Here is a 144179-nt window from a genome sequence, read left to right on the forward strand (position 1 = left end):
GCACAGTGGGGCTGGCTCTGGAGGTATAGGTACAGGTGAATAGACTCCAAGGGCGGGAGAGCAGGAGAAGTGACCCTGCCAGCTGAAGGTGGTGGAAATGAGTGGCCTAGCTGGAACAGTGCCGGAGATTTCACCCTGGTGATGCAGGTAAGGGAGAGCTGGTGCACTGACCACCCAGGCCCAGATCCAAGACTTTAAGTTAGCCCACCCCAAAATCGAAATCATCTGTGAACTGTTGGCACATGTGAAAAGGCCAGGCCTGCTGATCTAAAACTATAGGTCCTCCTTGACATGGGGAAACAACAGGATAACTGGGAGGAGTCCCAGTGAGAATCTACTACTGATTGTGTCATAGAAGCACAGAAGCCAGAGACCTCAAATCAGACCAATGACTCATTGGCATGAACGCTGGCAAGTAAGTAGAGAGGTATACTGTGTGACAGCATCCACAGAGAGATGTTTTTTGGGGTGCAGTGTTGCAAGGGAACGGGCAGATGAATGGGACTAGGGTGCATGATGTGAAACTTACAAAGAATCAATAAATATTTTTTTGTTTTTTATTTTGGTTTTGGTTTTTCGAGACAAGGTTTCTCTGTATAGACTTCTCTGTCCTGGACTCGCTTTGTAGACTAGGCTGGCCTCGAACTCACAGCGATCCGCCTGCCTCTGCCTCTCAAGTGCTGGGATTACAGGTGTGTGCCATCACACCCAGACCAATAAATGTTTTTTTAAATAATTGATTACTTTTATCTACTCCAGAAAGCCACACATTTCATCACTCATATCTGAGTCAAGCTGCCCACTCTGTTTGCTTCATTCACTACTTATCATCAATTGTTATCTGTTTAAAGCCATTAGCTCCATCATTGCTTGTAGAGGATCCACCTGACACATGTGTGTGACCCTGTGAGCAAAGACCCTGCCTGACCCACCTTCCAGCAGCGATCAGCTGACTACGTGGAGTAACCAGCAAAGCAGCTTCTCTGCAAAAGCTTAAGACAACAATCTACTCTGAAAAAATATGCCTTGTAGCTAAACACTGTTTATTGTAACTTTTCTAAAAAAAAAAATTAAAGTAAATCTTTAAAGGAAAAATGGAATGCTCAATCCCAGGTCAGCAGACTGGGAGACCTACCTAGAGACTGCAGAGCTCGTTTTATCATGTTTATCAATCTTTTGGATGGGTGTTGGTTTTTTTGTTTTTGATTTTTAGCGTATATATTCACTTTACATCCCAATCGAGGCCCCTTCCCTCCTTTCCTCCTGTTCCCTCCTTCCCACCCTCTTCCCCCATTCCCCTTTCTCTTTTCCTCAGAAAAGGGGTGTCCCCCACCAACCTAACCCACCCCAGCACATCAAGTCATATCAGGATTGAGCTCCTCCTTGTCCACTGAGGCCAGGCAAGGCAGCCAGGTTAGTGACTGAAAGCAAGCAACAGAATCCATGTCATAGACAGTACCCACTCAACTTACTAGTGGACCAACATGAAGAGCAAACTGCCCATCAGTTACTTATGTGTGGGAGGCCTAGGCCCGGTCCATGCAGGCTATTGTTGCTCGCTTCTGTCTCTATAAGCTCACATGGGTCTATATTAGTTGACTTTGTTGGTCTTCTTGCAGCTTCCTGTCCCCTCTGGGTCCTTCTATGCTTACTCTTGTACAGGACTCCCCAGTCTCAGCCTAATGGTCAGCATATGATACAATCAGCTACTGGGGGCAGTGGGGTGGGGGAGGGAAGGGGAGGGGGCAGGGCAGGGAATGGGGAGGAATGGTGGGGCGGCAGGAGAGGCCCTCCTTGAATCTCACTCAGATAGGGAAATAGAATAGACAGTGTAAGGGGAGTAGAGAGGGAACTATGCAGGAGAGGGTGTGGGGAGGGAAACAAGGGGCGGATCAGATGTGGGAAGAGTGGGAAGGGGAGGTTTGAGAGCTTGGAGAGAAAAAGTTTATATACCTTATGAGGTAAAATAAATTCATCCTTCTTTGCAGTGATTTTTTTGGGGGGCTCTTTATATTCTATTGTAGGTGAATACTGCCCTCTTTTGGCAAAATGTTCACAATGACATGTGTTTTGGGTTTTTTGTCAGAATGGCTCAAGCTAGAGTTATTTGGGAAGAGGAACCTCAATTAAGAAAATGCCTTCATCAGATTGCCTGCAGGCAAGTCTGTGGGGCATTTTTTTTTATTTATCATTGATGTGGTAGACGTCAGCACATTGTGGGGTGCCACACTTAGGCAAGTGGATCTAAGTTCTATAAGAACGCTCACTAAGCAGGATACCTCCTGCTCCAGTGCAAGCAACTCCAGCCAGAACAGGTCAGCCACCTTCCCATAGACTTCTTGATGCCCACTCTCTTGGTGCCCACACACGCACTATCTCTAACCCTCCCTTCCCTCCTCACCAGTGTTCCAGACCCCAACTTATGCAGAGACACCTCTTCACCAGAGGCCATGCTGCCCTCCAGAAGTCTAACCCCCAACTCAGATGGATAATACCTGCTAAACCACAGGCCAGAAGACCAGAGAGGAAACAAAAACTAAAGAAGAAAACAACCATTGCACAAAGACAAATTCAGAAATTGGCACCTAGACCTGTTATCCTTCCAAACCAAGATGCCTACACAGCAGCATAAGAACATAACCAACTACATCCAGGGCAATATGTCACTGTAAGAGCCCATCCAACTACAGCAATATTTGAATATTCCAACACATGTGAATCACAAAAAAAATGATCTAAAAACCAACTTTATGAACATTATAGTGCTCCTTAAAGAAAAAGTGAATTAATTTCTTAAAGAAACTGAGGGAAATGGAGGAAATTAATAAATCCCTTAAAGAAAGCCAAGGGAAAAAAACCAAACAGTTTAAGGAAATAAATGAAACTGGATAAGATCTAAAAATGGAAATACAAGTAGTTAAACACACACACACACACACACACACACACACACACACACACAAACCAAGGGGATTCTGGAAATGGAAAAATCTAGGTAAGGGAACAGGAACAGGTGGTGCAAGCATCACCAACAGAATACAATAAATGGAAAAGAATCTCAGGCACTGAAGATGAAATAGGAGAAATGGATATAACAGTCAAGGAAAAAACTTAAATCTAGAAAAGTTATGACAGAAAACATCAGGAAATCTTTATATTGTGGTAATGGAAAACATAAAATAACACAAACAGGAGGAGAAGAATACAAAGATACAGAAAATGTTTTCAAAAAGTCATATAAGAAAATTTTCCTATAAAGGTACAAAAAGCAGATGATGGCCGTGTTGATCATGCGTGGTATTGGATCAGCAGAACACCAGTGATTGCAGAACAATAGATTGGCAATGGCAGTGGACCCCAAAACTTCAGCATCTATGTTTCTCAGATGAGAGAAAAGGCTACAGTGAGGAAAACAGAGGGTCCAACCTCAGGTTTTCTGGATGCTCCTGGGAAAAGTACCCAGGTTCCACTGGCATAAGGTCTCAGCCTCTGGCTACCCACATACTCCCACCATCCCATAAGTGTATACCTTCTGGATACTGGGGTGTACAGCTCCAGCCTTGGACTCCCTAATGCCCAGGATCCACAGAGATATCCCCAGCTGCTCCTCTAAACAGCAACCCATATCCCAAAGGAGAGGAACCAAACCTCTAAGCTCACAGGTTCTCCAAGATGGCTGCCCCAAGTGTACACTGTGTCTCAGCACAGTGTCTGGGTAGCAGGAACTCGTTAACCTCACAATGTTAGTGGCAGGGAAACTGACTCCAGAACTTTCCCTGACCCAAGGAAGGCCTCAGGTTCCTGAGGAATCCACTTGGCCCTGAGGATCAAACATCAGAGGAGAGCCTCAAGCAGTTCCAAGAGAACCACCTGCCATTCTGAGATGGCTAAAAACCATGATAAAAACACAATCAACACAAGCCAGAGCTAAATGGGATCTCCAGAACTCAGTTATCCACCAGCAAGCACCCCTGGATACCATAACAGAACTGAAAGCAGAAAAATGATATTAAAGCTATGCTAATTAAGATGATTAATGCCTTTAAAGAGGAAGTCATAAATAAAATCAGGAAGATAGAACCAAAGAGTTTGAGGCTTTGAAAGAGGAAACTAATAAGTCACTCAAAGAAATACAGGAAAAGCCGGGGGGGTGGGTGCACTGCTTTAATCCCAGGACTCAGGAGGCAGAGGCAGGCAGATCACTGTAAGTTTGAGGCCAGCCTAGTCTACAAAGTGCGTCTAGGAGAGCCTAGCCTACACAGAGAAACCCTGTCTCAAAAATCTAAGAAAAAAGAAAGAAAGAAAAGAAATATAGAAAAATGCAAACAAGAAGATAAAGGAAATCACTAAAGTGGTTCAATATAAAGATGAAAATAGAATCAATAAAAAAAACCACAAGGTGAAGAACTTAGGGAAGAAAACAGGAACTACAGAGGTAAGCATTTCCAACAGAATACTGGAGATGGAAGAAAGAATATCAGGTGTAGAAAATATAATTGAAGAAATTGATGCATCTGTAAAAGAAAAGTCTTGCAAGACACAAAGCATCCAAGAAATCAAGGAAGTCATGAAAATATTAAGCTTGAGAATAATAGGAATAGAAGAAAGAGAAGATTTCTGGCTCCAAGGCCCAGAAAAAAAAAACTTTTCAACAAAATCATACAAGAAAATTTCTCCAATCTAAAGAAAGAAATGCCTATGAGCATAAAAGAGGCCAATATAGCAACAAATAGATTGGACCAGAAAAGAAAATCTTCCAGTCACATTATAATCAAAACACTAAATGTACAGAACAAAGAAAAAGATTGAAAGCTGCAAGGGAATAAGGCCAACTAACATATAATGCGAAACCTATCAGAATTACACCTGAATTCTCAGCAGCAGCCATTAAAGCCAGAAGGGCCTGGGCAGATATCTTGCAAACCTTAAGAGGCCACAGATACCAATCTAGAATACTATACCCAGCAAAACTTTCAATCACCATAGATAGAGAAAGCAAGATATTCTATGACAGAACAAAATGTAAACAATATATATGCATAAACCCAGCACTATAGAAGATACTAGAAGGAAAACTCCAACCCAAGGAGGTTAACCTCACCAAAAAAAAAAAAAGCAACAACAACCAAAACCAGGCTATAAATAACTTCACTACAGCAAAACCAAATGAAGACAAGAACACAAACATACCATCACAACCAACATCAAAATAAAAGGAACTAATAGTCACTGGTCTTTAATATGGCTCAACATCAAAGGACTCAACTATCCAATACAAAGACACAGATTAACAGAATGTATACATAAACAGGACCCACCGTTCTGTTGCATACCACAAACACACCTCAGCAACAAAGATAGGCATTACCCAAGAGTAAAGAGCTATAAAGGTTGTCCAAGCAAACAGACCCAAGAAGAAAGCTGGAGTAGCCCTTCTAATATCTAAAATAGAGTCTCAACAAATTTTAATCATAAGAAATGAGAAAGGACATTTTATACTCATCAAAGGAAAAAAATTGACCAAGATGACATCTCAATTTTGAGCATCTATGCCTCAAATGCAAAGGCATCCACTTTTTTGAAAGAAAGATTGATAAAGTTTAAATCACAAATAAATCCTTATACATTAATAGTGGGAGACTTCTAGACCGCCCCCCTTGCCAAAGACAGACATGTCAACATAACAGAAACTAAACATCTGTCCTAACAGATACCATGAATCAAATGCACCTAACAGACACCTACAGAACCTTTCACCCAAACACAAAAGTATATACCTTCTTCTAAGCACCTCATAGATCCTTCTCAAAAACTGACCATATAGTTGATCACAAAGTAAGCCTCAACAGATACAAGATTGAAATAATGCTTGTATCTTATCAGAACACAATGCACTAAAGATGGAACTGAACAACAGATATAATAAAAAGCCTATACATGCATGAAATTTGAGCAAATCTCTATTCAACAACAACTGGATAAGGTAACAAATAAAGACAGAAATTTAAGACTTCCTAAAATAAAATGAAAAGTAATCCACAATATACCCAAACTTATGGGACACAATGAAAGCAGTGCTAAGAGGAAAGTTCATAGAAGTAAGTGACTTCATAAAGAAATGGGAGACATACCATACAACCAACTTAATGGCACACATGAAAGCCCTAGGGGGAAAAAAAGATTCAGAAACACCCAAGAGGAGTAGACTAATCAAAAGATGGAAAGACACTATCCAAATCAACAAAATCAGAAAGGAAAAGCAAGGCCTAACAACAGATATGGAGGAAAACAAAATAATTATTAGGCCTTATTTCAAAAGCCTATATGCCACAAAATTGAGAATATAAATGAAATGGACATTTCTCTGGATAGATTCTACTTACCAAAGTTTTAAAAGGTCAGGTAATCAAATTAAATAGTCTTTTATTCTATAAGGAAATACAAGCAGTCATCAAAAGTCTCCCAACAACAACAACAAAAGCCCAAGGCCAGATGGATTCAGTGAAGAATTCTACCAGACCTTCAAAGAAGAGCTAATAACAATACTCTTCAAACTATTCCACAAAATAGAAAGAGAAGGAACAATACCAAATGCATTCTAAGAGGACATAGTCACCTTGATATCTAACCAGATAAAGAGCCAAAAAAGAATGAATTTCAAACAAATTTCCCATATGAACATTGATGCCTAAATACTCAACAAAATACTCACAAACGAAATCCAAGAAAACATCAAAAATAACATCCACCATGACTAAGTAGTCTTCATCCTAGGCATGCAAGGGTGGTTCAATACATAAATTCCATCAACATAATCCATCATATAAACAAACTGAAAGAAAAAAAACACATGGTCATCTCATTAAATGCTAAAAAGACATTTGACAAAAGCCGATATCCACGCATGTTAAAAGTCTTGGAGAGATCGGGGATACAAGACACATACCTAAACATAGTAAAGGCAATATACAGAAAGCCGATAGCCAACAACATACTAAATGGAGAGAAACTCAAAGGAATTCTACTGAAATCAGGAAGAAGGCAAGGCTGTGTCCTCTCTATTTCTTCAATATAGTACTTGAAGTCCTAGCTACAACAATAAGACAACTAAAGGAGATCAAGTGGATACAAATGGGAAAGAAAGAAGTCAAAGTATCACTATTCCAGGGTGATATGAGAGTAGACATAAATGACCCCAAAAATTCTAGCAGGAAACTTCTACAGCTGATAAACCACTTCAGCAAAGTGGCTGATAGCAAAATTAACTCACACACACACACACAAAATCAGTAGCCCTCCTCCCCCTGTATACAAAAGACAAACAGGAGGATGAAGAAATTAGGGAAACAACATCCTTCACAATAGCCACAACTCTAACCAAACAAGTCAAATAGCTATATGAAACTTTAAATTTCTGAAGAAAGAAATTGAAAAAGATGTCCAAAGATGGAAAGATCTCCCATGTTCATGTATAGGTAGGATTAGCATAGTAAAAATGGCTATCTTACTAAAAGCAATCTACAGATTCAAAGCAATTCCCATCAAAATGTGAGCATAGTTCTTTACAGGCCTTAAAAGAATAATTCTCAACTTCATACAGAAAAACCAAAAACCTTGAATATCTAAAAACTAAAAAAGATGTTTTCTTCAAGGTTGCCAAATACAAATAAACAAAACACTATGAATGCAACATTTATTTATTCCTGATTGTTTCATGATTCTTCTTGCTCTATGTAGTTTAGTGTGTGTGTGTGTGAGAGAGAGAGAGAGAGAGAGAGAGAGAGAGAGAGAGAGAGAGAGAGAGAGAGAGAGAATATAAATGTATATGAAAAATAATTAATTAAAAATTTAAAAGTAAGAAGAAAAAAAAAGAACTTCTGGAGGTATTTCAATCCCTGATCTCAAGCTGTACTATAGAGAAAGTAATAAAAAATAAAAATAAAAATTTAAAAACATGGTACTGGCATAGAAGCAGATTGGTGGATCAATGGAATCAAATCAAAGACACAGAAATAAACCTACACACCTACAGACACTTGATTTTTGACAAAGAAACCAAAACCATACAATGGAAAAAAGATAGTATCATCACCAAATGGTGCTAGTCAACTGAATAGCTCCATATAGAAAAATGCAAATAGATCCGTATTTATCATTCTGCTAAATCGCAAGTGGATCAAGGACCTTAACATAAAACCAAAAACACTGAATCTATTAGAAGAGAAAGTAGAGAAGAACCTTGAACTTACTGCCAGGAGACAATTTTCTAAATAGAACCCAACAGCTCAGGCTCCAAGAGCATCAATTAATAAATTGGACCTCATGAAACTGAAAAGCTTCTATAAAGCAAAGGACCCTGTCTGATTTTCTAGGGGCCATGCAGGAACTAGGAATTGCATGCCACACTGGCACTAGAGACCACAGAGGAAACTTTAGTACCTAAAACTCCAAGGGCCACATGGGCCACAAAAAAACCCAGGAAAAACCCTACTGGACCTGAATGCACGCTGATCACCAAAGCCCCACGACACTCAGGTTAGAAGACAGAAAGGAAACAAAGACCAAGGGGAGAAAAAGATACAAAAACACCTATATCTATCTTTGTTTGCTCCCTCTGGCAGTTCTCAAGATTACAGCTTGTCTTTTCTGTTGATTTTTTTTTCTCTAATAGAATGCTCCTTGAGCTTCCTTCTCAGTTCATTTTTAAATTACTTTAACAATGTGACTAGCAACCCAATAAAGGAATCTTAAGTCCCTTGTAAAATGCTGTGTTCCAGATGGCTGAAATTTCTTTTTGGAAGGTCTGATCTCCACACTTTATCTTTCTCTCTTGCCCAGGTTTATAAGCATTCACTTTGCCACGATACCTCACTGGGAGCAGGAAAGGCTCTCTGGGTTTTGTTGTTGTTGTTTTGTTTTTTGTTTTTTCCTTCCAGAATCTCTCCCATTCAGTAAGTCCAGATATGCAGTACACATGCAATGACTTTCTTGTTTGTCACCGGGTCCAGTGTGAGGCAGGGTGAGGTACTGAAGGCAATGTACTGGGATATAAGTAGGAAGAGGTTTAACTTCCTCTCTCCTCTTTCTGAGTGCCAGAGTCAGAAATAGTCCTTCACTTGAATTTTAAAAAAGGAAGGGGAAGAAAAAGCCATCAAGGTTAAGTTCATAGGCACATTCAAAAGTACACAGCACCCTAGCATTGACTTGGATCACATTAACCGTGTTCACATCTGGGCACACAATTCGAAACTCTTTGGAAAATGGATTTTCCATTGGAAACATTGTGCAAGGCTGCTGAGGCTTGGAATTTGGCTGATTTAACTAAGAAACTGAATTTCAACTTAGTTGCTAAAGACTTACTTGAATGCCCAGCCCACTCAGGGTGTCACAGACCTTTCTCTTCTCAGCCCACACTGTCCTCACTTTGGGCTATGGAGTCCATTCAAGGGGATAGTCTCTCCCTCCTCAGTTCCTCTGTGTGCTACCAATGCAATAGCACAGGTGAATGCTGGGAACACTAGCTCATCCCTTCTAGTTTTTTTTTTTTTCATGAACCACTTCCAGCCTTAAAAGCAAAGAACATAGGCAAACTAAGGGGAGAACAAAATTAGACCCTAGTGACATCTTTCAGTGTCTACCACACCATTTGGATTCTTTGTCTTCGTTATAGTAAGGCCTGAACTCCCTTCCTTGGGGAAAAACACAGAAGCCCTTGCTCCTTACTTTGCTACTTTGAAGTTACATACATCAGGTCACTTGCTCTTGCCTAACATGTTCTTCTGTCTTCTGCTACATCCTTGCTATCCTAGCTCTTCACTTCAGTGACTCCCATCTCTCCTTGATCACAACTCTACAGGAAAGGTTTTATTTCCATAGAATCTGAATTCACATAAGCAGTCCTAATAGAATCTTGACCTCCTTCTGAAACTTTACAAGTCAGCCCTCTATCATCTGCGTTTCTTTCAATATTCTTATCTTCCATGTTTCCACAGAATAACCCATTGAGCTCTGAGAAGTAAATAGCCTTTCCATTGCAAAGGTTCAAAATCCTCTGCCCTACTCCCACAAAAGCAAAAAGGGATAAAAGCCACATAGGCCCTTCGTAGCCAGATCCCACTCTCTGGCATGAATTCCTGGTTGTGTTTGCTTCTCTGTTGCTGTGTATGAGAAAACACTCTGACCAAAAGCACTTTGGGGAGGAAAAGGTTTATTGGCATATAGGTTTCAGACTGTCATGGAGGGAAGGCAAGGCAGGGACTCAAGTTGGAACCTAGGAGGAAGTAAAGCAGGGACCTCTGGTTAACAGTGCTTGCTTTCCATGACTAGTCTTCCAGCTACCTTTTTAAATAAAACTCTGACCCACTGACACAAAGTGGCACTACCCATGGTATTCAAGACCTTCCCACATAAATCATGAATTAACAACAAGCCGCCACAAACTTGCCCAAGGCAAATCTGAAGAAGGCAGTTTCTCCATTAGTGCTCCTTCTTGCTCTCTAGGTGGCTCTCATTTCTGTGATGTTGACAAAAACCAACCAGCAGAGGTCAGTTTTGTAAAAGGCAAAAGGCAGTAAGATGTACTCTGTACCTGTTTTTCTGGGTTTTGTTTTTGTTTTTTTCATACTGGCATAACTTTACTTCTTGATGGTCAACAACTGAACTTAGATGTCAAAGCCAATGAAGATACAAGTGGTAATATTTTCGCTCCTGCCTGAGGTCACTAGGCCCCAGAACTGTGGGACACACTTCTCAAGAGTCCTGCAACTCGGATGCTACCCTTTTTCCCCCCTGACTGAAGAGACCATCTAGTTTTAGAGGTTGAACTCTACGTAAACAGTGTACGTTCTGTAACAGGTAGAGTCAATACAAAGGGACCTTCCTCAGAGCTTCCAAGGGAAGCCACAAGCCACAAGGTCGGTCAGATAGCAATGTACCAGCAGGTGGCATAACTGATGGAGGAAAAAAAAAAAAAAAGGAACTACAGGTCTCCTCCTTTTAAGTCTCTAAAATTAAACCAGGACTAGACCATCAATTGTCCTTGACAGTAAAAAACAGAAGTTATTTCGAGGCTATGTAAGTGATCTTGAATACCCAGAAGATTAGCATAGTGGGAAAATGGCTCCTCTTGGTGGAGATAACTAGCTTCACAAGTTTCAGAAGAACGGTGGGTTTTTTCTAACTGCCAGAAATCCTCCTATAGTTCATGTCCAGCTCATTTCTGGATATTTAGACTGCCTTTTAGAGTTTGGGGAATTGAAATCTCCTCTGGGCCTTATAGTAGATAATAAGTGCATAAAGTTAACGTGAAGCTTTATAGATTCCATTTTGAATATATGGTGAGTTTTGGTATGTGCTACTTTTCTTTCTTTCCAAGTTTTTTTTTTTTGTTGTTGTTGTTGTTTATTTGGTTGGTTGGTTTTGGTTTTTTGAGACAGGGTTTTTCTGTGTAGCCTTGGCTGTCCTAGAATTACTTTGTAGACTTGGCTGTCCTGGACTTACTTTGTAAACCAGGCTGGCTTCAAACTCAGAGATCCACCTGCCTCTGCCAGCCAGACTGCTGGGATTACGTAATGCATGCACCATTATGCCTGGCTTTGTTTTTTAAAATGATGATCATGATGGTGATGGTGATGGTGATGGTGATGATGATGATGATGATGATAAATTCAACTGGACCTGCTAGTCACCTAGGCAGGGGGGCCACATTAGGAAAGCAGATTCCCTGAAGCTATTCTAAGGAGGTGGAAGGAATGATGCCTACTTAGAGGGGAAATGTACTGCCCAGAACTCTCTCCCATGCTGGTTGCTTGCAGACTGTCACTAGTATGCTTGCCCAATTTTCTGGCTTTCAATTAAAATGTACAACCTTTCCCACATTCAGCATCTTCTTTTGATACTACTCCCTACTGCAGCTTTTTTCTTACACCCTCCCTTTCAAGCAATGGTTCTCAATCTTCCTAATGCTTCGACTCTTTAATACAGTTCCTCATGTTCTGGCGGCCTCCAACCATAAGAATACTGTGTTGCTACTTCGTAAGTGTAATTTTCTGTTACAGAGAGTAATTACCCGATATGCAGGATATCTCATATATGACCTCCAAAGGGGTCACGACCCACAGATTGAGAACTGCTGCTTTAGAAGTAAAGCTAAAAGCAATAAGTAACTCCACAGTTTTCTGGGCTTTGTTTTTTTAATTAATTTATTCAGATTACAAGTCAATTGTTATCCCATCATTTGTATCCTTCTGTTCCTCCCTCCCTCCCGCTTTCACCCTATTCCCCTCCCCTAGGTCTAAGACCGAGGGGGACCTCCTCCCCCACTATATGGTCATAGGCTGTCAAGTTTCATCTTGATAGCCTGCTTATTCTTTTTTTTTTTTTTTTTTTTTTTTTTGAGTGCCAACAGGCCTCCCCACCAAGGGGAGGTGGTCAAATATGGGGCACCAGAGTTCATGTCAGAGTCAGTCCCTACTCTCCACATAACTATGGAGAATGTCCTGCCCATTGAGTAAATAAGAGTAGGGATTCAATGTTTACTAGTTGTATTGTCCTTGGTTAGTGTAATAGTTTGTGCAGACCACCTCCCCTGCCCTCGCCCCCAGGCCCCGATCCACCTATCATAATGTTCTTCTTATAGGTTTCTAGAACCCTCTGGGTCCTTCTATTTCCCCATCTCCTATATTTCTCTTATCTAGAGACCCACTCCTTGGAATATACCCAGAAAATACTCCACCACAGAAGGATCATGTTCATAGTAGCCTCATTCATAATAGCCAGAACCTGGAAACAGCCTAAGTGTCCCTCAGTTGTAGCATGGATAAAGAAACGGTGGTACATTTACACTACGGAATACTACTCAGCTATTAAAAACAAGGAAATCCCAAAATTTGTGGGCAAATGGATGGAACTAGAAAGGATCATATTGAGTGAGTTAACCCAGAAGCAGAAAGACTCACATGGTATATACTTACTTGTAATTGTGCACTAGCCCAAAAGGCATGTCCCATGAAAGTTTTCACTTACCAGGAGATTGAGATAGATGTGAGGACAGTTTTTGTTTTTAATGCTGTTAAGAGGATGCATTGTAAGACACTGTCACTTTTCATCCTTTCTTTTGGGAACAATCAATCCCAAATCTATAGGACTCATTTCTAGCGAGGGACAGAGGGAAAAAATTTGCCAATTCCCCAGGCACCAGTGGTGCAGGTCTTTATTCCCAGAACTCAGGAGGCAGAGGCAGGCTGATCTCTCTGAGGCCAGCTTGGTCTACAGAACAAGTTTCAGGACAGCCAAGGCTACACAAAGAAACCCTGCCTTGAAAAAGAAACAAAAATGTAATTTTCAGGAAAAATGAATGGAACTGGAAAATATACTTAGTGAGGTAAATTGGGCCCACAGAGACACTAATTCTTCTCTCTCATATGTTGATCCTAACTTCAAATTTTAACATTTGTTCTATTTAACTTGGAGTGTCTGCAGAGGCCAAGGGGCAAGAAAGGGACCATGGGGGAATGCTTGTAAGAGAAGGGAATAGAATACATCTGATAGGCAGATGGTTAGAGGGAAGGTACTGGGCTTCTAAATGCTTAAATTGCTTAAGTGGAACTGCAGTGGACAGGGAAGGTAAGGGCATAATTAAACAAAACTAAGCATGTAAAGGCCATATAGAAATATGATTAAATGAAACCTCCAGTACCAGGTGTTGCTACCTCCACAAGAACTGTTGGTCATGGAAACCTCCAAAAAAGTCTATTTCTACTGCTCTTTGTTTTGTTTTCCTTTTTTTTTTAAACTAATTTATTCTTGTTACATCTCAATGGTTATCCCATCCCTTGTATCCTCCCCCTTATTCCCCTCCCCTATGTCTGTGACTGAGGGGGACTTCCTGCCCTCTGTATATGCTCATAGGGCATCAAGTTTCTTCTTGGTAACCTGCTGTCCTTCCTCTGAGTGCCACCAGGTCTCCCCCTCCAGGGGACATGGTCAAAAATGAGGCACCAGAGTACATGAGAAAGTCAGACCCCACTACTGCTCTTTGTTAGCCCCTAGAACTATATAGACCATACGGCTGAAGATACCCCCACCCACTTTGGTTGCAGGACATAGATGAATCAAGCTGAAACTAACTGGGAAACTTCCACTCTTCTGGCTAGAACAAGTTGTTATTCAGGCTGCTCGTAGAGAATACTACTTCTTGCCAGCTGTGAGCCCTACAAGCTACAATCTCACGCTGCCAGGCAAGCATTTCCACTGGTGCAATAGTGGCCTGACTGTTAACAGTGAGAATCAACGGTGTTCTGGTTGTGCTTAAGGCTTGCTTTTACAGGGAAGGATTCACTTGTGCTACTGTTAACCTAATCAAAAGCCCAAAGCCAGGAATGTTACAGGGCTTATGCAGCAACCTAACTGTCTTCTTAAAAGGGCATGTTGTCAAACTGCCTTCTAAATCTGTATGCACTATTCTCAGCCTTGGTCAGAGAACCTTCTGCTTGCATTGAAAAGTGCTGAGAATAAAAAGACTGTTGATTGTTCAGTGCTAAATGGGACATCTATACCAACTCTCTCCCAAGGCTCAAGAACCATCGAGGAGGAGGCAGAAAAAACATAAAAACTGGAGTGCAGGAAGGAGTGCTGTGGTAGCTTGGATGAGAATGGCCCCATATTTGAATGCTTGGTCTCTAGTTGGCAGAACTGTCTGGGAGGTTTAGACGGAGTGTGCTTGGATGAGGTATGTCCCTGGGGGTAGGATTTGAGGTTTTAACAGCCCACATTGTTTCCAGTTAGCTCTTTGCTTCATGCTTGTGGACCAGACGTAAGTTCTCAACTACTTTGCAAGTGCCATGGCTGCTTGCCTCTGCCATGCTCCTGCCATGAAGGTCACAAACTCCTCTGAAAACGTGAAGTTCCAATAAACTCTTTCTTCTATAAATCGCCTTGGTCACGAGTCTTGTCACAGTAATTGAAAAGTAATTAAGACAAGTGCTATGAAATGCTATCTTTGGGACATGACATGCTGTTACAAATGTAACAATGACATTCAGAAACTCATTAGGTCTTATCTAAAAACCATATTTCACTAAACTGAAAAGTCTACATGAACACATTCCTAAGATGCATATAACCTACCAAAATTAAATGAAGATGACATCAACAGGCAGTGAGATTTTAAATAGTAATTTAAAACATCCCGATTTTAAAAAGTCTAGGCCTTGGTGAAGTCACTGATGAATTTTACCAGACCCTTGAAGAAAACCTAACATACCAACGCTTCTCAAATTGTTCCATAAAACAGAAAAAGGAGAAACACTGCTAAGCTTTTTAAGTGTCATGGTAACAAAACCAGAATAAAGACACAGCAAAAAAGACCTATCTCCCTTATTGACACATTCTCAATAGTACTTACAAAACAAATTCAAAAACACTTAAAAAAAAAAAAAAAGACCACCACAATCAGGTTGGCTTTATTCCAGAGATATAGGGATGAGTTAATATATATGTTAGAAATTACATAAATGGACTCAAAGACAAAAATAACATGATTGTCTTGATAAACCCAAAAACAAGGCGGGTTTTGACAAGATTCAATATCTATTTATGTTGTCTTGAAGAAATTCAGAATAGAAGGATCATATCTCAGCAAACCTACAGGCACAAGCATTTTAATGGGAGAACGCAGCATTTCCAGGAAAACCATAGAATTCAAGAAGGATATGCACTCTCTCAACTCTTATTCAATATAGCAGTAAAAGTAACGGGTGAATAAGAGATAAGCAGCGAAGTCAAACATCAAGGCTTAAGTCTATGCTAAAAAGCCTTGCCTCCTTACCTGGCCCCATAAGTCACCTTGGAAGGACAGAACCACCATTGTTTAAGAGAGAGGCATCAATAGCACCCTATCCTCAGATGGAAGCAATTACTGGTGAGGACAAGGCCAAAACTGTAGAGGTAATCATCTTTGAATGACTTCTTTGGACCACCTTTCAGAACCACACTTTAGCCAGGCCTGCTCAGTTATTCCTAACTCATGCTCCTTGCCTGAATTCTCAATCCAAAGCTCATGTCAATACATTAAAGACAAGACAGGTGTGGGGCACTAGAGCACTGTATGTTCTTTTCTCCTATGCAGCCACACTGAAGAAATCCAATCTGATTTCATCAAGCTCATTTCTTTAACTGAGTGTCTTGATGGGGACTGTATCTCATCTCTGAGGTCAATGGAGCCAGGACTTCTGCCCTAACAACTGCGGCTAAATATCTATATGCACTGTGACTATTTAATTCAAAATTAAGAGAAAAAGAAAAGGCAGGCCACTGGATAATGCTGTGTAACGATGTGATTTGTTTATTTAAAATGACTTCCCTCCCAAGTTGCCCAATGACTTATTTAAGCAGGCTTTTTTTTACTTTCATCTCAAACCATCCACACACCTTTTGTATTTTAACCATGAATGCTATTTTAACATTTGATTAATATCAGAGTCCAATACGCTGACCAGTGAGAAGGACAGATTTACATTAGACCCTTGGCAGCTATGGCAGATTCGTGGGATTTCGGTGATGGCAGATGCTCCTTCAGGCCCTGTATCCAATCTGCTGCAAGCCTAAAGCACTACACACCTCTGCTCAAGGCTTCTTTGTTGTTTTCAAAAGGTAAACCTGAATGTATTTTTGTCAGTATGCAAGTCCATGAGGCTATCTCCTATAGTTTTTCATATACCTTCTTCTGTTTATGTTCTGTTCTTGTTCTGTGGCCCAGATAGCCAGATGGCCTTAACTTTGTGTTATTCCTTCTGTCTCAGTCTCTCCACTGCTGATTGAAGACGATGATGATTATAGGTGTAAGCCAACTCATATGGCTTACCTGCAGTTGCATTGTTTTAGTTTTTCTTTATTTTCTTCCATTTACTTGTATTTCACCTGAATTTGCTACTTCTTTACCTATAAAGGGTAACATTCCACTCAAGTAAACACAACTTCATTAAAAATAAGCACAAACTCAACTATTCTTAATCTAATGCATCCCACTTAACACACAAGACAGTTTTCCTTGAGTTTTCCCTTATCCCTACCTTTAAAAGTCAACCATAAAGTCACACTTGAAAAATAAATGAATTTAAAAGGAACAAATATACATTTTGAAGACAAAAAAAAATGCAATGATCAAGACAATCTACTGTACAATTTGTCAAAGTGGACAGAGACAGCATGAAAACATCCATCTTCAAATATATCATTAGCACTACTCGCCTAAATAATAAGATCATTACAGAATACGTATTTCAGATCTGTACATCAGCTCCAAGAAAAAAATAAAGAGATGTAGGACAGGATGGGGAAGTAAAATGAAGGTTCTTCCCGGACAAAACTGTATGGGTACCAGGGATTCAAGATTAAACTTCTTAAACAATTTTTTAACAGAATAAAACAGAATGATGGTGTGAGGATACATCTCGGTTGTAGAATGCTTGCCTAGCATGCATGAGGTTCTGGTCCTGGGTTTAATGTCCAGGACCCCCTTAGGTGGGCAGAAGGAGGTTTCTTTTTTAGACAGAAACAGGATAGGGTATTTCTTAATAATGTTTACTAATTATATTAAGAAAAACTGGACATACTTATTCCACCCAGAGCCAAATGAATTCTTTTGATAATTTTGTCTCTCATATTACTAAAACATTACCAATTATTTGGGCCAACTTCATGTTTAAACTATTTTAACTGATTCACAAATGCAGAATTATCAAAGCTGAGTTACTTAAAATTTTTGAATCATCATGTTTGCATTTCCTTAGGCAAATCTGAGCAGCTGCTCTGACAGTGATATGATGGGAATAACTGAGACACTTAAAATCTTTCTCTTTAAAAACACATAATCTGTGTGATGCCAAGTAGTAAGTAGGTCACATCACACAGCTTCTTAACAAGGAAGAATTGTGTGCAGGCCTTACTAGGAGGAAAGAACTAGTAACAGCATGCACTGCCTGTTTTATCAGATATCCTACATAGCTTAAGAATGTAACAATAAACAAAAAGTGAAACTCATTATCATTTTACCAAAAAAACCAAACCAACCATAGAATAAAGGCAAATGAGCTTGGCGTGTGTTCCAGACATCCCACTATGATTCTGAACCAAACTTTAATACAAAGACATCTATATACAATTTCCATGACTGTCTATACTAGAAAGATACAGAGTAGATGAGGCGAGCATGGCCTACCTTGTCAAAGATAAATACCCACTTAAGTAAAAGACCTATTGCTGAAGTGCCTCAACTGACTACATCGACCCCTGCTGCTGCAGGTACCTAAGAAGTGATGGTCACTTACCACGACTTACTGTCTACATTTAGAGGCAAATGGGACGATGGATGTCTTTTCAAATCTAATACTTTATAGCTAATTACTGAAAAGCAATCCTAAATTTACTACCATTTAAAATTCTAAAGTTAAGATAACCTCATCATCTTTAAATACTGAGAATACAAAGGGCCCATACAAACTAGCTGTGTCAATTAGCCACTTCCTACTTTAACATTCAGTTGCTGTGCTCTTAAAATCTCTATGAGAGAAGCAGGAATTTTCCCTGTGTCTTTTGGCAATAGATTCAAAAGCAAAAGTTTCAGGCCTGTAAAACTGCATGAAGTCTGTGGTTTTTAAAGCTAAATTATTCATTATCTTGAATTATTATTGCACTCATATGTTGCCCGGAATATGTTTAGAAAAAAGGTAAGTAGGTCTACAAGCATTTGCTTTTCCTTATTAGATAAGCAAGCTCGCATAAAGAAAATCCAAAATGCAATTTAAATAAATCTATATATGTGTAACAATGTACCAACTTCTTATAGAATGAAATTCAACCCCAACACTACAAACCCATGAAGAACCAGAAAGGAATTATTGTATACAAAGTTCAGACTATTGACACATTCCACTTTGAGATCACTGTGCTAAAACAGCAATTCCTCAATATTTAAGAAAAATAGATTTTAGGAAAGAGACTCTTTCAAATCACTGAATACAATTTCTGTCATTAAGAGAAATAACTTATGCTTTTTTCTGAGATAATACATTCTAATGAAGTAATTCTGACTTCTAATAAACACTACATTTACAAGAGGAAAGGAATTATCAGTAGGCATTCTTCTTTTTTATTAAAGTTATTTGTCTCTAAAATATGTCAAGTAAGCTTTTAAAGACTCGGGAAGCGGAAGCTTCATGATCTTTTCTCTCAATAAGTTCTGAGGTGGTTCCTCACGCTTCATGGCTTCGCTGTGATCTTTTTCTTCTTCTTCTTTGCTGTCTTCTTCCATTTTTTCATCCTCTTCACTGTCTAGAGGCTGAGGGATGAGCTGATTACCTACAAATACGTAAGTGTTAATTCTCTGTTTAACTCTCTTCCTTTTCCTCTTGGGTGGAGCCCTCTGTGGAATTCCCCTGGCCTGCATCTCATCATTTATGAAGTTTCTAAGTGTGCGTCGGATGTAAATACGAGCCAAGTCTTGAAGATTCCGGACAGCACAAGGGGCTAAAAACAAACACAAAAATAAAAACATTATATAGTACTCACTTCTTCACAAACTTTAGAAAACATTAAACTATAAAAAACTGCTTTGAGCGTCCTTAAAACATGACTTAATGCATACTGAGCAGGGCAGAAAGTGCAGAAAAATGAGGTGAGCATCCATGCTGTCATCTATATGCATTCAGAGTCTCTGGAAGAACAAATAATAATTTAGAGACCGGATAAGGACAAAATGGTAAGTACATGAGAGATTTTACTCTTTTTTTGTTTGCTTGTTATAAGTGTGTACATGGGGAGGAGGGGCGGGATCACAACCATTGGTAACTAACTCTAGTTCCAAAGGATCTGACATCCTCTTTTATGATAGACCAGGAATGCTCATGTTGCACATGTATACATGCAGGAAAAAAAAACTCATACAAATAAATTAACAATGTAAAATTGTACTTAAGAAAATGAATAAACCATAGGAGACAAATACTTATCAGAAAAGCTCAATGCAACATTTCAATAGGTGCCTGAACTTTGAAGCTCTTGGGGGTACTCACATACGGGCATGTGCGTGTGTGTGTGTGTGTGGCTGGAAAGTCAGATAGAGAAAGGGAGGGAGGGAAGGGGAGAAAGAGAGAGGCAGAGACAATAAGCAAATGCACACACTTGTTCACAGCAAAGAAAAGTCAGATATAAGTTGTGAATAAACAGAGACCCCCAATATAAGAGGCACAGTTTTAAGACACTGATGCTTGCTTACATCAAATGCATCACAAAATGGAGGAAGAAGGGTCATAAAATCAAATGTACAAAATACCAAGTGTGCCTTCAATCTAAAATTGTTCACCAAATTACTTGTTAAACAATAAGCTGGACATATAACTCATTTAGATATATGACTGGTTTAAACTAGAAAAGTCCCTGAATACAGGGAGCTCACATGTGGAAGAGAGAAGTTAAAAAGACGGAGATGAAAAGGGGGGGGGGGGGAGGGAACAGGGATGTAAGCAAAACAAAGCAGCAGTCACATAAGGTATTGTAGCTTTCCACTAGCTGGTGGGAAAGGCCTCCCTGAGGAGACTGCTTTGCCAGAGTTCAAGAAGCTGAATCATCTAGCAGCCATGAAAATGATATGGGCAAAGAGAACAGCCAAGCCCTAACAGGTGATAAATGTGCTCAAGGACTGCCTACTGTGTAGCTGGTTGTGTTTGGAATAGCAGGTCAGCTGAACACTTGGGTGAACACGAGATATGGCTACACAGAGACTAAGGAGCAGGACAGAAGGGGAGAAACAGACAAAATGTTGATACATATAAGACACACAGAAACAAATTTGGTATGGGGGCTAAAAGGAAAAAAATCAAACTAAAATATCCAGTGTGCAGCTTGATCTTCTGGGCATGTGTCAAACACAAGCTCAACAGATACAAACAGGGGAGCAGGAGAAGGAAGTCCAAATGTGTTTGCTTGTTTGGAATCTGAGATATCCATCAGTATCTAAGAAGGCCATTTCAGGAGTAATATCAGCAATGCAGGAGACAAGAGGGTTGTTGGGACTTCCTCTGGCCTCTGTATGTATGTGCACAGAGCCATGCACCCTTACACATGTGTATATGCATACCACACACACAAGTTTATGTCTTTACTATAAAGGAATTTTACTTTACCTATAATTTTACTATAAAGGAATTTTAATTCAACAATATGACTGTTCTGGAAAGGCATCACATCTGAAGACCTTTGAGGTCTTTGTGTCTGGCTGAAATACAGACACATCCTCAGGACATACCTTTAATCCCAAACAATGATGTCTAATTGAGGGACAGACAAAGTGATGTATCAGATAAAGATCACAAAATAGGATATGCCCAACTCTCATGAGAACAAAGAGGAAAGAGAGGCTACTAAAGAGTGCGCAGCACAGAAAAGGGGAGGGGGGGGAGAGGCAGTAGTTTTACCAGGAGAGTTTTACAGAGAGAGGGTGAATCTAGAACAAGCTAGACACAGGTGAAGATAGAACAAGCCAGCAAATGACAAAGAGCCATAAGATTAGAACAGATTGTCAGAGTTAGTTTGAAGTCAAGCAGAGCAATTCAGTTAAAAGATAAGAGAAGCCAATCTGAACTGATCAGGTTGGAGAGAAGTGTGCCATAACAGCTGAGTTGAACAAGCCAGCCATGGTTCAGAATGAGCTAGAGAGGATGAGCTTATTCAGCAGTGAGTCTCAGAGGCTGAAAACATTCTAGGCCTAGAATAGATAGTACAGAGGCTAGAGCTTCCAGGACTAGGCCTAGGTTAGAGACAGAGGCAGTAAGCCTCCTCAGAGACAACACTTACATCAGATGAATAAAAGTTACTTTTATATTTACAGCCAGAGCTACAGAGACAATCTGTCTCATAAAAATAAACAATTACCACAATAACAAAATTAAGGGAAAGATTAAGAAAAGTCATTTGTTTAAGTACAGAACATTCTGGTTTCCCTTATGCTAACTTCAAATATTAAAGACATTTTTAAAATATTAACTCCACAAAAACCAATGTGATAAAATTTTATAATTTATTATGTATTCTCTGCCTCTGAACTTAAACAAGATACTCTTCTTTCTGAAAATTTGAATCATATTTCTATGGTTTTATATGACATATAAACCATGTGAACATCAAACCATGGAAAGGAATATGATTTTAAGTCAAATAAATATCAAAGGAAAAATTGTCACTTCATTTTAAGGTGCTGAATATGAGCAGTTTTATTGTTGCCACATCCATTTGGTACAGAGTTTACACATGTATTGTTTTTAGGAGCTTGGGGACCAATGTTCTAGTCTATTCTAATTCCCTGTCAGTAACAGAATAATGTTCTATGAACAAAGATACTGTGATTCTTATTAACAGAAAGAGAAACTTGTTCTGAATCTCCATTCTTCTATGAAATTTCAGCAAATAGGAATCTTAAAAAAGGTTTTTCATTGTGTGATCATTATACAAAGTTGGGGGGGAGGGTAGCAACTCCCAGAATTCTCAACTTGCTTTTGGAGACTGTTGATATACAGAAAGAGTTAATATCAAAAAATGTACCTTTGTCATGAGATTAACTACTGGCTCTTGATGCCAACCCAATTTTATCAATCTTCTCCTTCCATCTCCACTCAAATTATTTCTATTGAAAATATATTTCAGAGGGGAGATGGATTGTTTTAATTTGGCCCTGTACATTACCACTGATCCTACTTCACCAACGTATCTGTCTGCCTACTTCCCTCACACCTTTCTTTCATTGTGTGTATGATGATGTGTGTTATTTGTATGTGGATGCACACATGCAACAACACATGTATGGAGGCCAGAGGAAAGCTTTCGGGAGTTGGTTTTCTACTTCTACTGTGGGTTCCTGTATTCAAATTCAGATCACTAGGCTTTGTTCTGCAAATACCTGTGGCCACTAAGCCTTCTGTCTGGCCTTAGTTGAATTTATTTCTAGTTTATATTCATATATACACAACCAATACCCAATAGTGACTGTCTTATTTGCCATTTCTATTTTTGTGGAGGTGAATGGAAACTGATAACTTACAGCACATCGTCCATGCCAATTCTCAGTTACATTAGGATGTAATCATAGTCATAGCTAAGACTTATAAAAGCTAACCTAAAGCAAATGTCAGATAAAGAAGAAAATAGATGCTTCTAGAACTGTGAAGCTTTCAGGAGCAAAGCTTTTCCATGGCTACTGTACAAAGCTGAAGAGCCTAACAAAAAGAAATGTGCTCATACACAAAGCACCACAGGCAGAATGTGCCATAGAGCTTTCTTTTTTTTTTTTTAACTTTCCATTGGGCTACAAAAAGCTAAGGTGTAAAGAATAGCTTCAATTCGGTTGGAATACTGTGAGGAAAACTGGCTTTATCTTGATACTCCTTCTTTTCGCTGGTAATTGAAGTCGGTTCAGTTAGTGTAGAATGGCATGGGTACACAGACTTCATCAAACAACCATAAAACTTGTATAAGCGACACTCAATTGATTGGACACCCAGCACAAATCCTGTTTTAAGTAGTCTGGAAGGATGTAAATGCTGCAGCACAGTAACTTCTAATTTTTAACAGACCAAATCTTCTTTTTCTTTAACCATTCTTATTTTTAGTTTTTATGCTGTATGTGGATATTTTATATGCTTTTTTGTTATTACCAAAAATATAAAATAAGCATATTTTTAAAACTGGTTAAGAACAGTTTATAAATTATAAATATTTCAAAATTTTTCACAACTGAGAGCTTAGTTTCTTTCTAAATGAGATTAATTTTTAATAGACACACAGGGTCAAAATGGGTGATTTTTATAAATCCTTACAAGCAGTCATGATGTCTTCATAGCATTCTTCAGGATCCAGGTGAAGAAACCTTCAAGCCACTGATAGCCCCAGAAAGTGACACTTACCACACCACAGGTCACAAAGGTCTCTGCAACTTCTCTCTCAGTTTTCCCAGGAAGAAAATAGCTTGTGGTTTGAGTGCGTAAAACAACAAAGCCCAAACATAATAGTAGGCTGTGCTCACCCATGCCTGCTTCCTGTAACTGGGTGGACAAGTCTATCAGAACTATGCAAAGCTATCTCTTTCCCTCTCATTGACCTTGCTCAGTAATGAAGTTGAGAGCGCCAGCATTAAGCAGCATTAAGGTACCTAACGTTAATGGATTAAACAAGTAAGACTTGGCTTTTTACTAACCATTACCACAGGCCACATACTAAGCCAAGTAATTTGGGGATATTATGCTTGTAATTTTTTAAATCATTTCAATAGTTCCAATGTCATATGGCTCATAAGAAAACCAAACAAGTACTGAGAATAAAATGAACTTTGTAGCCATATTCAGTGGTGCACGCCTATAATCCTAGCACTTGGGGAGACAAGAGGCAGGTGGATCTCTGTGATTTTGAGGTCAGCCTAGTCTACAAAGTGAGTCCAGGACAGCCAAGGCTATATTTAAAAAAAAAAAAAAGAGCTTTTTGTATAAAGCCAAATTCCTATAAAATAAAATTGAATCAGAGGTTCATTTGTAGTTTAGTTTTCTATTTAATATTTAACAAAACCATGACATATTCAAAGCCAGTTAATGGTAGTCACTCTCTCTCTCTCTCTTTCTCAAGGCCTTCTAAGTCTGGGTCAGATACCTACTATATTCTCCTTGAGACTTTATTTTCTTGGTTTCCAACATCCCGCACACCTAGATCCCTTAACTAAGGGCCTAAAACTTTAGATAAAAATTTAGAGATAAAACAGGAAGTCACAGGTCCAATTCAAAATCCTCTTCTCTACCTTTATCTCTAGTACCCTAAGGTGATTTAATCTATTTCTTGTCCAAGTACAGCTTAGGACACCATCTTTACACTGAAGATTCTCAACTGATACTTCATTTGTGTAATAGGTTTGGGCCCAAATGGCTTCCGGACACTTGTATACTCACAGGCATCTCAAACATAGCCTACACCTCCTTCCAAACAATGTAACACAGACAATCTCAGCTAGTCATTAAAGAGAAAGCCAATTCTTTTTCCTCCACCCACATTCCTCACACTGGTATGTTTCTGCCTTCAATCAATTCTATCCACACCCACATCAACTCTCTTCACAATAACTAGCCTACTTCTGCCCTTTCCTTTCACAATAGCTAGTCTACTTTCCTGCTTTCCTGGTGATGATTGATCCTCCGCAGCCCCTAACATGCTCCTCATCTTGAACCTCTTAATCTCTTCATGAGCCTAACCTTTTGTAGTCAATATCCCTGAAAGATTCTGCCACTCAGTGTAGTAGACTTGTCTACAGTCCCAGCAGTCAGAAGGTGAAGGCATGAAGAATAGGAGTTCAAGGCCATCATTGACTTTACAGTGAATAGGAAACCTTCCCTCAAAAAAAAACAAGTCAAAATATAAATGATGGTACCCCTGAACTCTTGACCAAGCAGGTTCTTGTAATAGCATTCTCAGCAAATGGCCTTGCTTCCTACCACCCTTAGAAATCAGATGCTCTTCCCCTGTAAGAAGGAACCCAACTGAAGCCATTTTGAGTAAAACTTCCATTTGAATAGGTTTCAAACATAGTTTAAGTTCTCAAGACCTCCCTAGGTAACTGACATCCTGCTTGGCTGAGAGAGATATGTACATAGGTAACTAACATCCTAGTTGGCAAGTTGAGACATGAAAACTAGTCAAGTCGCCCCACTGCAGTTGAATAAGTCAACCAATGAGGACAAGATAGATGGACCACACAGGGAAATGTCCCCAGGAAAGTCCCCTATCTCTGAATCGTGATTGGTAGAAAACTGTAACTGTAACTTGGCACAGATGTTTGTGGTTTTCAGGCTTAAAAGCTCTGTAACATTCTGGCTCAGGGTCACAGTTAAGATCTTAAGTCTGTTCTGTATCCCTGATTGATCAGTAGGGGCTTGATCACATAATACCAACTTGGTATTTGAGTTGTGCTGAATCTAAGCAGACCCTGTTACACCACAACCAGTTACTTTGTACCACATCACAAACTAGTAAGCCCACAGTTGGTATCCTTTTCTTCTTAGGTTTCGGGAAGGAAGCTACAGTGTCCCATTCAACATAAAGATTTTTTATTCTTAAGGGAAGAATAGTAAATCTCCTCTTGCATTAATTCTTTATAACTATATGATCCACTAAATCCCAAAAATGAGTGAAATCCCATCAGTGACAACTCATTCTGTGAGTTCAAAGATGTACTTACGGAGCCCCACAGAATCCGGTGTGCCATTATCATTCTTACTAGGTTGCACTAGTGGTGCAAAGGAGACGGCAAGGATATTTTTGCTCTCCCAAGTGTTTTGTCCAGTCCGCATAATCTGTGTTAACTATTTGGAGCGAAACAAGAAAGAAGCACTGTGATTACCTTAATGTCAAACTTTTACATGGATAATTGCCAACGAGAAGGTAACAATTAAATGCAACCAAGTTATTTCCATTTACAATCTACCACCCACTCCACAGAATATGCATATCTGGTACTTTTAGTTTGGCCAAGAACCTGTAGTTGAAGAGCTCACAGAACCCAGTGTAGAACCTACCACTATTTTTTAACTAAATGGTCATAGTAAAAAACCGTCCATTATGAGTTAAGCTTTCAGTCCTTATCAGACTCACATTTTGGCAAACTCCAGAGTATAAGTGTCTGTGGAGTACTCAGCCATAAATGGGACGTCTATATCACACTTTCCCATACCCGCAAGTCTCAAGGAATATCACAATAAAGAGGGCAGAAAAAAATTTAAGACCTCAGGGGTCATGGAGCATTGCTAGAAAACAGTGTTTTCTGGACCTGACAGGACCTTGGCACCCACTGGCTCACAGCAGCTGCTTGCCAAAATTTCAGCATTGGCAGAAGGGCCTCAGGAAGCTCCACCCATGACTGATGTAACTACTGACTACTAGAAAATGGAAAGTCAGTTTACTTTAGGGATGGAGTCCTTGTTAGGTTGACCATTCTCCAGTAGATGGCCCTACACCACTGTACATGAGCAGCAGCTTCTACAGGTACCACTACAGATCTGTACACAACACTGTCTCCCCAAACAAACATCTGAAATAGGTCCAGTCACTTCGTGAGTGCACTGTTAAAGAGACGATACTTTCATTACTATACTACTAAACTCACTTTATGCTCTTATATAGCAGCAATAAAAGAGATTCTAATTCTAACTTTAATTTGACACCACAAACAAACACAGTCAGGGCCAGAGAGAGGGTTTAGTTCATAAAGGTGCTTGCTGGCAAACCTGACATGTGGCTTTCATCTCTGAGACCTATGTGGCAGGAGAAACCAACTCTAACAAGCTATCCTCTGACCTCTACACATGCTCTGTGGCATGCTTCCATACACTCATCCTAACATGATAAACAAATGTAATTTAATGTTTTTAATAACCACAAAAATGTTTATCTATTCAGAAAACATCTATTTTAAAATGCCTATTATCCAAGACACATATGTACTAAGACACCAAAGTCCTGAATTACAGGCTAGCTTGAGTTACATAACAAAATCCTGACTCATGAAATACAGATCTTCAAATACATCATTAAAGGAAATCAAACAAGTGAATGATTTTAAGTGTAAACCTTGGAAATTTTCAAGTAAACCAAAGAAAGTGCATGTACCATGTGTATGTGGTTTCAAAACTGCACACTGGGCTCTCTTCTCCACACCCCTTCAAAATGATACACGCATGTCTATTCTTTCTTTTACTATATGTGCCATGTGTTTGTGTGTGTGTGTGTGTGTGTGTGTGTGTGTGTGTGTGTGCATGCACGCGCGCAGTATGCATGCATGCATGTTTCTATGTGTTGCTGGAGATGGAACTCATAGCATCACCTGATAGGCAAGCCATCTACCACTCAAACACATACCTGTTCCTTCTAGAAACATCTCTAATAATGTTTAGCATTGTAATCTACTGAGTCATCTTTCCAGTCCCTCAATAGAATGTGTTTTTTTTTTAAATCACTTGTTTTATGTATGAAGCTAAGCACTTGAAGCCAGTCACAAACCAAACCTAACATGTTACAGGAAGAGGACATGCATTCATTCAATCACACACCTTCCAAATGAAAACCTGGGTGAGGCTGACTATTAAATGGGCTCTAGTTTCCCATGACACTTCCTCTCTGCAGCTGCTGTGCTTAATATATTTAAGGATCTCTTTCAAGCTTCTTTCTCTGCACATACATAGATCTGTAGACTTGTTTCTTCTTCAAAAGTTATAATGTAGTCTTTCCTAATTCCTAATTCCCAAGGTCACACCTGTCCTGTGACAAAAGCAGGACAGTGAAGGTACCTGATCCTCTATAGGCATGACCAGGATGCCCCCAACTTTGAGTAAGATCTTCATGTAGTTTTCATGGTCTTTCTGGACACCGGCTCCACAGTAAATTCGGTCATACTGATGACTGTCAGAAGCTATCTGAAGGCAATTACCCACCACAAATGCGGGTTCACAGAATTCAAATCTGTGTGGGAAAACAAACATTTAATTTTGTTTAAACATTACCACTTTGGCAAATTCTCATAACCCTGTCCTTGAAAAAGCAAGGCTACCAAAATTAATTTTAAGATAAAATACAATTAGAAATTTCTATTTAAAAATATGTGTGAGGTTTAACATTCATCAAGTATATCATTTTGTCATCTGTGGCACAACATACAAGGCATGATCCTATTCAGGCCATACGAAATTTTACTTAGGGCATAGAAATAAATAAAATGAGAGGCCCATCCAACAACAATCTTGAGATGTCCCCAAAATGATGTTCAAGGATAAAAGTCAGCGATAGGGAAAGGCTTTCGCTTTCTTTTCAGATACTTAGAGCCAACAGAAAGGAGAAGGGCTCATTCAAAGATTCCTCCCTATGCACTACTGTTGCTGACAGAAACAGTACACAATTTTGACAAAGAGACAAATACCAATCTACTGGCCATGACCCTTGCAACCATGAAGATCAGAATGGTTTTCCTAAAATTTACGGCCAGGCAACTTACAAGATTGGGACAGAAAGCAAATGAGTGATGATTTTCCTAACTGTGCTTCTATGGTTTTGTTAATTGACACAAAAAATGTGGTTTCAAGGTTTATCCAACCAATACTTCTATTTAGAAAGCTGGCTCCCGGTAATATGCTACCTTATATAGACTTTTGAGCTTATTTCTTAAATTCTGCCAACAAAGTGGAAAACAGACTATATAAAATTAAAAGCTTGATGTAAATGCAATCTTTTTCTCCCCTTAGACCTTGAACTCACTATATGGCCCAAGCTAGGCTCAAACTCCTTCAAGTCCTTCTGCTTCAGCCTTTTAAGTGTTTGAGTTAAGGTGTATTCCCCCATTCTCAACCTTTAAGTTGATAGTAATAAAATCATACAGAAAGATTAAGCCATTATTTACAAATGAAATAATTTACAGTGAGAGCTTGGTAAAACATTGAAGGATGACTAAATGATTTCAATCAGAACCAATTTTACTTTATAAAACATATCCTGCCCTTTGATAGTTAATAGTGAACTTACTACATATTACGTTCTCATTAAAATTCACTAAAACATGCGTCACTGATCATACATTTAAAGAGAAGTCCACTCAGTTTTGTACCCCGACTTTCTTTCCTTACTTTCATTGTACATGGGATTAAAGGGAAACAGGAAAGGGTTAAAAGAGCTGGGAGATAGGAGTTAAAAAACAGTGCACACTATACTGTCATCTCCACACCTTCACACTGAGCCAGGCATGTCCTGGATTGGTTGACTGTATGACTGATTGATTGACTGATTGACTACTTTAAGTGCCATCTCCCTGAATTTTTCAGAATATCCTTCCATCATTTTGTTCTCCTTCAGAGAAGAAGGGGACACTATGCTTTGGATAGACAGGGTGTGTTTCCTTTAATGTAACTATGTGCTGTAAGTTGGTTGCCAAGTATGGCAACGTTGCGAGGTAGTGAAATCTTTAAGAGAGCCTTGGTAGGAGGTAACAAGCATTTCAAAGGGATTAACTCCCATGTCACTGAGGTGAGTTAGGGTCCACAGAACTAAGCAGTTGTTGCAAAGCTAGATCACATCAAAAATGGTGTACAGTATTCCCAAATATCTGCTGATCATGAGATGCTATCTAGTCCTGTCCTGATGCATGCCCTGAGGTCCCACAAGGTAGCTTGTGTTCTGTTACAAAAACAAAGACAGACGCCTTACTCTGCCGCAGCATGTATACATTTCTCTGAAGGTAAATGGAATTAGTTGCCTCTAATTTCATGTGAACCATGATGAAGCATTCCTGCGTCTGTGTGTGGTGCTGCTTTGCCCAAATGCTCTTCATTGGCCACCTGCTAGTAATGAATGTCTACTATCCTTCTAACTTACACTTAAAGTATCAGCTGCACAATGAAATCTTAGTGCTTAAAAGTATTAAGTTACCTATATTAGGTATATTTATTCTTTCAGAGACAAGCTTATATAGCCTGTAAAATAGAGTCAAAATGTAATTTCTTTTTAGGTTTATTTATTTTATCATTGTATGTATATAAGTGTTTTGCCTTTATGTACAGTATGTACCACATGCATGTTTGGTGCCGTTGGAGGCCAGAAAGGGCATCTGGATCCCCTAGAACTGAAATTACATATGGTTGTAAGCCATCATGTGGGTGCTGGAAATCAACCTGGATCTGTACAAGTGCAACAGGTTCTCTTAACCAGCGAGTCATTGCTCCAGCACCAAAATGCTCTTTTTAAAAACTTACTCCCCGTTAGTTCTGTCTGAAAATCTCCATTCTTATAAAAACCCAATTTAAATACTAATTTATATTACTCCTATAAGTTTCAGATGTACAAATTTTTTTAAAATATCAAAAGTTTTTAAGTTATTAAAGTTATTTTACAAACCTATTAAAACATACATACACAGTTTTGAAAGCTTCCTATTAACTAAAATACAAGACAGCTTATAGAACTAATATCTAAGAAAACATCATTAGAAGTAAGGAACTTATGATTAAAACAACAAAATATTATTCATGAATTTTGTGCCTGATTTTAAAATTGTGTGCCTATCCACAAGTTCTCCCAAAAAGCACACACAGTCTAACTTCAGCTATGAGTACTCACTGCAAACACAAGCAAATCCAAGATAACCACTAAGCAATTCTGCTCATTACAACCCACTTTACAGTTGTGATGATGCTTTAACATTTAGAGGAAAGGAATATGATGCCTTAAGAATGAAGATAAAAGAAAACAGACAGACCCAGAGGTCAGAAGCTTCCTGTGAAATTAACAGCTGTGATCTGAAAGGTCAGGCAGTACTGTCCAGAGCCAGACTATGCAAGATGGCAGCCATTAACCACAGACCTAAGCCCTTAAAATGTGGCCAGCCCAATTGTGAGTTGCGCTGTATATAAAAGTCATAGAAATTTTCAGACTTTCTACAAAAGGTATACTATTTCAATAATCATTTTACATCGCATACCAATAGACAATGTTTACACAGTTACATCAAAGGACAAAACTCTACACAATTGGCATCTGCTTGTCTTACACAGACAGGTGTTACAATAACTTTCTCCTTAAAATACTTTTTTCCTATGGAATATTTTCCTGTTTTTTGTTGTCTTTTGTTTGTTTTGTTTTTTACATCCCTGAATATGTCTAAGTGTAACTACATTTCTATCATCAATTACCCTCCCCATGCATTTATTCAATTAAATAAAACAAGTAAGAAATATATATTTTACATTACTTTTCCTAACTACCAACTCTGAAAAAGAACTCTAATTACAAACTAAATACAATAATCACAAAAATCAAGATCTAAAGAGAATCTTGCCTAGAAATAAAGTTACAGGGAAAGTATATGCCCCCTGCACTCTATAGTGACGTAATGGTTCACAGATCATGATGCTGGTTGGTAAACACCCCCTGCACTCTATAGTGACATCATAATGGTTCACAGATCATGATGCTGGTTGGTAAACGCCCCCTGCACACTATAGTGACATAATGGTTCACAAATTATGATGCTGGTTGGTAAACGCCCCCTGCACTCTATAGTGACATAATGGCTCACAGATCATGATGCTGGTTGGTAAATGCCCCCTGCACTCTATAGTGACGTAATGGCTCACAGATCATGATGCTGGTTGGTAAACGCCCCCTGCACACTATAGTGACATAATGGCTCACAGATCATGATGCTGGTTGGTAAATGCCCCCTGCACTCTATAGTGACGTAATGGTTCACAGATCATGATGCTGGTTGGTAAACGCCCCCTGCACTCTATAGTGACATAATGGTTCACAGATCATGATGCTGGTTGGTAAATGCCCCCTGCACACTATAGTGACATAATGGCTCACAGATCATGATGCTGGTTGGTAAACGCCCCCTGCACACTATAGTGACATAATGGCTCACAGATCATGATGCTGGTTGGTAAACGCCCCCTGCACTCTATAGTGACGTAATGGTTCACAGATCATGATGCTGGTTGGTAAATGTCCCCTACACTCTACAGTGATGTAATGGTTCACAGATCATGATGCAGGTTGCTAACTGCAGCATTAAATGTATCTTGTCCCAACATATGAAAAACCAAATTAACTCTTGGCTTTGGTGTCATTTAACTGAATATCTAAAGCCACGCTCATTATTCTAATAATAACTTGAATGTTTCTCCTTCTAATGGAGATATGAAGGAGTCTATTTACCTCAATGTGTAGACAAAGCCATCATTTTGGGAAAAAAATTCCATCTCTAGTGTTCACTAACAAAAACGAAATACAGACTTCTAATTCACTTACTTACTAAACCTTAACATACTAACTTCTTTATATAGGACACTTAAATTTGAAAGTCTAGTGGAATTAGAAAATATTCCAGGCCTGGTGAGATGGCTTAGAGAGTAAAGGCACCTGATGACCTGGGTTTATCCTCAGAACCACATGGTGCAGGAAAAGAACGGATTCCCACAAGTTGTTCTCTGACCTCTAAGTCCATGTCTCACGCACAAAAAAATAAATAAAAACATACTAAGAAATTATTTAAATCCCAAAATATTGTACTATTTCTCTTTATAAAAATTTCAAGATACATTGAAATTGTGAAAAATGTTGGCAATAAAAACACAAAGAAAATAAAGAATATATAAATCAAATATACAATAAAGAATCACCAAAATTTATAACGATGTCAATAATTTTAAAAAACAGAAAAAAATATAAATGTCTCCCAAAGTATTCCCCACTCAACCATTATTTATTATACTTAATATTATGGTAATCTTTCCTACCTGTAATACATGGATTTTTCACAATTGGTTAAAAAATTCCAAAATTGTATACTGTTAAAATTTTAAAGCCTTACATATGGATAGAGATTAACTTTTTGAACAAAGCACCTGTAGGTGCTTCTTGGTAGCATGCAACGAAGAATCTGAAATGCCTTAGTAATGTCACGATACCTTTACCATAGCATCCATGAAATAAATTCATACCAGTCAGCTGGAGAATAACTACTAGAGCCCACTGCTGGCATTGCCCCAGCTAAATTGTGGCATATGTTTATAGATATGCTCATTAACATACATGATGAATAAGTAAATAACTGAGTCAAGACATAGATGGTGTTTGTTAACAGTGTTATATTATTAACCGGATATAACTCCTATTGATTCTTCCAGGAAAGTAGAAAATTTAAAAAGCAATTCTCTTTTAGTTCTTCACTATTTCAGAAGATGTACCACATCAAAGTTGCTTAAAATACAGAGGCAAAGCACATTTTAAATCTTAACAGAAATTTCTGTGTACACTTAACAGCAATTCCTAGAAGACTGTAGCAATGAACGTCCAGAATGTCTGTATATAAAATGGCACTATGAATACTGATTAATTATACATGTAATTCAAGTTAGGATATAATGAATTAGGAAACCCAAATTCTATCTTTTCACATAAAACACGCATCACATGAAACCTGAGAAATGTTAACTAATCTACCAAAATAATAGATAAATATATGTGGTTATATTTAAGAATGGCTCAGGTATTCTCTCCTAGTTTTTATATTAGATGTGTCTTAAAATGTTGTACCTAAGTTAAAATTGCAGACATTTTACTTTTAGCAAATTCCCAAAACAAAATATCCAAATAAACTTGCTTCCCTGAGTCACACTACCAAATATAAAAGTTATCTGTATATGGGGCGGAGGAGAGTCCTGAAGCTGGTAAAATATCCACAAATTTATTCATGTAAGGTTATATTACCAATACCTGAAAACACAATGGCTGGTCTGAGATTCTCACACAGGAAAACACTTCACTTGCTCTTACTAAGCTGTACACCGAAAACCATTCATAGAAGAATGCAGAACATACAGACATCTTGGCTGAGAACATAAACACTTGCCCAAAGAAGACCAGTATTCCAATCACTTACCTTAGCAATGGCTTTCTTTACAGGTGCATGTTGGGCCATCTTCATCTTCAGATGGACAGATGATTGCGTTCACAGCAGGGACCTTGCCAACTTGCCCATATAATTCTTTTGAAAAGCAGCTAGGAGACAGGGTGACCTAGCCTTGCCCTGTGGCTTCCCTCTTAGACGGATAGTCTAGGTCTAGGAGCTGACTGAGAGTAGAAAAAACAACATTCCCCTTCAATACACTGTGAGGCTGGGCCAGCAATTGCGCACCTAGCTTAACTAGGTGCCAGCGGACACTGTCATTGAATTGTAGACAATTATTCCAATGGAATAAAGGAATTTCAAGGACCTGGGGAAGAGTCCTACCTTGTTCTCATATCTCATCCAAAAGAAATTGACAAATGAATCACAAATCTTTTTCTTAAAACATTTCATTAAAATACAGTTTGAGTCTTAAGAGCTATAGCAACTTTGTTAAAAATAAGACAAACTTTAAACATTTCTGCTGGGGTGAAAGCAAGGGAAATATTAAACTCTTGATCTCCAAATACACCATTCAAATCCCTTATTATCAATAACTAAACTGCTGAATGAAAATTAGAAAACAGAGACTTTACCTTTTCAAGTGTTTTCCCTTCCAACTGCATCAGACTCATCTTAGGACAATTCAGGCATTATTTGAAGTAAATGTTAAATAAAGTGGCTTTCCTTGTTTGTTTGTTTGCAATGAATAAACAAACCCGAATTACTGTGGCACTGTAGAAATCCACAGTACTGAAATGGTCCCTAAATGTTCTAGAGAAAATCTGACAGCTAAGTCATTTAAAGCCACTGATTTTTTCCACATAGATGTTAATATTAGAATTGACAGTTCTTTTACAATGTTTTTATTTATTTTTTGGTTTTTGATTTTTTGAGACAGGATTTCTCTGTGTAGCCATGGCTGCCCTGGACTCACTTTGTAGACCAGGATGGCCTTGAACTCACAGTGATCTGCCTGCCTCTGCCTCCGGGATGTTCAGATTAAAGGCGTGTGCTACCATGCCCAGCTTAAGGATTCTCTGTCCTCAAACAATCTGACTGTCTTCTATCACATTAAAATTTGTCTAGCAAAGTCTGGCGGTTCACACCTACAGTCCCAGCACTGTAGAAGCTAAGGCAGGAGGATCACAAATTTGAGGGCGATCGGAGCAACTTAACAAATCCCTGTTATAACAAAACAAAACAAAATGAAACAAAAGGGAGGAAGGAAGGAATAAATGCAGGGAAAAAAAGCAATGCTTTTAAGACAGGGCTTGACTCTGCAGCTAGGTTAGCTTGGAGCACTCAGTAATACTCCTGCATCAATCTCTCAAGTGCTGGGACTGCAGGTATGCCTCATCACAATCAGTTAAAAATCATATTTAAAAATGGCTGAGGTTGTAGTTTGGTGGCCCAATGATCTAGCATGTATCCTCAGTATCACTGAGAGAAAAAAAAAAAAAAACTGCTTACAACTTGCAATAATTTATATAAAATTATTTCTGGACTCTTTTAGTATATCAAGATATACCAACAACTGAAAAGTATAAATTAATTACAAAAGCAAAATAACTTCAATACAATTCTCTTAAAGATAACATAAGAAACTACTCCAGTGATAAAACTAAATACAGAAGCAGTTAATTTTCAACTACAAATCACTGTGGAAAATAAACCTTTGATTAGTTGTAAGTAAAACCAGGACACTAATTGTAGCCATGTATCACTTATATCATTTAAAACTACAAAAGATGAAGAATGCATTGTCTTTCACTCATCTTCCCCTCCAATAACGCCAAGCTGTCCTATCTCAGTTGACAGTGCCTGATTCTTACCTCAAGGAAATACATGATGCACATAAAAGTGCTGCTTTACATTTCATAATGAGTGCTAAGTGGCTAGGCTATAGTTTATTGGTAGCACCTCATTTCTAGAAAGAAATAATAATGATGATGATGATGATGATGATGATGATGATAAATTTTAACTGGCCAGAGTCTAAAATAGACCTTCCTAATGCTGTGACTCTTTAAAACAATTTTTTTCTTGGGTACTTCATAACTGTTTTGCTACTGTTATTAATCATAATGTAAATATCTGATATACAAGATATCTGATATGCAACCTGTCAAAGTGATCGCAACCCATAGGTTGAGAACCACCAGTCTAAGACAACAGATTTACTTACTGGTCTGACTACACACTACTGTTTTCATTATCTATGACTCACATGTGTTCAGCTACAAGAATATGCAAACTCTACTCATTTGGCTACAAAGAAGCATTTCCAAAACCCTCTCTCTAGTCATCTTGAGGGATGAGGTACACTCTACTGACCTAAAGAGACAAATCAACTGTATACACACATTTATATGTATTAAGTCAAACTCTTCTATGAGGTCAAAATTTACAACTCAAGCTTCTCTAAGATGCTCTCCCAAGTACTTACAACTGGACAAATGTATTTTGCTTACTGCATAAATACTGTTTTGAAGTAAGCTGACTCAAAAAATTAAAAAAAAAAAATGAAGTAAGCTGACTCCCCCAACTTCCTCCTCCTCTTGTTGACTAAATAAAAATGGTCTTTGTGCTCACAGGTAAGCACTGGGGACCACAGATTGTAAAAGATGTGGGGATGTCTCTGCAAAGAAGAGATGTATAACCTGTTTACAGTCTGGAAACTAGAAATGGATGCAGTCAGCAGCCTGGTGGGGTGTGCTGTCTGTAGGGCCAGGCCTCACTTGACTCACAGACTTTTACACTTAGCTCAGTCACTCCCTGGACACTTATCTTGAGCACTGTTTCTCAGTCAATAGAACCCATCTTTATGGGTGTGTTTTTAAAGAGTTTCAACATAAACATGCTTTAAACTTTGTTGTATACATGGGATTGAGTTAACTATCATTAGCTGTGCTGAAATATGCCTGAGATAAAGCATCAAGTGTGACTTAGAAGTCTGAACCAACACCAGCACTGAGTAGTGCTGAATCAGTTTCCTTTCTGCCTCGTATGGACCATTACTCTGCTGGCTGTGGTGTTTGCAGAGAGCCCTCAACTCAACACCTAGTCTTTTCAAAGCCTCAGAGAATAGGCCCCAATACCAATCTGGACCAGAGTGAACATTTGAAAAAGGAACCTTGACGGCTGTCAAGTGAACTTTTGGCTCAGTGGGGAAAGCTGCTTGCTGGCAAATCTGACAGCCAGAGTTTGATACCCAGGACCCACATCATAGAAGGCAAGAATCAACTGCTCTAAGTAGATTAATAAAAATGTTTAATAAAATAAAAATGGGGAGGGGGGCTGGAGAGATGGCTCAGAGGTTAAGAGCACTGCTTGCTCCTCCAAAGGTCCTGAGTTCAATTCCCAGCAACCAATGGTGGCTCACAACCACCTATAATGAGATCTGGTGCCCTTTTCTGGAGTACAGGTACATGCATCCAAAACACTGTGTGCTTAATAAATAAATAAATCTTTTTTTAAAAAAACTACAAAAAATAAAATAATAAAATAAAAATGGCATTTTGTGGTGTGTGAAGACTGTTAGAGCTCAATAAACTAGCAAGAGCAGGGCAACGCTACTAGAGCCTGCCATGACCATCTCTGTTGAGGCTTGGAGTCATCTTCTGCAGAGGCAAATGGCACTGGCTGCCATCAGAGACCACTTAGCCCAGCCATCCTAAAAATAATCATCTGGTCATTTGTGTTAAGGAAATCCTTTGAAATCAGACCAGTTCATAAGGAAGTTCAGAGAACACCATCACTAAGGAATAAGTAATCCTGCTTCCTATGTCCAAGTACAGTAAACTCTGAGGAGCTGTCCTGAGCCGTGGACCTGTTCATGTGACACTAACATAGTTCTACAGACATGTATTAATGACTCTTTTATTCAAAGAACAAATGATTTCAGACATAAGACCCAAGTTTGTACACTACACATGCAACACACACACACTTACTTGTATTTCTACATTGTACATTATATATTCTAACACTAGTTACTAGATCTCTCCCCCTCCCATATATGAAAGCTCACCCTGACCTCCAGCAGATATATATAAGAAAATCTTCAAAGGGTAGCCTGGCCTACTACTTCGGGCAGTGTCATCCCTAGACTGGTGGTCCTAGGTTACATACAGTAAGAAAGCAGGCTAAGCAAGCCATAGAGAGCAAGTTAGAAAGCAACCCTCCTCTGTGCCTCTCCTTCAGTTCCTGTTTCCAGGAGTCTACCTGGAGTTCCTGCCCTGACTATATGCAGTAATGGACTTTAAGCTGTAAGCAGAAATAAACTCTTTCCTTCCTAGCTTGCTTTAGGTCATGGTGTTTATCACATCAATAGAAACCTGACTACAATACCACTGCCTAAGAAGTAAGATACAAATGTCCCAACTGACTTCTTTACAATGGATTAACATAAAAATGTTTCAAAAGTAAGCTGTAACACTTCAGCAGCTATGATAAACACCTAGTTATTGATTATAAGTGGGATAGCAAAAACATTCAATGTCACAAGGAAGCACTTAGATTACTCTTCACTGAATGTATGAATCATCATTTCAGGAATTAGTTTAAAAATCTGCATAACAGTAACAAAAATTTTTTTAAAAGCAGAAAAAAAATTTGATCATTTTACAATCATGTGACAACATTTTTTTTTGGTGGGGGATGTTATTCAAGTCAGGGTATCTGTGTGTAGCCGTGGCTGTCCTGGACTCTCTTTGAAGACCAGGCTGGTCTCAAACTCACAGCGATCTGCCTGCCTCTGCCTCTAGAGTGCTCGGATTAAAGGTGTTGAGCCACCATGCCTGGCTCATGAGAACATTTGGGGGGGGGGGAGAGGGAGAGAGAGGGAGAGGGGGCGGGCCTGAGGTGCCCCAGTAGATGCCAGCGATGCAAGTGAGGACCTGAGTCTGTACTCCCAGAGGCATATAAAAAACCCTAGCACATAACATGCAGTTTGCTGAGTTGAAGAGCTTCAACTTGGGTGAGAGACTGTGTCTGAAAAGTACAAATGAAGAGTGACACAAGAAAGAGATCCCGCATCAACCTCTGGCCTCAACACATACACACATGTATGCACACCTTCACGTCCATACTCACATCAACAAGCACACCTACCCACACACAACACTGAAGACAAAAATATAAGTGAAACATGTAAACAACCTTCAAACTGATTTATTATACTATACAAAATAAAAAGCATTAAAACCACAGCACATTTTACTGCTACCAGGACCACTTCTCAACAATAAACCTGAAGAGAGTTGCCTTAGTGACTCGTCTTCCTTAAGCTTGTTGATTAATGACAAGAAACTAAACCTTCATGTATCAACAGATGAAATGTATTAACAACTAATACGGTCCAGTAACAGAGCTTACTGGAGATTTTATGCCTTCATTTTTATTACTTTTATGCTTTCTAAGTTGAAATATATTAAAAGACTTCTTTTGGGCACATTAGTTTCAATTTTAAAACATATGTTACAGGAAATTCAGCAATTAAAAGAAATCTCAATAGCTAGGTAAAAATTAATCATGCCCACATCTCAAGAATCAGCACAACATTAGTCATTAGAAGAAAAACAATGAGGACACAAACAGATAATAAAATTTAATAGCAGTTTCTTTTTAAGTAATTTGAGCTAAAAACCTTGATTTCTGTTAAGTATGTTTCTTTGGAATAAATGCAGTAGGCAATTGAAAATGACTGAAAGTATGAATTATGTTTTAATTATTTATAAAAAGTTGTTCAGGCTCTGGTGAGAGGGCTCAGTGATTTGGCACACTTGCTCTTGCAGAAGACTGTGGTTAGAATTCCAGCACCCACATGGCAGCTCTCAAACTCTGTAACTCCAGTGCAGGATCTGACACCATCTCTTGAACTCAGTGTGCACCAGGTTCGTATGTGGTTGCACACACAGACATGTAAACAGAACACTCATACACATAACATAAATCTACAAGAGATAAAGTGTTTTGCTAATTGATAATCTACCTGTCCAACATAGATCTATTGTGTCACTAAGAAAAACATAACCAGAACCTTCAATCCTGCCTGAAGTACTTAAGAATCCATTTATAACCACACCTCTGCTGCACAAAGCCTCAGTTGGGCTCCAAGAGCTGAGGATTTTGCTGTTTTCTTCAACCAGTTCAAGCATTATTCACACTAGGATAGATACAAACCCATAACAGAGGAGGAGACAAAAAGCAAATGGCAAGTGGAAGAGGAAGAAGAGCAAAAGGGCAAAACAGGAAACTGCCCTCCCAGGAAGACAGAGTGCAGTGACTGTCCTAAGCGTCCTGTGCTTCCTATCCTCTGTAAGGCTCTCTCTATTGGAAACCATGACACACCACACAGAATGGCATGCCAAAGCCCTACACACAGTAAGCTATTTCAATTCACAGGCTTTATTTCAAACTCAAGCCTAAGAGCCCTTGATCCATAAAACTGTCAAGGCAGAATTTTAGCATTATTACACCCCAAATCTTCACTTTCACTGCTGGCCAAGGATCAACACCCACGTAATATGTCTTGGAAAGAGAAGCCAGAGTTAAAGTAAACAGTTCCATAAAATAGAGTCTGACATATACAGACATATGTACACAGTAATTTCCACTAAACTTATTATGGAGTAACTGAATATTATAAGGAGGGAGCTTTGTATGATGACATACAAATTATGGTACAAACAGAAGACAGAATGTTAAACTACTACTCAAAAGGTTTAAAACCAGTAACCAAAATGTACTTTGAGTACAAACATCCTGTTTTCTTTTCAGATGATGCCATATGACATTTAGTAAGTGAAAATCCAGTCATCACATATGATTTATCTATACTTTAATTAAAAAATTACATGGCAACTTTCCTATTTTTTTTCTCATTGCATAGCACAGAGATTTCTTCTGTACGTACTTAACCAGGATCAACAACACTGTTCAAGAACCAGCATACTGCACACAATTGTTCTTACGGGGAAACTACGGGTATAAATACTTACTTATCAAAGCTATCGCTATTTTTGATGAAGCTCTCCAGTTTTTCCTTGGCATATTCCACCACATCTGAATGAAGTTCAATCCCATGATTTATTCCAAAAGGACCTGTAATTGTAGCAGTGGTTTTTACAAAAATATTAATGATATGCCCCAGAGTTCTAATTTCTGTGCACTTATCTATCCATGGCATTTAAAGAGGGCAAGAAATAGGCAAACATCTACTAGCTGGATTTTAGAGCTGAATGAAAAACTATGTACACAGATTCAGTATAGTAAGGTGGAGGGGTGTTTGCCTACTTTCTATGACGAGGAAGAGGGAGAGAACACAGTAGTGAGAGATTACAGGGCTATTAACTTACAGGTCTCCAAAGACACATTTTTGGCAGGAAGCTATGGTCCAAGTAATCACAGATCTCCAGGTTTACGTGGTGGTGACACTTTGCAATTCTGAGTCTGGAACCAGAGCTTGTCCCACTCACCATCTGCCCCTCCGGCCCACTGTGTTGCTAACTTGAGCCCTCAGGCTGGCCTTCAAGTCACTATGCAGTCCACGCTGGTCTCTAACTTGATTCTCCTGCCTCAACTTCCAGAGTTGCAAGGGGAAAGATGCGTGCATCACCAAAGCCAGCTGAGGCTGAATCTTTACTATAAAGCTGGGCAGTGGTGGTGCACACCTTTAATCCCAGAACTTGGGAGGCAGAGGCAGGTGGATTCCTGTGAGTTTGAGGCCAGCCTGGTCTACAAAGGGAGTCCAGGACAGCCAAGGCTACACAGAGAAGGCTACACCCTGTCTCAAAAAAAAAAAAAAAAAAAAAAAAAAAGAATCTTTACCATAACCTTTACTTATCATTTATTCAAAATCTGGTGGTTCTCACGTGTGCAGTTAAGAGTTCCAGAAAACTTCATGCCTTTGACACCATACTTCTTTTTACACATGATGATGGCTGAAGAGACCTCCGAGGAGAAGGGCTGGAGAGCTGAGCTGACTCAATGCTCCCCTGTAAGCGGCAGATAATATTTTCTCACGGAGATCTAGGGCACAGTGTTTACTAAGGTTACTACTACACATCCTGTGTCCACAATCCTCACAAAGGTAGTCACATGACTGCAGCTGAACCACAAGTTCTCCTCATCGGCTGAAATGGAACCGAACAGGTGTGTGCTTCGTATTCTTCTACTCTGGTCTGAGAGATATCCTGAGAAGGTTGTGTTTTCTTCTCAATCTTGTTTTGGGGAAGGAGTCACTCCCAACTATCCCTGAACTTAGACATTCTCCTGCCTCTGCCTCTGCCTCTGCCTCTGGAATGCTGGGATTAAAGGTGTGTGCTATCATGCCTAGCTTAATAATTTTTCATAAAAAAATTCTGTAACTGCAGATGTCCTCTACTATCTGTCACAAGACAATGAATTTCAGACTAGTATTTATTAACCACGAACTACTTTAAAGTAACAAAAGAGTTAACTACAGAAGATCAAATTTAGATGTTCAAAGAGTACAGAAAAAATTGACAGAAAATGTTCACAGTGTTCAAACCAAATACCAAATGCATATTCTTTCTCTTGTCACCACATTCTTTTTAGTTACTTACTTAGAAAAAACAGAAAACTGATTTTTACCAAGAAAATGCATTTAGACAAGAAATTTTAACAGAGAATTTGACTCAGTAAACACAACACAGGGATTAGTTTGTTTTCTTTTTCTCCCCACCCCCCTTCACTTTGGTGAGGTTTTGTTTTTGTTTGGGAGGTGGGGTGGGGAGCTGAGACAAGGTCACACAGAAATGTTATGCAATGGAGAATGACTTCAAGAATTGGTCCTGTCACCACTTCTCAAGTAATGGGATTATGGCAGTAGTCACCATGGCAACCAACCTGAAATATTATGTTTTTAAACATGAACAAACTGAGGCAATCCTAAGCACTTCTTTTTTACTGTTTCCTTATAAACTGGTCAGCTTTCATCTGAAAACTGAAATGTCAGTCCAACATCATTTAATACTTCCTCATACTAAAAGCAGTAAAAGATGTTTTTTTAAAAAATCCCCACCCCCAAATTATATGTAGAATCTAACACACAGTGATGTCACCTGTTAACACATACCCAATCTGAGCATCCTGAGAACTTGAGTTTCCAATAGAGTCTATACATGCCAGAGAAAGTTCAGCCTAGAAACACTTGGAGGAGAGTCAGGTAGATTAAGGAGATAATACAGTCAAAGTATATTACAGACATGAAAATAGCCTTGTGCAACCTTGTACAATAAAGTAATAGTAATAGAAGTATGTACTTTAAAGCTTGTTCAAGTTAAAGCTGCCTTATAGACAATCACCTATAACTGAAGCTGATATGTAGAAAATGCTGGCTGGTATTTTCCTCCACCTGTCAGAAAATAGCACTTTAAAAACTATAGCTATCAGTAGCTGAAATTGTTTGAAAGTCATCTTAGCCTTGTCCACCTCACCTGTCTGTAGACATGGGAGACCACATGCATCAGCTACTTGTGTCTTTCAAGTACCATTTTCATTTTTAACTTGAAATAAAAATTATTAAAAATTAAAGTGAAAAGTTAATATCAAACTGTAATCACTTAATAAATACTACAGGTAAGAAAAGCCTTACAACCAAATTAATCTCAATTTGCTTCTATCTTCCATGATCCACTCAGGTAAAATCTCTAAGAGGAACTTGTACTCCCATTATCCATTAATATTTAGTAATAATTTTCAAACACTTTGTGCAAAAAATAAGACATGAACAAAATATTGCTGGCATTCTATATTTCCTGTAAGACCAAATGCAAAAGCGAAGAATCTGAAAATGAAGGTTTCCATTGCTATTTCAAGCTGACTAATTTACACAAGAGTGTAGACTTGAGACTAGGTCAAAAGGACAAAGACAGGCTGTTCCTCACTTCAAGATGCTTCCATTACTGTCTGAAAACACTCTATCAACTTTCAGAAATGGGACATTTCTGTAACTATCTTTTATTTTTGGAGGTTATAAGTACATTATTTTCCCTTCCTTTCCATCCTCCCAAACCTTCTCAACCCCTCTTTCAAATTCATGACCTTTTTCTATTAAGTCTTGTTACATACATATATTATATTTACCTATCTATTACATATATATTCCTAAATACATAAATACAACCTTCACAGGATATATGATGTTACCTGTATGTGTGGTTTCAGGGCTGACCGTTTGGTACTGGATAACCAGTTGCTGTACTCTTTCCTGGGGAAGACTATTTCTCCTACTCTCATCATTCTGAAAGCGCATTTTGTATATATTTTTTAATTTCATTGTATTTTTTCTGCATGTGAGGGTATCAGATCCCTAGGAGTGAGAGTGGCAGATAGTTGTGAGCTGCCATGTAGGTGCTAGGAACTGAACCCAGGTTCTCTGGAAAAATAGCCACTGTTCTTATGACCCATCTTAAGGAATATGTTTTCTTACCTAACTTATTTTTCATATCATCTTAACATAAGGCAGTTAGTAATTTCAGAAGTAGAATGTACGGTGGTCCAGCTGTAACCCCATACTCAGCAGACGGGGGCAACAAGATCAAGTTTAAAGTCTCAACTATACAGCTGGGGAAAAAACAATTTTCCCTCAGTAATATATTAAAAACTATTTTCAAACACAGCATATATACAGAGAACACACTATTAAAAGATAATACAGACCTCTGTTTTAAAATGGAATTGCTTAATTTTAAAGCAACATGGAGGCATACCTTTATCACGTAATAATCAAGCCATTAACACTGAATTAAATTTAAAAGATAAATATATTAGTAAAAGGCAAAATTCATGGACAGGAGAGGAGTCTCAGCAGCTAAGAGCGTGTGCTGCTCTTGCAGAGGACTCGGGTTCCTAGGCTCAAAGTCCTGCCTGTAACGCAAGCTCCAAGGGCCTCCAGAGGCACCTGTACTCTTACACACATATTCAAAGGAACACACACGCACGCACGCACGCACGCACGCACGCACGCACGCACGCGCACACACACACACACACACACTAATGGTTAAAAAGTAGAAAGCAGAGCTGAAATAGCAATGTTATTATAGTCACAGAACGTGCTTTCAACTAGAACATATCAAGTTGTCATAAATGTGGGACAATGCTGATGGTTACAACTCAAAAAGAGAACCACAGGGAAATAGGACACAGGAAACTGAAGGCACAGCCGGCTACTTCTGAAAATAGAGACTGAAAGATCTAAGGTAGGAAGGCCATCTCATTATACACTGTTTAAAAATGTGTTTTACCTGGGCTGGGTGTGGTGGTGTACATCTTTAATCCCAGCACGTGGGAGGCAAGGGCAGGTGGATGGCTGTCAGTTCGAGGCCAGCCTGGTCTACAAAGTGAGTCCAGGACAGCCAAAGCTACACAGAGAAACCCTGTCTTGAGAAACAAGAAAGAAAGAAAGAAAGAAAGAAAGAAGGAAGGAAGGAAGGAAGGAAGGAAGGAAGGAAGGAAGGAAGGAAAGAAAAGCAAGCATTCCTCCCATAAACACGTGCAACCTGTCAATCAAAACCTAACAGGCTAGGACTAAGGAGGTGTTAACATAAAAGTGATTGCTGTGAAAGTACGGGAAACCAATTCTGAATCCTAGAACCCATCTAAATCCAGTCCTTAGCTTGTCTGCAATCCCTGTGTTCCTACTGCAGATGGAAGGCCAAGCAAGAGACCCAGAAGCTCGCAGGCTGACTAGCCTCGCTATGCAACAATCAACAACCGAGAATCCGTGTCTCGAACCAGGTAGAACAGTGATGACCAACACCTGCGGAGGGCCGCTGACCGCTACAAGCCCGCTGTGGCATGCGCTCACGCCTCCCTACCCCACATGAAATGGTAAAGCTACACAAGGCTCAAGGTGATCTTCAGTTGTTTAGCCTAGTCAAGGCCAAAATGGTTACATGAGATCCTGTCACAGGAAGAAAGGAGAAGATAAAATAAAAATAGAAAATAAAAAACCATGAAAGTCTAGATTTTTAAAAAGACATTATTATGTATATCAAACAACAGTATAAGTTGCCAATGGGAAGAAAAATAGTTCTCTAGATGAAATGTGAATGTGATTTTGTATTCAACACAACTCAATGCTATTTATTCAAATAAGCCAAGAAAGATTATGAAATAATAAAGGTTTCATTTCTATAATAAACAGTTTTAAAGAGAAAATACTAACAGTTGACACACCTCTTAACAATTAACTTCCAAAGAGAAAATTGAAAGAGTCAGTTTATTAAAACAAATAAGAGTTACTAAGAAATATCTAGTCTGTATATTTGAAATTATTTAAGACTGACTAAAGTTCATATATCATAAATAACAAATTTAACAAAATTCTAATGTAATAAAGACCAATTATCTCTTTTAACAACTGTACCTAGCCCTAACTGGCTCACATATACATCAGTTAGTCAATAATTAAAGTGTGCATGTAACGGTCAGTAATTACTAGATAAAACACAGTAACTCTATTCTATCTGCAGCTGGGTCTTCTTCACCTGATAACACACATACGCTAGTCATCCGGAGGACCCAAAGCTTTACACTACACAAACAAAGCTCACACTGCTACTGGCATTTTCTATAAGGCTAATTCACAGAACACAATCCAGACAAAAGGGGCTCTTAACCGAGAACTGGAAGATCCGCTAGAAGGAAATGATCAAACCTGCAAGTTCAGTTGGGAACACTTAAAGCCAAACTGCATGGTGTTCTTCCCTGTGGAACAACCTAGGATTAGTTGTTTTTGGTTTTTTTTTTTGGGGGGGGTGGAGGAGGGGACAGTTTGACTGGGTTTCTTTGTGTATTCTTGGCTGTCCTCGAGACTCACTTTGCAGACCAGTCTGTCCTCAAACTCACAGCGATCCACCTGCCTCTGCCTCCTGAGTGCTGGGATTACAGGCGTGTGCTACCACACCCAGCCGCAACCTAGGATTAATCAACTACTTCCTGGAAATTATTTTTTACTCTAAAAGGAATCTTGAGGATCCACAACTGCTTACTTAAAAGCGCCTCCTTTGCAGTGAAATATCAGAGGTAACAGACCATCAGAAATTATGATGTGATCCAATTCCTCTTACAGACCATGTTAGGGGCACAAGCAGCATTGTAACTTACAGAAGTGGTTCTCAGCCACGATGGTACATCAATAACCTAGGAACATAAAAGCAGGACAAACATGACCTGTGTAAAGCCATTATTCCTGGGTCCTACTGCACACATGCCAAAGGCACTCCCTCTACGGTATGGCCTGGTCAGGCTAAAGTAATAACACACATCCAGGGCTCTGGTGCAGAAATGCACCCTCCTAATTATTAATTACAAAGCCCACCCTGATTTTCTAAAACACACACACACACACCTCTGTGATTCAGCCTGATAAGAGCTGACCCCAGTTCAGGCTAGTCTTGAATTCTCAGCAGTATTCTTGCCTCAGGACAGGGTTAAGGGCATGTACCACCATGCCCAACTCAGACTGAGTAATTCTCAGTGCTTTGGACCATTCGAATCTCTGTTTTCATTTTTAAAGTAATACCAAAAGTTAACAATGACTAATGTAAAAACATTTGGCTAAGCCTTAATATTTACCACAAGAGGGAGTAGATGAACTGGCTATTTGGTTTCTATGAAACCAATATAGAGTCAATTATATTAAATTAGACATATAAAATACCTTTTAATAAATTATATTGGTTATTCATAACCCTAGTTATAATATTTTTTATTTTTTATTAATTCATTCATATTCTATCTCAATAGTTATCCCATCCCTTGTATCCTCCCATTCCTCCCTCCCTCCCACTTTCCCCCTACTCCCCTCTCCTATGACTGTGACTGAAGGGGTCCTCCTCCCCCTGTATATGCTCATAGGGCATCAAGTCTCTTCTTGATATCCTTCCTCTGAGTGCCACCAGGCCTCCCCATCAAGGGGACGTGGTCAAATATATGGGGCACCAGAGTTTGTGGAAAGTAAGTCCCCACTCTCCACTCAACCGTGGAGAATGTCTTGTCCATTGGCTAGATCTGGGTCGGGGTTCAATGTTTGCTGCACGTATAGTTCTTGAATGGTGCCATAGTTTGAGCAGGACCCCTGGGCCCAGATATATCCATCATAATGCTCTTCTTGTAGATTTCTAGTACCCTTTGGATCCTTCTTTCCCCATTCTCCCATGCTTCTCTCACCTAAAGTCCCAATAGGATGTCCTCTCATCTGTCCCACTTTCCTGATAAGTGAAGACTTTCATGGGACATGCCCCTTGGGCTAGTGTCCAGATATAAGTGAGTATATACCATTTGAGTCTTTCTGCTTCTGGGTTAACTCACTCATTATGATCATTTCTAGTTCAATCCATTTGTCTACAAACTTTGGAAATTCCTTGTTTTTAATAGCTGAAGCCACATCCCATCAACAGAAACAGCAAAATGACTGAAGGACAGCATAAGAACATAAACAACAACTCTAGTTATATTAAATAAGACTTTTGGAAGTAGAAGTAACTAAATTTGTAGATATGACAGGTAAGACTGAATTATAGTAGCATAATGTGTCAGAACTTAGCCAGTTTCAAGATACCATGTGTGTAATCCTCGCACCTGGGAAGTGAAAACAGGAAGATCAGGAGTCAAGATCACTTCGGCTACAGTTAAGCTCAAACCTAAACTGCACAGGCTCTGGTACCCCAGCAAACCAAACATGTGGGAGGGAGGGTGTGTGCAATTCTCAGAGTTCTGCCAATTCTATCTAACAGTGATCAAGGACAACTACTGTCCACCTTGTCCTAAGTCTTACCATGTAACAGGTTAGTGATTCTCAAGATGAGAAACTTATCTCTCCTCTCTGGGTTTGGAAAAGGCCTCATGAAAAAATGCTAGAATTTGCCAGTTAACATCTTAAAAGGCACCAGACTCATCCAAGACATAACTACCACTTCCTTTTTACTTCATTTTAGCAATGTATTGGCTTGTTGAGACACTGTCTCATGAATTTTTTTTGTTGTTAGTGGCTTTTAAGACAGAGTCTCATTGCAGTTTGGTCTGGCATTGAACTCTTGAACTTGATATGTATTAAGGATTTTTTCAAATTCATGATTCTCCTTCCTCTACCCCCACCCCCACACACAAATTTATGGAGCTTCAGAGCTTGATCCAAATTCTTTTACCAAAATTAATTTCCTCAGAATTCAGACTTCCCCCCCCCCCTTTTTTTTTTAAAGACAGGGTCTTCTTTTGTAGCTCAAGCTGGTCTTGAACTTAAAGCCTCCCATTCTGTGCTGGAATTTCAGTTGCCACTACGATGCTCACCTCACATTTACTGTACCTGAAGGCATCAGGGCCAGCAAAGGCTGACTCACCGAAATGTGTTTTTATGGAGCAGAACGAAGAAGAGCTAATAGAGAAGTGCTATGGTTCTCTATTGGCCATTCTCAGCAGCTGATATAGGGTCCAATGTAAATACTTCATAAGCATATGATAAAGGAAAGAAATCGCAAATTTATACCAAAACCAGTATTAGGGAATAAGTCTTACAAATGAATATATTAGATTCAAACCTAATTTAATAGAAAAACTGTTGAAGACATTAAATATTTACTTTTTATCTGTAAGACAGTTTTCTTTTCACTTCAAGCTAACTCTCATCCCTCTAGGCATCCATCACATAAGTATTATTTAAAAATCAAGGTGCCCTTAGAGCTTCATGTTACTGTGCAAGTGGGGAAGTCATTGGATTAAATGCAAGATGAAAAAAAAAAAGGAAAGTCATTTCAAAGCATGCTTTTTTACTTTTGGGTTCTAAGACCTGGACATTGAATTTGTTGCCTGCTCTATGGCATAAGATTAAAGAGGCTGATATTCAAGTCTTTACCTAAGGCAGTTTAGAATAAAACTGCACCTTTCACCAAGAAAAGAAACACAGGACAAAGAAGAAAATATAATGAATTTTTTGTACTGTGTGGAAAAGAACTGAGAGAAGGACTGGTTGAGGACATGGACTGTATGTGTACGGATGCAGGCTGGGAGTACTCTCCAATGTCCATGTCCAGACCTGGGCAGGGAGACCCTGAGGTTGTGGAAATTCATGGGTCCTTCAACAATCAAGGATACCGAAACCAAACAAAATAAAAGTGAGATCTATCCTTCACTATAGGATGTTTTGTTTTGTTTTGCTTTGTTTTGTTTAATGGACAAAGCATTTACAAAAACAGTAGGCAATCTGGAAATTAGACATCCAAAGAGAAAAGGAGTGTTATGAAACACTGTCTTCAAGATACAACAGGCCCGGACCCTGACAATCATGAACACACAGCAGCTGAGGATGCCTGCACAAGACCCGCATATGTCTATTGCCTGCAACATTACATTTTGGATGAAGGAGAGGGATGTGCTACTGAACCCCTCTATCCTTCCCTGATGAGCTATTGGCAGAGGAGGGGTGTCATTTTCTTCAGGAGTATGGACACTGGTAAGCTGCCCATGCACCAGTAAATAGCCTCTATTGTGATCACACACGTAACTGTGTCTGAAACAAAGACAGAGAGGGGAAGACTAATGGAAAGAAGGGTTCAAGAGTGGAAAGGAGGGCAGTAAAAGTATGAATATTACACAACACACTACATGAAACACTCTCTTATGCATGTGTGCATGTATGCACGTGGCACACACACAACAAATAAATAAAATTCCAAGAATGGAATAGGCCGACTCTGTTAGAAGGCAGACTTAAGCAGAATGTGAAGAATGATTCCAGGGAAAACAAAAGCCTCCCTGCAAACCAAGCAAGCCTGTGAATTATAATCAGCTTCTGCCACTATTTGACACACTCAGCTCAACACATAGCATAGCCTAAGGATGACTGTACCACAAGGAAAGAAACTATTCTACAGCTGTGAGCTTTGATACTACAAGACTAGTTCATGAACTCTTTCACACAGAGAAACAAATGCAAAAAGGCAGTAGTTTTCTACTCTTGTGGTAGTTATGGTCTGTAAAGTCCAACAGACACTGTCCAAAGGAACACTGTGTGTGTGTGTGTGTGTGTGTGTATGTGTGTGTGTGTGTGTGTGTGTGTGTGTGTGTGTGAGAGAGAGAGAGAGAGAGAGAGAGAGAGAGAGAGAGAGAGAGAGAGAGAGAGAGAGAGAGACAGACAGACAGACAGACAGACAGACAGACAGACAGACAGACAGAGACAGAGACAGGAGAGGGAGATGGAGGATAGATTACAATTTTACATACTAAACTTTCAACGTAATAGAATCTACTTAATTTTACTAAAACTCAGAATGTGACTTGCCTAAGGTTGTCACAGGGACTGGGGTCGTATTTAAGATTCAAGCTCCACTCACTGGCCTCAGTTCAATGCAGTGTCTTGCCCAACACAAGCAAGAGAGTTCCTGCACTTCTACTAGGAACACACACACGTGACTCAACATTTCTTCTCCTCTGCATCAGAGCTGCACCAAAGTGCTGCACTCTTAGGAGCTACAAAAGTGCTAAACTCATTGGGGAGGGGGTCACGAAAGCACTGCATTCATAAACCTTACAACTAAATTTGGCAAAAACAAAAAGGAGCATCTGCTATAGAGATGTTAATACCAAACATAGACAGGTAAACCACTTAGAAAACTTTTCTATCACTAAGGGGATTTCCTCACACTTTCTAACAATGTTTGATGTAATAAACCTAGAGAAACAATTACTCTGAAAATGAATAATTCCATGGTATGTTATGGAATCTGCATGCCATTTGCTGCTATTAATTTGTAAAAGGCAGCAATAATAACCATAAAGAAAATCACGAGAACACCAACTTTTAGAGGCAGCAGCAGCAACAAGCATGGGTGACTCAATATGACACCAGAGACACTTACATTGCTGCTCTACTCACAAAAGCAGGGAAGTGAAATCAACCTACGTCCATCAACAGATGAACACATAATAAAAGTGTGGTGCATACAGACAGTGGAATATTATTCAGCTGTAAAGAAAAAAATCTACAGTAAAATGGGTGAAATTGAAAAAAATATAAAGCAAGGTAGCTCTGTGTGGTCGCTCACATAGGTGGCTCTTACCTCCTAACTATTACATCTAAACATCCAGATAGGAGAATAGAGGCTCCAAAAACAAGAAAGGCATCCATGAGACAAGAAAAAGGAAGCTTTGAGAAGGAATCAGAGAACAGGACATATGAGATAATAAAATAGAAAAGGGAATATTAATGGCAAGAGGGCACAGTGGGGAAGAAAAGGCATGAGCTGAAAATCAATCACAAGGAAGCAGGTGTGAAAAATGCCAGAAAGAAGCCTTGTAAACTAATTCTCAAAAAAAAAATTTTTAAAGGCATGCTAATAATGGAATACACGATGTTGGGATGGAAAACAAGATGCACAGATGCCTATATAGGACTAAACAGTGCAGTGTACACAGGCACTTTGACAGCTTAAGTACGATAAGACTAAGAGAAAACATTCTCAAGAGAGATTTGTTCACAACCAAAACCAAGTCACTATGAAGAATGTTCATCATTACTTAAAATTCAGAAATCTTTTCTTAAAAGACAGAATAAAGGACCAAGACTAAATCCAACACTTAATGTGGGAAATAGAAATTCCCTTAGGAGGATGTGTTCTATCTCACAGGAACAAAGAGCTGGGGCAGGACCACTTTAAGGACGTCTGTACAGAACCTGAAGAAACATTATAAAATCTGATGCTAAAAATGCTTACATACAAAGCACAAAGAAATACAAGCAACAATAACAACGTGCAATGAGCAGGGGAAAACCTTGCACAGACCCTGCACCAAAGCTATGCAAATAATAACCAACTAGTACTGAACAGATGCTCACTTCACTAATTATGGAAGTGTCAAACTGAACCACCAATGAACCAACAATTCACATCCACTTATATGGCTACTAAAAGATAAAAAGGCCCCCAGTCTTAAAAGGGAGGTGAAGCTCAGTGGTAGGCTGAATGTATGCTTAGTATACACAAGGCCCTAAGTTTTGGGGTTTTTTGTTTGCTTAGGTTTTTTGTTTTGTTTTGTTTTGTTGTTTTTGTTTTTGTTTTTTTCTGAGACAGGGTCTCTCTGTGTAGCCTTGGCTCTCCTGGAGTCACTTTGTAGACCAGGCTGGCCTCAAACTCACAGTGATCTGCCTGCCTCTGCCTCCCGTGTGCTGGGATTAAAGGCATGTGCCACCACACCCAGCAAGGCCCTAAATTTTATCCTGAATAAGGAGAGAGGGAAATACAGACTATTTATACAATACATACAACACTGTCAGAGAGGATGCTGGCAAGCCAAAACCTCATACAATTACAATGTTGGTGGAAATGTAAAGTGCTGAGGCCAAATTTTAAGCCTGGCAATTTCTTAAAAAGCAAACATAATTTTACCTTCTGCCCAACAATCCCAGCTCTGTGATCTACACAGGAGAAAGAAATTGTCTAGCCAAGACTTTCTATAGAATTCTCATGGCAGTACTCACAAATAGGCAACAGCAGTAGCTGAAAAAAAAAAATCAATTGTGAACTGATTTAAACAAAAATGTGATGACATTTATTCCTGGGGTCACAGACTCCAGACGTGAGTTGTGAAGCCACAGCTGGGTGTCAAAAACCAGATGCAAATAATGCTGTGTGCTCCTACTGCTAGCAAAGGCCCAGAAAGGTAACCTAGAGGAGCAGCTGCCTGCCAAGGCTACAGCAGGAACCCAGAGTGGGAACGACTGAACACAGCCTAACAACAGAGGCAGTTAAAGATTAGACTGTGGCAAAGTTAGTACAACGCTACATTTTTAGTAAAAATCACCAAGTTAAAGATTTAAAAATCGTAAACTTGGGGCTGGAGAGATGGCTGTGGTATGAGTGCTGGCTGCTCTTCCAGTTCAACTGCCAGCGCCCACACGGCAGCTCACAGCTTTCTGTAACTCCAGTCTCAGGGGGATCCAATGCCTTTTTCTGGCTTCCAAAAGAACAAGGCGCACACATGGTGCACAGACATATGTGAAGGCAAGGCACTCATACATAGAAACTAAAAATAAAGCGGGGAAAAGATAAGCGTTATAGTATATAAACTATACGTTATTAAAGAAGAGGGCGTGAGGGGGAGCAAAGACATATACAAATGCAGAGGGAGAACGTGTGAGAACATTGTCTGAGGGCAAAGGCAACGTAAGCATTCTGAATAAGGATCATTTAACATCCTAATACACACACACACACGCACACGCACGCGCACGCGCACTCACACACACACACACAAATAGGTTCCATCAGGAAAATCAGAATAAATCGCCAAGCTAAAAGGAATGGGATGAAGAGGAATCACCCCTGCCTGAATCAGCAGCTATAAGAATGACAGTAATGGTGATGGTTTGGTATTTAATTCAATTTTAAAAGTTTTGGGAAGCTTCTTTTTTCCTTCTCTCCATCTTCCATTTAATTATACAGGAACAAATATAGTGCTGAGATTCCTCTGTAAAAATCCTGAGCTCTGGGAAGACAGTTAAATGAGCAGAACAGAATTCATTTTGAATTTGGAACTGAAGATGATGTTTTAATCCAATATAATAGGGTTTGAAGTGATCTACTCTCCAAGTCTGGAGCAAAATGAAACTTACAGATACCTGTTTTCAAGTATACTTTAACTATCAAAAACTATCTGAAGAAAACTCTAACGTCCCCTCACTGAACAAGAATGCTCTAATTATGGCCCATCCTCCATATTCCACTTTCTGAGGTGAGACAAGAAGTCCCCAAAGGCATCTTATCCCTGAACTGCATACTAGCAAACCAGGGATGGCCTGCTCCCCAGCTGCTGCATGCATCACTGTAACAGAACCATGACAAGTGCATGCCGAGCAACAGGCTTCTTTAATGTGGCGGCCATGCAAGGAGGGGCCACACGCACATAGTCAGAGAATTACAGGCTATCTGTAAGCACTCCTCCAGGTTCACATGATTTTTTTGTTTGCCCTCCCCCTGGTTTAACACATAGAATACAAATCAAAGTACAAGGGTGTAGGGTAGGGCAGTTAGCAGATTAAAATTCAGCTATGATCATTGCCTCACAGTTGTTCTTTCTTGTCTTTTAAGTATTTTTCACCAACTATACAGTTCTAATAAAAAGAATAATAATTAAACTCTGGTTTTAATTATGCAGGATGACAAAGAAATCTTGAGGCAGTATCCAGAAGCTATGGTTATATAGTAAGCTACATGTCCATGGCTTACTGGGCATCTGTTAACAAGAGAAAAATGCCTAACGCACTATAAAACAGAGGGTCTGTTTCCCCAACACTGCTGCTGGCCATGATTAAAAGACAAAATAATATAGTTCAAGGCCAGTTTAAGGCCTTGAACCTTTGTGGCCATATAACTTAATCTGTGGGTGGCTGGGGCTAGTCAATGATTCTAGTCAGGCTACTGATTACAAAACACACCTCAACATACCTTTGGTTGGACTGATTCCCTAGCAGGGGATAAATGGGTCAGCTGTCTTGAAACAAAGAGACAAAACCTCTTCTCAATAAGCCTCTACCAAACAGAAGTAACAGATACAAGTTGTTCCTATCAGAGGACAGAGAAGAACATCATACTAACGTAAGGTTTTCAGTGTCTGTTTTGTGGTAAAAATGTAGTGATGTGATGCCCTTTTTGACCAGCTAGGCATCAAAAACTAATTCAGTTGTGAAAAAAGCCAGATATTTTAATGAAACAAACGACAGGTTCCATGACTAAATCATATGACTAGTGGCACAGAACAAGCCCTGATTTCAGCCCTGAAAATACCTGACAGTGACAAATTGTGACCGCATTTAACTGAGCAGAGACACAGAAACCTATGATAGTGTGTGTCAGTCTCTACTTTACAACCTCCAACTACATCTCCTCACTACTGTAGGAGGAATGTAACCCAAGTCTTGACCCTGTAACTTTGGCATATAGCTCAACTACAGAAGCTATCACACGAGGCAGGAACTGTTCGTTTTCTTTCTTGGAAACTGGTCCCAGGCCACGGAGGCAAGAGTTTATGTCATCCATCTTAGTGCTACCCTTAGCTGCTTCCAGGCAGCCCAGGGAATGTGATGGAGGGAGCCAATACGTTAGTAACCCCGTGGGTGCTCATTTTCTATGCGACATGTCTTATGGAGCCGAGGTCCCTCTATGCACTAATTTCCCACCACAATCCGTATTCCCACTCACCTTCTAGCCAGGGATTTCACGTAAGTAACTGAACCTCACTCACTTACAGCAGCTTAATAATAACATATTCTTCAAAGGCTTTCTGGGAACATTGAAAGAGCCTTATACAATGCCAACATTCACTTTGAGAGTCCCTTTTGATCCCTGCTGTACTCCCACTCCAGAAGCCTGGTACAACAGACACAAAACAGGCTGCAATATGCCCTTTCTGTTATTCTTCTCCAGTATTCTGCTTTGCCTCGCAATGCCACGTGATCTAAGTTCCACACTCCTGTCTTCAGGACTGGCACAATTAATTCCTTTTCCATTTAAAATGAGACACTAATAAAATGGTCAAGAATAGTGTATCACTTTACATACACCTAATACTCTGCAGCTTCTTGCTTTTGGGAGGGGTAAGAGGGTGTGAAATAGGTCTCATGTGTCCCAGGCTGGTCTCAAACTCATTATGCAGCATGTAACTAAGGATGATTTTGAGTTTTTATTCTCCTACCACCGTGCTGGTAATGTGAAGTATCGGGTCGCAGCAGGGCTTTGTACATGCTAGGTAAGTATCCTACCAACTGAGCTCCAGACCCAGGCCCAGTTGCTAGATTTTAAGTACTGTTCTACTATAACTCAACAGAATAGTGCACGAGCTGACCAACCCCCAGGGGCAGGGCTGGGAAAGGAGAGATTACTACAACTGTGTGCTTCCACACCAATGAAAGAACTATGCTGCTTTAAACCAACACATTCAGACATACCAAACACAGTTATAAACGCTGTAGGTCATGGAGAGCCATGCAAACTCAGCTCACTTTATAAATGGAAATTTACAAAAATAAAATTACCTAAAATTAAGCCCACCATTGTACTTAAGTATCCGGTTCCACTGCCCAGGTTAAGAAAAGACAATCCTGGTTGAAGTTTCAAAGCTTCCATAACTTCAGAATAAATGCAAGGTGCTGACAAGTGTATGTTCCCGTGCTTCCAGGCTAAGTCTTTGTAAGCATTGTCTCTGTAGCCTTCCAGATAGTAATCCCCGCGGTCAATGGCTCTGAAGGCTTGCTCTACTCTCTCAGTTCGGATGTACTGAGCTTCTTTAAGGTTATCAATTAAGTCATCATTATCTTCCCCAGCACTCACAGCTCCTCCCATGACAGTATTCAAATCAAATCATAAGTTAAAATGTAACGGATTAGTAGAAATGGCTTCCAATAATGTGTGCTTTTTCTTTTTAATATTGAACTTGATTTCCAAAAATAAATTAAACCTGGAAAAGAGTAAAAATAAACAAGTTTAATGTGTGTCATAATACTTAACTACCATTTCCCAAATATACATTCTGTTCTAGCCACAATGTTAAATGACTTAAATAGATTATTTCACTTAATTCTTATAACAATCATGGAAGTTGAGGCTAAAAATTTAAGTTAACTAGTACTGGTCCCATATGGTGACCACAAGTCACATATCCAGACATTAACCGATTGTAATTACACGCAACTTAAAATTCAATTAAATCAGCTTTGTCAGATTCACACACTTAACAGCTACCTGTGGCAGAAGGTACAGGCAGCTAGCTACCAGGTAGCTGCCACATCACACTATATGAGTCTGGAGAATGAGGCTGCTGCCAACTTAGTACCAGGTCTTTCTAACTCAAAGACCATGCTCTGAATCATTCAGATACATTTATAGTAAGAATAAACCTGGATTAATGACTTAAAATTCCTAACCTTAGAAGCCAATAATTCCACATGGTTTGCATTCTAAATATTTAATATTTATGATACCTAAACACTTAGTGAACATGCATCACCTCATGTCATCAAAAGATGATACAGAGACATTCAGTTCAGCCTTGAGGACATGTATAACTGGGGAGGAAAGGCTGGAAAAAATATATACTCCAAACAGATAATAAACAGAAGAGAGGAAAGAGCCAGACATGCTAATCCATGCCTGTGATGCCAGTGCTCAGGAAGATCAGAAGTCACATCAAGTATGTTCTTGAGCATAATGGAGCAAAAGCAAACTCAATTGGCAGGAGAAGTTCTGGAAAATTCTCAAATACTTGAAAATGAAACATTAAATGTTCCCAAACAGCCCACAGTCAACGATCGCAAGCAAATTTTTTTTCAGTATATTAAAAAACTTAAACAAAAGTGAAAGTGAAAGTGAAGCCAGGAGGTGGTGGCACACACCTTTAGTCCAAGCACTCAGGAGGCAGAGGCAGGTGGATCTCTGAGTTCTAGGCCTGGCTAGTCTACAGAGGAAATTCCAGGACAACCAAGGATACACAGGGAAACCTAGTCTCAAAAAACAAAGTTGAAAGAGAAAAACCAACATACCAAAACCACAAGATGCATCAAATTTGAACCAGGCCTTGTGGTACAGGCCCATAACCCAGTTATTCAAGAGGCTGAAGCACAAAGACCACACATTGGATTCGCTTGGCTATCCTAGACTACTGATTACGTTCAGGGCCAACCTGGGCAACAGAGAGAGATCTTGTCTCAAAAAGATGCCAGGGATGGTGGTATACACCTAAAATCCCAACATGGAGAGTGGAAGAGGATCAGAAGCTACAATCGTCCTTGACTACACAGTAAGCTGGAGGCCAGCCTGGGCTTTGTGAGGTCTTCCCTCAAAACTCAACGTGGGAGCAGAAGAGCAGGGAAAAGCTGAGATAAACCCAATGACAAAGCTCTTGGCCAACATGCACAAGCCCCTCTGTTCAATGCCCAGTATGGCTCAGGATCACTGTAAGGGAAGAAACAGCCAGTGGCCCGAGTTCCTGGACTAGGGTAGGGGTGAGGGTGGGAGTGTTGGTCGCAAATAGACCACATTGCTTAATTATGTATGATATTTAAACCTTGTACTCACATTACGACATGAAGATGGACTGGGGGACATCACTGGATCTCAATGTCCCTCTCCCAAATGTTGCTATATTAAACAAATACTCTTTTCCTGGATTTTCAATATTAACTTGGCTTTTATTTAGCCTATTACAAATAGGTGGCCCGCCCTGGCCTCTTAGGACTGTGAGGGCATACAACCTGGCTGCCTGATCAAAAAGACTATAATCAGTCTGCCAGATTAATAGGTTTATGCTAACGCCAACTAATCTGAACATACCATGCATGCCGTCTATGTCTTAGCTATTGTTCGGCTATGAGGAGACATCATGACCAAGGCAATTTATAAAATAAAGTATTTAATTGGGATTTTGCTTACAATGTCATAAAGCTAGTCCATGAAAATCATGGTGAGGGAGCAGAGCAGCAAGTAGGCATGGCACTGAAGCTCTGAGAGCACATTTGAGAGAGATAGAAAGAGACAGAGAGACAGACACAGATAGAGAGACAAACACAGAGAAAGACCAGGCCTGGCATAGGCTTTTGAAACCTAAAGCCAACCCCCAGTGACACACCTCCTCCAACAACACCACGCCTCCTATTCCTTTCCAAATGGTTCCACTCACTGAGGACCAAGCATTCTAACATATGAGCATATGAGGGCCATTCTCACTCAAACCATCACACCAAACAATATACTACTACAACTCCTGAAATATGCAGCCTCAGCCATAACTGTTTCAAACAGCTTATATCAGACTTTCTGCAACCACATGCCTTGGAGAATTCTAGGATCCTACAATAATTCCTATGTAAGTCTGAGTTTAGGAAGCATATCAGATGCTGATGGCCTAGCAAGATTAAATACCACTATTGTAAAAGACAGGAAAACGAAGCCTCATTAGCATGTGAGTTTACGGTAATAAGTGCAAACGCCCTTCCTCTGGCTGTAGGGACAAGCCACTCGGACTGACTTAGAGTTGGCTGGGAGCCACCCTCCTGTGCTGCCTTTCCTCCTATTGCAACATTAGGCCCTTTAACAAGTTGCCCTTCAGAGGCCTCCTCTTACCTACTTTCCTAGCAGTGCAGGCTGGTATAAAGAAGACAACATCTATTTTCAGTAACTGTGCAAGGCCTAAAGTGGAGGGACTGGGATAGCCATAAAACCTTCAACCTACAGTCTGTCCTGCTTGCAGTGTTCTGGGACCAGAACCTAGCATAATTGTCATCAGAGAGACCAGAAATCAGTTCATCCAGGAACTGATAGGAGCTGATGCAGATTCCCACAGCCAAACAATCAGAGTTCTGGGAGTCCTGCTAATGAGAGGGAGGAAGGATTGGAGGAACCAGAGAGGCCAGGGACACCGTGAGAACAAGGCCCACAGAACCAACTGACCAGGACTCATGGGTGCTCACAAAGTTCAGGGAGGCTGCAGAGGTTTGGCCTAAGTTCTCTGCATAGCTTGATATTCTTGTGGGATTCCTAACTGAGGAGGTGGGGCTGTCTCTGACTCTTTTGCCTGCTTAGAGGACCCTTCTCCTACTAGATTGGCTTTTCCAGCCTTAATATGAGGTTATGTACCGGGTGTTAGTGTAGCTTTTTGTGCCGTGTTTGGTCCAGGTCCCCGGGAGGCCTGTTCTTTTCTGAGAGAAGGCGGAAAATAAAAAAAGAAACAGAAACAAAAAACTTAATTTTAAGGAAGGAAGAGGCATCTCAGACAGCAAAGGGGCAAGGCAGAGCATCAAACAGGCTACCTGACACCCTAAATGAGGCAGCTGAACAGTTCAGAAAGGGCTGTAACAGGAAAGAGAGGAACAGCATGCAAAGCTGAGGTTAAAGGGCAGAAGGCCTTAAAGAGAAGAGGACCAAAGCCGAGTGTGGTAGTACATGCCTGTAATCCCAGCACTTGGGAGGCAGAGGCAGGCAGATCGATGTGAGTTCAATGCCAGCCTGGTCTACAAAGCGAGTCCAGGACAGCCTGGGCTACACAGAGAAACCCTGTCTCGAAAAACCAAAAAGAAAAGAAAAGAAGGAGAGAAGAGGACCACAGGCCTTGACTACGGAAGCTGCTAGTAACTAAGGAATGCCAACATGCTAGGACTGAGCAAGAGCTGCCGTATGTGTGGATGTGAGAGTTCCACATCTCAGGGGCTGCATAAGAGCTGTAACACAAGAGGGCATGCACCTGCCATCACCTCTGAGCACCACTGTCAAATGCCAAGAATAGGAGAGGTGACATAACTAGCACCTGAAGAGCTTCTCCCTGCCTGCAGTGTCTATCCCAGTAGAGAAAAGGGCCTCAGCCAGATGGCCAGTAGCAAGAGGGGCAGTGTAAAAACCCTAAGAAACTGCATCATACAAATAAGTGGATAGTGTACCCATACAAACAAGGATGGCATCCTGCTCCTGGATTAGGATCGAGAAAATATCCAGACTCAGTGCAATGTATACGAAATTCCAATGCCATTTTTTTCACACACACAAGAACAACAATCGTAAAATAAACTTAGAAAAACAAGACTGCAAACAGCCAAAGCAATCCTAAGCAAAACAAGCACTCCTAAAGGTACCACATGACCTCATTTCAAAGTGCTCTTGAGTAGCTTCAGTAAGCAAAACAGGAGGACACTGGCAAATAACAGGCAGAGGAACACACGGACCCCAGAAATGAGTGCGCACACTAATTTTCAGTGACTGTGTCAACACCACCACACTGAAGAAAGTGCAATCTCTTAGGTAAACAGTGTTTGGAAAAATGGGTACCCAAACAAAAATTGAAAGCGGGCTTTTACTTCACACTACATTCAAATGGATTGAAAATTTAGCTATAAAAGGTTGGAGAGAGAGCTCCCAAATTAAGAGTGCTTGCTGCTCCTGCAGAGAAGAGGAACTCTTTTCAAGCACCCACAGGGCTTGTTACTATTGCTGCAAGGGGTCTAACACCCTCAGGTGGCCTCTAAAGAAGCACCTGCACACACATGGGACACACTCACACAGGGATGAATGTGTAAGTAAAAATTCAAATCAAGGATGTAAATATGAGACGTGCGAACCATAAGACTACTAGAAGAAGGAAACGCAGGAGCAGAGCACAGTGGCTCCCACCTACAGCTCCAGCACTCGGAGGACAAAGGCAGGAGGAATACTGCAAGTTTGATCCAGTCCAGTCTACATGGCTAAAGCTCCCAGGCACCAAGGGGCTGCACAGTAAGACTTAATGGAAGGAAAGGAGAAGGGATGGGAGGGAAGGGAGGGGGCAGGCAGGCAACAGAAGAACTGCTTAACACCTCAACATTCATCTGGGACCACATTTACTAAGGATATGACTCCAAAGTCATAGGTGACACATATAAAAATTGACTGAGGTAACATCAAACTAGAAAGTTTTGCAGAGCAAAGGAACCCATAATGAAAATACAGCTGATACACTGAGAGAAAACATTTAAAACAACCTATCTGATTGGAGGCTAATGTCTAGGATTGCAACTTGGAAGCAAAAAAACAAAACAAAACAAAAAAACAACCCAGCCAGGGAAGAGGAGATAAATTGAGCTTTGGAAGAGCACACAAGCATGTCCAAAATGTACATGAGAAATGTTCACCATGACTATCCCCAGGGGGAAAAAAAAGAAAAAAAGAAAAAGAAAAGAAAACCAAACCCAAAACCATCATAAGGCCATGAACAGTGGTACACTTGTACTTTTAACATTAGGGAGGCTGATGTGGAAGAGTCCAAAGTTCAAGGTCAGCCTGGGCTATACAGTAAGGTCCTATTTCAAAAACACAGACACCACACATATATGTATGCACAGAAACATATGCACACACATACAGGAAGATATCACAACACCTCTGTTAAAATGACTATTATGCTTTTTTTTAAGATGGAGAAATTTATTAAGTGAACATGGGGAGAGAAGAAGAGGGGGGAGGGGTACCCAAAAGAGAAGGGGAGGGGGAGAGGAGACAGAGAGGAAGAGAAATAAAGTCAGTAAGAGAGAGAGCTATTATGCTTTTTTAAAAGTTTGAAAAAGTGTTGATGATGCCAGTAGCACAGGCCTTTGATCCTAGCACTTGGGAGGCAGAGGCAGGCAGATCACTGTGAGTTCAAGGCCAGCCTGGTCTACAAAGTGAGTCCAGGACAGCCAAGGCTACACAGAAAGACTGTCTCGAAAAACAAAACAAAACAAAAAAGTATTGATAAGGGTATGTAGAAACAGGACCCTCTAGCACTGCTGGTAGAAATATTAATACAGCCATTACAGAATACATATAGTGGTTCCTTAGAAAACTGAAAACAAAATTACCAAATGATCCCGTAATCCCACTTAAAGATATATATGCAAAAGAACTCAACCTACTGAATGGGCATCTACACTCTCATGATCATTGCGATAGTATTCAGTAAGATGCAGGTCAACATGGTATGCATCATCAAGTAACCGATAAACGGAATGTGTCCACCTGAGTGTAGCAACACACATCTATAATGCCAGCATTGGGGGGTAGACGCAGGATGATGGGAAGTTCACAGCTATCCTCAACTACATAGCAAGTCTAAGGGCAGCTTGGGCTACATAGGATCTTGTCTCAAAAAAAAAAAAAAAGGTCATATAAATACATAACGAAATGTTGTTCAGCCACATGTCATTACAACATGTAACTTGGAGGATATTGTGCAATGTGAGTAAGCCAGGCACAGGAAAAGAAAAGCTGCAAGGTCTTTATGTGGAACCCACAAATGGGACATTGTAGAAATCAGCTCAGTGATTACTAGAAGCTGAGGAGGAGGGCCATGGGAAAAAAGAAAATGTTGATCAAAGGATTTGATAGAAAGAATATATAGTAATGCCCAGTGCATATAATGGTATGCATTATTATAAACATTGAGGACCAGTGAGCTGGCTCAGCTGGTAAAAGAGATCGCCAGGCAAGCCTAATGATTTGAGTTCAATCTCCAGAATCCATGCAGGAAAGGCCAGAAGTGGTGACACATCTCTGTAACCCCAGTACTCCTACAACATGATAGGAGACAGACAATGGAGACCTGCCCAGAAACTCACCAGCCAGCCAGCCCACAGTATCCAGCACAGTAAAATCAAGACTCTGTGGAAGAAGAACTGACTCCTGAAAATAATCCTGTGACTACACACACACCCAGAGAGAGAGAGAGAGAGAGAGAGAGAGAGAGAGAGAGAGAGAGAATGAGAATATTATAAAATAATGAGCATGTACTCTATACTAAGTATACAAAGTGACAGGCTTACTAAGTAGCCTGGTTTTATCACTCCATATATTACAAATACCACAATGATATGTCATATAACATATGCAACTCTGACAGGAAGTTTTTTTTCTTAGTGCTATAGCCAAATAATGACATGGTTTGAGGAAACAGGCCATCCTGGCCCAGGCGTCATGGCACCTGAGCAGCTGGAAGGCCATGGCTGCAGGGGAACAAGGGAGCTAGCTATAATGGGCTGACAGGAAGCTGGAGGGAGCTGGGGAAAACAAGCAGGTCAAGCTATAATCTCTGAAATCTACCTGGGTCCCAACCACCCACTTCCTCCACGTAGGCCCCACCTCCTAAAGGTTTTAAAGCTTCAAAACAGCACCACCAACTGCAGACCAAGTGTCTACACACGTGGACCTGTGGTGGAAATTTCACTCTCAAAGCATGACAGCCACACAGACATGCATAATTACTACTTGCCCATTAAAAATAAAAATACTTAATAAAATATTAAGAAAAAACAGAACCATCAAAGCCAATGAAAGTAATGTCAGTGTGTTACTTGGTAACACTGAGTCAGCAGTCACACTGCTTATGTAGTAAAAACAATGGATCCTCGGCTGTTGGTTTAATTTGGACAGTCTTCTCCACACGCTGGTAAGAGAGAAGAGGCAAGGGGCACCACTGGAAACTGAGCCTCATCAACAACCACAAATGGGAAATGCTATCCAAAAGTATCAACTAGAGAAAAACCAGACGCGTGTTTGTTAGTGATGCTGAAATAAATAACTATAAAACAGATAAACCAACATTCCCTCTAGTATGGTAGCCAAAGGGTACAAACAGGAAGAAGCCAGATTCCAGGCTTGTCTTTAGCTCCTAAAGGGTTTACATGAAGTGACGGAACAAAACTGGCAAGTCAGAGCAGTCACATAGAGAAACAACAACAGGGACTAAAGGGAAGTGGAAGATAACTTCTTAAGGAATAAATGTACATTTAGCAAGAGTCTAGGGCGGAAAGAAATCAGTAAAGAGATTACATGGAAAACACTAAACTTTAAAAAGTTCTCTTTACATTATAATATTAATGTGTTTTATTATACATTTCCCTGAGAAGTATTATAAAGATCTTCATAATACTGACTGGCGTGATTCTAAGAGCACTTCTGCAGAAAAGTGAACGCTATTATAACATCAGTGTTCACAGCCACTTCTATTACTTTTTCTAAGCATCTACATATTTTTTAGAACCTTTATTATTGCTATTGTGGGTGTGTGCACAAGTATATACCACAATATGTGCTTGGGAGACTAAAGGACAACTTTTGGGAGTTGGTTCTCTCCATCAACCCATGGGATCTAGGGATCAGATTCAGGTTTTGAAGCTTGCAAGGCAAAACACTTTACCTGCTGCACAATCCTGCACGCCCTATATGCTTTTTAAACATAGCACTGATAATATATTCTTTATACTGCCAAGTAGCTGGACAGGGATTAGTAGTCTTGGAGGTCATTAAAGATGGCCCCATCCCTCACAGTAGGGTTTGGGCATTGTTTCCTTGTTTAAGAATTAATCCAGTAAACTGGGCATAGCTGCAAAAGTGAGCGCTTGGGAGGCAGAGGCAGGTCTGAGAACAGCCTGGTCTGCAAAGTGAGTTTTAGGACATCAAGGGCTGCAGAGAAACACTGTCTTGAAAAAATGAGAATGAAACAGGGAGGGAGGTTTATAAAAAGAGGAAAAAGAGGAAAAAAAATCTTGATTAAGCTTGCCAATCACCAGGCCAGAAGTCTACCCCGACCCCCACCACCCCACACCAGGAAAGATGGTTCACCTGAAGACATGCTCAAGAGATAAGAAAGTTGAGGGTGGGGGGTTGAGGGGGGCAGGTGACTATGCTAGAAATGAAATTAACTTGAACTTCCCAGAAGCCCTTTTGACGTCATTTCACTGATAAGTTTGCCTTTGTTTTGAGTTCTAATTACACCATATTTTTTCCTTATCTTACTTTTGTTTTGTTTTTTCAACAAGGGGTTCTCTGTGTATCCTTGGCTTGGCTGTCCTGGACTTGCTTTGTAGATCAGGCTGGCCTCCAACTCACAACAATCCACCTGCCTCTGCCTGCTCCCAAGCACTGGGATTAAAGGCGTGCACCATCTATACCTTTTTCTAAAAGCCAAAATATGCTGTTTCTGACACTCTAGGCTTTACTCTTCCCTGCCTCCTGATATGCAACTTACAGAGCATGCCACACCTCCTTTCTTGGGCCCTAACTCAAAACCCATTGCTTTCTCCCTCCTTTCCTTAGCAGCAAGATTTGCAGTGTATCTACCCTGTTGCTTTTCCTCAAACGTGAATAAAATAGTCCTCAAGCTTCCAAGACCATTTTTAATTATCTTATTAACAAGACTAAGAATCCCAAAAGGGAACCCAAATCATCCCAGTAACACTATCATTTAAGATTTTTATTATTTGAATATTAGTAAGACATAAATATTTTCCATATCATCCACTTAATAGAATATAAATTTTTTTTTCATACCATCAAATATTCTTCCAAAGTCCAAAGGCATGATGCTCCACCACCTGACAGGGCATGACAATCTGACTGGCAAATAATGGGATCATGAAGTGATTACAGCAAAGCTCAGTTAGTCTGTATTAAAATAACTATGCTGATGTTTCCATAACAATCTCCTAACTTGAAGAGTATTAAAAAGTCAGTACTATGTAAGTGTCATTTGTTAACTCTGAGCTAATCAATGGGGGAAGTGTGTCAAATCCACATCAAAAGCTACACCTATCTGGCTGCGGGCAGTGGTAACTGTGCAAGCCACACCTGCAGTGTGCTTCCCAGGGCCTGCCTGGCTCTGATTTCCTTGCTGCTTCCCCAGCACGGGTGCCACACCTTGGTATTGCTATTACTTTGCTCCCCCCACCGCCATTTTTCTCTTCCATAAGAGAAGGTTTTAGGAAGTGTTCAAATCCTGTTAGATAATAAAAACAAAGAAGGCAAAGCACTAAAGGAGCGACAGAATAAAGGGCTGAGCAGTTTAAACACTTAGTAGTTCCGTCTGGGATGAAAGCCATCATTTACTAGCAAGCCTCAAAATGCTGACTTACTGTTCAGCATTTTCTCCCCAGTGTGTGTGTGTTGGGGGCAGCGGGGAGTAGGAAACAAAGCTCCGCTTTGCACATTCTCACCTGAAAGGCTTTGGAAAATCTTGCACTTCTTCCAACATTAAGACCTGTGGATTACATTCATTTGGTATACAGAAGAAGTGCTGGGGCTCCACAGAACATCAGGCTATCTCTGGGGCTGCCAGGGATGTCTTATGGAGAGTTAAGTGCTGACAAGTCAAAGTAGGTGGAAAGCAGACAGATGGCAGACAGATGCAGCAAGGTGGGCGGAGAACAGAATGAATGCTGACTCACTTGCCTTCCCCCTTAGCACCCTGGAAGGAGGAGTCAATAGCTGCTCCTTTTCTGCAAAAAAAGGAGACAAAGCTCACCATGCCCTGGTGCAAAAGAGAATGCAATCCCAAAGAGAACACAGTATTTGAAGACATAAACAAAGAACACTTCACAAGACCAGATAGCTACTGTCCCTGGCATTATGGACAAAGGTGCTTTGAGTTTGGTGGCAACTGCACCCGAGGAAAGTTTTTCTTACTGAAACAGGCAATTTATAAAGAATTATGAAGGAAAGCAAGTTTAGGTTGTTTCACTACTGGCTTGCTAAAACCATCACATTAACAATATTCAATGATAAATATAAACTGTATGTTATTAAAGACTTCTTTTCACTCATGTATATGTGTATGTATCTGCTTATCTGCCGCGAGTACAGGTACCTAGATGCCAGAAGAGGACACTGGAGTCCGTGGAGCTAGAATTACAGATGGTTAGGAGCCCAGTGTGGGTTCAGACTGTAATAATATTTCAGCTTTAAAGCTAATTGCGAAGGTCATCTTAAAGGATGAATTTGTCAACAGTGGTTTAATGACTCTACTCAAATGATACGCATTTAGAAAACCTTCACTTATCAAACAAAATGTTTGACAAACTGTATTTTATTTATTTACTTATTTTTTAGGCAGGTATTAATTTGCCAGAGAAAAGCCAGTCCTACCATTTGAGTCAAATTTGAAGACTGACCAGGGTGTGCTTTGATCGGGACCACTCCCAGAATTCCCAGCTGAGTGGACTTGAGAAATATTATTCAGGGGCGTATAAGGACAAACCTGTCTTACTTTGCCTTGAGGCTTTCTTATTTTACAAGAACCACAACTCCCAGCATTCCACGAAGTTACATTGGCCTGGTATATTTTACAGATCAACTTGAGTCTCACACAGGGTCTCACTATGCCTAGGTATTCTAGAATTCAATATATAGACCAGGCTGACCTCAGACTCACAGAGATCCATCTGCTTCTGCCTCCAGAGTGCCAGGATTATTAAGGCATGTGGCAGGCACCACACACATGCTGTCAATGCTTTTAAAATTCTGGCTCAATACCTGTATATTGTATCTAGCATTTTCTACAAAATGGTTACAGTAAATTGACCAGAACACAGGTTCACTATGGAGAAAGAATCTCAGATTATTTCAAGTCTTTGTTCTAGAAAATTAGTATCCATGTAAAAAGAATTTTTTCATACTAAGTTGATTAGTTTTCTTATCAGTAGTAAACTGTGATTTAAAACTATCCTTAATTTTACACTTGAAAATTCTGAATGTGGCTAGGTGTGGTGGTGCAAGCCTTTAATCCCAGCACTCAAGGAGGCGGAGGCAGGTGGATCTCTGTGAGGCTAGCCTGGTCTACTGCCAAGGCTACACAGAGAAACCCTGTCTCAAAAACAAACAAAACTTCTGAACGACCCTTCAATAATAAGTTAGTTAAAACAGTTTCAAAAAGAATATAATTTTTAAAAGGGAAAAAGAAAGCAAAATGTTTAAATAGGTAAACAATAAAGATATTAAAGTGTGCCTTCGCTTGGATATTTGACCTGTTTTGCTTTAGAAAAAAATTCACTCAGTTTTCCCACTGAACGAACAAGACTAATCTCCTATTTATGCTTCAGGAATGGTGTCTGGAAGAGAAAGCTGGGCTCAATGCCGAGTCCTAGGAGGTCAGAATCAAACTGAGCTAACGAGCAGTTGCCTTGCCCAAGACCACAAGTTAGGAAGAGTTTACTAGGTATAAAGTTGAAAACCCAATCTTTTTGAGTCACTAGAAGGCCTACTCAAACAGTAGATCATAGAAAGGTAAGGTAATGAGTCCCAGTTATTCTTATTTCTTAAAACTAAGCGGCCACAATGCATCTTTTACAAATAATTTTAATTTCATATTTTAGCATAATTACTAATAGTAATGACCATTATTAATATTTAGTAATATTACAGAAACATGAATTATGGTGTTGTATTGAAAACTAAAACAAATACCATATACATGTATATATATATATATACACACACACACATAAACACAGATATTTATTTATAAAATTGCAGATGCTGTAACAAAAAGCCACTTATTTCTACTTTTTAAAAAAATTCTGTTATAATTCCTGTACACAAAAAGTTTCTGGATTATAAGTCTCTAAACAAGAATGATATGCCTTGATTTATTAAGTACGTCTCAACTAAATCTATACAGGTTTTGATAAAGTCACAACACTCAGCAAATGTAAAAGTTTGGCAAGAATTTAGGATACTCTTTGTCAATAGGAATGCAACTTTACTCATTTGTTAGTCCTACTATACCACTGGTTCTCAAACCTTCCTATGCTATGACCTTTTAATATAGTTCCTCACATTGTAGTTGCCCCCAACTGTTAAATTATTTTTGTTGCTGCTTCCTAACTGTAATTTTGCTACTGTTATAAATTACAAAATATCTGTGCCTTAAAAGGCCACATGACCCCCCGCAAAGGGATCACAGCCCACAGGTTGAGAACCACTGTATTAAATGACTATAAGCATATCAGATTATAACTTCCTATCAAGTTTGCTGTCCATTATGAGTTATGTTCTAATAGAAAGCACTCGTTTCTACATAAATAAAACAAAAACATTTAAAATAATAACAACAATCTTATAATGTGTATCTAGTTTAGAGCCCTGATTCCACAATGTTCTAGGTAACCAGATTTAAGAAACAAAATTTACATCTCATGGGCCTCAACTGGTATATGAAGAAAGTAAGAAAGAAATGAGGCAGTGATGGTGGTAGTGGTGGTGATGGGGTGGTGATGACGTGCACACCTTTGATCCCAGTACTTGGGAGGCAGAGACAGGCAGATCTCAGAGTTTGAGGCCAGTCTGGTCTACAGAGTGAGTTCCAAGACAGCCAAGGCTACACATAGAAACCCTGTTGTGTGTGTGTGGGGGGGGGGGGGAGACACAAAAACAAAAACAAACAAACAAAAAAAGAGTCCACTTTTTCTGCTTGCAGTCTGAGAGTCCCAGTATGAGGCCTCACATGCTGAATGAAACTTATACCAAGACAGACAGAGGGACACGGTCCCCTTCCTTGCAGACACTGCTCAGCACCCCGCCTGTGTGTCTCTGGTGGTCCCAGTACAAGAACTCAGCAATCCTCTGGTACTCTACTTGGAAACCTGGGTGGCAAAACTGAGTTTTGGTCCTAAGTAGGCTGAAACATGAGAAATAGAGTGGGTGAGCCAGGCCTTACTGAGGGTGGACCAGGCAACTCCAGGAACCTAACTGAAATCACCACCTTTGGAGCCAGTGTACTGGATCGAATGAGAAATATTGTCTTGACCATGGCAGCAACCCACAACGGAAACTAATGCATCCAAAGAGCTACAAAGACAAAACTTGAAGAATTCCTGAAAGTTCCTTCCTCCTTAACCTCAAGCAACCCGTGTAATGCGAGGCAACAGGCACACACTGACTGGCTGCCCCGCTTTGGCCACTGGAAGTGAAGAGAAACATGGATTCTTAAATCTTTCTACATGTGTCTTCCTTCCTGCTATCATGAGTATCTTCTGTTTGTTTTCCTTTGCAAATAGCAGTTTCATAGAACTATTCCAACATAGAAATGAGTTCTTTTTGGTATGATGTAATTTTCGTCACATATGGTAAAGTAAAATTAATATTTAAAAAAAGGAAATAAAAGATATGGTATTAATACCAAAAGTAACCTGCATTGAGCAATATGCAAATTACATCAAAATTTTATTTAATTTTAAAATTAAAAACTTTTAATTGTTTTTTTTTCTACATGTCATGGTCTGAGCACTCAATAGGCATCAGTTGTTTCTATAATTTAATAAGAAAACATTTTATCCTCTCATCTAAAAGAAAAAAAGCTAGTCTTATTTTTCAAAAAAAAAAAAAAAAGAATGACTCAAATGAACATACTCTAAAGATTTTTCAGATAATAAATTCTCCTAAAGCACTTGGACTTAAATGCAAATTTTCACCATGATTTCAGTAGTTCTGTGGCACTTTTCATGGAAAACTAATGGAAAGATTGAGGAAAGCCTAGAATATGTACATGAGATTGAAGAAAATAATTAAAACTTACCACCTAGTTTTAAAAAACAAATACACAAGTAAAATAGGAAACTACAGCAATGTACATACATATGCATACACTGGTTAGCTTTTTTGTCAAGATGATACAGACTTGTTGGAGTCATGTTGCTGTTCACTGTGAGAAGATTATCCTTATATTCAAATGCTGATTTCTGTACCCACAGGGTACAGGCCAAGCTCTGATGTTATGAAGCATCTTGGCCCTAGTATTTTGTAAGCATAGTTCTCTATCATCTTCTGATTGGTTAAATGAAGAGATGAACAGCCAATAGCTGAGCAGGAGAAAAAAAGGTGGGACTTCCTGTGTGAGAGCGAGAGGGACTCAGGTGGAAACCTGAAGGAGTCAACTTTGGGACTCAAGCGGAGAAGCAGGTGCCAGAATGAGACTAAAATGGCAGGACACAGGCCAGGCCAGTATTGTAGGGTTCGGACAGCTGAGTATCTGCCCAGCTATAGTGCCTAAAGCTTTTAATAAGCATAGAGATCTCCTTGACATTACTCAGACCAAAGGCAGACAGAAAAACCTCATGGTCACACAAACTAGAGTTACCGGGGAAGGAAAAAGTTTTAAATGAGAAGCTGTCACAAGGAACAAGCCAGAAAGCAGCGCCCCTCCATGGGCCCTGAACCAGCTCCAGCCTCCTGCTCCTCCCTGCCCAATTTGAGTTCCTCCCATGAATTCCTGCTTTTGATGATAAACTTATATGGAAGATTAAACAAAATAAACCCTTTCCTCCCCAAGTTGCTCTATCAATCTCTGTATGTAAATTAACACCTTACTATGACCCTTTGGAATGTGTAGTTGAACTTAGCAGTCCACTAGCCTCCACCAAAAGCTAAGAATGTTGTAAGAGCCTCCCAGTCTATTAGAGCAATGCCCTCAGCTGCACAGCCATTCTGTGGTGAAATGTGTTGCTCAAATCCACATTTCTGGGCCACAGTCACTCATAAGCTCCCTGTCATCCCTTGGAAGCAAGAGCAGGATTTATGTCAACCTACTTAATAGTGTAAGTAATTTTCATGTTTCTACGTGAGCAAAAAGACTGCTATGGAGACACACGAAATCTCAATACAGGTAGAAGAATTAGCAGTTCCCAGTCCTCCAGGTCACATGTAGATCATTATTAGGAACAAAATGTACACGGAGAGATACACATAAATACAAAGAGAAAAGAAATCCAAATGATTTCACAGAAGAGCAATACTGGAGTCCTACAAATTACTCTAAACACAAACAATACAAAAAGCTGGAGCCATACACAGATTTAAAATGTGTTCAGAAAGTAACCATGACAAGAATATTCTCTAGTCTATGAGTCCTTCCTTTCACCTACCTGCCTTAAGGTCACATGAGCTTTTTAATAGCATGTGATAAAAATCTTTTGTTGTTGAATTTTGATGAAAATAGCAATAAAATGGGACTAAGTAAAAAAAAAAAAAAAGTCATTACTGACATTTGAACCTGCTCTCTTGAACTTTGATGTCAACTACACCACAAAGGCAAAGCTTTGACCTATTTACTTCCCTGTGTGTAGAAACCAAACAGAGCACTTTAACGATTGTGAAAAGCAGACCAAGAAAAGTAATTACAAAGGGGAGAAATATTACTGGGACTGGAGCGAGGGCTCAGAGGTTACAAGAACTTGTTGCTCTTCCAGAAGACCCAGGTTCAGTTCCCAGCACCACATGATGGCTCCTAACCTTCTGTAACTCCAGTTCTAGGGCATCTGGTGCCCCTGAAAGCACCAAGTACACATATGGTACACTGACAGGCAAATACCCTTACACATAACATAAATAAATAAATGGTTTAAGTGTAACTATCTGGCTTCCCCTCTTCAGGTAAAACTACTCATTCGAGGTCACACTGACAGCATCAACTGGCTTCAGCATATTATTATTCTTTTCTTTTTTTAAATGGTTTTTTTGTTTGTTTGTTTGTTTTGTTTTGTTTTTCAAGACAGGGTCTCTCTGTTAGTTAGCCTGGGCTGTCCTGGACTCACTTTGTAGACCAGGCTGGCCTCGAACTCACAGCGATCCACCCACCTCTGCCTCCCGAGTACTGGGGTTAAAGGCATGCGCCCACCACGCCTGACCTAAATTTTTTTTTTAAGATTTTATTTATTATTATGTATACAGTGCTCTGCTTGCATGTACTCCTGTAAGCCAGAAGAGGGCGCCGTATCACATTAGAGATGGTTATGAGTCACCATGTGGTTGCTGGGAATTGAACTCAGGACCTTTGGAAGAGCAGGCGGTGCTCTTAACCACTGAGCCATCTCTCCAGCTCCGGTTTTGGGTTTTTCGAGACAGGGTTTCTCTGTGTAACCTTGGCTGTCCTCGACTCACTTTGTAGACCAGGCTGACCTCGAACTCACAGTGATTCGCCTGCCTCTGCCTCCCAAGTGCTGGGATTAAAGGTGTGTGCCACCATGCCCGGCCTCAGCATATTATTTTTCTTTTCAATTCATTGTAAAATAAAAGCCACAAAAAGTGGTATTAAGAGATGAAATGCTTTCTTCTATGCTGTTTATGAAACAAAAAAAACCATCTTTTATTAAAAATAAATAGTGCCTTATTTTTATGGAGGGTACTACTACAGGGAAAGCCTTTAATCTTACTGATGTGGAGTAAAGGGAAAAAAAAAAAAACTAATGCCCTAATGCTATGACTATTTTCACATCTTTATGTGTGAGTATAGGAGATTCAAACAAGAAATGAGCTGTGGATCAGGTAAATGGGAACACCTAATACATAGGAGAAACTGGCCTCTAATCAAAAGGGGTCCAGCATAATTGTACCCAAAAGCAAAGGGTACAACAGCCATGGAGATGTTCCAAGGAGAGCCTAGAACAGGGGCATATTGCCTTGTCCAACCAGGGACTAGACCAATGGTTCTTGGCCTGCGGGCTGCAATCCCTTTGACAAACCTCTATCTCCAAAAATAATTTCATTATGATTCATAACAGCAGCAAAATTACAGTTATAAAGTAGCAACAAAAATAATTTTATGGTTGGGGGGGGAATCACCACAACATGAGGAACTGTATTAAAGGGTCATAGCATTAGGAAGTTTGGGAACCACCAGATTAGACAAAGGAAAAATACACTATTGTCAACTAGTAGTTAATGTTTACCAGATGGTACTAAAGATACTGCAGATGGCAAACGGCTTTCCTTCCTGGTTAGTGCAGCAGGCTTGGCAGGCTTACAAACACCAGGCTCTCATAACGCACCAAAGCCCATAAGCTTCCCTTGCACCCTCCCCTATCAAGTATGTAGATGGAAGTCTTCAGCAAATTATCTGTATGAACAACTGATTCTGCTACTAGCATGGGCAAGTTCCTGGCAAATTCTATTCTCAACTCATCCAATCAGCCAAAGATGCAATGCTTCCAAAGCCTGGAGGTCAGGCCTAGCTTAGCTTCTTGCTTGGGTGCTCAACCACAGGCCTAAAATTGTGGCATATTTGAGCCAATTATGGCTGCACCTGTTTGTCATCAAGAGGTTCACCAGGAATATGAGGCCAGCCTGGGCTACACAGCAATACGTCTCAAAAAAACAAAAGAACAACAATACCAAGGAGTTTTGTGGCTGTCCCAACATCTCTCCTTCACCTTGACTGAGTTCCAGGTAACCTATACAGACAAGGACTGCTTTATTCTCCTGGTTCTCCTGCCTTCACCACTCAAGTGTGTGTCCCCACACCCTCAGCACTCTCTTATTAGCCAATTTCTTACAATAGGAAATTCTTCCGTTATTCTTTGTTCAAATTACTATGATTTCTCCTCCCTATCTGGAGCCAGAGAAACAGAGTCCTAAAAGCAGAATAATACCTACTAGAACACTGGGGCAGTGTTCAGGCTGCTCAAGAAGCAAGACTGCAACTAACACCTGGCTAACACCTGGCCAGACAAGCATCCACAAGCCACAGCTTGATTTAATCTCTGCACACAAACACTCCCTTTGCCGTGTTTAAATTTAAGGACGGAGGGTTTGTCTCCGATCCTGGCAGAGTTCTAGCCACCTGTTGACAGCCTCCATCTTAAAAGAGCTGTCTATTCTGATCTTGGGACGACAAGGACTAGAGTTACTAACAGTATGAAAGCAGCAGTCACCAATTTAGCCATGAAGTCCAAACCCAGAAAGTGCACTTTGTCAGGTTCTAGAAAGATGCCTTAAGAGCTTTCTTCAAATGAGAGGCAGCTTGAGCAGTGTTAACTGAAGCACGTGATCTCTCTGCTGCTTGTGTCTCTTCTACAGACCTCTATAACCACTAACACAGCTGCAGAAGGACAAATAAAGCAATAAACCAACTCCATAAATTGCACAACAGGCGGACCAAAGATAGAAATTTCAAAAGAGTAAAGGAACAGGGAATTTGGCTATGTTAAAGTCTTGACACAAAGGCAAATCACAAACAGCAGCAAAGTTTACTGTGACAAGATTAAGTTTCTTATGACATTTCAAGTTTACAGACAAAAAGAACAGAAAAATAAAAAACTCCACAGAAATACACTAAGTGCCAGAAAATCTTCTATCACACATGGGTATGTGATTAGTTTGTTCTAATTGAGAAAGCGTTATGTGTTTTAAAGGGACCAAAAATACCAAGTTTGGGGGTAGTCTTTTTGTTTTCGTTTCTGAAACAGGGTCTTGTTTTAGAGCCTACTGTGGAAGCCAGGCTGGCCTCACAGTTTCAAGCTTGTGGCAATCTTCCTCTTTGCTCTCTCTCCCAGTACTGAGATTACAGGCAGAAACCACCATTCCTGACTAAAACATCATGTTTAAAGACAGCAACTTAAAAAGAAAAGATAACTATTAGTCATCTGCAATAGCCAACATCACTGCTGCACACTCGTTGTGCTTCTTTAACAGCTGGCTGGTCCAGGAGAGAAACGTGTTATTATATGCTCACAAGGCTGGGTCTCTCTAAGAATAATGAATAATGAATATACACAATTTCTTCCAGCACAAACTTTTTCTTCCAAACTGGGAAGACTCACAAGAACTGTGGCTTCCCTTCCATCTATCAGGGCAATTTAAGCAGCTGCGAGTTGTTTGGTTTTTGGTTTTTTGGTTGGTTGGTTTTTGTTGTCTTCACCAATGTGAAGCAGCGATTCTCAACCTGTGTGGGTCGTGATCCCTCTGGCAAACCTCTATCTCCAAAAATATTTACTTTTTTGTTTTGTTTTGGTTTGTCTTTTTGTTTTTGGTTTCTGGTCTTTGGTTTTTTGAGACAGGGTTTCTCTGTGTAGTCTAGACTGTCCTAAACTCACTTTGTAGACCAGGCTGGCCTCAAACTTATAGCGATCTGCCTGCCTCTGCCTCCCAAGGTGCTGGGATTAAAGGTGTGAGCCTCCACACCCGGCGTTTTGTTTTGTTTTTTTGTTTTGTTTTTTTGTTTTGTTTTGTTTTTGTTTTTCAAGAGAGGGTTTTTCTGTGATAGTCTTAGCTGTCCTGGACTCCCTTTGTACACCAGGCTGGTCTCAAACTCACAGCAATCCACCTGCCTCTCACTCCTGATTGCTGGGATTAAAAGCGTGCGCCACCATGCCCAGCCCTACATTATGATTTTTAACAGTAGCCAAATTACAGTCATTAAGTAGCTATGAAAATAATTTTATTGTTAACACATGAGGATCTGTGTTAAAGGTCCCAACACTAGAAAGGATGAGTACCACTGATCTGGGAGATTCTCCTGATTTACCAGTTGGGCAAATATTCCAACATAAACATTTAAACAATCTAAATATTTACTAAAGGTTTAGATTAATTTCCCAGGGAAGGTAAATCCCACTATCACTTCAAATTTAAAATGGCTAAAATCACAACGTCCTACTTACCTCCTTGTCTTTCAAAGCAGCTATTCTGTGCAATTATTCCCACCAGCTTTGATAAAAATCTCCATCACTACCCATAACAATTTTTGGTATGTTAAGACAGTTCTCCCAATTTAAAGCATCTTGTACCATTCACTTCCCTAAGGAAATGTTTACAATTTACTTAGTTACAAACAATAGTTTTCCATCACTGTCTTAATGACCCACCAAGAACTTAATGACTTAAACTCAAGCGTATTATTCTTAATTGCAGAAATCACAACTCTGGCACCAATCTCCCTAGCCTCACCAGGAAAACAATACCGAGGAGTCAGGGCCTCAATTCCAGGAACTGCCACTCAAACAGAAACTCCTTTTTCCGGGAGCAGAGCTGGGAGACTATTTCCACTGTACTCTCTGAAGTCCCCTCCTAGGCAGCATGTGTGCACGAGCATGTACATGTGGACATATGTACACACATATAATTAGTGCCAACTACACTTACTTTGTTAAGTCATTTTGAGATACAAGGAAACCTATCATTACACCAGGTAGTGATTGAACACATCTTTAATCCCAGCACTAGGGAGGCAGAGGCAGCCAAATCTCTGAATTTGAGGCCAGCCTGGTCTACAGAGCTAATTGTAGGACAGCTACAAGAAACCCTGTCTTGTGGGGGACAGGGGAAAATAAAAATGATTATTAAATATTGGCAACACAAGTCCTTAATAGGAAAAAAAAAAGCTTCTTTGTCATTGTAAGTAATGAGGAGGTTCAGCTACAGAACCATACTGACTTCATCCCCTTTTTTAGAGCCAAACTAATTTCATAACCAGTTATGATACACAGATATAAATCACTGTAGCAATGTCTTTCCATTTTTAATTTCTCTGTTTCACAAAGAACAAGTTCAAATCACTCTTTACAGGAAAGAAAATCAACCCCATTAAAATGGCTTCAAAGTACTTAAAGTAATTCTTTTAGGGGGTTTGGTTTTTTTTTTTTTTTTTGGTTTTTTGTTGTTGTTTTTTGAGACAGGGTTTCTCTGTGTAGCCTTGGCTGTCCTGGACTCACTTTGTAGACCAAGCTGGCCTCGAACTCACAGCGATCCACCTGCCTCTGCCTCCTGAGTGCTGGGATTAAAGGCATGCGCCACCACACCCGGCAATTCTTTTAGGTTTTACAATGCATGTTAAACCACCAGAGGCAACTGCATGCTTTTCTTGCCACTAAAATCCTACTAATTACTTTGTGTTCCCAATTTGCTCCTATGTTTAAATGTGAAAACTAACTACGATTTTTAAACTGACTTTAGAGACCAGGGATTTAATCAGCTGGTAGAGGACGAGCCTAGCTGGTGCGCGCGCGCGCACGCGCGCGCGCACACACACGATATACTGATAAAAACCACAAGAACCAAGAGTCACAGGGATAAAATAAACTGTTTTCCCACATATCAGACATGCATCAGTTTTTAGAGGTGAAAAGTTTCTAAGTATTTCTTTCTACTAAACTTACAGCAAGATACAATGGTACCTGCCCAGCACAGAGCCCAGAGTGAGCTATCTACCTGTGGCTCCATACCCAACAGCTAAGCTACCAAGTAGCTGACTGAGCATGTGCAGAAACTCTCCTGATGTCAGCTGAGGCCTCAGCACAGCCTGGATGCTGAAAGCACCATTTCCTCATGCACAAAGTACCACATCAAAGAAACTTGGGGTGCTCAATTTGCACAGTTCTATCACCACATCTATTTGCCTTACAGGGGAGCTAAACCTAAAGCTCAGCACTTCAGTACCGGAGGTCCTTCACACTTCCCTGGCATGTGCCTCTGGACAGTAACACTGCCCCAATCACCTGTGACTTCTTTACACTTTCTATGTCTTCAAAGATTCCTAACCAGCATACTATATGGAGGCAAAAACAAAGAAACACCCTTTGATTTATGTCATTTACAATGTCTAATAAAGTATAAGTGATTAGAAACAAAGCAAAGAAGCCAAGCACAATTCCAGCATTTCAGAGACAAAGGCAGGCGATCTCTGTGAGGTCGAAGCCAGCCTGGTCTACAAAGTGAGTCCAGGACAGCCAGAACGTCAGTGAGACCCTGTACCAAAAGAAGAAAAGAAAGAATAGAGGTTCAAAGTACATGAGTGCAAATGAATTACATCTCAAACAAACACACAAAAATCTAAACCATATGGCCCAAATCTAGACACATATACTTACCAATCTGAATGGCAAAGAAATGGCATAATTAATAAACTTCTATAAACTAATTTTTGTGGGCTGGGGAAATGGCATGTATAAAGCCCTGAGTTCAGCCCAGACACAGCACCCAGAGCACACCTGTAATAGAGCACAGCCAGAAGCAGAGGGCACAAGAGAGAAGACCACAAGTTCCGGGTCATCCTCAACTACACAGGGAATTCAAAGCCAACCTGAGATACCTTATACCGTACCTCAAACAAAGTAAAATAAAAAGCTAATTTATATCCACCAGAAAAACCTTCAAATCCCTATTTATAAAAAAACAGCAGCAGCAACAACAACTACAACAAAACGAAAGAAAAGATCCCATAATCTTTATTGAATAAATCAAACTACTAGGTATGAAAATATATAGCTTGGGCCAGGCAGGGGTGGCACACACCTTTAATGCCAGCACTTGGGAGACAGAAGCAGGCAAATCACTGTCTTCAAGGCCAGCTTGGTCTACAGAACAGGATCCAGGACAGCCAAGGGTACACAGAGAAAGCCTGTCCTAAAAATTCAGTGTGTGTGGGTGTGTGTGTGTGTGTGTGTGTGTATAGACATATGTATGTAAGTCAATCTTGGGAAACCTTAAATTACTTGGCATCACTTGACAGACCAGATATGGAATCTAAGACGCTGTTGTGATTGACTGATTATATTTTATAGCACATGAAATCTGAACAAATCAAAGAAAATTCACTATTTACCTTTTGCCACAGCATCACTGTAGCCACTTGTTTGTGAGTTTCCTTCATTGAGACAGGATCTCCAGTGGCCTAGACTGGTCTCAAACCCACTCTATATGAGAGGATCACCTTGAGCTCCAGATGTTCCCAAGTACTAGAATTACAGAATCTACCTTCATCATTTGTTAGTTAGTAGTTCCTGATACCCACTGTGCTTCCCTTCCCTGCCATTCAAGAGGATCCTGGGGCTATGTGTGCTTCAGAGTGTGTGGTGTACATGTGTGCATGCATGTATATATGAACATGTATGTGGAGGTGTGCATGCACAGGCATGAATAAGATGGCCAGAGGTAAATTTCATGTGTTTTCCTCAATGTACCTTATTGAGACAGGGTCTGTCTATCAAATCAACTAACCTGGCCGACCCACAAGTCCCTAGAGCCCTCCTGCCCTCTCCCCAGTGCTAAATCACAGGAGTGCTACTACTGCCCCAGGGTTTCCACATGGGTTCTGAGGGTCCAGATTCACCACATGCTTGTGCAGCAAGTACTGCCAACCAAGGTGTCTCTGCAGCCTCTCTCATATTCTTAAGGTGCACAAACACATTGTTCTTATTTATACCTCAAAGCCTGAGCTAGCAACCCACGAGCAGGGAAAGACCTACTGAAGGAAAAAGTTCTCGCTCCCTGCCCCCCTCCCCCTTTGGTTTTTTGAGACAGGGTTTCTCTGTGTAGCCCTGGATGTCCTGAACTTGCTTTGTAAACCAGGTTGGACTTGAACTCTGGCCTGCCTCTGCTTCCCAAAACACTGGGATTACAGGCATATGCCACCACGCTCGATTTAGGAAATTTTTCTTTAACTTCACTTATTTTAGTACTTTAAATCTCATATTTGAATATATAGTAACTTTACAATTAAAACATTGATGATTGCCAGGACAGCCCAGGGTACACAGAAACCCTGTCTAGAAAAACAAACAAACAAACAAAAAATATTGATGATTGCCAGGCATGGTAGCACACGCCTTTAAATCCAGCACTTGGGAGGCAGAGGCAGGTGGATGGCTGTGAGTTCGAGGCCAGCCTGGGCTACAAAGCGAATCCAGGACAGCCAAGGCTACACAGAGAAACCTTGTCTTGGGGGGAAAAAAAGATGATCACATGAAAAAAAAAAAAGGGCACATCGCCTTGGAGGCCATGGCATTGTCTTGTTAATACTGTTAGGGAATCTTCCTTTGCTCCACAACAGGTTTTCTGTTGAGTATATTACAATAGGCTGCACTTGTGAGTTTTTCAATCAAGATGTCTGAGGCAATCTTTATGAGAACAAAGTTTTATTCCGTACATACTTTGGAAAGTTAAAGCTATGCCACAGCATCCTCTGTTTTCAAAGCAGCCCTGTTGCCTGTAGCACATGGTGGTGGGTGGCAAAGAAGAGAGCCAGTACTGGAGATCATGTACATCCCAATAGGAGACTGGAGAGCCTGGGGGGGGGGGGGGAGGCACACTTTTAGAACTGTCTCTTGCTAGAACCCTGTCTTCTGAGAATTATCCCGGAATCACCTGAGCACCACTTTAATGCTTCCCCAGAGCTTGATCTCAAGTCACCTAAAGATCTCCCTATCCACAGGCACTTCTTAAAGTTCCTATCACTGCCACACTGGGAACCAAGCTTACAACACATGGGTGTGACCAGTTTCTAAGTGTTATGTATGTGTAAACACTGAACTACTAAATACATTCAGAGTGAAAACAAACAGGAACTTGGATGGACTGCTCTTGGCATCTCACTCTCCCAGTTCTTACAGAGTCTAGCAAGTGTAGCTACAGGATTGCACTCTTTATTCTCCAGCCACTGAGCCAACAGGTCAGAAAGAGAAACAGAATAGAAATCTGCTATGGTTCAAAACCACACGCCAGAGTGTGGGGCTTCAGTGTGCTGACTAGTCTGAACGGAGGCTGAATGAAGAGGCAGCCTCAGGAGCAGGCGCTCTGACTGCCTACCCTTCTTTCTCCTGCTCCATTTTCCTTCAAAGCAGGCTATAGAAATTAGTATTCCTCTTCCCTAAAGCAGGTCATAGAAATTACAGTTCCTACCCCCAAACATGAACCATAAAATCTAAACTATCTTAACCTTCTCCTACCCTCCTGTATTCTGAGCTGCTAATGAAGAAATTCTGACAGATCTTTTCTAAAAGGTCAACTCCTCCTCACTCAAGCATACTGACAAGGCAAAGAGACACCGAGAAGGATCTCTGCAGACAAGTTCTGCCCGGCTCTTCCCCTCGGTCACTGCACCCGCTCACACCTCCTGTCCAGTTACACTTCTATCGGGCTATCCATTCTTCAACCCCAAAAGGGAAGCAGTTTTCCTGCTCTCTGAATTTTCATATAATCTGCTAAGAAACGGACCGTGCTTTTTTCCTGTTAGCCTATCCCTACATGTAATGGAATATCAATGTGTTTCACTCCTACATGTCTATTTCAGCTTTCTTTCTTTCCGTCCTTCCCCTCACCTCTTTTTATTTGGGGGGGGGGAGGGTGTGTGTTTTTGAGAGTCTCACTAGGTAGTACTGGCTGTCCTGAAACTCGCTCTGTAGACCAGACTGCCCTTGAACCCAGAAATTTGCCTGGCTCTGCCTCCCAAGTTCTGAGATTAAATGGGGAGGGGGAGTGTTGGTGTTTTTAAAGGTGTGCACCACCACCAAGCCTCTTTATTTCAGCTTTTAAACTTGATTTTATTTTTTTTCTTTACAGGGCAACAACTAGGTGTTTGTTTCTTTCTCTTTCACTCTCTCCCTCCCTCCCCCCACCTCCATCTTTTCTACACATATAAGAAGTTGCTCATGAGAATACTAATGACCTGCGTTCATTAGGAAATCGGGCCAACTAGACAGCATGAAACTATTCAAATGTCAAAACACTGATTTCCTACAAACTTAGATACAATACCAAGAACCCAAACATGCAAATAAACTTATTTTTAGATGAGCAATTTACCATTTCCTAATAATCTGAATAAAGATTTCACATGATCTACATACCTAGAACAAGAAAATCAAGTTGTTAAGACACATAAAACTCTAGGAAGTTTGTGAGGTGTGTGTCTGTGTGTGTGTGTGTGTGTGTGTGTGAGAGAGAGAGAGAGAGAGAGAGAGAGAGAGAGAGAGAGAGAGAGAGAAGAGAGAGAAATACAATAAACATGAAACAGAAACAAAGATGTTGCAGCTAAAATAAAATGTTTCTCACATGTCAAAGCAGAGGAGTTTCCACAGCACTGGCCTATTCCAAACTGACTCTGACATAACTGAAGATTTGGGTTCCTCTTCCTTCCCAGAATTTCACAGGCCAACTGCAACGGCTAGAAGACTAACAGCAAACAGCACCACCTTGACGGTCTGTGAACAGGCAGAAACTACCACCACACAGACTAAAAAGAGGGATCAAAGCTAGTCTTTTACACAGGACACAGGACTTTTTCCGTTTGTTTGTTTTCAAGGCAAGGTTTCTCTGTGTGGCCTTGGCTGTCCTAGACTTGAACTCGCCTGCCTCAGCCTCCCTGAGTGCTGGGCCTGTGCCACCAAGCCCGGCTCACAGGAATTATTTCTTTTTTTGCCTTTTTTTTTCCCCCAAGATAGGGTTTCTCTGTGTAGCCTTGGCTGTCCTAGACTCCCTTTGTAGTCCAGGCTTGCCTCCAACTCACAGCGATCCACCTGCCTCTCCCTCCTGAGTGCTGGGATTAAAGGCATGTGCCACCACACCTGGCTTACAGGAATTATTTTTAAAGATAAAGATGAAAAAGAAAAGATACCAAGAAATGGTCAGACAGTGCATAAGAAAATAAAGTGTGGTAAAAGTAAAGCTCACCTTCTTTAGGAGGCCAACGCTAGTCTGTTACTACACAAAGCAAAGTTTTTACAAAGCAGGGGGGCCATTTAATAGAGATGATGCAGAGGAACTGGGCAGACTTGCAAGGATGACGCCTGCAGCATCAATTCCCAGCCCTCCACATACAAAGCACTACTTGGTTTTTTAACAAGTTAAATGAGTTGACAGCACCTACTAACACACATGACAAGGACCAAATGAGAGTAAAGCATCTGCTGGGGCGGAGGGTAGGGGGACACACACATGTGTACACAGTTTCACAAAAATCAATAAATGGTTGGGGTTTTTGTTTGTCACCAGGCAAATAATCAAGACTTTTTTTTTTTAGAATAATTAATATCAGTAAGCAGGACTAAAAACAAAACCTAGAGATGAGAGGAAAAAAGGAACAGTAACCGAAAATACTATTGAAAATAATAGTGAAAAAATCTGGAAGACCTTTTGATTCGGGCCCACATGACTAAGAAAATATTAAGGTTATTAAAGAAATATGATGCCGGGTGTGATAGCACACACCTTTAATTGTAGCACTCAGAAGGCAGAGGCAGAGAAATCTCTGTGTGTCCCAGGCCTGCCGGATCTACATAGTGACTTCCAGGACAGCCAGGGATGTTACATCCTATTGGAACTCTAGATGAGAGAAGCATGGGAGAATGGCAAAGTTGAAGGATCCAGAGGATCCTAGAAACCTACAAGAAGAACATTATGATAGGCAGATTTTATGGCACCAGCCAAGGACAATACAGGTCGTAAACTTCAAACCCCTACCCAGATCTAGCCAATGGACAAGACATTCTCCACAGTTGAGTGGAGAGTGGGGTCTGACTTTCACACGTACTCTGGTGCCTCACCTCTGACCATGTTTTCTGGAGGGGGAGACCTGGTGGCACTCAGAGGAAGGACAGCAGGTTACCAAGAAGAGACTTGATACCCTATGAACATATACAGGGGGAGGAGGTTCCCTCTCAGTCACAGTCATAGGGGAGGAGAGTAAGGGGAAAATGGGAGGGAGGGAAAATGGGAGGATACAAGGGATGGGATAACCATTGAGATATAGCAAGAATAAATTAATAAAAAAAAAGAAAAGAAATTGGGGGCAAGGGAGGTACACAACTCACAGTGAAATTAATTCGAAGTAACAGAATGTGTAAGATAAACCAACAAAAGCAGCAAATCTCAAGGTTAAGGAAAATAAGCTGGTGATGCAAAATCCGGACACAGGAGAAGAGACAAGCAGATGAAACCAAAGCACAGGTACAGCCAGAAAAGAAAGGTGAGACCCAAAACCAAGGATACCTAAGACAAGCCGGACCATTTGAGGGTGCTGGCTCAGAGTGGGTACAGACTAGTCCTTCATGGCACTTCACACGGGGCAGCTCTTCAAACGCAGCCTAACTTCCAACTATGAACTGAACAGACATGGGATTGCTGTGCAAGACAGAGCAAAACTTGCAAGGTGCTGAAAGTTACTATTTATCGTAACTCAATTCCCAGCAAGACAGAACTAATAAAGGATACTTATAAGTAGATAATATTCCAGTATCTCAAAACTAAGAGAATTGTAGCTTCATCTGCTTCTACACCCACACATCTGATTGTAAGCAGTATTTGGGAAGGGGGGAATATTTATTTTACAAAAATGCAGTTGTTTTAAGGTAGATCTCCCTGGCATTTATTTAGAAATCACAAGACTTGATGTCCGTGTGAACATTCAGATAAAACACATTTCTTCCTAGGTTCTTCACTGGAAAAGTGTATTGTTTCACCCTTACTGTATTCTCTGACGGATTGGAAGACCAGATAGTTTAGTCTTGCAATTAAGCTTAGTAGGTTAGGGGTCAAGATGTTTTTAAATCACAATAGATGTTTTAAGTTAATAGAGATGAGATATAATAGATACTAATCTCCATTCAGAAATGTAAGCAATATTTTTAAAACCAGTTTTCTCCCTTTGTTTACTGACAGTTAATTCTCAATTTTCCAGGCCCTCCCCTCTCCTCTACTTTGGTTTCTTCCTAAAATCCCAACTTTGGAAAAACAACTCCTGATGAAATCTGAAATGGCTGTTCTTAAAAACCCAATTGGGGCTGGGAGGTGGTGGCGTACACCTTTAATCCCAGCACTCAGGAGGCAGAGGTAGGTGAATCACTCTGAGTTTGAGGTCAGCCTGGTCTACAAAGTGAGTCCAGGACAGCCAAGGCTACACAGAGAAACCCCTTCTCAAAAAATCAAAAAAAAAAAAAAAAAAAAAAAAGAGAGAGAGACTTTAGTATTCTCTCATTTTTGGAATGTAATAATTTTTGTGGTTTTTTTTTTTCCCCTGACCAAAACAAAACAAAGCTCCAAAAAGAGAGAGGAGGAGGAGGAAGAGAAGGATAATAATTTAAACTGGGGATATAATCTCCTCTGCTTTTTATTGGAAAAAAAAAAAAAGCTGGGCTTAGTGGTGCATGCCTGTAATCCTAGAACTCTGTGAGTTCGAGGCCAGCCTGGTCTACAAAGAGCATCCAGGACAGCCAGGGCTACACAGAGAAACCAAGCCTTGAAAAACCAATACACAAAGAAGCAAGCAAACCACAAGACTGAAAACCATTGATTTATCTCTGGCCTCCTCCCATGAGCATTCCCCAAAAGGATTTTCAGGTTAAACTAGGAAGCAAGCTGTCCCATCAGGCACACAGCACTGCTCTGTTGTGGTCCCCGGAATCATGGAGGGCCTCTGTACTCCTGAGCTCCAACTCCAGACATTACTCTTTTCGGAGCACACGAGCTCAACATATTCCCAACTCTTCCCACTTCAGTAACTAATAGTGAATGCATTTTATATTCTATTGAAAATAGTTTTCTGTGCTGAAGCATTCTGTGTCCCACAAATATGAGATATCCAAGACTATCTAAGAGCTGAGGCAGACACTTAACATCTAACTTCTTAACAGGCAAGAGCAGCTCAAATCTTTTACTCTACACTGGTTTCTCCTCAATACATAATTTGATCATACTTTATTTAAATCTCAGTTTTGGTCATATTTCCTTAAACTACAGTTCAAACACCTGCAAGAAAATAAAGAAATTAATATATCCTAAGACACAAACCCCAGTAATACATTTTTAACTCCCAGAAATAAGCAAATTTTAATCTTACCTACTTTGTATTTGTTCAACTTACAGAGGTTCAGCTGTTTTACTATGAGACCACCAGAACCTCATCTAAAGTGACACCACAACGGTTTCCTACACTTATTTCTTTAGACACTTTGATGAGGCAGTTTCTGGTCAAGAGTACAAGGCAGAGCCAAAACTGAGGCTCAGACACTCAGCACCCCACAAAAGCAGGGCAGCTCCAGAGAGGCAACAGGAAAGGGACTTCCTGACTAGCCACAGGGTCAGAACGACACTACTTCGGCTTTTATGAAAAACCAGTACCAGCATACTGTTGCCAAGACACCATGTATCTCTTCCTGTCTTTTAAGGCCAGTTGCTAAATAAAATACACACAGTTAAGTCTATGCTTTAAGGAGAGACCTGTTTAGACTGAGATGGCTGCCTATGATTACTTTAGTACGTTGTTTTCCTTGGGAGCTATCAAAATTAGTGCAATAAAACATCTTTAATAAATAAAATTAGCTACTGTACGGACCTGCTTCCTTTCGGTCTTGTTTACTCGCACGCCGTGCAGTACCACTATTCTTCCACTCAGACTTCTCCCTAGCAAAATATTTAATCCGTGGTAGTTTTTTTCTTATCCGAGTACAAATTTCTAGGCACTGATTTTTCTACCATACTTCTTCACCAAAAGTAGCCCCCTCAAGTTTAAACAATTAAATGCTGCCATGTAACCATATGGTATTTAAACTTTAAGACGTGCAATAAAGAAAAAGTAAAACTTCGTGTAATATTCTTTAGGCAATCATTCCGTCTCTTGGAAACTCTGACTGGGGTCTATGTAAACACTATTAACCTATTTCATATGGAAGTATCACATGTGGCCTTAGATATTGTGAAAGTCTCAACATATTAAGTTGCAAAATACTGGCTAGCAGGCCAGTCAAGGCAGCTCATGTTTGATCCCAGCACCTAGGAGGTGGAGGCAAAAGCTAAGAGTTCAAGGTCAGCCTCTCCTACACAGAAGGTTCTAGGTCAGCCTGAGCTATCGGACAATGTACCAAATCACAAAATACACCATCAGTTTTTAAGTGACTTGCTATTTAAAGTGTGAAGCCCATGTTAAATAATAGCATTTAACAATAAAGAATGTAAGAAAAAAAATTGGAGGGATCCATATACTGTTACCTGACTCCCCCCCCCCCCCAAAATCGACATTCTATATACAATTCCAGTTTTCGTGTGTAAAAACACTCCTCAAAGGCACCGACAAAATACTGACTGGCCCTAACTGTATATACTTGGAATCGGGTTACCCTGAATAGTAGGAGAGTACATATTGGGGTAGGGGACCTGGAGGCAGAGGGAGGGCAGGAGTCTTGTGTCTTCATTGTTTGGCAGCTCAATTTTTCCCCCTTACGGAGCACGCAGTACTTTAGTTTAAAAAAAAAAAAAGCTCCGTTGCTGAGAGTATTCCTCCTCCTCCTCCTCCTCCTCCTCCTCCTCCTCCTCCGTGCCCAAATTCTTCAGATTTGTAAATGCATAGCTGTGGTTTCATGATCTTAAAAAGACACGGATAAACGAAACAAGCCGGGGGAAAAAAAAACACACAAAAACGCCTTGGCTCTGCAAAACTGCTCGCCCTACTTCTCCTCCCCGGTTCTCCCGGCTAGTGTCTAAAATGCCAAAACAGCGGACGCGCACCGCACTTACCGAAGACGCAGAAGACGCTCAGACACCAGCAGCAGCAGCAGCAGCAGCAGCGCCAGCTCGGTCCTCCGAGCCCCGTCCCAGCCCCCGCGTCACGAGCCTGCGTAGGCGGGAGCCCTCCAGGCCAAAGCAGCTGCAGGCCGGCGGGGGGCGGAGCGTCGTCGAGAAAGCCCACGAACCGGGCTCCGCATCCGCCAGCGCCGGCGCGAGAGGGCGGGGCCCGACCCGCCACCCGCGACCTGGGCAGCCGGACTGTCCCAGCCTCCACGAGGGCCCACGAGCCGCGCATGCGCGGGGGAGCCCCCCCGGGAGAAAGGTGCGTGTCAACAGCGGGCCCGGGAACCGCCCCCAAGCCCAAGCCCGGTTGGACTCCGCCCCCTCGCAGACCGCCCCGCCCCTTAACCAAGCAACGCGAGGCTTTCCCCGGCAGCCGGCTGCTGAGCAGATCCCGCGAGAGCTCCGGCTCCTACGGCTCGGCGGCTGTTTGTTTGCTAGGTAGCTCCGCACCGCGGCTTCTCGCCTGCTAGGTGTCTGCGTCCCCGCCGGGTGGCACCGGCCGCCTGCATGTCCGTGGGCCTCTCCACTCCAGCCTCGCCTCGTGTCTCGGTAGCGGGAGACCCGCGCGCCCCCCTTGACCGGCGGCGAGGCGCTGCTGACGCCGAAGCCACAGCCTTTTATGGGAAGGAGCAGTTGTTGAGAGACGCCTGAGATCGGAAGCCCGGAAAGCACCTCCTTAGTAAACACGTCTCTTCTACTTTGAGACTGGTTTGTTTTTTCCTTTGTTTCCAGCACATAAAAGACATTGTCTCCAAAATGCTGTGATTTGGTTCATCTTATTACATCTTTTGTTCACTAATTTGTTTCCCTCCAAACCACTATGATCATTCAAACCCTTTGTGGGTTTCCCAGGGAAAATTAGAACACCGTTGAGTGCCCCGGGTATGATGGCACTTGCTTGTAATCCCAGCACTTGGGATGCTCACGGCCTGTCTGGACTACACACGTAAATCAAGTCTCTATCAGAAAAAAAACACTTGACGCCTCGGTCACTGTCACCTAATGTAACTAAATATGTGCAAAATGTTTAGAAAGAACAGGCTGGTGAAACCAGAGCCTCCATGAAATTGATCACTGAAAACAGTAACAAAGTTAAGTGCTGTAATTACCGAACTTTCAGCTCAACAACTTCCCTCTCTGCTTAAAGTACAACTGTATGTTCAGTGGGCTCCCCTAGGCTGAGGCCTTAGTCCCATCTTTGGATTTCTTGCCTGGAATCAAAGCACTCCTGGTTGTGATGGGATCACATAACAGTCTTGTCATACCCGAGGCAGAAATTTTAGCACGAGAACATACTTTACCAAGTGGGTGTAATGGCTCACACCTGTAATCCCAGCAGCTCTGCCTTGTGAGAGCAGGGGGCTCAGTAGTCAAACGTCATCCTCCAATACACAGTTCATTTGAGGCCACTGTGGGTTATATGAAACCCGCTCAACAAATTACCATAAACAAAATAAGTTAACGTGATAATATAAATTAGGATGGTTTGGGGGTACTTTTTTTTTTAACTGAGTCTCCAGGTTGGCCTCAAACTTGTAATCGTCTTGTCAAGCCTCAGCCTTCTGACAAATTCCAGGTGGGTTCCACACCACCTGTTTTAATACAGCAGTGAAACTAGAAAACGTTTGGGCTTTCCTGTTTAATCTTTCAGTCAGCTTTTCTTTCCACCTTCCAATCCAGGTCTGTAGCAAAGGCGGAGTTTAGTAAGAGGAGTGATAAGTACTTTGTATACGAAACAGGACCAGGGGTTACTCTCCTGTGAGCAGCAGAACTGCAGATCATCATGCAATGACTTGTGTATACGCCGCATGGTACCCGCCACCTGCACGTGTTTCTAATTACGCCGCCCGGCTCGCTTCTTTACCCATCATTTCCTAGGATTATGTGAATCCTCCCACTACTTTGTAATCTGGGAAGGCTGGGTGTTGAATGCCAAACTGCTTTCAAACCTTGACACAGTGCCACACTGTCAGTACTTGTGTTGGTCAATTTTTAAGTTATTTCACCACCTAGATGTATTTAAAGATTGTAGGCTTCGTGTAGCCTACAGGAAAATGTGTTCTTGGCATTCTTGGTCCATTATTGGGGTAAGCCCGGTCCTGGGAACAGTAGTAACACTTGCTGTGAAACTTTATTCTTCACCCCTAGGTGGCCTCAGCTGTATTACTACGCAGAAAAGACCACAGAGTAGTATACGGTGTGACACTCTGTTCACAAAACCATGTAGGCGGAAACCTCGCTATACCACAAGTGTTCAGCCTGGTGCAGTACTGAAGGCCTTTAATCTCAGCACTGGAGAGGGAAAAGCAACAGGGTCAGAGTCGAGACGTTGGCATGTAGGTCTCTGTGAGTCCAGGAAGAGCCTGGTCTATATATCAAGTTCCAGGATAGCCGGAGAGAGAGACAGAAGCAGGGAGTCAGAGATAGTGACAGAGGAGGACCAGAAGACAGAGATGACTTAGTAGTTAAGAGCACTGAGCACTGGCTGCTCTTCAGTATGACTTTGGTTCCATTCCCAGCACCCACATGGCTGTTCACAACCATCTGCTACTGCAGTCCCAGGAGATCTGACACCTTCTGACCTCCACAGGCATGCAGTGCATATGGTGTATGGACATACATTCACATAAACATGTCAAAATAAATAATCTCAAAAAAAAAATCTTTAAAAAGAGTACAAGGCCATCCCTGGCTACACAATTAATTCAAAACAAGCCTGAGCTACATGAGACTCAGCCTAGAGCAGCCCACACCCACCCTCCAAAAAAGAAAAGGAACTGTTTCATCATTTAATTCATAAGACATTGAACAAAAATGTATTATATTCAAAGTACAAACTCTTCTCACCTACCTGGTGTCTCTTATTTGACACAGGTGTAACATTGGTATTGTCATACATTTTGTCGAGCCTTAGAACTGGCAGATTCCTTGTGTTGCTCAGTTTCTCCCAAAACCATTATCACACAATAGACCGAGGTAATGGTTTATGGAGTCAAATAGAGTCTGAGGCCTGAAGAATTTTCTCACATTCAGTGCCTGGGGAAAACCCAAAACTAGAGCCCTACTAAATACGGAACAGCTTTGTTCTGTAATTTTATTTCCTTGCACTATTTCAGTCCTTCCCTCTCAACCCTGACTCCAAACCAACAAAAAATAGACACTTTGCCTCTGCAGAACAGTTTTTTCTCTGTTTTGTTTTTCTGGGTTTGATAAAAACCAAATCATTCTCATCACTCTCTTACTGATTTGAAAAATCCTAACTTTGTTGGGAAGATAATAAGTGTCTTAGTCCAATATGGCTACTATAATAAAGTACTATAAACTATACCCTATACATAAGAAACTTAATTCTCACCATGCTATAGCTGGAAGTCCCGAATCATAGCATGATTAGATTCAGAGACTGGTGAGAGCTGGTCTTCTGGCTCATCCATAGCAGTTGCTTTCTGTGTCTTCACAAAGGGCAAGGCAGCTCTTTCTTGACGGAGTGCCCTATGGGCCCACATTAACATACCCTAACACTTGTGGTGAAGGCTCATGTGAGTTCTGCGGAGATCACACTTTCAACTCCGAACACTGATATTTTCTACAGTAGAAGTAGACCCGGGGAAATAAATCCCCAGTGGGGGGACCACAGGCTTGCTATCACATTCCAGAAAGTGATAACCCTTTATGTGTGTGTGCTCATTTTTTGGTCTTGTTTTGGTTTTAGAAACATGGTTTCATATAACCCGAACTGGCTTTGAACACTATGTATCTGAGTAGAACCATAACTCCTAATCCTACTGCCTCCATTTCCCAGATGCTGAGGTGACAGTCATGCATGGGTCACTATCTTTTTAAAAAATGGAAAAGAAAGACATACACAACAAATAAAAACATGTATATGCCTCTGAGACATACCACATTCTGTCACCAAAAATATTTACAACAAATTTGACTTGTAAAGGTTTTGGGGAGCTTTTGTTTGTTTTTGTTTTGTGTGTATGAGAGTGAGACAGCTCTTTGTGTAACCCAGGCTGTCCTGGAATTTGCTGTTTATGCCAGGCTGGCCTCAAATTCATAGAGATCTTCCTGCCTTTGCCTCCTAGGTGCTGGGATTAAACACATGTGCCACCACACTGCTTGGTTTCTAACTATTTACATTCAGTAAAAGCTAAGGGACCGCATGTACAATTGAAAATGTAATTATGTTTGTATTTGCCCAAAGTCAGTTGATCTTATTCTATGATTAATCAGAAACCCCGGCCCTGCTTACTGTACTCTTTAACACATCAGAGAAACCCTAGAGAAGACACCAAAATATATAGATGCCACATTAACAAATGAAAACAGTAGATTTCTTTTATATTAGTTGCAAAACCAAGCCCAAACTTAAATACTTCACTTCTTTCCCTGTGTATCTGAATATCTGTAGTCTGCCTTTTTTTGTTTTTTGTTTTTTTGTTTCTTGTTTTTGTTTCGAGATAGGGTCTCTCTGTGTTAGCCTTGGCTGTCCTGGACTCACTTTGTAGACCAGGCTGGCCTCAAACTCACAGCGATCCACCTGCCTCTGTCTCCCTGGGATTACAAGTATGTGCAACCACGCCTGGCTTAGTCTGCCATTCTTGATCTGTCTGTAGTATGTCTGTTGTGTGTGTGTGATCTGTCTGTTCCTTTTGCCTGGCTATTGTGCTATGCAGATCTGAATCTGTGCCTATCCCTAACAAAGGGCTTTATTCTGTATTTACGGAACAGCATAGAGAACACGGTGTGGGAAAGAAAAGTCTTCAGCTGAGCTTTCCAAGGGAAGAAGTTATGTCACTCACCCAGAACAACATTCAAAATGGAAAACCGACGCTATCAACCTACGTCTGCATGTTCCTCACAACATTTATGGGATACTTGTTATTAAGATTGCTTTCAGCCCATTGGCTGAATGATTTTCATCAAATGATTGCCACAACACATGCATACACACATGTAATATGGATTGAGGGCATGGAAGAGTATGGAATTTAAGATTAAAGCTATGCATTTAGCTTAGGGTGTAATAGCCAATTACATGGGAAATCCAGGGCATAGAAGGTTAGTTACATTGCTCCTTCAAATATATTGAGTACATAGTAGAAAACAGGTTAAGTATACAGTCTTTTTTTTTTTTAAGATTTTATTTATTATTATATATACAGTGTTCTGTCCACAGGCCAGAAGAGGGCATCAGATTACATTATAGATGGTTGTGAGCCACTATGTGGTTCTCTCCAGCCCCACGCAGTCTTTTTGATTGTTTGTTTGTTTTTTGTTTTTCGAGACAGGGTTTGTCTGTGTAGCCTTGGCTGTCCTAGACTCACTTTGTAGACCAGGCTGGCCTCGAACTCACAGCAATCCGCCTGCCTCTGCCTCCCGAGTGCTGGGATTACAGGAGTGCGCCACCACCACCTGGCTATGTACACAGTCTTATATGATATCAAGGCATATTTTCAACTTGGCTGAAAGATCCAGCAACAGTTTTCTCTGTTTGGAGTCCAGAGGTATTTTCAGAAAATACACCACAATACTGCTTAATAAATGACAATAACATTCACACACATGTGCCCTCCTACATCTGACTGTGGACATATATATATATATATATATATATATATATATATATATATATATGTTTGGGGGGAGGTTGATTTTTGTTGTTAGTTCTTACAATATATAATTCTTTTAAACTGCAAACCTAAAATTATTCAAAAATGATGTTGTTGTATTATTGGGAGGCAGTATGACTGATTGTCTGAGTTTTAAGGTATTGTGATTGTTCTAGTGTGCTGGCTAGTCTTATGTCAACTTGACACATAAATGAGGGTTATTTAAAAGGAAGAAACCTCAATTGAGATACTGCTTTCTGTAAGATCCCAGGGTAGGGAATTTTCTTAATTAGTGATGGATGGGGGAGGCGTCAGCCCATTGTAGGCGGTGCCAACCCTGGGCTAGTGGTCCTGGGATCTATAGGAAAGCAGGCTGAGCAAGCCAGTAAGCAGCACCCCTCCAAGGCTTCTGCATCAGCTCCTGCCTCCAGAAAGTTTGGGTTGCTGTTGGCCTCCTGTCCTGTTTGAGTTCCTGTCCTAAGTTCCTTCAGTGATGAACAGTGCACTGGAAGTGTAAGCCAAAGAAACCCTTTCCTCCCCAACTTGCTTTTTGGTCGTGGTGTTTTGTCACAGCAATAGAAATCATAACTAAGACACCAAGGGAGGCCAGGCACATGCCTTCAATCCCAGCACTCAAGGCCAGCCTGGTCTACAAAGTGAGTCCAGGACAGCCAAGGCTACATAGAGACACCCTGTCTCAAAAGACAAAAGCAAAAAGCAAAAAGGCACCAAGGTAACACCTTTTTCCTTTGACATCCCTTGATTTCTAATTAAAAGCTAATATCTCTGAAACGTAACTTATACTTTATTTTCATTCCATACTCGTTCTTTCTTCTTTTTTCTTTCTTTTTTTTTTCTTTTTGTTGTTGTTGTTGTTTTCCTTTGGCTTTTGGTTTTTGGGTTTTTGTTTGGTTGGTTAGTGTTTGTTTGTTTGTTTTTTGAGACAAGGTTTCTCTGTGTAGCCATGGCTGTCCTGGACTCACTTTATAGACTAGGTGGATCACAGAGATCTGCCTGCCTCTGCTTTCTGAGTGCTGGGATTAAAGGTGTGCACTTTTTTGTTGGCTCTGTTTCTTAACAATTAAACTTTATTATACAACCCAACTATCTTACACAAGAGGGAAAAAAGGGTAAAGGGAAACAAGAGTGAACCTTCCGGTATCCATTCCATGGGACGGGTCCCTAGGTGTCTGGTCTGCACGCTGGTCCGGCCTGTTCGCTGATCCTTTTCCCAATCCACCTGCGCTCAAGCCAGGTCTGAACCTACTGCCTCTCTCCTCTCTTGTCCTCTCTGCCTGTGTCTCTCACACTCAAGGGCCAGTCTCCTCCTCCCATCGAGGGTCGATTAGAAACACAATAATCTAGGTGGAGTCGGCTTCCTGAATTCCAGGCCCAGGATGGCTCCACCCAGTCTATCTCAAAGTTAATCTCAGGGAGTATCCGTGGTGTGTCCAAGAGCAAAGCCCTCCAAGACTGCTTTCACCTGTGAAAAAGCTTACAATCGTTCCCACACTTTTAAAAATCTATTTTAGCTATACTTTAGGTGTTGGTTTTCTTGCCTTAGTGAAGTGATGGAACTTTTGTCAGGGAAGAAAGCAAACTTTGTACAGTAAATTTTCCACCCTGCAACCCACTCAAAGAATTTAAGAAAGAATTACAACATGCACAAAACCTGACATTAAGCAGTGTTCCCAAGAAGGTGCTGAGTCATCCAGGAAATAGTGGTTCTGGATGGGCAGGGGCATGACTGGTCTAGAGAGCTGGAGGTTCGAATTCATGGTGAATGTTGGCAGGCAGATGTTTTAGATTTGTGCTTCCAGTTTACCACATTTGTTCATGTCCCAAGTTCAGAATGAATCATAGGTCTGGAAGTGAAGGTCCGTGTACCCAGGACATTAGGCATCTCACAGCATTTAGTACATTGACTAAATGTAAAAGCCCAAGATACTTTAACCATATGGATAGGGAACCTGTGGTGGTTTGAATAGGAACGGCCTACATAGTCTCAAATATTTGAATCCTTGCTCATCAGGGACTGGCACTATTAAGAGGTGTGGCCTTGTTGCAGAAGGTGTGGCTGTGTTGGAGGAAGTTTGTCACTGGGTGTGGGCTATGGAGTTTCAAATATTCGAGCCAGACTCAATGCCTCTCTTCTTCTGCTGCCTGCAGATCTGGATTATAGAACTCTCAGCTACTTAAAAAGCCGGCCCCAATTAAATGTTTTCCTTTATAGAATCTATGTGTATGTTGCTATGTGCCTTGTATCTTAAGTAGTAGCGGGGGTGGGGAGGTGGCAGAAGGGGAAGAACCAGGCCAATTTGGCCTTGAAAGATGGCTCAGCTGGCCAAGGTTCTTACTGCACCAGGTTACTCACCTTAGTTCAGGTCCTGGAACCAAGTAAAGATGACAAGAAACAATGTCACAGAATTGTCTTCTGACTGCCACACACGTATTTCATTGCATGCACACCCACACACAGTAATAATAAAATGAAGTCTCAGGTTGGTGAGACATGTACACCATCTGAGTACCCTCGCTCATGTGACCAGCTGCCATTGACGACAGCACATTTCTTCCTGATTTCTACTAGCATGTTGTTTTGAATAAAGTATTCTTGCTACTTTGCTTGGGTGAGCCTTTATTTCACTGAACAGTATATGTCAAGTACCCCAAAACACCCAGCCTAAAACAGAAAAGATCAACAGCATGAAGAGATGTATCTATCATAAGAGATAGGAGAAATGGATCCCAAAACTTAGACATTCAGCAACTAAAAATACAGCACTGTACAAAAGAGTTGGAAGCATCTATTTTTTTTTTATAACTGTACCAATCCAAACATATGGCACAAATCTAAAAAACAGGCCATGTATGGGGGGGGCCTGCCTATGATCTCAGCACTCAGGAGGAAGAGGCAGGCCAATCTTTGTGAGTTTGAGGTCATCTAGAGCTACATTATAAAACCTTGTTTTAACACAAACATGTAGACCAGACAATTTTCGCATTTATACCAGTCCTTCCTTCCTACCTTCAGCAAGACCCCTTTGAATCCCAATACCTCTTTAAGCCTTTCTTAGCCATGCTGTGACGCATTTATCATTGTGTTATAGAATGTTAGAATTATAGTGTTTTGGAAACCTAATATTAGTAATTAAAATTGAAATAAAAACATCTGTAGTTGCCACTGGCTACAGACACAAAGTGAAATTAGAAAGATGTGGTGAATTAAAAGAAAGCAAAATAGTCGGGCGTGGTGGTGCACACCTTTAATCCCAGCACTCGGGAGGCAGAGGCAGGCGGATCTCCGTGAGTTCGAGGCCAGCCTGGTCTACAAAGTGAGTCCAGGATGGCCAAGGCTACACAGAGAAACCCTGTCTCAAAAAAAAAAAAAAAAGAAAAGAAAAGAAAAGAAAAGAAAGCAAAATAGCTGGGCATGGTGACACATACCTTAATCCCAGCACTTAAGAAACAGAGTCAGACAGATCTCTGACTTCTGGGCCAGCCTTCTAATGGGCCAGACACAGTGAGACACTGTTTCAAATAATATAAAATTAAAAAAAAATAGAAATATCTTTGGAATATACTATTATTGAATACATTCTAACACTACAGAAAGTCATAAATGTGTCTATCTACTTTTCGATATAGCTTATTTTCAAGGCTAAATAATTCTCTTTCGTGTATAAGTTGCCCAGTCCCGAGTGTTCTGATATAGCAACAGAAAATGAACGAAGGCCTTGTCACGGATTGACTGTCAACTTCAGAACTTGACCTTCTCATCCACGGTTGACATAGACGCTGTTCACTTAGCTCGTTATTGCCGCCCTCTAATTTTTTACTTCTTTGGATGTCTTGCTTCTATCACATCCTTCCTTATTGGTTCGCTTGTTCTCATCCTGCAGCCAAGGCTGGCCTGGAACTGACTATGTATCTCAGACTGCCGTTTAGCTTATAGCGATCCTGCCTTAACCTCCCAAGTGCTGGAATTACCAGCGCGAGCCACCATGCCTGACCTACCAGTATTATCTCTACAAAAACCTACCCAGGCGACCTTTCCTGCTCTGCCAAGCTTCCCTCTCTTCCCTCTCACTCTGCGAGTTGACAGCCTTCATTTTTCCATGCCCTCCTCTGTAGTTCTCAAGGTCATGCCATTTTATTATTTATGAAAAAAATTATAATTAAATTAGAAACTGTTCTTTAATCTGCGACTTTATAAATATAGACAACAAAGATTTAATGGGAAGTCTTACTGTGGAATGAGAATGCTGTGGTTTGCAATACAAGCATGCATAATTTTTGCACCAAATTATGTATAACATATATTAATGTATTTAAATGATCGTTTAAAATGGCCCGTCATTTCCTCATCATTTAGAATGGATGGAAAGTTTAGGCTGTTGTGTTTATCCCTTGTAGACTTTTCTTCTATGAGAATTCTATCAACTCTTTACAATTTTTACTCACTACATGGACCAGGCTAGCCTCAAACCAACCTACGTCTACCATTCTCTTCCTCCTGAGTGCTATGATTAAGGGAAGGCAACACTCTGCACAATCTCAATCATATAAATTAAATATACTATCCACCTTGCTTCCGGGGAAGCAAGACACATTCACTACCAGATGGCATCGGTTATTCGAAACTCTGTGCTTTAACCCCAGCACTCATGAGGCAGAAGCAGGTAGATCTCTGTAAGTTTGAAGTTAGTCCAGTCAGTTTAGGCTTCATGGTGGTACTGTGTCTCAAATGAATTGGAGTACACGAGGGTTTTTTTTGTTTTTGTTTTTCTTTTTTTAAGGACAGGAAATTGAGAAGTAAGTGAGAGAGACCTGGAAGGAGTTAGAGAGAGAGGCTAGGCATGAACATGACCAAAATACATTGTAGGAAACTCTCAAAGATTAGTAAAACATTACATGAAAAGGAACAAACAAAAGAGTCATTGACAGATTAAGAGAATTAATTTATAATTTTGGTAAATAGTCTGGCCCTTTTCTTTTATGTAATTGCAAGCTACTTTTAAAAGAAAGTTTAGGTGATAAAAATGTATATATCTAAGAGTGAAATAAAGGATTACTAGTACGGTTTTCATCAGCTAAATTAGATGTTCATGGCTGCAAGCAGGCCCCAGTGGGTGATGAGCTGGTACACAATACCTGAGCTAGAGCCTGCAGAAGCCATGCCTGTAATCTCAGCACTCCTACAGTACAATGGGAGGTGGAGGCAGGAGGATGCCTAAAAGTTCTCAGGCCAGCCAGTCTGATGTCAAACACACAGACAAACAGCAAAAGGCCTGGTTTTAAACAAAACTAAAAGGTGAAGACTAGCCCCAAAAGTTGTTTTATGACCTCCCTCTCTGTCCCCACAACATTCATGTACCCTATACACACACACACACACACACACACACACACACACACACACACACACACACACACATCTATATAGAGGGATTAAAATTAAGTAAAGTAGGATATATATTTAAAAAATTTGATCTCAGCCAGGCAGTGGTGCCACACGCTTTTAATCCCAGCACTCAGGAGGCAAAGGCAGGTGGAGAGCTATGAGTTCAAGGTCAGCCTGGCCTACAAAGCCGATCCAGGACAGCCATGGCTATACAGAGAAACCCTGTCTTGAAAAAACAAAACAAAAGTTTGAGGTGCAATATGCCTGTACTGATAAGGTGGAGTCAAGAGAGGTCAGAGATCAAGACCATCTGAAGCTATGCAGTGAGTTTGTGGTCTGCCTAGGATATATGAAACCTATCTTTTAAACAAAGCAAACAAGCTGGGTATGGTGCCACATGCCTTTAATGTAAGCACATACTGGACAGAGGCAGTTATTTTCTCTAAGGAAAGTCAGGTATAATGGGCTTGGTGGGCAGGAAAATCCTGCACCATGAAGTTAGATGTAGGGGTCCCTGCAGGCTTCACAGCAGGCAGGCCGAAGGATCCAACAAATGACGTTGTAACTAGATTCAGCCCAACTTTATTGTAACCAGTGCTAGGCCAGGACTTCTAGAGTCTGTCCAAGATCATTTGTTTGAGCCAAACATGGCACAATTTTAAGGGGAAAGCATTTTCTGATAACAACTCAGTCCCAAATGAACAATTTAAGACATGTTTACATTGACAGTTTTTACAAAGTACGTCTGAGTTCTTTCTCAAGAATGGGTACTGTTGACTCAGAGATAGTGCCCAAGACGTAGGATCTGAGAATCATGACCAAGGTAAATATAACACCTGTGGGTTTCAGGACTGTCTGGTCCTGAAATAACATAGAAGTCACCTAGGCTGTGATAAAGCACAAATGATAATCACTCCTAAGAATAGGTTTTATGGCTTAAAAGTAATGTTCAAGATTTAGTGGGGAAGGGTCTGGGATAAGGAAAAACATAAATTCTGGGAGATAAGGGCAGAATCTATCTCATGAGACAGCAAAGAATCACCTGGCTGTAAAACTACCCCATTCCTGGCATTCCAGGAAGAGCAGTTACACACCTCATCCCATTGAAGAGATAAGCAGTGTGTTTAATTTTCCCAGCTTCTACAGTGCTTACCTGTGTCCACAAAACCTTTTTGCCTTCTACAATTAGCTGTTAGTGTCTGAACCTAAATAGTATGTTCAGTCCAATCTATCTATCTATCTATCTATCTATCTATCTATCTATCTATCTATTATCTACCTACTTAACTACTTTTATAGCTTGTTTGCTTATCTGTTTTAAGCCATGGTTTCATGTACCTAAGGCTTGTCTTGAACTCTCCCATGGATGACCTCGAACACATGCTCCTCCTACCTCCACATCCTGAATGCTGGGATAACAGGCGTGGCTTATGCAGTTCTGGGGACCAAACCCAGGGCTGCATGCATGATAAGTAAGTACTCTATCACCTGCTCCCTGGCCCTCTCCTCTTTGTTCATGTGTATCTATGTGTTCTATAGTGCAGAGGCCAGAGAACAACTTGGGGGAGTGCGTGCTCTTCTCATTGGTCCAGGGGTTGGACTCAGATAGCCTGGCTTGGCAGCAAGCACTTTTACCATTGGTCCTGGTTAATACTGTTTTTCTCACCTGAGAGGTATTATTTTAAACATTAAAAAAAAATGTATTCACTCTACATCCCAATCGTAACCCTCTCCCTCATCTGCTCCTGATCCCACCCTCTCTCCCTTTTCCTCCAGTGCCTCTTCCGTAATACTCAGAGAAGGGAGGCCTTCTCTCTTATTAATTGACCCCCTGGTTACTTTTTAACTTTATACTGGATTATAAGCCTTGACCACCAGACTGGGCTGAACTGAAAGAAAATTTTCTAATTCAGAGAGTATAAAATATGCAATAGTTTAAATATCTATAAGTAATTTTGGAGCTAAGATCACATGTGGGGTTGGCGATCCACTTTGTGTAGTTTCTTGTACATCATCTCAAAACTTCTACTTCTGGCTGCCCGTGTTAGATCCTTCCTGCAATGGCAACACACAGGAGCCTGGGCTAGCGGCGTGGGGGAGGATGACTGAGAGTCCGAGGCCAGCCTCAGAGCAACAAACTTCTGCTTTTGCTGGGACTGGGACTGTTAGAGCAAGGCTCTAATCTTAGCTACTTTCAAGGCTGAGAAAGAAAGGTGGTAACCACAAGGACTTCCTGGGCTGTGAAGTGAGTTCAAGGCCAGGAGGGGCAGTTTTGAGATCCTATCTCAAAATCGAAAGTGAAAAGGGTAATTTTAAAAAGGAAGCAGTGGGTATAAGAAGGAATAGAGTGCTTGTCTATCAGCTTTTCTGGGTCCTTGAGTGTGATTCCCAGAACTCCAAAAATAAATACATAAAGAATAAAATCCTTCCACTTTCTCACAGTTTTACAGTGTTGAACAGCATTTTGATCTAATATGGATAAGTGACTGTTCCTCCTGGCACTCACAGGACAGCAGTAGAGGTTCATCTGAGGGGAGCACAGGCAAGAACGGAGCAGAGAGATGATTTGTCACCTGTGGACAGGCTAGCTGTGGCCGTCTCATTGCTACCCCGGACCACAGCCTTTACAGCGTTGGCTGCCGGATTTTCTATTTGAGTTGCAAAAGTAACTGATTGTTCTAAAGTTGCATAGTGTTTAGCCTGCGTTTCCATGGAGACATTGGAGCTGGTTGTGGCCTAAGACAGCTCAGAGACAAATGCGGGCCATGCTGCTAAGCACAGGTCTGGGGAACATCTATTGCAGGCTTGCTGCAGGAGGGGACTAAGGCAAATGTTACATTGGGGAGGAAGACCACCATAAAAGGGCCATCCCAATGTCTGCTACCTTAGTGCCCAGCTGCCTTAACGTCCAGATGCTCTTCCTGAAGTGCTTATTGTGCCATTGTGACATGGGACAGTCTGCATGTAGCTGAGAAATCAGCACTCTTCCCAGACAGTTTACAATCCCCACAAATTGGAAGTTAGGTGGGAAAACTGCTTTCACCCTTTTAAACATTTCCTCTACTATATCTATTTGTTGCATGTCTATAGGTAGTGTTACACCCTTGCCACAGTGAGTGTGGGGGTCAGAGGTCAACTTGTAGGAAAGGTCAACTTTTCCTCACCCTGTGGATCCTGGGGAATCGAACTCTGGTCATCGAGCTTTGTGGTAAGTAAGGGCCTCTACTGGCTGGACCTTGCTGCCAACCCTGTTTTCATTCTTTTAAAACATACCCATGTATGAGCTTAATGAGTCTTTCCTTTCATATAGCTGTGCTGACCCATGTAGTTTGAAGTTAAATACATGCTATCATGGTCCTTTGCCAGCTGAAACCTGCCATAGGAAAAGAAGCAAACTCAGTATAATGCCTAACCCTGAGAAAACCCAAGTCCAGCTCATGAGATCTAGAGTCTTAAAGCATCCAAGCTCAGCATGCTGTGTTCTTTTATTTTATTTTATTTTATTTATTTATTTGGTTTTTCGAGACTAGGCTTCTCTGTGTAGCCTTGGTTGTACTGGACTCACTTTGTAGACCAGGCTGGCCTCGAACTCACAGCAATCCACCTGCCTTTGCCTCCTGAGTGCTGGGATTAAAGGCGTGCGCCACCACCGCCCCGGGATTTATTATTTATTATCATGTATACAGTGCTCTGACTGCATGCACACCTGCATGCCAAAAGAGGGCATTAGTTCACATTATAGATAGTTGTGAGCCACCATGTGGTTGCTGGGAATTGAACTCAGGACCTCTGGAGGAGCAGTCAGTGCCCTTAACCTCTGAGCCATATCTCCAGCCCCCCACTGTGCTTTTTTATAATCCCAGCACTCCTGGAAGTCCAGGCAAAAGCTTGAGGCCAGCCTGAATTATGTGACCACATAATGTCCTAATTAACTAAATATACTCATGCATATACATATATAACTACTCATATATCTTATTTGGTTTATTTGACAGTACACATTTCCTCTAAAAGTAAGTGGGTGTGTGTATGTATGTTTATGTGTTATTCATTTTTGTAAGTATGTGATGTGGGTATGTGGGGGGCGTATGGGTGTGCTTGTGTGCATCTAAAGGCCAGAGGTTGATGATAGATGTCTTTATCAAGTGTCCTCCACTTTATTCACTGTGGCAGAGTCTCTTGTGGAACCAGAAGCTCACCAAGTAGGTCACTAAAGTGGTTGGAATAAAAATGGCCCCCACAGACCCCCATAGGGAGGGGTGCTATTAGGGTGGTGGCCTTGTTGGAGTAGGTGTGGCCTTGTTTGAGTATTACTGGGGTGTGGGCCTTGAGGTTCCAGACGCTTAAGCTAGGCCCCGTGTCACTCTTTCTTCCTGCTGCCCGAGGATATGGATGTAGAACTCTCAGCTACCTCTCCAGCACCATGTCTGTCTGCATGCCATCCTGTTTTCCACCATGATGACAATAGACTAAACCTCTGAACAGTAAGCCAGCTTCAGTTAGGTGTTGCCCTTTATAAGAGTTGCCATGATCTAGCCTGGGGAGATGGCTCAGCAGTTAAGAGCACTGGTTACACTTCCAGAGGCCCTGAGTTCAATTCCCAGCAACCACATGGTGGCTCACAACCGTCTGTAATGAGATCTGGTACCCTCTTCTGGCCTGCAGGCACACAGGTAGGCAGAATATTGTATATATACATAATAAATAAATATTTTTTAAAAAAAGAGGGGCCTGGAGAGATGGCTCAGAGGTTAAGGGCACTGACTGCTCTTCCAGAGGTTCTGAGTTCAATTCCCAGCAACCACATGGTGGATCACAACCATCTATAGTGAGATCTGGTGCCCTCTTCTGGCCTGTAGGTGTACATGCAGATGGAGCACTCATACATTAAATAAATGAATCTTGAGAGAGAGAGAGAGAGAGAGAGAGAGAGAGAGAGAGAGAGAGAGAGAGAGAGAGAGAGAGAGAGAGATACCATGATCATGGTGTCCCTTCACCATGTAGAAACCCTAAGACAACCAATGTTTCCTGACTGTGCCTCCTGAGCAGCAGGTGCTGAGGATCTGGTCCACACACTGAGCCATTTCCTCAACCTCTTACTTATTTTCAGATAAGATCTCATGTTCCCCAGCTGAGCTCAACTGAGGTACGTGCCTAAGGATGACCTTGAGCTTCTGGGTGCAACATCAGCCTAGGTTTATGTGATATTGGACATCACACCTAAGGTTTGTCCTTTTGTATTTTCTTAGTTTCTTGGCAAGCATTCTAACAACTGAACCACACTTACCAGCCTTTAAAAATATTTTATTTAGCCGGGCGGTGGTGGCGCATGCCTTTAATCCCAGCACTCGGGAGGCAGAGGCACCCGGATTGCTGTGAGTTCAAGGCCAACCTGGTCTACCAAGTTAGTCCAGGACAGGCAAGGCTACACAGAGAAACCTTGTCTCGAAAAACAAAAAAAAAAAAATTTTTTTTTTATTTAGCTATTTAGATAGCTTTTTGATATAGTGTCCCTCTATCTATTCATAGCTGCCCTATTACCATAGGTAGCCTAATACTCAATATGTAGCCCAGGGTGGGCTTGAACTATCTCAGCCTCCTGAGTGCTGGAGTACATGTCTGCATCACCACACTTGACTATCTTGGCTCTTGACATCACTATGTAACCAGATGGGCCTTGAACCCTTAATCTCTTTGCCCGAACCTCCTCCTCCTCGGTATTGGGATTATAGTTGTGAATGAAAACTTTCCTGATCCTAGGCAAAATCACATGTTGCATGAATGTTGAAGCTGTCATGCAAACAATTCTATTATTTGGCAGAGGCCCTACAGCAGATAAGCAAGTGGAGCAGGGGTCGGGGGCAATTAAAGACACAAACTGCCTTAACAAGTGCCACATGTTTGTAAAGCAGGCCTCCTCCAAATGGGAAGAAAGTGGACCGACTGACTTACTGCAGGCAGCCTGGCACCCATAAAGGTTAATGGACCCTGTCTGAAAAATTCCTTTCAAGTCTCAGAGTCCCCAGGTCCCTTTGTGACCTTAAGAAAGTAACTTAGATTCTCTGGGGCTCTTTTTCCTTTTGTCTGTAAAACAAAGTTTCATTTAATTTTGACATTCTGTGTTGATAGATTATAGACTGAAGACTCCTGCTTTTCATATGAAAAGGCTATTCTTACAAGCCACTTTCACTGAGAGAACCCAGCATCAGTGCTATGGACACTGCCATGATTGCCAGCGTTCACATTTTACTCTAGGACTGAGTTTAATCCCCAGAAATTAGACCCTTTTTCTCCTTGTCAGTCTCTCTCCAACCCCATACTCTAATTCACAGTCTTAAAATATTATGCTATGCCATAAATAGGCATAACTAAATTACTTGATGTAAGGTCACTTGGTATACTAACTTTATTAGCGAATTAATTGTATTCAATGTTAATATTTTACAAGTTATTAAAATTTCATTGCTAATAATTTTAAAGGACAGTTTTAATTAATAAGCATTTACTACTCAACATTATGATGCCCATATTTAAGCTGTAATTTTTCCTCACTTAAATTACCTTTCAGTGCCTACCAATACCATCTTAAGCCATTACAAAGTTCATATTAATAATGCAAAAGTGATGGTAGAAAGTTAGATCTCCTTCTCCACTCAACAGTGGAGAATATTTGAACATGTCCCTTGGATGGAGATGCCTGGTGGCACTCAGAGGAAGGATAATAGGTCACCAAGGAGAGACTTGATACCCTATGAGCATATACAGGGGGAGGAGGTCCCCCTCAGACACAGACATAGGGGAGGGGAATAGGGGGGAAGTGGGAGGAAGGGAGGAATGGGAGGATACAAGGGATGGGCTAACTGAGATGTAATATGAATAAATTAATTTTAAAAAGTGATGGTAGATTTAGGAAAAGTCTTGTTTGAATTCAAGTTTGTAGAATCAGCTTGGTCTCTGTTGGTGGATTATTACCATACTTATTCCTATTTTACTGTTTAGGAGTTGTCTTAGTTAAAGGTTGGGTTTTTTTTTTTCAAGACAGGGTCTCTTTGAGTTAGCCTTGGCTGTCCTGAACTCACTTTGTAGACTAGGCTAGCCTTGAACTCACAGAGATCCACCTGCCTCTGCCCCCCAAGTGCTGGGATTAAAGGCATGCGCCACCACTGCCTGGCAGTTAGTTTCTATTGCTGCGACAAAACACCATGATCAAAAAGCAAGTTGGGGAGGAAAGGGTTTATTTGGCTTACACTTCCAGACCATAGTCCATCATTGAAGGAAGTCAGGACAGGAACTCAAGATGGCCAGGAACCTGGTGGCAGGAGTTGGCGCAACCCCATGGAGGAGTGCTGCTTGCTGGATTGCTTCCTATGCCTTGCTCAGTCTGCTTTCTTATAGAACCCGTGGCCACCAACCCAGGGATGGACCACCCACAATGGGCTGGGCCTTCCTCCATTGATCACTAATTGCAAAAATGCCTTACAGCTGGATCTCATGGAAGCATTTCCTCAACGGAGTCTCCTTCCTCTCTGATGACTCTAGCTTGTGTTAAGTTGTCACCCAAAACCAGGAAGTACAGGGCTGTACTCAGGTAGTTGCAGTTTTTAAGGCAGAGCCTGGGCTCTAGCCACACCTAGGCTCAAACACCTGCCACTAATATCCCAAGTAGAGTCTGGCCAGATAGAAAGCACGTTATTCAGTGTGTCCACATTTGATAAGAGGAAGCAATAAAGGGATCCTGTGACCCTGAGTTCATCTTTGGGGTAACTGACATGAGCTTTTAGGTTTAAATAAAGTAAAACTGGGCAGGAGGAGCTGGCCATGATGGTGCAAACCTGTGAATCAACCACCCATTAGCTGCCTCCATTAGAGACAGAGGCAGGAGGGTCCAGGCAAGTTGGTCTACAGAGGAATTACAAGCAGGGAGGCAAGAGGTATCTGTAATTAAAGAGTTCTGCAAGGTGTGGTTGGCTTGATCATTGCCTTCATTCTGGTCCTGCAGGTTTATCCTGAAAAGGTCAGTTGTTTCTGTCACAGTTCAAGTACAAGCTGGATCTTCAGAGGTGGTTGTTTCTCCTGTAGAGTTTGCCTTCCCACTTATGTATAATTGTCTCTATTTGCATGCAGGCTGCCCTGCAGGTTTATGTATTTCTTGGCGGTAGTCTGAGTCCAGTATCACAAAGATTTATTCACCAGTCCCATTTTTCCAAGTAGTCCAAGAGTGTGAACTGAAGTTGGCTGTAGGGGGACAGCCAGCCATACCTAGTTAAATATTCTATAGTGCGGAAGGAGTAAAACTCCTAATTTGGGAGAGTAAGAATGTTGCAGATCATGTCAGGCTCTCCTGGTCCCTTTATGACCACTTACTGGTCACCTCTGTGTCTGATCTAACATCCCATGACTCCTGATACTGGCTGACACTGGGTTTCTGTAGGCACTTCCACGTTAGTGTGGTCGAAATGAAGAACTGGGAAGTAGATAGTGGCAAGAAAAATAGGAAATAAGAAAGGAGACACTTCCAAGGAAAGGGCATCAGTGGCTGTGATTTTGTCCTACCTCTGTTGTCCCTAGTCTATATTCAAGGATTAACAGAAGAGCTTAAAAGCTTATTTATCCCTTTAAAAAATCTAGTATACTTTTGTTCTCTGTTCTGCATTGTTTTACCAGTTGTTCTACTTTTTAGATATACTTTTTTTTGCTGGGTATTTAAGACCACATATAGCAAAACAAATGACTGTTTTGTTTTTTGTTTCTTGTTTGTTTGTTTGTTTTTATTGTTAAGATCAGCCAAGACGTCTCAGTAGCTACTCTTGGGGTCAGAGGAGGAGTTCCTGGCTCTTGGAGTTTTCTTCTGCCAGTTGTACCATCTACTGAGATGGCTGAAGGTTTTCTGCTATGTAGCTCCTTGTTTTTTATTTTTTTGGTTTGGTTTGGTTTATTTTTTTGTTTTTCAAGACAGAGTTTCTCTATGATAGCCTTGGTTGTTCTGGACTCACTTTGTAGACCAGGCTGGCCTTGAACTTGCAGACATCTGCCTGCCTCTGCTTCCCGAATGCTGAGATTAAAGGTATGTACCACCACTGCCCAGCCCATGTGGCTCTTTGGAAGAACAGATTATATATTATATTTGTATGTATGTATATGTATATGTATGTATATATTACACACACACACACACACACACACACACACACACCACAACTTCCCCACTACCATGTTCACCTTCCTCTTTTCAGCATGTACACTGCATCTCCATATCCTCTCTGATCAAGAGCACAGATGATTCACCTAAGTCAGAGAATGTTGTTTTTGTTGTTGAAGTTTTGAGGGGTCTTATGAAGCCCAGGGGGACCATATGCTGGCTGAAGCAGAAGATGACCTTGAATGTCTGATACTCTTGCCACTAGGGTGGCTAGGACTACATTGTGGCTACCACTCCACGTTAGGTGCTGGGGCCCAAACCAGGCCTCTGATATGCATTCTAAGAAACTGATCCACATCTCCAGGATCTACAAATGCTTTGATGGGTGTCAAGTCATCCCTTTGGACCTAGCTGGCCTATTGGCTGTTCTCTCCCTAAGATGTGTGTGTGTGTGTGTGTGTGTGTGTGTGTGTGTGTGTGTGTGTTATTTTAAACTTTATTTTATGCATGTGTTTTGCCTACATGTATTTTTTTGTGCTATATGTATGCAATGCCTTTGGAGCCCATAAGTGGATGTCAGATTAAAAGGTAGTTGATAGCTGAGATGTGGGAACTGGGGATTGGACCTAGCTAACCAGTGCTATTAGCAACTGAGCCATCTCTCCCGTGCCCCCAGTCTCCATGCCTTGCCACCTTCCTTTTCAAACACTTTTCCTTTTCACACTGTATGGCCCTGGTAGGTCTGTAATTTAGAGATCTGCTTGCCTCTGTCTTCTGAGTCTTGAAATTAAAGGCATGCACCATTATGCCCTTTGTCCCCCCCCATCTTTCTTTCTTTCTTTTTTCTTTTTTTTTTAAACAAATTTAGAACATGGGCTTAATGTCAAGCTTTCACACAAAGTCTGTCTTTGACCAGTTGATGTAAATGAAATACTCACCAAGCAAGGTGTATATTTATGAATTATGAAATTCATATATTCATAAAGTTATGAAGTTCATATCTTCAAATAGTTTTTATTATGACAAGTTGCCATACTGCTCAGAAGAACTACTATGAGCATTTCTTTTCATCTGGCCAATGCTCAGTAATCTCAACTATATAGTTTAAAATTTTTTCTAGTATATATTTTTCCAACCTTTTAGAACCTCAGTTGCATAGCCCTGTTTATTGACCAAACACAGTCCTCACTGAGTGTCTTGCAGAATTAAAAAGCCAACGTATCCTTATTATAAGCTTTGATCTAGAAGACCTGGTTCTGTTTAGGCAACAGGGAGGGGCATGATCTTTAACAAGTACTCGTAAGAACCGAAGTTATGTTTTAAATACTATGCCTAAAAAAATTCATGAAACAAAAGACCTCTAACCTGTAATCCCCTTGTCTGAGGACAAATACTTCCTGGAATGCTGGAAGCTGTTATTTATGGAAGATAACAATCAGCATGTTTTTGCTCCCCTAAACAAGTTTGTTTGACTCAACAGCACCAGATATGCTTGATTCCATATTGACAGGAGGTACATGAGAAGGACACAATGCCAAGATGTGTGCTTGCCCCTGATTATATGTAGGTACATGTAGGTAGTGGGTACACAGGCAGAAAATACGACAAGGTGTACGTTTGGCCCTAATTGGATATAGGCAGGAGCTACAAGGGCAGGAAGTACATCAAGATGCATGCTTGCCCCTGATTGGACCTGATGGGAAATTTGGAACCTTATAGGTTTGCCTTTAAAAGCCTCTACAAAATATGACCATTTTCTGGGAACCACAAAATCATTTATCCAAGTCATTTATCCTGGCCAGTAGTTAATTAAATATTGCTTCGAATTTGGCTCAAAATTGCAGAACTGGTCGTTCTCTTGCGATTCTTTTTTTCTTTTCTTTTCTTTCTTTTTTTTTTTCTCTTTTTTTTTCTTTTTCTTTTTTTTTTTTTTTTTTGGTTTTTTGAGACAGGGTTTCTCTGTGTAGCCTTGGATGTCCTGGACTCACTTTATAGACCAGGCTGGCCTTGAACTCACAGCGATCCACCTGCCTCTGCCTCCCCAGTGCTGGGATTAAAGGCGTGCGCCACCACGCCCGGCTTCTCCTGCGATTCTTAAGTTTAACGTGCTGCCCCGCTGTTAAGGGATGGTCTAGCCAATGCTTTCTCTGCTTATTTTTTCTTTTTCAGATTTATTTTATTTTTAATCAAGTGTTTGAACATGTGTTTGTGTCTGTTTGGTTGAACATATGTGCAGGTGCCTGCAGAGGCCAGAGGAGTCAGATCTTTCTTGAGCTGGAGTTACTGGCAGTGGAGAGCTATCCCACATCGGTGCTGGGAACCTTGGATCTACACTCCCAGGAGAGGGCTACACTCCTAACTAAGGGCTATTTTCAGCCTCGAGGCTATCCTTTTAATCTCTCATACTAATTGACGTTGTTTCCATGTATGGTTATTGAACAGTCTGAAGGTCAATTACATAACATTTGAAGAATGAACTGTTTAAATTTTAGTGGTTCTATAACAGCTCCATAAAGCTTGAGAGAGACAGATTTTCCAATAAATGTTGACTCTCTTAAGTTTCTAATTAGGAGCCTGATACTCAGTAGAAACTATAAACAATTATCTTGATAAAACGTACAATTTGGGTGGCCAAGATGGCTTAGCAGGCAAAGGTACTTTCTTCCAATTCTGTGGGTCAACACCACAGACCCACTTGGTTAAAAATGAGAACCAACTCCCACAAGTTGACCCTCTGGCCTCCACATATGTATCACGTGTACATGAATAGCTACCCCCTCCCCCACCTTTCTCATAGCTGAGAGCCATTGCCCCAACTTTAGGTTCCAGGAATAGCAGAGTCTAGAGTCAATCTTGACTGAGGACAGTTGCCTAGGATGCTGTCCTTGGAGCAAGTGCCATTGTGTGCTGGGAACCCATTTATTTTCTCACACAGAAGGGATTTCATTAGGCCAATTAAATGTACAATTAAATTTGAGACAATAATCTAACAAACAGCATCTTGACTGAGACTATTTTCTTACAGAACTTTTTGGTCTCTGTCTTAAGATTGTAGTTACTCTGTTGACAAAAAGGAATTTAAGCTGTCTGACTGTTGGTGGTTTATTTCACAAAGCAAAATTACTGAGCAAAGAGAAGATAAAGCATAGAACTTCCCCACAGATATGTGAATCAAATGCAATCCTTTAACATGGATAGTTCCATAGGTTGCTATATTTTTCTATTCATATCAGTAAAGTGTACTCCCTCATGTTCCATTTTTCCATTCCTGTCATCCTGCTTCTAGATGAATGAACGCAGGGACAGGATGAAGGAAGAAAGCTGAAGGAGAGAGTGAGTCTACAAGTAGTCTACAAGTGAGTCTACAAGTAGTTGCATAGAGCCTTACAAAATTAGCTGGCTGGGAAGATGGCTTAGTGCTTTTCATACAAGATCGAGGATCAGAGTTTAGTGCCCTATAATGAAGATATAGTGCATTTGCCAGGTGGGACATGATAGCCTGCCTGTAAGTCCAGACCCTGGAGGGCATAGACAAGGGTCTCCAGAGCAAGCTAGACAAGTTGTGCCGGCAAGCTCTGGATTCAACTGCAGACCATGCTGGATGATCAAAGTAGAGAGGGTCCAAGGAAGACAACGGATATTAACTTCAGGCCTCAACACACTCAGTGAACACATACATAAACACATACACACACACACACACACACACACACACACACACACACACGCGCGCGCGCGCGCACGTGCACGCACACGTACACACACAGATTAACAGTAAAGGGCCTGGATTTGTAGCTCAGTTGGTAGAGTGCTTGCCTAGCCTCGTGTTCCATGCCCAGTGCTGCTTAAAATTGGATTTGGTAGTATGACCACACACACTGTAGTCTCAGCACTCAGGGTGTATACAAAGGAGGGTCATGGAGTATAGTACTTGGACACTTGCATGTAGGCAGAGGTATGAGCTAGCCACAAATGGGAGTCTTTGGCAGTTTCATAACCACTGTCTTTTAGACATATGTCCTTCCTAATTTGTAGTGGAAGACTGAACCTAGGATGATTACTCAGAATTAAATAGGATGGAGGGACAAAAGTCATTGATTTAGTCTTAGGCATCCACTTCATGTGTGCACGTGTATGTGTGTGTGTGTGTGTGTGTGTGTGTGTGTGTGTGTGTGTGCGCGCGCGCGCACACATGCGGGCGAGAGAAAGAGAGAGAGACAGAGAGACAGAGAAGGAGACAGAGAGAGAGAGAGAGAGAGAGAGAGAGAGAGAGAGAGAGAGAGAGAGAGAGAAGAGGGATGAATTATTTGTCAGTTGACTATCTCCCCCACATGAAAACAAGATGCACAAAGATCAGGCACAGCTCATGGTGTCAATTCAGGTTCTAGAGCACTTTAAGAAAACCATCAATGATTAATGAATTAGTGTACAAATAAACCACTGTCTTCTACTGCCACTATCAATCAATGGCTTCAAGTGTCTTGAAGGAAGTTTTTGTTCAAGCTGCTCTATTTTAAACCACTTTTTTTGTTTGTTTGTTTTTTGTTTTTGTTTTTTGGTTTTTTGAGGCAGGGTTTCTCTGTGTTAGACTTGGCTGTCCTGGGCTTGCCTTGTAGACCAGGCTGGCCTTGAACTCACAGTGATCCACCTGCCTCTGCCTCCTGAGTGCTGAGATTAAAGGCGTGTGCCACTACACTCGGCAAAAACACCACTCTCATGCATGAAGGTGAATGCCAGACAACCTAAGAGGAATTGGAGGACTAGGAATGGGACTGAAGCTACATCTTAGGCCCTGACTTTCTTCCCAATACTGAAAAGAAAAAAAAAAGTAAAATTGAAGAGGAAGAAGTGAAGATTTTTACTAAGTAAGTTAGTGGACAGACACACAAAAGATTGATGTTAGGTCCAGGAGAAGCTCACTCTGGGACAAATGGCTGACTGTGGTCTCTATTAGCATACCAAAGCACACTCTGGCCTCCAGGCATCACAAGAACCTGTTACAGAGCCCACTTGGTATCTTGGCTCCTTTCAGCTCTGCTCACCCCAGCCCCTACCCTAAACATCTCCAGCTCATGGCCTTCCCTTCCTCCAGCTTCTTATTCCTACATAGCCCGCCATTTGCCACATGCTCTCTTGGCTTTTGATGCTCTTGGTCCTCTCCCTTTTGGTCCTCCTCTCTCCACCCTCCCTTGTTTCATTTCCTGGTCCAATCTACTGGTCATGTTCAGTTTACTACTTTCTCTCTCTTCTCTGGACTCTACTAGAGTTATGTTGTACACCCCTTCATATGTACAGTAAAAACCATACCCTCTACTATACCTTCGAGTACTCATGTCCTTACTTTATACATCTTTATACGCTTTATACACATTTACACAATTTATCAGTGTGTAAAATGCAAATTTTAAAAACTTAATAATTTATTTATTCATTTTACATTCTGATTGTAACACCCTCCTTCCCCATGCCCCCTACACTACTCCTCAGATAAGGGGAATCCCCCAATACCCACTCACCTTAGCTCATCAAGTCATATCAGGACTGAGTGCATCCTCTTCCCCTGTGGGCTGTTGAGGTACCCACCCCTGGAAGAGGGTGATGATCAAAAAGCAGGTAACAGAGTCTATAACTGAGACAGCACCCTCTCCCTTTTCTAGAGGACACAGATGAATACCAATCTTCCCATTGGCTTGTATAGTATGGATAGGGGGCCTAGGTTGAGTCCATGCATGGTCTTTGGTTGGTGCGTCAGTCTCTGTAAGCCCCCCTGGGCCCAGGCTAGTTGGCTTTTTTGGTCTTCTTGTGGAGCTGCTGTCCCCTCAGGGTCCTTCTATTCTTCCCCCAATTCTTCCACAAGACTCCTTGCTGTATACCCAATGTTTGGCTGTGAGTCTCAGCATCTGCTTCAATCCATTGCTGGTGGAGCCTCTCACAGGACAGCTACGTTAGGCTCCTGTCTACAAGCATAGCCAAGTATCATTACTAGTGTCAGGCGTTAATTCTCTCCCATGGTGGAGTGTCTCATGTTGGGTCATGCATTGGTCAGACACTCCCTCAATCTCTGTTCCATGGTTATTCTGTACATCTTGTAGGCAGGGTGTATTTTGGGTCAAAGTTTTGTGGGTGAATTGCTGTTCCCCTCCCCCTTCTAGGAGTCCTGTCTAGTTAGAAGGTGGCCTCTTCAGTCTCCATGATTGTTGCAACTTGGAGTCTCAACTAGAGTCACCGCCATACCCTCCCGGGAGCTTACCCTATCCTAGGTCTCCAGATTGTCACAGAGAAGGCCCAGACTGTGGTTTCTCTTCTTTCTGCAAGCCCTCTGTTCTCCTTCCTCTGCTCTTCCCACATCTGATCTCCACCCTCATTTCTCCCCAGGATCACTCTCCCACCCTGACCTCTCTCCTCAATGGCTTCTGAGTGAGATTTAAGCATTCTCTCTTAGGTCCTCCTTGTTACTTACCTTCCGATCTGTGAATTATAGTATGGTTATCCTGTACTATATGGCTAATATCTGCTTATAAGTCTACACATACCATGTGTGTCTCTCTGGGTCTGGGTCACCTCACTCAGAATGATCTTTTCTAGTTCCATCCATTTGCCTGCAAATTGCACAATTTCCTTGTTTTTCATAGCAGAATAGGATTCCATTGTGTAAATGTACCATAGTTTCTTTATCCATTCTTCGCTGAGGGACATCTGGGTTGTTTTCAGTTTCTGGCTATTGCAAATAAAGCTGCTATGAACATAGTTGAGCAGATGGCCTTGGTGTATGGTGCAGCAAACTTCGGTATATGCCCAGGAGTGATGTAACTAGGTCTTCAGGTAGAACTATTTCCAATTTTCTGAGAAAATGCCAGATTGATTTTTAAAGAGATTGTACAAGTTTGCACTCCCACCAGCAATGGAGGAATGTTCCCCTTTCTCCACATCCTTTCCAGCATGTGCTGTTACTTGAATTTTTGATCTTAGCCATTCTGATGGGTGAAAGATGGAATATCAGAGTCGTTTTGATGTGCATTTCTCTGATAACTAAGGACCTTGAACATTTCTTTAAGTGCTTCTTGGCTATTTGAGATTCCTCTGTTGAGAGTTCTCTGTTTAACTCTGTGCCCAATTAAAATATTTATCTATTTATTTATTACTTATACAGTATTCTGCCTCTGTTTGCCAGCAGGCCAGAAGAAGGCACCAGATCTCATTGTAGATGGTTGTGAGCTACCATGTGGTTGCTGGGGATTGAACTCAAGACCTTTGGAAAAACAGCCAGTGATCTTAACCTCTGAGCCATCTCTCCAGTCCTGTGCCCATTTTAAAAATTGGGTTATTTTGTTTGTTGGTGTTTAATGTTTCAAGTTCTTTATATATTTTCAGTACTAGCCCAGTGTTGGATGTAGGATTGGTGAAAATCTTTTCCCAATCTGTTGACAGCTCCCTTAACCATATAGAAGCTTTTCAGTTTCAAGAAGTCTCATTTATTAGTTGTTGATCTTAAAGCCTGAGCTGTTGGTGTTCTGTTCAGGAAGTTGTGTCCCCCTGTGCTAATGAATTCAAGGTTCTTTCCTTCCCGCCCCCTTTTGTTTTGTTTTGTTTTGTTTTGTTTTGTTTTTTGAGACAGGGTCTCTCTGTGTAGCCTTGGCTGTCCTGGACTAACTTTGTAGACCAGGCTGGCCTTGAACTCACAGTGATCTGCCTGACTGCACCACCACTGCCTGCCTATTTCCTACTTTTTATTCTAATAGATTTACTGTATTTAGTGTTATGTTGAGGTCTTTGATCCACTTGGACTTGAGTTTTGTGCAGGGTGATAAATATGGATCAATTTGCATTTTTCTACATGTGGACATCCAGTTAGACCAGCACCATTTATTGAAGGTGCTTTCTTTTTTCCATTGTGTGGTTTTGGCTTCTTTGTCAAAAAGCAAGTGTGCATAGGTGTGTGGGTCTTCAATTCTATTTTATTCATCAACCAATCTATTCCTTTTTATTGTTATTTGTTTTTGTTTTTTAGACAGCATTTCTCTGTAGCCTTGGCTGTCCCGGACTCACTTTATAGACCAGGCTGGTCATAAACTCACAGTGATCTGCCTGCCTCTGTCTCCAAGACTGCTGGAATTGCAGCCCTGTGCCACTGCACCCAGCTCAACCAGTCTATTTCTATGCCATTACCATGAAGGTTTTTTTAAAAAATATGCTCCATAGTATAGCTTGAGGTCAAGGATGGAGTTACTTCTAGAAGTACTTTTATTATATAGTATTGTTGTAGCTACTCTGGATTTTTGGGTTTCCATATGAAGTTTAGTATTGTTCTTTCAAGGTCTGTAAAAAATGTGTTGGCTCGGGAGGCAGAAGCAGGCAGATCGCTGTGAGTTCGAGGCCAGCCTGGTCTACAAAGTGAGTCCAGGATGGCCAAGGCTACACAGAGGAACCCTGTCTCGAAAAACAAAAAACAAAAAAACCAAACCAAAACAAAAAAGTGTTGGTATTTTGATGGGGATTGCATTAAATCTGTAGATTGCTTTTGGTAAAATGGACATTTTTACTATGTTAATCCTACGGATGCATGAACATGGGACGTTTTTCTATCTTCTGATAGCTTCTTCAACTTCTTTCTTCAGAGACTTGAAGTTCTTGTGGTACAGGTCTTTGACTTGTTTAGTTAGAATTACACAAAGATACTTTATATTATTTGTAGCAATTATGAAGGGTGTTGTTTCCCTAATTTCTTTCTTACAGAATAGGAAGTTTGTTGTTTGTATACAGGAGGACTACCAATATTTTGAATTAATTTTGTATCTAGCCACTTTGCTGAAGGTGTTTATCAGCTGTAGAAGTTCTCCAGTTAAGTTTTTGGGGTCACTTATGTATACTATCATATTGTCTGCAAGCAGTGATACTTTGACTTCTCCCTTTCCAGTTTGTATCCCCTTGATCTTCGTTAGTTGTATTATTGCTTTGTCTAGGACTTCAAGTACTATACTGAAGAGCTATGGAAAGAGTAGGCAACTTTGTCTTGTCCCTAACTTCAGTGAAATTGTTTTAAGTTTCTCTCCATTTAGTTTGATGTTGGCTGTAGGCTTTGCCTTTATTGTGTTTACATATGTGCCTTGTATCCCTAATCTCTCCAAAACTTTTAACATGAAAGGGTGTTAGATTTTGTCAAATGCTTTTTCAGCATCTATGAGATGATCATGTGGGGTTTTTCCTTTCAATTTGTTTATACAATGGATTATTTGATGGGTTTTCTTGTATTGAACCACCCCTGCATGCCTGGAATGAATCCTACTTGATCGTGGTGGAGAGTATTTTTGATGTATTCTTAGATTTGATTTATGAGCATTTTATTGAGTACTTCTTCATCAATGTTCACAAGGGAAATTGGTCATAAATTCTTTTTCTTTATTGGGTCTTTGTGTGTTTTACCCAGGGTGACTGTGGCCTCATAAAATGAGTTTGGAAATGTTCCTTCAGTTTATATTTTGTGGAATAGTTTGAGGAGTATTGGTATTAGCTCTTCTTTGAAAGCCTGGTAGAATTCTGTGCGGAAACCATGTGGCCCTGAGCTTTTTTTGGTTGGGAGATTTTTAATGATTGCTTCTATTTCCTTATGGGTTATAAGACAATTTAACCTGTTTACCTATCTGATCTTGATTTAACATTGGTAAGCTTGCTTCTTGGGTTTGTTTGGAAAACGTTTTTTCTAGCCCTTTACTCTCAGGAAATGTTGATCCTTGTTGCTGAGGTGTGCTCCTTGTATGTAGCAGCATGTTGGGTTCTGTTTATGCATCTATTCTATAACCTTAAAATTTTATCCTCATATAGAGTATATTATAAACCAGAGATGAATCTTATATGTGCATTTTGTAGGAAATATAACCTTAAATTGGCACCATCATACAAGAATTCATAAGAATTTAAAATATTGAGGAAGAAATAGGGAATGGGGAATCTAATATTTCCCTTTTCTCAATGCAAGTTGCAGCTTGGAACCCTATGTGCATCAAGCAGCACACTTTCTCCAAAAATGTGCTAAGTTGCTCCTCTTTACAACTCCAGTAACTCTTTGTTACCACTCAATCACATCTTGAAATGTATCTGGGAATCAGAGCCAGAGGAGCAGGTCTAGTTTGCAAAGTCAAGCAAACTGTCCTCTGAGTGAATATTTATGGAAAACTATTTATTTACTACCTTGTGCCTATGTATGATCTAGTGTGCTTATGACTAAAATCCGATGCATCATGGGAAAGTATAGGTGAAGTGAATGAAGGCACCATATAACCCAAGCCCATCAATCAATATAGACAATTACTCACACTACCTCACAAATGACCTCATCTGGATCCATGAAGAGAAATCTGGGCACTCAACCTCCAGCAACCAGCTGTTGTCTTTTATTTATCTGACCTGTGTTTCACCTTTGTCTTTTTTACTCTTTTATTAAATATTTTTTACATATGTATTTATTATATTATTATACATATATACAATAAAATACCTATATCAAGAAGAACCATGATACAATCAGGAATTATATATATGTTACATTCATAGTGTTTTGGCTATTTGTATTTGGTGGCCTTAAAGAAAACATCTTTCCTATCTTGGTGAGTCTAAAATTCTGAATGTAAATCAGTATCTATCATATCTCATCATTAGCAACTTAAAACATCGATCTAGACCTAAAGGGGGGAGGGAGAGGGGATGAGATAGGGAGGAGGGATCAGGAGGGGATTACGAAGGGAGATACAATCAGGATGTGAAGAATTCAAACTTCAGAACAACATTGCTAGTCCCATAGTTGTGAGACTGGCTGAGACATGAATGTCTGTGCATAGACAATGCTTCATGTTTCACGTTTGGACCAAGCCCTTCCTTATTTACTGCTTGAGCTTCCTCAAGTCTTTGAACGAGATGCCTTAGATATGTAGAAATATCTGGTCTAGACAAAACACTTTTGGAAACTTCATTCCAGGCAAGAATTTCTCTCTCTCTCTCTCTTTCTCTCTCTCTCTCTCTCTCTCTCTCTCTCTCTCTCTCTCTCTCTCTCTCTCTCTCTCTCTCTCTCTCCTGCCTCCTTCCCAGATGCCTCTGGCTGTACTCCCCCTCAGATGTACAATAAAAAACTCCTCCCCCAGAATACCTTGGAAGCAAGAGACCCACTGCCACCTTGTGGCACACGCTGCAAATTCAGGAATAATACAGAAGCTTTTTGTTGGTTTGCAAATAGGGTGGCAGAGTGGAGGAACCTTCAAAACTCACTACCTTGTGCTCCTGATCCTCCAGTTTTCCACCTCCCAACTGGATTGTTTTTCTAATATGTGTGTTTAACTTATTATTATTATTATTATTTTAGTTCTTTATGCATATTAACTCTAAAAATTAAGTAGAAATTTAATTTTACCCAATGGTTGTTGGCTAATGCTTTTACTTTATTTAATTGTTTTTACATTTTTAATTTATTTTTGTGTGTGATTGCAGGTAGTGTGGCTGCTAGTGGAACTCTGGGGACAGCTTCAGGTGTTGTTCCTCTGGTGCCATCCACCTATTTTGGGATAAGGTCTCTCACTGGCCTAGAACTCATCAAGTGGGCTAGGCTGGCTGGGGAGTCTGGGGATGCCTCTTCAGTGCTAGGATTGCAAGCACTATTTACCACCACACCGGGCTTTTATTGTTATTAGCACTTTGACGTTTTTTTTTAAACATGGTTTCTGATGGTCAAACTCAAGTCCTTGTACTTTCAAGATAAACGCTGTACCGACTGAACTGCCTCAACGGGTTTCAAAGAGGCCATGTTTATAGAAAGTTATTCAAGCAGAGTAATGAAGATAACTTTTAAAAAATGTATATCCGTGCACCACATGCGTGCCTAGTGCCCGTCAAGGCCAGAAGAAAGCATCAGATGCCCTGGAACTGGAGCCATAGATGGTTTTGAGCTGCCATATGGGATCTGGGGATTGAACCTAGGTCCTTTCAAAGAGAGGTAATCGCTCTTAGCCATGAAGTCATCACAGAAAAAAAATTTAACATGCCGAAGAGCTGGGAACCGTTATTGACTATAAGACACAGGGCTGATGAAGGCACATCTCAGCGCACTGTGGAAGTAATAGTACTGGATCAACTGTATTCCTCACAGTGTGGAGCTGTGGGGTGGTACTCAATCTCCTAGTTACCATCACTCTTACTGAAGTAGCACATGTTTGTATACAGGGTTTCAGAGGCTCATAGCCTTATTCCAAATGTCATTCCTGTCTGTACCACTGTTAGCTTAGTGATCTTGCGTCCACATGTCATGTTTCTTCCATGGTGCTGGGGATTAGAACTCAGGGCCTTGAGTGCACCAAGCAAAGGCCCATGCTAGCACTCCATTCCAGCTCTTTGTTGTTCTTTGAAAAGTTATCTTTGTAACTTATTGCTTCTGTACCTTTGTACCTTTTTCTTTTCCTTTTTCTAAAACAGTGTCTTACCATGTTCTCCAGGCTGTCCTGGATTCCATGGTCTTCCTGTCTCTGCTTTCAGATTACTGGAAGCACAGTGTATGCTAGCAAGCCTAGTTTATTGATTGTATTATCTTGCAATTTTAACATCTAAACATCTGCATTAATTTTTTAAAAAAGTGCTCATAGCTATGTTAAGGGGAGACACACATTTATATAATCTTGTGATTTTTTTTTAAAGCTTCATATATCTTGGACTGGCACTGTACTTCCTATGTTTACACCGAGGATGACCTTGAGCTCTTGACCGACCCTCCTGCCTTCAGTTCCCGAGTGCCAAGATTACAGGAGAGCACTAGTGTGCACCGCTACGCCCTGCCCCATTATCCCTTAAAAAAAGTGCTTTGTAGGATAGAGAGATAGTTCAGCAGGTAAGAGCACCTGCTGCTCTTGCAAGCAGACCCAGCCACCCCATGGCAGCTCATCACTCATGCATGTGACATTCAAACATATGTGCAAGTGAACATCTACATGCACAAAATATTTAAAAATGCTTAACTTTTTTTGTCTGTTTAGTTAATCAAATTTTATACAGTATTGTAAATAAAGCCAGATTTACACACCTTTTAAAATTCATCGGGAAAACATTCCATAGTAATGTATCGTGAGTATTTTCTTTCACTTAACAAATTAAAAGGAAAAAAGAGAGATGTGACAGCTGAGAAATATGAAACCATCTATTGACTAAAAAAAACCTGTTTATAGCTCCAGGTAAAACAATGAGAAGATGAGACTTTTGGCAAAACATAAGACTTGTTTACATTTTGATTGCAGTTTAATAATTTGATGATTGCATTATAATCACAGCAATATTGCATTTTAATCACATGTATGTATTTGGATGCCTAATTAATGCCTTTAAATCACAGCTTGATTTTTGCTAATATAGAACCAGTTCCTTTTCTGTCTCTGTTCCAATAAGGAAAATCATCAGTAAGCATGGTTTTAAAGCAATTGTTTTTTTTTTTTTTTTTTTTTTTTTTTGTTAACTCCCTAGGTACATTCTGTGTCTTGCCTACTAAAGACATCATCCTTCACAAATGGCTGGAACAATGAAGAAAGCTTCATAGAATAACGTACAATAAATTGAAAGCGGGTCTTGTCTAGCGAAAACCTCCAATATTCTTAGAGTGACTGAAATCCACAATTACTGGAACACAGATTTGCCCAATGCTCAGAAACTGCATTCTTTTCCATCAGTGTTTAAGCTGTGCCAGACTTTCACGTGGGCCTGCAACTTAAATGAACTTTGCACACTGGGGCACAGAGGGCCTTGTTATGAAACCTACAAGGTTGAAAGTTTGAAAGTGCCTTAAAAAAAAAAGCCTTTTATAAGCTAGCAAAAAGAAGGAGGAGGAGGACACAGAATTCTATTGCTCAGACAATTTCTGTGCCATTTTAAAATAAGATATAAGCCATATACAAGCAGCAGATGATTTCAACAGTACAGAATGACTCGAAGGCTGGGGAAGATCCTTCCCATTCATCCCCACCTCCCTCTTCCTACAAAGTTCCCACGGCTTGAGGTCCTTCTAAGAGAGGGTTCCTCATGCCTCTCATGTGGGGAGAAAGAATGGAGGCCGTTGGCAGGTTAACAGTCAGGAGCCAAGGCTAAAGCCCTCTGTCTCTCTGGAGACAGGGATCCAGGGAGCTGATAGACTTTGAAGTAAAGTCTGGCTTGGATGCTGGGTGGCATACCCGCATAGTACCTGTGAGATTGTTGGCCCAAATCTGCTGACAGCCATCAGAACCGAGTCATTTTGCCAAAGCCGTATAATAGAGCTCAAGGACAGCAAAAGATCTCAGAAAAGACGTGAGCACAGGAAGGAGCCACAAGTTGCCTAAGTTTACTATGAATTAGGACCTAAGCAGACCAAGGGGGAAAGCAGAGGAAAACGCTTTTAAAGACAGTGGGACTAAAAAAGAAGACAGTGGTACTTTAAAAATTGTACTACGCTTTTTCTTTCGATATTAAAGTTAAACGTTGAGGACAAACAAGAAAGGAAAGGTTGTGGTTTAGCAGGGCTGTAGTTGCGTGTCAAATTAATAAGGGGTAGACTTCTGATGGTTAATCTTGGTTGTCAGCTGATGAATTGTCTCCAATCAGATTTTCCTTTAGAGTATTATTTTATTTTATTTTGCTAAGTGAAAAAGAATGACTTGCAGTTAACCTGATGGTCATGGGTTATACTAGAAGTCCTGTCTTTGGCTGTGAAATTTAAGTTGTTTCTGCTATCAATAGAAATAGTTTCTGCAGAGGTAAAGTGACTCATAAAATAGAAAACTATTTCTTGACATCTGAGCTGTGGTTTTCATTAATAATTTGAATTTTGTCACCTAGTTCTCACAGTTGTAAGCATTATTCTCAGTTTTAGAGATTATAAAGCTTGGTAAATGCGACAATACAAGCCTCAAAATTACACAACCAGCATGGGCAATTTGTCAGTGGCTCCTCCAGCTGCAAGCATAAACAATGTCTGGTTCTCAAGAAAGCATGGGGCCTCGCGAGTGTCTCTTCTCTCATGACCACATGCCAAAAATATAAAGAATTTTTAAAAAATTAATTAGAATTAATTTTATCAATTAGTTCAATAATTAAAAATACAGTTTATATTAAAGAGTGCACTATAATTCTTTTTAGTTTTTAAAATTCAGAGTCCGTTCAAGTTTTGCAACTCCCATTTGGCTGCTTTGCGTCTGTAAGGAAGCACAGCCTAGTTTAAGTACTGCTTTTTTCAATGGAAGGAAGCATGATGCCTGGTCTCCTGGAATGCTGGAGTGAAAGTAGAAAAGACCAGCAGGTTGTTTGCCCACTTTCCCTCCAGCATTCCTCCCGCTGTGTGTGCTGCTGAGGGCAGAGCTGGAGAACTGACCCAAGCACGTTGGAGGCATGCAGAAGACGGCGAGTGAATTCCCACAACTGGACCAGGGGTTACTCACACTGCTGGAGTTTGCTTTTGCTTTGCATAAATTGTGACTGTGCCCTGGTTCTTCCCTTCTGAGAAACTAGTTATCTTTTATTTTACAGAGTCCCGAAGCAGAAAGACTTTGAAGTTTTAAAAGAGATTTTTGAATTTTTAAAGAGATTGGATATTTTAAAGAAACTGAACGTTTAATGTGTCTTAATTTTGTGCTTTGTCTATAATTGTGAGCTTGTGTTTTCTTGTGTCTCCCTCCTTACTTCCTCGGTTTCTTCTTTATTTATATTGATTTTTTTGTAAGGTCCAGGCCAGTTATTTTATGTTTGGGGATTTGTTTCATAGTTTCCCCAGGATTAACATCAGGTAAACTATTTGGAAAAAGAAAAACAATAGAGAGCTATTTCATGTTGTTTTGTGGTGCTGGAGATGGAATACAGGATTGTGTACATGGCAGGTTGACACTTGACCAGCTGAGCTACTTCCCCACTGTCACTTTCTCATTTTCAGGCTTGCTTTTAAGCCATCTTAAATATTTTATGACGTGCTGATAATTAATTTAGTAAATTAGTATAATTAACATAATTATAACCTAATAAATTGAGCTGCATTTTGTTTAACACATAAAAATATTCCAGAGTCAAGTAATGATTAAAAATTATATCATTAGTATTCTGATTTAATTAGTATTTTCTTGACTTAAAAGGTACAGTTGCTAGGCAATAAAAATTATAAATTGAGGTCATTAGGCACATCTAGAAAACAAGGCTTCTTTGGGTCCCCTATCACATTAGGGAGACCGGCTGAAAGGAGAACTGCTCAGAAAAGGGAAACTGATTGAGAGATTTTATATATTAATAACGGTTTTTATTGACTACTTAAAGACAGCCATAAAGGGTAGCAACTCCAAGGCTGCTCTTAGAGCCCTTTGAAGAGGAAGCAAATGCGAACGAGTGATGAGTGATACTGTAGAAGGTCTCAGGAGACTCAGAAACCCCGAAGAAGATGGATGCAACTGGGAAGGTGTGTGAAATAGTCCTCACATCATGAGATTTGCAGGCAAAGGGATGGAACTAGGAAAGATCATCCTGAGTGAGATAAGCTAGATCCAGAAGCCAGGCAGTGATGGCGCATGGCTTTAATCCCAGCACTTGGGAGGCAGAGGCAGGAGAATCACTGTGAGTTTGAGGCTAGCGTGGTCTACAAAGCGAGTCCAGGATAAACAAGGCTACACAGAGAAACCCCCTCTCAAAAAATCAAACCAAACCAAACCAAGACCAAAAACCAAAACCAAACCAAAAACAAAAACAAAAACAAAAAACGAAAAACAAAACCCAGACCCAGAAAGACAAGCATGGTACGTACTCACTCAGGATGATCTTTTCTAGTTCCATCCATTTGCCTGCAAATTTCATGATGTTATTTTTTTTTAACAGCTGAGTAATATAATGTGTAAACGTGCTACATTTTCTTTATCTATTCTTCAGTTGAGGGACATCTACGTTGTTTCTAGTTTCTGGCTATTATGAATAAAGCTGCTATAAACATAGTTGAACAAGTGTCCTTGTGGTATCATCCTTTGAGTATATTCCCAAAGGTGGTATAGCTGAGTATTAAGGTAGATCTATTCCTAATTTTCTGAGAAATTGACATATTGATTTCCAAAGTGGTTGTACAAGTTTACACTCACACCAACATTAGAGGAATATTCCCCTTGCTCCATATCCTTGCCAGCTATCACTAGTGTATTTGATGTTAGCAATTCTTTTTTTTTTTTTTTTTTTTTGGTTTTTCGAGACAGGGTTTCTCTGTGTTAGCCTTGGCTGTCCTAGACTCACTTTGTAGACCAGGCTGGCCTTGAACTCACAGCGATCTGCCCGCCTCTGCCTCCCGAGTGCTGGGATTAAAGGCGTGAGCCACCACACCCGGTTGATATTAGCAGTTCTGACAGATGTAAGATCAGAGTTGTTTTGATTTGTATTTCCCTGCTGGCTAAAGGTGTTGAACATTTCTTCAAGTGTTCCTCTGCCATTTGAGATTTGCTCTGTTGAGAGTTCTCTTTTTAGATCTGTACCCCCATTTTTAAATTGTATCATTTGGTTTGTTATTGTCTAGACTCTTGAGTTACGTATATATTTTGGAAGTTAGCCCTATATCAGGTATAGAGTTGGTGAAAATCTGTAGGCTGATTAATTGTTTATCGTAGTGCCTTTACTGTTAGTGTGCTATTCAGTAAGTTTTCTCCTACTCCAATATGTTAAAGGCTTTTCCTCACTCTCTCTTATATTATGTCCACAGTATCTGGTTTTATGTTGAGGTCTTTGATCCACTTGAACTTGAGTTTTGGGGAATAATAAATACTGATCTATTAACATTCATCCACATGCAGACATACAGTTAGACCAGCACCATTTGTTGTAGATGTTTTCTTTTTTCTATTGTATAGTTCTGGCTTATTTATATGTGCTTGGGTGAGTGGATTTATGTCTGGGTCTTTAGTTTGATTCCATTGATTCATCTGTCTGTCTTTATGCCAATACCATGTGGTTTTTAATTAGCTCAGGTCTGTAGTAGAGCTTGAAATCAGGAATGGTGATACCTCTGGGAATTCTTCTATTGTACAGAATTTTAGCTTTCCTGTTTTTCTTTTTTGTTGTTGTTTTCCATATGAAGTCGAGTATTGTTCTTTTTAAGGTCTATAAAGAATTTTGATGAGGATTGTGTTGAATCTGTAGGTTGCTTTTCATGAGATGGCATTTCCCCCACCCCTTTACTGTGTTAACCTATTGACCCATATGCACTGGCAGCCTTACATTTTCTCCAGAAACTAGCTGACCCTGTTGTGGGTCAGCAGTTAAAGACAGATAGAGATGGAGCGACCCTGTTATGGTTTAGCAGTTAGACTAGACAAAGAGGGAGCCAGATACCCTGTGTGGCAGGACATTATGACCGTGCCTGGAATTCTCTGTGTTTTGAGAAAGACCTGCAGTTGGGTTGCTATAGCAATATGCTTCCCTGCCTTCTGACTTATCAAAGCTGCTGCCTGACTAATAAAGTTTGAGAGTTTGATCAGTCAGACTTGCTCTCCTTCTTTGTGTCTTGCATTCTCAACAGGTGACCTTCCTCCCGAGTTTTAGTTGAACCCTGCAGGCCAGGGCAGTTGGGGGTCACTACAACATGAGGGTCTGTATTAAAGGGCCATAGCATTACGAAGGCAGAGAAGCCTGGATCAGAGGTTAGAGCTGTGTTTGAAGAGGATCCAAGTTTGGCTTCCAGTACCCACACTAGGTTGCTCACAGCTGCCTATAACTCCAGCTTTAGGGGAGTCTGACACCCTCTTTTGGCCTTTATGGGCATCTCCCTGCAGGTGTCACACACATACACAAATGAAAAACAAAGCAAAGGGAATCTTAAACACACACACACACACACACACACACGCATGCACGCACATGTCCCTAGGAATATATTTTCACTGACTTTTACTATAGTATGTGTTCAAAAAAGAAATCAAATGAAACAATAGCAGCGGTGCCAACCCTTCAGGCAAGATGGAATGGAAGGTAGGACTCAGCCTGTTTGGGAGGAAGCAGAAAATACCAGCATCTGTCACCTGTTTCTGTATGTCTGTAAGGTAACTGAGAGATGCTGGTCAGTTTGACAGAGTCTGTGTCTCTAAGTATTGTATGTCTAGTCATGTTTCAAGCACAGCTGCTAGGCCCCCAGAGAGGATGCAGAAGGACTCCCCAGGTCAGGCAGGAACAGTGCCTTCACATACTGTGATGTTTTTTATCTACTTGAGCCACATTAAATGTGCATGCAGATTACACTTTCTGGTATTAACTAAACTAGCATTATAAAATGAACTAGGGAACTGAAAAGATTCCTACAAACAAACCATGAATTAATGATAATGGCCACAACATAAAACACGGGGTTAAATAAGAAAATGGGCTGGGCGTGGTGGCACACACCATTAATCCCAGCACTTGGGAGGCAGAGGCAGGCAGATCGCTGTGAATTTGAGGCCAGCCTGGTCTACAAAGTGAGTCCAGGACAGCCAAGGCTACACAGAGAAACCCTGTCCTGAAAATCCAAAAACCAAACCAAACCAAACCAAACAAACAAACAAAAAGAAAATGGCAGAGTTGTGAACTCACTGCTAAAACAAGTTTCTACCATAATACAGATCTTAAAAATCTAACTAGGCCTGACAACAAATCACATAAAGTTTTAGGTTGTCAGTAAGAAAGGCATTGAGAAATATACTTACAACCAGTAATAATGAACTCTGAGAGAAAGAATCTAACAGTGTAAAGACAGGACAGCTTGCCAGATGTCTACAAAGTGGATACCCAAGGATAAAGGTGGATATCTGTATAAGTTAGACTTATATCTCCAGACTTTTGTGACAAGTACCTTTCCCATCTGTCAGCCCTGGGATAAAGTTTTGTACACAATTACTAAGCCCCTCTCCCACATCCCGAATCATGCATTCAACGGCCTGCCAGTCTGGACAAGAAAAGTGCCCATCCTCCTGAGGCCCAGGGGCGAGTCTGAGGGAGAGTTCGCTTCCACTCACTGTGCAGTTGTCAGGAGATCGTCGTGACTTAGAGCGTGGTGCTGGGTCTCAGCGTCAATAATATGTTATGCTACACAGCTTCACAATTAATGATGAAAAGACAGCCACTGACTACTGGGGGAAATGCTAGAGAGCCCAGGAAAGCAGCCTGGGACGAGGACTGGCATTGCTTGTTGCCCCCAGATGAGACCTTGAAAGGAAACGGTTGAGTGTTTTGAGTGATCAGGAGGTGCGCTGGGGTTCAAGGAAGAGATCCTGTCCTAAGACCCACACTATCTGGAAGCAAGTGCAATTTTGCAATTGGATGGCTTAGAATGGTTTGTTTTGTTTGTTTTGAATGATAAGTGATGGCTTGGACAGCATATTTATGAAGAAGCGGCAGTTACTTGTACTAGCCAGGAGAGGGGGATCTTTGGTCATTTTGTAATTTGGAGAAATGTTTATTTTTGAGAGGAAATAATTTTGCTGTGGTATAAATACTCAATATGAGACATTTCCATTTAACAACTGTCACGTGCCTAATACTTTGTTGGCAGCGTGACAGTGCTGTACAGCAGGTCCCTTGGACTTGCTCTGCTCACTTAACTGAGCTTCATGCCTGACTCCAAGCCCAGGGCAGCCACTATTATATGAGCACTCGGATTCTCATGAATTTGACTATTTCAGATACTCTGTATAACTGGAGCCTTGTAGCACTGGTCTTTCGATATCTGGCCTGTTTAGATTGTTCCCAGCTCTTGGCTATTGTGAAAGCCTATATAATGCATGTGGAAGGACAGGCGTGTTTTCAAAGCTGTCATTGCAATGCCTTTGGGTGTGTGTGTGTGTATTGTGTACCCAGAAGTAGATCTGCTAGTAATATCTGCTAGATATTACAAGAACTCTTATTAATTCTGCTTTGGTTGAGACAAGGATGCGCTATGTAGCCCAGGCGGGCCTGGGACTTGCCTGAGTCTTCGTACATAGCCTTAGCCAGGCTAGAACTTAGGACCCTCCCGTCTCCCCAGTGCTGGGAATGCAGAGGCTTTTGTTCAGTGTTGACGATTGAGTCTAGAGCTTCACTTTTGCCACTTCACAAGTGGGCAGTGCAAAGAACTCTAGCTCTAAAATTTTTTATAAGCAGCTTTTATATATGTTTCCTTAGCAGCTGTACTATTCTGTACTCACATGTAAACGATGCTGAATTTCCTCCTTATTCTTGCCAATATGTATTCTCTTTCTCTTTTAAAACTTGGTAGGTATCCTGGCAGATGCGGCCAGATACGTCTTCATGGTTTTTATTTACCTTTCTCCAATATCAGGGGCAGTGAGTATGTTTGGATCTGTCTGCTAAATATGTGAACATCTCTCTGAAGAAATGTCTGTTCAGGCTGAAGGTGATGCTCCAACATAATAGAGAGCTTTTGGGTGACTATTCAGGTAGAAAACTGTCTCTGTCATCTTCTCATTTGGGAAGCTACTAACCTCTTCTCCTGGCGTACCGAGGTAATCAAGTTTACTCCTTCTCAAGTCTCTGATGGAGTTGAAGACCAGGTAGCTTAGTTTTACAATGAAGCTTAGTTGTTTAGAGGTTAAGATGTTTTTAGGTCTAGATAGATGTTTTAAGTTGATAATGACAAGATGTGATGGAGATTGATTTACATTCAGAATTTTAGATGCACCAAGATAGGAAAGATGTCTTCTTCAAGGCTGTCAAATACAAATAGCCAAAACACTAAGAATGTAACATTTATATAATTTCTGATTGTGTCATGGTTCTTCTTGCTATAGGTAGTTTATTGCACAAATGTGGAATAATATAAATGCATATGTAAAAAAAAAAAAAGAAAAAGAAAAAGAAACGTCTGTTCAGTCAAACCAGGGCATTAACAGTTATTTCTCAAATGAAATGTATCATCTTTTCTAAGGTTGTCTTTTCTTTTGTTATTTTCTTTGCTGTGCAAAAGCTTGTTAAGTTTTGTTTTTCTTGCCCATACTCTCAGGGTCCTATTCATGATTATTAATGCTAAAACCAGTGCTTTTCTCTCAGCATTTTAAAGTTTCAGTTACACATGAGACTTTAATCTTCGGAGGTAATTCTTGTATACACTGTGAGGATTCAATTTCATCCTTTCACATTCATATATCTAATTCTCCAGGAGGACTTATTGTGAAGAATATATTTCCCAGTCACACAGTCTTGTCACTCCTGCAAAGGGTCAGCTTGCTGTATGTGTGAGGTTTTTTTTTTTTTTTTTTTACTGGTGCATTTTGCTGTACTGGTCTACATGTCTGAAAGAAACATCCTGGTGAGGTTACTATAGGTTCACACTACACTTTTCAATCTGAGTGGGCTGTGCCTCCCTCCTTTCTGGTCTGTGTCAGGATTGGTTTGACTCTTACACGTCCTTGGTATTTGCACTTGAATTTTAAGACTTTTTTCTATTTTAAAAAAGTCTTGCAGGATCTGGTCATGTTGGCACATGCCTTTAATCCCAGCACTCGGGAGGCAGAGGCAGGTGAATCGCTGTGAGTTCGAGGCCAGCCTGGTCTACAAAGTGAGCTCAGGATAGCCAAGGCTGACACAGAGAAACCCTGTCTCGAAAAAACAAAACAAAACAAAACAAAACAAAACCCCAAAGAAACAAACAAACAAAATCTTGCAGGGCAGGAGTGCCGCAAACCTTTAATCCCAGCACTTGGGAAGCAAAGGCAGGCAGATCTCTGGGTTCGAGGCCAGCCTGGTCTACAAAGCAGGTACCAGGACAGCCAGGGCTACACAGAGAAACCCTGTCTTGAATGATTTCCCCCACCAAAGAAAACTCTTGGAATATTCTTATAGAATCAATTGGTTGAATTAGTTTTCCTCTCCAACAGATATATGGTGTCTTTCTGTTTTGTCCTGTTTAATCTCAGAATCAATGTCTTAGGTTTCTCAGATCTTTCATTTGCTGTTCTGAAAAATTGTTTTCCTAATTTTCTTTTTGGATAATTTGTTTTTAGTGTTTAGAAACATAACTAATTTTGTTATTTTGATATGTTTTATGCTACAATTTTATTGAATTCATTTATTAGTTCTATTTTTAAAGATAGAGTCTTTCTAATATGTATAAAACTATGTGTTCTGCCAGCAGAGATAATTGATTTCTTCCTTTCCAACTTGGATGCCTTTCACTTGCAGCACTATGTTAAACAGAAGTAGCGAGAGCTGACATCTTTGCTTCCCTCTTGATATTAAATGAAAAGATTCTGGTTTTTTACCAGAGCCTTTTTTATACTGAAGTATTTTCCTTCTTAGTTGGTTGAGGTTTTTCATAAAAGTGTACTGCACTTTGTAAAATAATTTTTCTAAACATTTACTAAGACAATCATGCTTTTAAGATTTATTATTTATTAATGTTGTTTTAAAAAACTACTTGATTTTCATATAGTGAACCACTCTGGCTGGCATCTTGGAAATTAAGCCCACTCAACAGTTGTGTTCAATTCCGTTAATTCTGTTGCTGGATTGCTTTGTGGCCCTTTTGTTGGGTGCTGGTGCTGTCTCGGCCAGGAGTCTTTGTCAATTTTACCTCTTGTACTGTGTGGCTTTCATGTGGGGGTGATGGCAGCCACTAAAAATGAACTAAAAGTGTTCTTGTGTCTTCAGTGTTTGGTAGAGTTTGTCAGTGAACCTTCTGGGCACTGGCTTTTGCTTGGTGGGGAGGTTTTGACATTGGTGTTTATTTTACACGGTCTAGTCCTAGTAGGTTATGAATTTCTAGAAATTTCCATTTCTTTTAGACTTTACAGCTTGAGAGTATATGGCTGCTGACAGTAGTTTCTTGTGAGATGTTTGATTTTTGTGTCACTGACTGTAATTCCTTATATTATTAATTTTATTTATTTGAGAGTTCTCTTCTTTTTTTTTCTGGGTCTAATTAAGGCTCTGCCAATTTTTTAAATTTCAAACAACCTAATTCTATAATTCTATCCTTTAAACAGTTTCTCCATTTGCTACTTTGTTTTTGTTTCTGTCCTTCTGTCAACCTTGGGCTTACTTTTTCTGACCCTTGTGTGTGCATTCAGATTGTTTCCCTGGATTGTCTCCTCTTCCTTCTTGCCTTCTTGTCTTTGCATGTTTATTATGCTAAGACTTTCTATAAGTTATGCTATGCTATAACCTTTTAAATTTTTTTTTATTTTTTCATTTAGCTGAAAGCAACTATTAACTTCCTTTTTCTATTTCTGTATTGACTTTGTGTTTTTTAGATATGTCTTAAATTTCACACGTTGTTTCCTGTTTTCTTTTTGGTGTTAACTTATGGGTTCATTTCCCTGTACAGGAGAGTATTTAAATATATATATATTCTTATTTTTTTAAAAAAGAATTGAGACTTATTTTAAGACCTAATGTGGAAACTATCTTTGGATAAAGCTGTAGCTATTTTAAAAAAGAATGTGTTTTCTGGGCTGGGCAGTAGGTAGCTCAGTGGTTGAATACTTGCCTAGGTATACAAATCCAAGTGCTCAGTCTCTGGACTGAGCAGCCAGCAGCAAACAGCAAAGGTGCTTTCTGCTATTGTGATAACTGTTGTGTGTGTTGAGTTTATACTGTTGCTCAAGTCTTGTTTCCTAACTGACTTTCTGTCTGAGAACTCTACCTAGTATTGAAAATGAGACTTCAGAAAAACAGTATGTGATAGTTTTTGGCTTAAGGCCTGTGGCTTCAGAGTCACATGGAGCCAGGCCTGCTGTCTTTCAGTGATATTTTATACAGCCTATAGTGGTTTTTTTCTTTATTTAAATGTCTCTTTCTCTATGTGTATAAGTTGTGCTTATGTGTGCACATGTGTGCAGGAGGTCAGAGGATAACCCCAGATGATTGTCATTAACTTTTATCTGTTTAAGACAAGGGTCCCTTGGTCACTGTGATGAACACTGAGCTAGCTGGCCTGCAAACTTCGGGATATTCTGTTGTCTTTGTTTCCCCTCTTGTATAAGTGAAATTATAGATGTGTACTACTGTGCTTTATGTAAATTTTGGGTACTTGAACTCAGGACTAAATACTTGCACAGCAAGTGGTCTACTCACCAAGCTATGTCCCCAGTCCACACTGTGTTTCTTGAATACAGGAGGTAGTTAGGTACCTTCCCCAACTCTGACCTTGTGGTAGTTTGAATGCGTTTGGAACTTGGTCCCCAGTTGCTGTCACTGCTTGTGAAGGTCATGGAACCATTAGAAGGTCGAGCTGGGATGGAGGAAGTCCATTCCTGGGCCTTGGGTTTTGAAAGTCTGCAGCATAGCCTGTCCATACTTCTTACTCTCTGTCTCTGTTTTCTATATGTGGCAGGACTTGAGATCAGCCAGCTTTCTGCTTTCACTACCATGCTCCTTCCCTGACTGGTACCATGCCTTTTCTTTCCAGGATGGACTCCATTCTTCCAGAAACATATGCTAAAAAGAAAATCCTCCTCTCCATAATTTCTTTTTGTCAGAGTGCTTAGTCACAGCAGCAGAAAGCTGGCCAGTAGACATCCTCCCCAGTTTAGCTCTCAGTGTCTTTCAATTTGGGAAATTTAATGTATTTATATTTAGGTTAATTATTCATTGTGAACAACCATTGTCATGTTGTTGCTGATTTTCTTTTAGGCTTGAAACTATCTTGTTTGCCTTTTTTCTTTTGCTATTTAGCTCTGTGCTTTGCTAATCTTCTTGAAATTTATATGCTTTAATTACATTCTATTTTTCATCTATAGATCATTGTTTACCTTGATATTAACATAAGATATAACAGTCTAATTGAATTTGATAACAAATTTAAATGAATAGTACTAACATCTCTATAGTTTATTTCTCTCTTCTTGTTACTAGTGTCACTGTATAGTGACACTATATACTATATAACCTAGACATTGTATAGTGTCTTGTATAGTTAAGAATCCTTCTAGTGGGGAAAGGCATCTGCTGCCAAGACAGATGACCTGAGTCCCATCCCCCACATCCCACATGTTGGAAAGAGAAAACTGGCTCAATAAAGAAAGTTGTTCTCTGGCCTCTATGCATGGGTTGTGGCATGTGCGCTAACACACACAAATAAAAATGAAATGACTATTTAAAAGAACACTTCTAACTGTATTTATATTGATAGTTTTTGTTTTTTGGATTGTTTTTTACTTTTAATTATACTTGGGGTCAACATGATTTATCTGCACCGTTATTTTGACACAAGTTCTGTTTATGTAAATATTTTCCAGTTAGTTTTACATTTTTACATTTTCTTTTGCTGTCATGTTACTGTTCAGAGTTCCTGTGTATTGTCTTGAATTCTTTTAATATTTCTCATGAGAAAGAGAAGTGATGATGAACTCCCTTGGCTTTGTGTGTGTGTGTGTGTATGTGTGTGTGTGTGTGTGTGTGTGTGTGTGTGTGTGTGTAAAATTCTTCACCCATTTCTTATACATTTTTGCTTGGCAGCTTTATCATTTTAGCATCCAAATGTGTCACCCAGCTCCATCAGGGCTGTATGGCTTCTTCTTTAAAACTTCACTCAACAGTTCTATGAAAGGTTGTCAGGCTTGGCAGCATGTATCTTTACACAGTGAGACATCTTGCCAGGCCTGCCTCTTCTGCATTACTTGGCACACTGTACAGATTATTCATCAAGGAGGAATGGACCATTCATTTTCCAAGACCTTATTGGGTGTGTTTAACTTTTAAAGCCTTTGTGAAAGCTTCTGCACTTTGATATATTTCTAACTCCTCCAAGAATGCCTTGTCTACAGAAAATAGCACAAGTTTAGAGTAAGGCTCAGTCCCAGTCTTGCTAACATCAGCTCTGTAGACTTTCAGACTCTCTTCTATGTAATGGAGGTGCTGGTGCTTACCTTAGGGAGCTGTTATATGAGAGGCAGTGAATAGATACACTATTCTCTATTCATTCTTGCTCAGTTATTCTCTCTTTAACATTCTATTCATCTTTGTTTCTTTGTATTCCAGAGTCCTGACAGAGTACAGCATAAAGTAATCCTTAAGTAAATTGAATTAATGATAAATAGTCTGGCAGATGTTAAATTTATGTGTGTGTTGACAGAGAAAGCAAGGAAATGGTTAATAATAACATGAATGCCATATGTAATAGTATAATGTTGATATATTGTATATTAATATGAATGGACCCATTAATAAGACTGTTGTACATACACAAACTCTAGTTGGGCCCAAGGTTTAACTCAGTGTATAAGCTCTAGGTGAACCTGAGTTGTAATTTGTCACTTTATAAAAGTATATTTTCCATTTGACTTCTGATTAGGGAAATAAACCAGAATCCCACATCCAAGTCCTTGATTTGCTTGTATAAAACCATTTTAGGCTGAAACAACTGGCGTCTAGCCTTCAAACTCAAAATTTATAACTCAGAAGTCCTCCACCATTTGAAATTTGGTTACATACAAAATCAAACCTAATTCAGACCATTAATTACAGAGCTCCTAATGTCCCATTCAGCTCTGATAGCTGCATTCTCTGGAAGAAAACCACAACAATTATGAAACAGTGATTTCCCACTGGCTTGGAGATTTCAACTTCTTTGGGATTGCACCCAGCTCTACGGTGATTAAGCCATATTCTCCCCCTTGTTAGGAATAAGGTGCATCAGGAAATTGTACAGGATGGCTTTGGCTACTTTGCATGGAGCAACACCAAGAATAAGCCAGGGCTGTATACCAGGAAGGGTGGCATTTTGGCTGCCAGATCTGTTCCTCCTTCTGGTCACAGCACCCTCATTTTACAGGAGGATATAACACCTCATGTTGTCTCAGCCATGCTAGATTGAAAACCAAGGTATTATCCTCTTCCAATTGATCCATGGTGACCTACCTCATCCAACTGGGTTCTCTCTATCTCTGCCAGCCACTGTGTCCAGAAGTATAGCCATGCACTCACATCTGCTATTGATTTCAATGTGTCCACAGCCTAGTTCTACAGTGTGTGGGGGGTGGGTGGGGGTGGGGGGTGGGGTAAGCCCTGCAAGCTGTGCTGCCAGCAGAAAAACAGAAGTAAGAAGGAAACTCGGTTTAGCATGACTTCACTGGGCTGGCTCAAACTTCTGAAGTCTGACACCAGACAGTTTATTTTAGATGAATTTGGTACAATTTCAGAAGGTTTCCTGATAACAATTAACCCAATCCCGTTTGTACAATAAAACTTCTGGTGTGACTACATTGAAATGTTTCTTCAAAGTACAGGTGACCTCTACCATGAAGATGGAATCTACAGTTTAAGGGGCTAGGATCTAGTGTGGTCTCTGACTGAGATAGTGTAAAGGTCATCAGGCTATAAAGTACAAGGGACATATTCCCTAAGGATGAGTTCTACTGACTGAGAAACCAAGCTAAAGATAAAGGTCTAGAGAGGGAGAGTCTGAGATCACCTTTCTGGGGGACTTGGGTGAGGCCTTACCCTATGGATACCAAAGGTCACCAGATTATTGACAGCATCCACTCCCAGCCTTCAGGTGAAAGACAGGTGCACAATCCTTTCCATTGAACAGATAAGCCTGTATGCTTAACATTCTTGGTTTTCCTAGCACTTTTCTCTGAGCACAAGGACATCATGGCTTCTATACTTTCTTCAGAGAATGACTTACCATTGGTTTCTGTTGTTCACAAGCAGAGTCCTAACTAACATACAACGAAGTTTGCGTTCCGTGGGAAATTAACTTCAGTGTTGTTGTAAGCAATGCAGCATGAATGTGACTGAGGTGTGGCTGCCTGCCCTCTTGGGCCTTGACCTTCTCAACTATAAACCTCTATCAGACTTCTACACAATTCATTTTTCTTTACAGGTTTGTTCATGTTAGAAGTGAGGGTGTGAATCTAGAAGGTAGATTTTCTTTTAGTTCCAGGCTCATCTGCTTGTGAACAATGACTTGCACAGAGATACCTGGATAGTTACTGGAAAGGTAATTACTTATTAAGCAGTAGATACAGGGAGTCTGAAGGCATTGTATGCCTTCCTTGTGGCATGGTTCCAAGAAGGCAAGAAGGAAGATAAGAGTTGACAGTGACCTCTTATTTGTCCTTAACACAGCACCCATCTCTTTGAAGTTTTATAATAATATAGACTTTCCTGAGCACGATTCCTTGGCTGAATGAACCTTGGATATCTAAAGGCTGTCAACCTTTTCCCACCCCCTCACCACCTCTTGTATGTTAAGCTCTGTAACTGCCTCTTCATTTTCTGTCTCCCTGCCTTATTGTGATAGAAAATACTTAAAATGACAATGTTCTTTCAATCACAAAGCATTCTGTAAGGCATTTAATCCTCCTTTATTTCTGTGCAAGGATTTAATGTCATATGATATTCTTCTAAACAATTAAGGACAATTCCATATTGATAACATACACCTAAAAGAAAGTCAGCTCTGAAAAATGTTGCATGCACTCATCTAAACAATGCTGATGTGTAAGCAATGTCTAAGCATGGCTCTTCTCTTCAGTTACTGGTAACGTCCTGTATTACCATTAATTTGTCGCAAGAAGTATGCAATAAAAAGGGTGTATTGTTAAGACACAACTAATGGTGTTATGTTTTTTTTAAGGAAATACAATAAAATTGTACAAAAAGTAGAATTTTCAGTTATAGTATCTGATCAGCAATTTCAGTCAAACTTTAATTCCATAATTTTAAAAAAATTACTTATTCACATATTCCTTCATTTATTTACTTGACAAGATTTTAAGTTGAAGGCCCAAGTTGGTCTTTACCTCACTATGTAGCCAAGCATAACCATCTTCCATCGTTAAGGGTGACTGCTGACCTTCCTGTCCCCACCTGCCAAGTGCTGGGGCTATGGAGATGCACCATTACATCTGGTTTATGAGGCACTGGGGATAGCCTTCTACATCCCCAGTGCATCCACCTTTGATTTTTCTGTGGTAAACTGTGGTCTCAGGTAAGAATGATGGTACACGTCTGTAATCCCACCACTTGGAGGCTGAGGCAGGAGGATTTCTGTGAGTTTGAAATTGTTCTATCTGAAGAAAGACAAATAAAATAAACTTCGGTCTTTGGAGATGAACAGAAATGTCTAGTGGAAAATACCCTTGCTTGTTAGGTGGAAACCTGGCTCCTAGTTTAGGCACTCTGTGAATGCTTTCTGCATCCTTAGAAGACTGATGTACCTCTAACCTTCCTCATCTGACCTATTTTCAGAGAACAAATGGGGCTGAATACTTTTAGTACTGCAGAGCATTCCAACTATGTAAGTTAATATTTACCTACCAACAATTACCCATTGAGCTACATCCCCCAGCACATTGACCTTTAGTTTTTCTGTGCTAAACTGTGATATGCTTAATATAAAATATTTACTTAAGGCAGCTGACCAAATCTTATATTTTTCTTCCTCTCCTACAAACTAAGCGTTCTTTGATTGACACAAAGAAATGCAATGTGTAGATCAATGTAATTTAGGTGGACACAGGGCAGCAGCAGCAGTAGCAGCAGCCTCTGGGAGCTTGTTAGGTATCTTCCTTTCAGGTTCCACTCCTGATGGGCTGAATCAGAAGCCCTCAGGGTCAGGGTCTAGGAACTGATGGAGACTTCCGAGTTTTTACTTTTATTTTGACAGTGTGTGTGTGTGTGTGTGTGTGTGTGTGTGTGTGTGTGTGTGTATGTGCTGTGGTTGTTGGATTTTAACTTATGCCTATCATAGGTTCATATATTTAAATGTTTGGTCATTAGGAAATGATATTACTTGAGTGAGATTAAGGAGCAGCCTTGGAGAAAACGTGTCACTGAGGGTGGGCTTTGAGATTTCAAAAGCCCAAGGCAGGTCCAGTGGCTTTTTCTTCCTGCTGCGTTCAGATCTAGATGTAGAACTCTCTGGTACCATGTCTGCCTGTGTGCAGTCATGCTCCCCACCAGGACGATAACAGACTCAACCTCTGGAATAGTAAGCAAGCACCAATTAAATGCTTTCTTTATAAGAGTTGCTGAGGCCATGGTGTCTCTTCACAACAATAGAACACTGACTAGGCTAAGACATGTGTTGAGGCCAGAGGTAGATGCTGAGTGTCTTCTTTTTTCTCTTTTTAAGATAGGACTTCTCACTGAAACTCATCCTATTGTCTAGACTAGCTGGCCAGTAGGATGTGCCAGTTTCTGCCCTCTCCCTACTCCAGTGATGGGGTTCCAGGCATATTTCATCACACCTGGCTTGTTATGCGGGCACTAGAGATCCAAACTCAGGTCTTCATGCTTGTGTAAGACGCACTGGACCCACTGAGCCTTTGAGGTTTTGATTTTTGAGATGGGATTTCATTGTGTTGCCACATTGATCTCAAATGACTGGCTTAAGCAATCTCCGTCCCCCCAGCGTAGCTGGGACTAGAAGCCTATGCCAGTACACTGGGTTCAAACACTAATGTTTGATCAAGACTTCTGGTGGCTTGAATGAAAATGACCTCCATAGCCCCAAAGGGAGTGGCACAGTTAGGAGGGGTGGCCTTGTTGGAGTAAAAAATAATATATTGTGCTCAAAAGCACCCTGATGTGGCCGTGTTAGAGGAAGTGTGTCACTCAGGGTGACCTTTGAGGCTTTAGAAGCTCAAGCCAGGGCCAGTGTCTATCTCTTTCAGCTGTCTTCAGATTGAGATGCAGAACTCTCGGCTGCTTATCCAGCACAATATCTTCCTGCATGCCATTTGCTTCCTGCCATGAAGATAATAGACTAAACCTCTGAACTGTAAGGCAATCCTAGTTAAATGTTTTCCTTTATAAGAGTTGATGTGGCCATGGTGCCTCTTCACAGCAATAAAACCCTAACTCAGACAGGCCACCAAAGGATTCCAGTTTCTGCGACAGGGAAGCACTGCCCATGACATTTTTTATTCCAAATACTCATCTGGCTGTCAAATGTAGTTCTTTCTTATAAGGCACATAACAGTAATAACAATGATGAAAATAACACAGGCATTTCATTACCTTTTGTGTTCTTCTTTTTTTTAAACTAATACTTATCTGGAATGCAGTGATGAAAATAAAATAATACATTATGTTCAAAAGCATCCAGGAGGGGCTAGGAAGCAGAGAGTAAACTGCTTGCTGTACAAACATGAGAACCACCAGCACCCAGGTTAAATGGGCATGGGGCTGCACCTCTGTGGTCTCAGCACTGGTGAGGCAGAGACAGATGAATCCCTGGAGCTCACTTGTCAATCATCATAGCCAGGGAACAAGCATGTGAGATCCTATCTCAAAAAATAAGGTAAAGAGGATGTGCTTGTGTCTGCAAGCATACACACACACACACACACACACACACACACACACACACACAGACACACACACACACACACACACACACACACACCACTTATAGAGATTTCTTGCTCTTGATGTCACATCAAGAGCACTTTTCTTCACAGTTGAGTGGAGAGTGGGGTATGACTTTCACACGTACTCTGGTGCCTCATATTTGACCATGTCCCCTGGAGGGAGAGGCCTGGTGGCACTCAGAGGAAGGACAGCAGGTTACCAAGGAGAGACTTGATACCCTATGAGCATATACAGGGGGAGGTAATCCCCCTCAGGAACAGTCATAGGGGAGGGGAGTAAGGGGAAAATGGGAGGGAGGGAAGAATGGGAGGATACAAGGGATGGGATAACCATTGAGATGTAACAAGAATAAATTAATAAAAAAAAAACTATTCAGGATAGGCAAAAAAAAAAAAAAATCTGGAGACTTGCACATCCCTTGAGTTGATCATGGCTTCTAGCATCATCACCTTCAGTGCCTCTGCTTCAAGAGCCTAACCTTCACTCTTCCTTCCTAAACCAGGGCTTTGGTACTTACCTTAGTAGATCCTTTGCTGTACCTTGGTCTTCTGTTTCTTGTAGATTCTGGTCCAATCTCATCATCTGTCAGCAAATCTTGCCATGAGCACTCTCTTTCATTATTCACATTAGTTACCATCTGATCCCCCCACCTCCCAACACAAAATCACTTCATAAAAGAACAGCCTTTGTCCAGACCCTAAGATAGGGCCACAAGGTGCTGGAGAGATGGCTCAGAGGCTAAGAGCAGTTTCTTCTCTTCCAAAGGTCCTGAGTTCAATTCCCAGGAACCACATGGTGGCTCCCAACCATCTATAATCAGAGCTGGTACCCTCTTCTGGTGTGCAGGCACACATGGGGGCATAGTAGTGAGTAAATAATAAATAAATAAAATCTTAAAAAAAGATAGGGCCATAAGATATGTCCAGACTCAGAAGAAGGAACTGATACATGTTGGTGAAATGAAGGCAAAAAGTGCCAGCTGTGTTCCAAGCACCATGGAAAGAGCAGCTTCCCCTGTGTTCACTATGTTAATGATAACTCAGATTTTTGGGTCATGTCATCATGTGAAATTTTATAGATCCTCATGATAGTATAACAGAGTCTCACAGAGACTAAGAGTGCACTGACCACAAGCATTGGCTTATGTGATTATGTAGGCCGATAATCCAAACATTCTGCAGAGCCAATGTCAAACTTTGAGTCAAAGGCCAACATGGCTGTGGAAGCTGGAAGAGGTGATGAAGAGTTTCAGGATTTTGTTCTAGTCAAATCTCTTCCTCATTGGTTGGGGTCCACCTCAGAGGGAGAACAATATTCTGTAGTCAGTCATCTCTTTAAAGGTAACCTCACTCACACACACCTTCACAGAGACACCTATAGAAATGAAGACTCTGGTGGTCCAGGCAAGTTGATATAGAAAATGAATTCCATCATCTCAGTGTCGGCTTCTCATTGTTTATTATCAGAAAGCAAACTGAGCCTCATGGCTTAGATATCCATCTTGCAGCGCAGATGAGGACCCCATCCCAGCCTGGACTCCAATTACATGTCCTATTCACCACTGTGGATACGCCTTCTTACAAAACACTCAATTTTTTTTTTTTTTTTGGGTGTGGAAGAAAAGGACATAAAGAAACATTAAGCAGTTCATAAGCTAGGTTTTCTTTTCAGTTTGGTCAGCTGGTTTTGTTTTAGGACTTTTTTTTTTTAAAGCAAAGTTCGAGCTAGAGATAAATAATCCCTTGGTAACATTTCAGTGTCTTTTAGGGACAGCCAACTCCCTGTCACTCAAGCAGGTGCATTTTGGTGAATAGCTTTCCTC

General features: G+C 40.7%; 1 protein-coding gene across 4 annotated transcripts; it reads right to left on the minus strand.

The window, feature by feature from the left end:
* Positions 1 to 16319: 16319 nt before the first annotated feature.
* Positions 16320 to 90150, minus strand: PCMTD1 (protein-L-isoaspartate (D-aspartate) O-methyltransferase domain containing 1). 4 transcript variants are annotated; one of them, XM_084784749.1, is made up of 7 exons: positions 89851 to 89977; positions 88673 to 88740; positions 57570 to 57991; positions 41515 to 41617; positions 28368 to 28539; positions 26264 to 26387; positions 16320 to 19524 (listed from the first exon to the last, which is right to left on the minus strand). In XM_084784749.1, the coding sequence occupies exons 3-7, from the start codon at positions 57874 to 57876 to the stop codon at positions 19157 to 19159; spliced, it is 1074 nt and encodes a 357-aa protein (XP_084640875.1). In that variant the 5' UTR covers positions 57877 to 57991; positions 88673 to 88740; positions 89851 to 89977; the 3' UTR covers positions 16320 to 19156. The 4 variants fall into 4 exon arrangements, with proteins under 4 accessions (XP_084640875.1, XP_084640874.1, XP_084640876.1 ...); XM_084784748.1 differs by lacking the exon at positions 88673 to 88740 and having other exon boundaries at positions 89851 to 89982; XM_084784750.1 differs by lacking the exons at positions 57570 to 57991; positions 88673 to 88740 and having other exon boundaries at positions 89851 to 90150.
* Positions 90151 to 144179: the final 54029 nt, after the last annotated feature.

Source organism: Acomys minous (assembly GCF_964271855.1).
Source record: "Acomys minous genome assembly, chromosome: 1".
Taxonomy (NCBI): Eukaryota; Metazoa; Chordata; class Mammalia; order Rodentia; family Muridae; genus Acomys; species Acomys minous.

What these genes read in the sequence shown, in the direction of transcription:
- PCMTD1 (XM_084784748.1), bottom strand. Translation starts at nt 57,876, where the DNA reads ATGGGAGGAGCTGTGAGTGCTGGGGAAGATAATGATGACTTAATTGAT. An exon ending in AATGGTGGGCTTAATTTTAG is followed by an intron (nt 41,618 to 57,569) that starts GTAATTTTATTT and finishes CTACAATTACAG; the next exon opens with GTCCTTTTGGAATAAATCAT. An exon ending in AATAGCGATAGCTTTGATAA is followed by an intron (nt 28,540 to 41,514) that starts GTAAGTATTTAT and finishes TTTCCCACACAG; the next exon opens with ATTTGAATTCTGTGAACCCG.